The 144,179-nt window shown below is 39.5% G+C and overlaps 6 protein-coding genes across 8 annotated transcripts; 1 reads left to right on the forward strand and 5 right to left on the reverse strand.

The window, feature by feature from the left end:
* Window positions 1–2,746: 2,746 nt before the first annotated feature.
* si:ch211-137a8.2 (uncharacterized protein LOC777613 homolog) lies at window positions 2,747–39,880 on the reverse strand. Of its 3 annotated transcripts, XM_063906169.1 has the most exons (14): window positions 39,683–39,870; window positions 31,460–31,563; window positions 26,302–26,541; window positions 24,461–24,620; window positions 23,346–23,528; window positions 22,976–23,101; window positions 22,699–22,893; window positions 22,217–22,346; window positions 21,918–22,097; window positions 20,994–21,097; window positions 14,336–14,569; window positions 9,340–9,492; window positions 8,452–8,507; window positions 2,747–6,060 (listed from the first exon to the last, which is right to left on the reverse strand). In XM_063906169.1, the coding sequence occupies exons 3-14, from the start codon at window positions 26,517–26,519 to the stop codon at window positions 5,892–5,894; spliced, it is 1,908 nt and encodes a 635-aa protein (XP_063762239.1). In that variant the 5' UTR covers window positions 26,520–26,541; window positions 31,460–31,563; window positions 39,683–39,870; the 3' UTR covers window positions 2,747–5,891. The 3 variants fall into 3 exon arrangements, with proteins under 3 accessions (XP_063762239.1, XP_063762238.1, XP_063762240.1); XM_063906168.1 differs by lacking the exon at window positions 31,460–31,563 and having other exon boundaries at window positions 26,302–26,544; window positions 39,683–39,880; XM_063906170.1 differs by lacking the exon at window positions 31,460–31,563.
* A 1,651-nt stretch (window positions 39,881–41,531) lies between these two features.
* Window positions 41,532–86,930, reverse strand: lrrc75a (leucine rich repeat containing 75A). The gene is made up of 6 exons (XM_063907897.1): window positions 86,606–86,930; window positions 85,908–86,199; window positions 75,754–75,882; window positions 62,361–62,473; window positions 48,390–48,663; window positions 41,532–47,566 (listed from the first exon to the last, which is right to left on the reverse strand). Exons 2-6 carry the CDS (start codon window positions 86,154–86,156, stop codon window positions 46,991–46,993), a joined length of 1,341 nt encoding a protein of 446 aa, XP_063763967.1. The 5' UTR covers window positions 86,157–86,199; window positions 86,606–86,930; the 3' UTR covers window positions 41,532–46,990.
* Window positions 86,931–88,070: 1,140 nt separating this feature from the next.
* On the reverse strand, window positions 88,071–103,076 carry poldip2 (polymerase (DNA-directed), delta interacting protein 2). Its single transcript, XM_063907212.1, has 11 exons — window positions 102,843–103,076; window positions 93,543–93,618; window positions 93,179–93,276; window positions 92,987–93,086; window positions 92,536–92,611; window positions 91,954–92,061; window positions 90,929–91,065; window positions 90,703–90,729; window positions 90,457–90,582; window positions 90,111–90,190; window positions 88,071–89,990 (listed from the first exon to the last, which is right to left on the reverse strand). Exons 1-11 carry the CDS (start codon window positions 103,025–103,027, stop codon window positions 89,876–89,878), a joined length of 1,128 nt encoding a protein of 375 aa, XP_063763282.1. The 5' UTR covers window positions 103,028–103,076; the 3' UTR covers window positions 88,071–89,875.
* Window positions 103,077–103,826: 750 nt separating this feature from the next.
* On the forward strand, window positions 103,827–110,308 carry tmem199 (transmembrane protein 199). Its single transcript, XM_063907627.1, has 6 exons — window positions 103,827–104,261; window positions 105,224–105,297; window positions 105,588–105,677; window positions 105,991–106,033; window positions 108,780–108,892; window positions 109,534–110,308. The coding sequence occupies exons 1-6, from the start codon at window positions 104,078–104,080 to the stop codon at window positions 109,627–109,629; spliced, it is 600 nt and encodes a 199-aa protein (XP_063763697.1). The 5' UTR covers window positions 103,827–104,077; the 3' UTR covers window positions 109,630–110,308.
* Window positions 110,309–117,344: 7,036 nt separating this feature from the next.
* On the reverse strand, window positions 117,345–121,830 carry LOC134880569 (homeobox protein SEBOX-like). The gene is made up of 3 exons (XM_063907546.1): window positions 120,481–121,830; window positions 119,618–119,823; window positions 117,345–118,656 (listed from the first exon to the last, which is right to left on the reverse strand). Exons 1-3 carry the CDS (start codon window positions 120,581–120,583, stop codon window positions 117,991–117,993), a joined length of 975 nt encoding a protein of 324 aa, XP_063763616.1. The 5' UTR covers window positions 120,584–121,830; the 3' UTR covers window positions 117,345–117,990.
* Window positions 121,831–122,125: 295 nt separating this feature from the next.
* Window positions 122,126–142,975, reverse strand: smtnl (smoothelin, like). Its single transcript, XM_063907545.1, has 10 exons — window positions 142,781–142,975; window positions 141,384–142,289; window positions 127,904–127,985; window positions 127,066–127,314; window positions 126,875–126,931; window positions 126,731–126,791; window positions 126,509–126,652; window positions 126,286–126,409; window positions 124,733–124,884; window positions 122,126–122,814 (listed from the first exon to the last, which is right to left on the reverse strand). Exons 2-10 carry the CDS (start codon window positions 142,038–142,040, stop codon window positions 122,688–122,690), a joined length of 1,653 nt encoding a protein of 550 aa, XP_063763615.1. The 5' UTR covers window positions 142,041–142,289; window positions 142,781–142,975; the 3' UTR covers window positions 122,126–122,687.
* Between the last annotated feature and the right edge of the window lie 1,204 nt (window positions 142,976–144,179).

Consider the following 144,179-nt stretch of genomic DNA (forward strand, 5'->3'; position numbering starts at 1 on the left):
ATCACCAGCAGAGAATACACACACACGAGAAATACTGCAGTCATACAAATGACCGAATTGACATTTTCCATGACTCCTCATATCTATTGTTTAACCTTTTCACCTGCAATGTCTTTTGAACTAATGGTGTTTCCTTTGTAGTTTTTAACCCCAAAATTCAAATGGTTTATGAAAGCCAGGTTTACATGGATGTAAACAAACACCCAGCAGCCGACCTCTATGTTCCCGCTTTCTGAAAATCTTTGTTGAAGCTTGTCCTGCACCGCTAATCCCTACTTAACTTAGGCCTATTAGTAGTGTCACCGATCTCAGTGACTATGCGTTCTTCAGACACGTGAGCGTGGCTCAAGATCCAGCACGCAAATCTTTTGACACACACACACACAAAGAGCCGACCTGTTGTTATAGATGCCAATAAGTAAGGTATACTAAAGAGCCTACACCTCACCAGACAATCACTGAAACCTTTTAATCTAACATTTATTTCTGCTCCAGCTTAGACTAACTTTTGTAAATGTTGTATTAAAATTATCCAGTGGTGAAAGAAGAAGTTTGTAAAAACCTGGACCTGGAAGTTAACATTGCAAGGGGTCCACCGCCAAAAATCTATGGGATTTTCCAATTGTATTTCAGTATATTGCAGATAATACAGATATTTATGATACCAAATCGTAAAAAACCTTACTTCAGGATTCTAACCACATATACAGTGGGGCAAAAAAGTATTTAGTCAGCCACCAATTGTGCAAGTTCTCCCATTTAAAAAGATGAGAGAGGCCTGTAATCTTTATCATAGGTATACCTCAACTATGAGAGACAGAATGAGAAAAAAAGATCCAAAAAATCACATTGTAGGATTTTTAAAGAATTTATTTTCAAATGATTGTGGAAAATAAGTATTTGGTCAATAACAAAAGTTCATCTCAATACTTTGTTATATACCCTTTGTTGGCAATGACAGAGGTCAAACGTTTTCTGTAAGTCTTCACAAGGTTTTCACACACTGTTGCTGGTATTTTGGCCCATTCCTCCATGCAGATCTCCTCTAAAGCAGTGATGTTTTGGGGCTGTCGCTGTGCAACACAGACTTTCAACTCCCTCCAAAGATTTTCTATGGGGTTGAGATCTGGAGACTGGCTATGCCACTCCAGGACCTTGAAATGCTTCTTACGAAGCCACTCCTTCGTTGCCCTGGCGGTGTGTTTGGGATCATTGTCATGCTGAAAGACCCAGCCACGCTTCATCTTCAGTGCCCTTGCTGATGGAAGGAGGTTTTCACTCAAAATCTCACGATACATGGCCCCATTCATTCTTTCCTTTACACGGATCAGTCGTCCTGGTCCCTTTGCAGAAAAACAGCTCCAAAGCATGATGTTTCCACCCCCATGCTTCACAGTAGGTATGGTGTTCTTTGGATGCAACTCTGCATTCTTTCTCCTCCAAACACGATGAGTTGAGTTTTTACCAAAAAGTTCTATTTTGGTTTCATCTGACCATATGACATTCTCCCAATCCTCTTCTGGATCATCCAAATGCCCTCTAGCAAACTTCAGACGGGCCTGGACATGTACTGGCTTAAGCAGGGGGACACGTCTGGAACTGCAGGATTTAAGTCCCTGGCGGCGTAGTGTGTTACTGATGGTAGCCTCTGTTACTTTGGTCCCAGCTCTCTGCAGGTCATTCACTAGGTCCCCCCGTGTGGTTCTGGGATTTTTGCTCACCGTTCTGGTGATCATTTTGACCCCACGGGGTGAGATCTTGCGTGGAGCCCCAGATCGAGGGAGATTAGCAGTGGTCTTGTATGTCTTCCATTTTCTAATAATTGCTCCCACAGTTGATTTCTTCACACCAAGCTGCTTACCTATTGCAGATTCAGTTTTCCCAGCCTGGTGCAGGTCTACAATTTTGTCTCTGGTCTCCTTTGACAGCTCTTTGGTCTTGGCCATAGTGGAGTTTGGAGTATGACTGTTTGAGGTTGTGGACAGGTGTCTTTTATACTGATAACGAGTTCAAAAAGGTGCCATTAATACAGGTAACGAGTGGAGGACAGAGGAGCCTCTTAAAGAAGAAGTTACAGGTCTGTGAGAGCCAGAAATCTTGCTTGTTTGTAGGTGACCAAATACTTATTTTACCAAGGAATTTACCAATTAATTCATTAAAAATCCTACAATGTGATTTCCTGGATTTTTTTTTCTCATTCTGTCTCTCATAGTTAAAGTGTACCTATGATAAAAATTACAGGCCTCTCTCATCTTTTTAAATGGGAGAACTTGCACAATTGGTGGCTGACTAAATACTTTTTTGCCCCACTGTACATATAAAACCGTTGAACTCGAGATGAGGGAACTCGAAGTGATAAAATGCTGACTAATTTCCGCATTTTAGGATGGGTTCCTGCACCACTCTGTAGGGTCAGACGCTATCACCAGACAGACAAGACCAAAGATTTGCATAAACCATTTTAAATGTTTAGTGCCAAAAAATGTTGATCGAGTTTTGATTTCTAAATTAACTGTGCATGGCAACTCCAGCTGGAAAGAGTTAAATCAAACATTAACTGTTGGTCTATAGTGAACCCCACTTCTGCAAGGAAAAGAAGCAAGTAAAAGGTATGCCTGACAGAAATAAATATCACTCTGAAATGCATCCTACTGAAAGTCCGCAAATGAAAAACACTTTTTTGCCTGTGGAAAACTTCAAGTCAAGTCACAAAGAACTGACTAAAATGATCATGATAGTACAAATGTTTCGTACAATTAATTTATTTGTTATCTTCAAAACACAGAAACAGGAGCATAAAGTGAAAAAACACATACTAAAGTGAAATGTTTTAGATGGCAGTTGACTTATAATATTCCCTTTTCAATGATTTTGGCTAACCTCTTAAAGGCTTGAAACATACGTCCTCATAATCATCAAGTAGTGTGATGATTGCGAGTTGACAACAATTCAATCCTCTGGAAATTAACATTTGTTTTAGGGGAACATGGACTAGAATCTTACCCCTGAGAAAGCTAGGCATTTGGGTTTTGAAAAAAAGCTCTTACAAACTACTGAACAAAGACTAGTCAATCACAGAAAGCTTTACCTTTGTATGCTGGAAAAGCATTGTTGACACTGATAGCGGATGGTGAGTATAAAAAGTATAAATCACTCAAAATCTCACAGCAATCTTCAGCAAGAAAGAATAAAAAACACAACATTACACACTTCCATGTGATACCATGCTTTTTTTATGTTTTAGCCCATTTTATAATTATCAGAGATACTTAGCATTCAATATGACGTTTCACAAGAGTCGGGTGAAACATCAGAAAACAGTCAATGTAGAAAAATCAATAATGCTTCTGTGCTTCTTCTTCCTTTTGGTCAAACTGAAATACTTTTTGTTGTTTGAAATATATCACCAAACACCAAGAACACCACTTTCACTACAAGGAATGACAACAGGATTCTGGCTGTGCTGGATTCTTTTCTCTGCAGAAAGTTTCAAATCTATTCAAATTAAAGAAATAACTTAAACAAAAAGCTGAAAAAAGAAAAAACCACATGCACATACATGCTTTTGATTGTACGGAAAAAGCCTAGTAGTAACGTTCATGTGTGTGATTTGTAACAAATTGGATAAAATAAAAAATAATCAGACTTGGTATTTTTACCATACATTTTGATACATTTCCCTTTTTTACAAAACAACTTTATAAATACAAGTGCTATTAGGACGTTACAAAGCAGTTAGTGGTTCATATTAGGTACAAAAAAACTTCAAAATGTGACATGAATGGAAGTCATACAAACATCCAATAGCATAATGCTCGTTAGCTGCGTTAACATTAGCTTTAGCTACATTAGCACAGATAGCAGTTTAGTGCGGTTTTCGGACACTTTCAGGGAATCATTTATAGCCATTAGTAGAAATAAGAAAATAAATAAACAGATACACAAGACAGATGGCTGTTGATGTTATGACCCCATCACATTTATACTGTGTTATTTTTAGGGCATTTTGCGAAACAGAGAAATGTTTGGATTATTAATCCTCAAATACATTCAACTTTATGTTCCTCCAAATAGTGTATGTTTATGCCACATTTCCACTGCATGGAGCACTGACAGCTCTACTCCACTTTCATTATGGTTTTCCATAAGCTGAAGTTGTTGATTGTACCACAGACTTTTATTCATACTACCTTGGTTTAGGATCTAATAGAGCTTGAAGGCGGGGTCAGAACACTGCAGGCAACTAACTGGTCAGAGAGAATCATCACTTGGGCGAACTTGGACGTCCTGCACAAATCTGCAATCTCATTAACTTCTTCTGTTTGGTTGGTGATCAAATCATTCATTCAGTGTTGTGCACCGTGACATCATCAGCTGAGCTCTATCAGCTTTATAAAGAGAGTACTTTCTGCAGTAGAAAACGAAATAAAGAAAAATGACCTGGTACAAAAAGTCCAGTTGAGCTGAACCATACAGTGGAGAGACAGTAAAGCTTAGCATGCTTTGGGAACAGGGTTCCATGTCTGATATGATAGGCCATCAACGTTTTCTTTTTTGATTTTTCAAGCCTATTTACTTAAAAATGTGAAATAAACCTAACATATCAGATCTACAACAAAGCACGAGGGTGGTCATTAAACCAACTGGTGCTACAACAAACGTAGCATCGGTCTGGTTGCAAAGGCAGTTAGAAATGCTTTCATTGACCAAAAGTCAACATCATCATACATATCAAAACTTTCCGATTGCTTACATACATTCTATTGTTACATATATACATATATTTATTTTTCATCAAGGCATTGATTTGAACATACCTTCTCATTTGGCTAAACCAGACATGTTTTCATGTATTAGTGCCTAGTACAGGACGTTGATGTATTTTAAGTCTAAGATAATATAGAACTTTTAATTCGTCCAAGAGCGTTAAGGATTTCATGAGAACTAAATTCAAATGAAAGCTGGAATTGACAAAATGCTGAGTAAGACATGATTTGGTTTCGTTCCCTGGTAGAATTAGAAATGACAACTTTGTTTGCAGCATACCATCGACCGTATCAAAACATCCTTATCTTCAGCTGCCCAACAATCATCAACATTTCTTATATATTTACAACATGTTAATCTCATGTGGTCTTTCCTTGTGCTCAAACAGTTAAGGTTTGGAGAAGTTTGCATCCAAAAGTTGGTCAAAAAAGTTAAAACACTGTTGCATCAAAACTAGTAAGAATTGGCCAATGTGTAGCACAAAATATAAAGCCCATTTTCCAGTTTAAGGCCAAGGATGAACTACCATCTTACATCTGAAAGAATAAGGCAACAAGATGTTTTTCACAAGGCATTTTTCTTGAGGTTAATGCCTTTTTTAAAGATACTGCCCCTTTCATTTATAGACCGTGTAAGAATTTGCAAACATGAACTAGTGGATTAGTCTCACATTTTCAGGCAATACATATTTTTATGTTTTATGAAAGAAATCCCTTTAAAAAGGTAGAATAAAGACAGGAGTTTCCTTTTTTCAGTGACTTTCAAGTATGTCAACCCCTAAAGCATGACGGCACTAACAACAACAGCCTACAGCAGCCAGAACCACAAAGAAGTTCATTATGTAGTATGCTAAATGAATAATAAAGGACGTTAACAGAAAGAAAGGTCAGAAAAAGAAACCACAACTGCTGTTGCTCAAAGATTGTTGAGGCACGTTTACCCTTGCTGCTGCCCTTGATTCAAGATGTTATTATCCTGATTTCTCATTCCCTGCAGATTCCTGTCAGATCTTTGATGTTTGAGTCATGTGGTGGGTTAATTGAAACGAGCTTTAGTTGCAATCCTTCATTCCGTCTAGCCTGAGGAAAGTCCAAACTCTGACCATCAGACGCTCTGGGTGGTCTTCAGGTAGGTGGGGGCCCATTGACGTACCTGAGGGCCAAGTGGAAGCTACTAGGCGGCTCCAGGAAGAACCAGATTAGACAGGCCAGGAGAGCCAGAGCTGTAGCCAGAAGGAGGCAGAGGATGGCTGGGTAGAGCCGGGAGGAGGGAGTCCTGCTGCTGGTGATCATGCTGTGGAGGAGGAAGAGGTGGTTATTGTTGGGAAGTTACCCTATTAAGACTTTCGCACAGTTTGTTCTTTTCATATGCCTTTCTTAATCTGTCTTAATTAGATGGATTTACAAATATTTCCCTTTATTAAACAAAACTGAATTCATTACAGTCACAATTGGGGCTAATGGGCAAAAAGAGGTGGAAGAATTACTCAGATGTTGTACTCGAGTGAAAGTAGAACTACCAGAGTGTAGGAATACTCTGTTACAGTAAAAGTCCTGCATTCAAAATGTTACTCAAGCAAAAGTACAAAAGTATTAGTATCAAAATATACTTAAAGAACCAAAAGTAAAACTTATCATTGTGCAAATTGGCCCATTTCAGAATAATATATTATATGTTTTGATTATAATTATTGATTCATTACAGTGTTACCAAAGCTGGTAAAGGTGGAGCTAGTTTTAATGACTTTGTATACTGCAGGGTAGCTTGTGAATTTACTCCAGGTGAACTAAAGTGTTATTTAAGTGTTGTTTATTTTTCATATCATTAATCCAAATGTAATTAAAGATATTGAATACATATTGAATAAATGTACTCTTTTTTTACTCCAAAAAGTGTACATTTTGGAGTAAAAGTACACTTTTCTACCTCTGAACTGTAGGGTAAAAGTACAAAGACACACCAAATTAAAATACTTAAGTTAAGTCCCTTATAATTGTACTTCAATACATTTCTTGAGTAAACCTACTTGCTGCCTGGATTCAATTCTGTCAAATCTTTTGTACTATTTGCTTTACAGTCACAAACTAGCAGCCCTGATTCCAACCTGTTCTGAAATCACCTGCCACAATCTTTTAATCCTATATTATTTACTTTGTTTGTGCAAGGAGGTTAAAAGGGAATCAGTTTATCAGATGCCATTTCGGATGTGAACGTCTGCCTTTTTTGGGGCTCTGAGTGATTAAAGGCATAGATGGATGCATTGAAATTCATAAAATGTAAGCACCTGCTCCGAAAACTTTAATTACGGACAACAGTTTTGGAGTCAATGTGTGAAAACTTGACATTAACACACAACATGATGTCGTATTTATTTCTATACGTGCAACAATTTCGGACAAAAAGTGATGACTTGTTGAGTCAAAGGCCTTACTTCTGTCCAATACTGGATCTATACCATTTATGTTCAGTTGGATCTGAAGATAAAGGAGCAACACTATAACCTTGTCAGTTATTTTTTGTTATGGAAACAATGATCCCTCGAGTTGGCATTGACAAATATACAGTATACAGTAAAATTAGCACTTGAAGCACTAATCCCCAAAAATGTAGGGTATGATAAGTGTTCTAGGAGCTAGCATCCTTCCTATATTTTCTGTTCAGTGACTATTTTTGCCACAAACGCCTTCCTAGCAGCATAGAGAAAGCTTTAAGGTCTTTCATAATGGAAAATAAATTGTAATGCAATATTTTATGGGTCTGCATTTATGATAATTCCTAGTTTGCTGAAAAGAATAATGTAAACTGGTTACAGGATAAATTTAGGACTAAGATCTGAGACAGTTTGAGTTTATATGCGCTGTTAGGGGGAATTTCCTTGAAAAGGACTCCACCATTCAAACAAGACTTGCAGAAGAGATAATTAAAGAGCTGACTCAATTAATTAAATATGGAAAACATGAATAATTAAAGATATTTTGGGAACTTATCCTTCGCATCTTGGCTTTAGGGGGATGGATTTTGAAGGGTCGCTGTACACATTTATTATTGATTTATTTTATGTTTATTTGTGTGACCTCAATTAAAAAAAAAAACAGTTAATAAAATACTTTGAATTCATTTATATTCATTCTAAAACAGTGGGTTGCAGAATACTTTTTGCTGGTCAAAGAAAAACAACTACATTTTAATACAAATATTCAGAATACCGTTGATTTTATAATATAGTTTTGTAGTTTTAAAAATGTTGGCGGGATGAATGTTGAAAGGAGGCTAAACACATTTATTAGTATTTTACATAATTAACGTTGTTTTGAGAGACTGCAATTTTGAGCAAATTCCTTGCAAAATAAAGATTTTTAATTCTATTTATAGTAGTGATAATAAATGGGTTCCAGAGTATGTTGATGAAGGTCAACAACAACAAACTCCTAATTTTAATACAAATATTCTAAATATTATTTTTATAAATACACTCATTTGGATTCAATAGGGGCATGCAACAGGGTACAGAAGTCCACTAATTGTACATTATTCATGATAATTGCCTGTTCTGACCTCAAGTGCATTTCTCTAAAAGTGTTCTCTTCATGAACATAAATCACACTGTTTGCTGGATTCTGTGGTTTCACAAATATTCATGCTTACTGCCTTTATCGCTCCATCTGCTTATAACTCTTCTCTCACCTTTGTTCAGAGTGAAGACGCTCCACTCCTTCACAACAGGGCTGCTCTTCTCCAGCCTGAAGAACAGTGAGCCTCTGTTAGTGCACTGCGCTTTCAGGCAACAATTCTTACTTTCACGTGAAAACTTTTGAAGAATACATCAGCTCAGAGTTTTAGGTGATGTTTGTATTATTTTCCTTCAATGAATCAATACCACATTCATTTTTGACACTTTAATTAATGTGAACTGATGAAATCCTTTGGCAGTTTCAACACTCAATATAATGTAGGTCAGGACAAGAGGTCTCTAACAAAGCTGCAACCAAAAACATGTGGTTACTTTCTAAGATGCTTTGATCTAAAATTCATCATAAACATACTCTACTGATAATGCATTATAATTGGCACATAGCACTGTACAATTATTTACGTTTTTTTAAAATGATAATAGTGAAAAATAAACGTCACGGGAACTTGGTTAGTTTGCGTACTGAATTTCTGTTTAACTATTGTTTACATGTTTGTCCAAGTGGTTTTCAAATGTGTTGGAGCAGAGGGCACTCTTTACAGATTCCAAAATTGATCTCTTGGTCTTTTAACTGCAGGTACAAATAAATAACCTGAACCTGAACAACGACAACAGTCACACATCACCCACTTGTTTTTATTTTCAGCTTTGGTTCCTGAATTTTTTATTTTTTAATTAAAGCACCTAATGATCACTTGGATTGATTTCGAGATCATGCTTTTACATTACTATTGTATTACAACTATGGGATTTAAGAAAACATCGGTCCTTGCTAAAAACGATTAGGTAACAAGTATAACATATTATGATACTTGACTTTATTAAACAATGAACAATGTTTTATAATGTGTTACAATTATTGACTGACTTCATGAACTCACCTGAAGATCAGTGAGATATTGGTGCTTCATCCAATCAGGCGAGGCCTTTAGGTCATGTGTTGGGGAAAGGGAGGGGTCAGGAGATGGATGTTGTGTGTTGAGAGGAGGACGCAGCTGGTTGGGTGCATTGATGTGTCTCCCATCCATGTTACACTGAAACACAGACCAGTTACATAGTTAGATAGGGTTTGTTAATATATGAAGATCAAAAACTCAAATTTCAACTTTAAATGGTCTCTAAATCCTGGAGGGTTTACCAGAAGCACATCAGTGGGGAGAACAAGTATTTGATACACTGCCGATTTTGCAGGTTTTCCCACTTACAAAGCATGTAGAGGTCTGTCATTTTTATCATAGGTACTCTTCAACTGTGAGAGACGGAATCTAAAACAAAAATCCAGAAAATCACATTGTACGATTTTTAAGTAATTAGTTTGCATTTTAGTGCATGACATAAGTATTTGATACATCAGAAAAACAGAACTTCATATTTGGTACAGAAACCTTTGTTTGCCATTACAGAGAGCAGACATTTTCTGTAGTTCTTGACCAGGTTTGCACACACTGCAGCAGGGATTTTGGCCCACTCCTCCATACAGATCTTCTCCAGATCCTTCAGGTTTCGGGGCTGTCGCTGGTCAATACGGACTTTCAACTCCCTCCAAAGATTTTCTATTGTGTTCAGGTCTGGAGACTGGCTAGGCCACTCCAGGACCATGAGATGCTTCTTACGGAACCACTCCTTAGTTGCCCTGGCTGTGTGTTTCGGGTCATTGTCATGCTGGAAGACCCAGCCACGAGCCATCTTCAATGCTCTTACTGAGGGAAGGAGGTTGTTGGCCAAGATCTCGCGATACATGGCCCCATCCATCCTCCCCTCAATACGCTGCAGTCGTCCTGTCCCCTTTGCAGAAAAGCATCCCCAAAGAATGATGTTTCCACCTCCATGCTTCACCGTTGGGATGGTGTTCTTGGGGTTGTACTCATCCTTCTTCTTCCTCCAAACACGGCGAGTGGAGTTTAGACCAAAAAGCTCTATTTTGTCTCATCAGACCACATGACCCTTCCCAATCCTCCTCTGGGTCATCCAAATGGTCATTGGCAAACTACAGATGGGCCAGGACATGCGCTGGCTTGAGCAGGGGACCTTGCGTGCGCTGCAGGATTTTAATCCATGACGGCGTAGTGTGTTGCTAATGGTTTTCTTTCAGACTGTGGTCCCAGCTCTCTTCAGGTCATTGACCAGGTCCTGCTGTGTAGTTCTGGGCTGATCCCTCACCTTCCTCATGATCATTGATGCCCCACGAGGTGAGATCTTGCATGGAGCCCCAGACCGAGGGAGATTGACCGTCATCTTGAACTTCTTCCATTTTCTAATTATTGCGCCAACAGTTGTTGCCTTCTCACCGAGCTGCTTGCCTATTGTCCTGTAGCCCATCACAGCCTTGTGCAGGTCTACAATTTTATCCCTGATGTCCTTACACAGCTATCTGGTCTTGGCCATTGTGGAGAGGTTGGAGTCTGTTTGATTGAGTGTGTGGACAGGTCTCTTTTATACAGGTAACGAGTTCAAACAGGTGCAGTTAATACAGGTAATGAGTGGAGAACAGGAGGGCTTCTTAAAGAAAACACTAACAGGTCTGTGAGAGCCAGAATTCTTAGTGGTTGGTAGGTGATCAAATACTTATGTCATGCACAAAAATGCTAATTAATTTTTTAAAAATCATACAATGTGATTTTCTGGATTTTTGTTTTAGATTCCGTCTCTCACAGTTGAAGAGTATGTATGATAAAAATGACAGACTTCTACATGCTTTGTAAGTGGGAAAACCTGCAAGATCGGCAGTGTATCAAATATTTGTTCTCCCCGCTGTATATCTATGTTGTTTGCTGTTTGGTCTGCAACTTGCAGTATCAGACAAAAGTGAATTGTTTCAAACTTTACTTCAACAAATCTGAACTCATGACCATGAAGAAGAGGCAGAGTCAGAATGATACTTTAAAAAGAGATTTATCCGAACTTCTTCTGCTCACGCTGAGTTTGTACACAAGCTGGAACCCCTCTGAAATTGCAGGTTAATTTCCGCTCCAATTGGTTTTGTGCTAGCTCGATAGTTTTGTCAGTAATGAACTTCCATCAGAAAGTGTCAATGCTATTATGCTCAAACAGACATTCACCATACATCGCGTATTGCAAATTGTTGTTCACAAAATTGCTCTCATTACTCGCAACACGGACACACAAACATACTTGACCCTGAAAAACTAATCTAAAACATTTTTTTCCCCCTCTTCAATGACTGTTTATCTCCCCCTCGTGTGAGTCAGCGATAACAGAAGGAGGAAGCAGAGAGAAAAGGAGGTTAAATGATGAGGTCTGCATGGTTCTCAACAGTTTTTATATCAACAGTTAAAGTGCAGCCAGACTCAATGAATGAATCAAGACTTTATGGATTCATTCACGGCCCTAGGAGCAGTGAATGAATCACAGGAAGAAGAATATTAAAAGACAATTTCACTGGTGATGAAAGAGGGAGAGAAAAGAAGTCTGAATGGGAGAGCAAGTTGAAGCCAGAGAGAATATAATCGTGATTAATATGAACGTTGATGGAGCATTGAGGGTGGGTAGAGAGGTTACTTTAAAAATGTATGACGTTACAATAATTAGTTACCTGTAAATATATATGTTATCTGTCACCTCATCTGAGAATCACATTATACAAGTAATGTAATCAGATTACTTTCTGTTATTTTTGGATAAAGTCAATATCATGCACCATCAGGTCATCCAGCACCAATCTCCTAGCTGTTCCCCAGACAAAACTGGCCAGCATGGGAGACCGTGCTTTCTCCTCCCTCGGCCCTCGTCTGTGGAATCAGCTACCAGAAGATTTAAGGACCTCTGCATCCCTCTCAATCTTCAAGAAAAGCCTGAAGACCCACCTGTTCCTCACCGCATTTCCCTGACTGTGCTTCATTTTATATTTAACCTTTTACGTTCTTAACCTTTTTCTTTTATCTTTTTGACACTTAAAAAAAAAAAGTATTTGATTAAATATGATACTTAGGTAGCTTTTATTTCATTTTAGTTTCTTTCTTTCTCCCCATAGCATTGAGAAGCATCTTGAGAAAACGTTGTTTTTAATGTGTGCTATACAAATACAATATATTATTATTATTATTATTAATATCGAATGCAATGCAAATAAAAACAACAGAAAAGAAATATCAATAACATGTGTTTTTTGTTTCTTCTGTAAGGCAACAGAACAATGTTACCTTAGAAAGAAGAAACCAAGATATTAAGAGTCAAAAATGTGGAAAACCTGCCTTTCATTAAGCATATTCAGGCAGTAAACTAAACACCAACAATGATGTTTGTTTGTCAGATTAATATTGACTGTACTAATAGTAAGAAAAAAACCTGAACACGTACACCATTTTATTATAATACATACATACAGCTAACACACACTGTTTTATGAACATATAGGTTTACTTACTGAGTTAAAAAAACAACAAATGAACCAGAGAAAGTTAAAACCATGAAGCAGATTCAGGCAGTCTGCGTATAGGGTCACACTTAATGTATTAGCCTGTAGAACAGTACAGTTTACAAAAAAGAAATCCTGCTAGTCATCTTCCATTTTTAGAAATGTCACAGTAAGGGAATACAGCTAATTTTTCTGGTATTCCGATTACGTAATGTGGTTACATGCAATCTGTGTGTGTGTGTGTGTGTGTGTGTGTGTGTGTGTGTGTGTGTGTGTGTGTGTGTGTGTGTGTGTGTGTACAAATAGAATAACAGTTTTTTCTGCTCATGATTATTCCCTTCTCTCCTTTTTGACAAACTGATGGACAGATTCACAAAGACTGGTTAACAGCCGCTGATAAAACCATGAACTGTGCAGTGTGAGGATGTCTCAAGAGTCAGGTCAGGAGTTTTTGAACACACAGATGATGTGCATGTGATGCCATGTGTGGAATATTTATTCTGGACTACACGGGGAAAAAAGTTCAGCAAAAAAAAATTCAGCGGCGGGTTAATCCACATTTGGCGCTCTAGTGAGTATTTGGTTCATCATGACAGTGTATGTGGGAGTAAAAATAAACTGCAGTGTGTGCATGGTGATGAAAGAACATGTCAGCCAATACTGATGAATACAGGCTTACCAATGTGTATTTACTCATATTTAAAACTCTATGGCAGAAAGACTACATTCTTCCTACCACTAAATACTTGTTATTAAGATGCAATCATTGTTGGTTTAGTCTTTTTCTAGCATCTGTCAACAAAAAAAAACAAGATTCCCTTAGAAACACATTCAAATATCAACTTACTGCAGACAAATTACCTGTTATTCAGTTATAATAGATTCATTATTATTATGTTGCAGAACATAAAAGGTGTAAGATGATGGTCACACTCAAATCTTTCTTAATATTAATAATTATTATTAATTTATCCCCAAAAAACAAAGCCCAGAATTGTACAGTATTTTGTGTCTCTACTGTGACATGTTTACATGCTTTAATATTCAAAAAGCTCTTTATTTTTCTCATACTGCCTGTGCTACAACACCTCCTTTCCCCCTTCGTCTGAAACCAGAGCCCAGTCTGCTCTGATTGGTTAGCTGGCTGGTTCTGTTGCGATTGGTCAATCGCTTAGAGCTGTCCGGCCCCTTGGCCTATCACGTAGAATGTGTTGGAGTGCTAACCACTCGAAGCCCAAGTGTTACAAAGTGATGTCACTATGTCAGGGGAGTAAAATAAGGAGTCCAATGGGGGCGTTTCAGGCAGGGGTGGAGTGTGTGGAAGAGAAACTGTCTTTGGAGGGAACATTGGGATTTTAGCCTTTGCTGAACACTTACATGCACAACAAACCTATAGAATACACAATAGGAAAGGTAAAACCCCAAAAAGCACTATAGGTACTTTTTAAGATTGATAATTGACAATAAGTTGTATCTATTTGACTGAAATAAACTTCACCTACCTCCACATCAGTCGGTACTGCTTTTGAGCAGGGAGTGCTCCTATCCGAGGGGGCGGGGCTATGTCCTCCCAGCCACGCTCTCACGCGTCCATGGTCAAAGCTAATTGGTCCAACGTCCTCTCCGTCAGGAGTCGAGGTCGTCCACTGGTCTCCATTCAGCCGAGTCCCACCCCCTTGCTTTACTATTGGTGAGAAGACACTTGTGCGGTCGTGTTGAAGCCATCCCTCCATTCTCTGCACAAAACACACACAATACACAATAATCATTTTGCCCTGTTCAGCTCTTGATCACCTCCAACGTTTACATGCCACTGCATTATATTGGGCAGTGTATTTTTTTATGCTTATCATTAAAAAATAAAGTATCAACTTTTTAAAAGCTTTCTTATTTTCCATGGATTTGCTTAATTTTAGTACGCTAAAAAAGTAAACCACACAATTCATTTTGTTTTCTTTTTTATCCGTCCTCACAAAAACAGGCTGCATCGAATGGTTCCCTTTTTCAATTTTTTAAAACTTTGTCGTAGTTACGGCTCAATTTTTGACGTTCAAATAATCAGTAAACAGCTGTATGTAGTGGCGCAAGCTAGAAGGGGAGGTAACCATAGAAACAATACTAGGAGAGAAAGAGAAAATTGAATCTGATTGAAGTCCCACGTTTCGAGCATGACCACTACTCTCAAGTTAACTCTGGCAAACAGTGGTGGATGCGCCACTTGGAGTGATTTTGTGCACATAAGAAATAAACAAACAACAAGCAAACAAATCATAGTAGGAAAGCAGCATGTGGCGATTCGCCCAAGGACAAACACAATTCTAACTGGTGATCTGATATCAACAGAGCTGATATCTTACATTGCCTGGTGGTGGTGTTATAGCCTGCAGGCATGTCTTTGGGTTGCCTTTATATTTTTTCTGCAGAGTACTAACAGAAAAGGTCACATGGCTGCAGATGATGAAGGACAAACACGTGAAATTCGCTGGACAGACAGAGCGGAGTCCAGGGGCGTAACCACCATAGACATTGAGGGGGACACGTCCCCCCCAATGTTGGGAAAGTACCAATCTGTCCCCTCCAATATTTTGTCTAGTATGTGACATAAAAGTCCTCCTTTTTTCCTAGATCAGTTTCAATGAGGGAAACACAAGAGAACGAATCAACCAAACAATCAAGGAAAAAAAAAACATTGCTACCCCCCTTGCCCCGTTGTGAACTTGGCTTAGCCCAGAATGTCAAGTTGCGGTCGCGGATTCTTAGCTTCGGAGAGCTAGACTTCGGTGACATAATGGATGACGGCCCCCCCTCCCAAGAAACGAGACATTCGTTCATTCTTTACAGTCAGGAATGTAAGTGCAGGGTCCCTCTTTAAAAACTAAGCAAAATGGATGAATGAATGGAAACCCTTCATAAAAGCATTAAGGCTTATTCTGCTCTTTAGGCACTAGACAGGTTTTAGCAATGTGGCAGGGCGCATCGTTAGAGCTAGGCTACTGCACAGTTGCAGAGAACTTATAAGAAAACACTGGTTGATTAGCCTACCTTCCAGGATAACTTCACCAGCCCAAAAATTCTAAATGAAATCATAAAAATAATCGGCAACAAAATAGTATATGACATCGTTAAGGAGATCCTGTCATTGCCCCTAATCCAGTACTCTCTCATCATTGATGGGACACAGGATGCAGCTGGAGTCGAGCAAGAGTCGTTCTGTCTGCGCTTCATTGACAAAAACTTGCAACCCAGAGAGGAATTTATCGGTCTCTACCAGGTTACATCCACTACTGGAGAGAACATCGCAAGTGCAGCCAAAGATGTCCTGCTTCGCCTGAATCTACCTCTTTCCCAGCTACGAGGTCAAGCATACGATGGGTCGGCCAATATGTCGGGACGAATGCAGGGTGTGCAAGCACATCTGAAGAAGGAGCAACCTCTGGCTGTTTATGTTCACTGTGGGCCACATTGTATCAATGTTATTACCCAAGCTGCCTGTGCATCCTCCACTATCATAAGAGATGCTATTCATTTGGTGCATGAATTGGGCGTGTTGTTCCACCAGTCTATGAAGTTCAGGGCCATCTTTGCAACTATAGCGAAGTCGGATCATACAGCTCCTTACACATCGCTGAAGCCTCTTTGCCCCACCAGGTGGACGGTGCGAACGCCAGCCATTCGCTCTGTTCTCAATCAGTACCACTCCGTGCTTGCTGCAACAGAGGAAATGGCTCAGTCTTCCATGATGGATGTGGCTGCAAAAGCAAGTGGCCTTCATGAGAAGTTTTTGAGGGGCAATACACTTCTTGGCCTTCTTCTTGCAGAAGATGTGATGTCGATGTTGGAGGAGCTGAACATTTCTCTGCAGCAGAGAAGACAGACGACATCAGGGATGCTGGCTACCGTGGAGCATGTGAAGAGAGGGATCCAGGAGAAAAGATCAGAAGGGCATTTTGGCCAGCTGTACATGAGAGCATCTCAGGTTGTAACATCTGTAAGCCTGCAGCCCATCAAAATGCCTCACGTGAGAATGCCCCCAAAACGCTTCACTGGTCCAGCCATGCAGCATCAGCATCATAGGTTTCAAGGTTTCAAGGTTTTATTTGTCATATGCACAGCAGATACAGCGTATATGTTGGCAATGAAAATCTTATGTCCCATGCTCCTCCAACAACTCCACATACATGGTGCAAATATGGCTCAAGACTACTACAGAGTGCAGTACTTTGGCACTTTAGACACTGTCGTTACACAGTGCTCAGAGCGTTTTAGCCAAGAGGGGCTTCAGAGGCTACAGAAGTTAGAAAACATTGTCATAACTGGGAAGATGGATACACTCATCAATGAATACCCAGAGTTGGATGCCATGTCTTTGGACATACAGTTGAAAATGTTCAAGGCCAACTACCCCAGTACAAGTCTCTCAGAGGTAGTGGAGGCCCTCTTGCGACTTGTCATGGTTGTTCCTGCCTCCTCAGCAGAGGCTGAGCGAAGTTTTAGTGCCCTTAGACGCCTGAAGACATGGCTGAGAACATCAATGACGCAAACCCGGCTAAACAATCTTGCCGTTTGCCATGTCCATCAAGACAAATTGGATGCATTGGACAGGAGACAGATCTGTCAAAGATTTGTGGAAATGAATGGGGAACGCCTCCGTACTTTTGGGGCATTTATTTAAGTCTTATTTAGATATATTTCTATGCTCTTTTTGACCTAATTATCAGAATATCACTTATCTTTGTTTAAGAAGCCAATAAGTTAACAATTGCACATTTTGTATTTGTGTTTTGCTACTTGACAGCCTACAATAAAAAACAAGCTTTGAATTGTAACTTGTTAATTGGTCATTATACTGCATTTCTTAAAACTATGTTCTATACAAGCACATCTTTATCAATAGACCTATATGAAAATTGTACAAAATTCACTTTAAATATTTTGGGAAGGGCTCACATTTGGACCAAGGGCTGAAATCTACTGTTCTATATCTATTTCATGGGGTTAGGATTTGTCTTACAGGTCACCCTAAAATGCACTATAATGCAGGAAATGGCATCTAAGAAATCAAAAATCTTCTGGGGGAGGACCCACAGACCCCCCGCAGGAAGGCTTTTCCCAATGCTCATTTGGACCCCCCCAATATCACCTACATGGTTTCGCCCTTGGCGGAGTCTGAGGGGAGACATAATGCCTCCATGTATACAAGGCTAAAATAAGATTGAAATAAGAAAGGAAATACAGTAGGGTGACAAGTGAACAAACACCTTGATGTTGTTTTCGAGATGATGCAGCTGTAATCTGATTCTAATTCAGCCTTTAGCTGAGCTCTTTTCCTGACGGGCTTTAGGGTTCATCGGCAGTGCAACAGTGTGTGGTGGTGACACAGAGAGAGCGGGGGAGACTGCAAGCTACTGTAGCAGAGGAGGATACTCAAATAATTCCATAATGTCCTTTATCATCTCCCTCTCCCCACAAATAATGGACGCCTGTCCTATTTTTCTTCTTTACTTCTGTTCTTCAGTTTTCCTATGCCTCTACTTAGTACAGCTGCAGATACAGTCCTGTTTCTCTACTCCTCTGTCTCGTCCATAAAAATCCAAAAAAGGAAAATCCACAGCTGCATCCTGGAGGTGTCATTAATAAATCCGCAGAAGAGGAGGAGGCTATCTGTTCTAGCCAGCTCATAAAGCCAACACATGGTGATGGAGGATGTTTTTAGATAGCTTGTGTATCGAAACATCAATGAGTGTCTGTCTCTCTCTCTGTGTGTGTGTGTGTGTGTGTGTGTGTGTGTGTGTGTGTGTGTGTGTGTGTGTGTGTGTGTGTGTGTGTGTGTGTGTGTGTGTGTGTGTGTGTGTGTGTGTGTGTGTGTGTGTGTGTGTGTGTGTGTGTGTGTGTGTGTGTGTGATAGAGAAAGACAGACAAAGCCTCTGGGCCATGTAGCATCTGAGTCAGAGCAGAACATCAGAAATGAGAGACTCTACACTAAAATCTGAAGAGAAACACAACAAGGTTCTGCTTAGATTCAGCTCTGATGTGAAAATGCAGCATATATATTACAAGTTAATAAATCAATTACAATGTCATTTAATAAATTAAGCCAAACAACCTTCACCAAGATAAACAATACAACTTTAATAATTTTTTTAAATAAACTACAAAAGTAGGTAAATAATTGTTAAGCAGCAAATAACTGAAAGCCTACTCATCGTATAAGACAGCTGAAATGATTGAAATGGAGCCATTCACATTCTTTTCCTGTTGAGCTTGTTAATGTTAACTGTAAAATGGAGTTATACTAAAAATAAAGTTTGTGTAGTTTACCTTGCTGTTATTTGTGGCGGACCTGTGGCAAGGATGTGATAATGGTTGTAATTATCTGCTACAGTGGCATGTAAATGGTATTCATTGATAAAGAAGTGAACTAAAACAGGATTTCTGCCTAATAAAGGGTACTAACACCATCACGGCTCGCAGTGCTGGAGTTGACCGCGGGCGCTAATGAAATTATGTCAAAAATGACCCATGTGTGCCAAGTGCATAAAAATGAAAAAAAGACATACTATAATAATCATTTCGATAAAAATAATTGATTGAGCAGTGATTTGGACCAAGAACCTTTGATTTGTAAATGTTTACTGTTGACTGCTTTTCACAAGTATAGCTCAGAATGGGGATTCAACATGACCATGGTGAGCTACAGTATGTGGGAAGGGGAAGGCTGTTGTCCTCCTGAGCACCATGCATGATGACAGAGCAGTGGATGACAACATGTGAAGAAGAAACCAGAAGTGATCCAGTACTATCACAAAATTGCCATCTCAGTGCACACATTCCTCAGGAATGACAATCAGTTGTTTGTGATCCTTGCACACAGGGCTGATGCACTTGGAACCCTAGCTGGGCAAGTATTGCATCTCTTCATATTCACTTGGCCCTCCTGTCTGTTCTCCTCCTGCAGCTGGGTGGTGGCTGCATTTGTTTTTTTGCCCACATCTTTCCATTGCCCTTGTTATGTGCTTTTAGAGGTGGGGCGTGCCCTCCATGTGCCTCTTCATATGTGGCATGACAAGCTCTTTGCCCAGCTCATTGATGACTAGCCGCCATGCATTGCACCCATGAAGCATTGAGTGTAGTAACATCCAGCACTTAGAGCCACCTCTGTGCTCTCCGTTTACATGTGTAAGTGCGAACCATCTGATCCATTGTGTCCCCACCTGATTTTGTTCATCGATGAATTGTTTAAGTACTAGATCACTTCTGGTTTCTTCCTCACACTGTTGTCATCCACCGCTCTGTCATCATGAATGGTGCTCAGGAGGACAGCAGCCTCCCTTTCTTCGGCACATAGCTCACCATGATCATGTTGCCACTGAATCCACATTCTGAGCTATACTTCTCCCTCAATTTGGAGGGTCAAGAAGGATCAAGTAATCTTCAAAGATTATGTACGGTTATCTTTCACAAGATGTGAAATACTTTCTTAGGTAAAAGAAGCATAACATAAGACTTATATGAATCAGATGTGCAAAAGCAGCCTGTTGAGTTGTGACATGGCATGAAGTGTGGCATGTGAAAAATAGTCCACATGTTCTTAACAGCAAACATTTACAAATCAAAGGTACTTTGTCAAAATCACTGCTCAATGAATTATTTTTAACACAATTATTATTATAGTATGTATTTTTCTTCATTTTTTAATCGCACTTGTAAACCTGATGTAGTGATACACAAAATGTTTTAGTTCATACATTAAGAAAGGGACAATGAAAATAATGATTTATGTTAATCAGAAACAAGATATTTAATGAAGAATCGGAATATTAAATGACTAAATACATTGATTTGCAAAAATACAGCAAAGAAACCTTCAGCCATGCATGAAATAACATTGTAGGTCAATACGGGTCATTTTTGACCCATGTTGTCCCTTAGAGGGGTAGTGATACAAAAGTGATTTTTATTGAAAAAGTAAGAAAGGAAAAATGGAAATAAGGTTTTGTGATGATCAAAAAAAGTTAATTGAGGAATACCTGTAATTCTGAATTATACAAGTAATTCATCGCAAAGATATTTATAATTGAACCTCACTCGGGTCACTTTTGACCCATGTTGGTTAAGTTCTTTAATCGTTTAGCAAAGACCAAGGAATTTGCTGTGACTCACCAAATCTGCTTCATGGTTGGTGATGTCATTACTGATATCAGACTCAGAGCCGAGGGAGCTGAAGTAGCTCCACCTCTTCACACCGTTTGTGTGATGACGCAGACCTGCACAAACAAAATGATGAATGATGTAAATCTAAAGCCCAGAGTTAAGTAGTTATTTCGTCTTATTTCATCAAATACAGAAGTTTGGATCCAGTGTTACTTTGCATGCAGGATATAAAATGGACATGGAACCTGGAAATTGTAACTGGATGTGGGCTATGAAATTGGAGTTGGAACTTGCCATTTGGGTGTGGAATTGGTAACGTGGAATTGGTATGGGTTCAGATCAGTCTCATAATTCACGAATGCACACAAAAGCATTCACACTTGTATTTTCAATGCACACACAAATGTGTTCCATTTCACATAGGCCTACATGTAAATAAAATCCAACTACAGTAAAAAGTTTTACATGTGTATTTTTGATCCACACATTTATTTTCCGTGTCAAACCGCTGAACCTGCAAACACAAACTGCTCTCTGTGCATGGATCGCTGTGCATTCGTGTGTGGATTGTTTGAGACTCCCCTGATGCTCACCCGATTCATACTTGTAATTGTTTCCTTCTATAGGCAATCAGATGTCTCCTCCATTCTAAGTCAATCACATGAGTACGCCCCCACGAGGGTATGATTTCTTGGTTCGTGACACAGCGCTTCATATACACATTTTGCGCTGTCCGGAGCTGACAGGTCAACTTCAACATGGCGTCCTCTTTAAAACATTCAGCTGTGTTGAACGCAAAGAGAAATACTTCTACAAAATTCTTCAGACAACTTATTTCAAGCGAAACGATAATAAAATAAAAATAATCAAAAGCTTTCTATTGTGGCCAATACAAAGATACCAAGGATTTCTAATGTGTGTCTGAGTTAATACCTGTGCGGGCATTAAAATACAACGAGTCTGCATTGTCACAGGAGACAGAGCGTCCAATATCAACTGAGGGGTCCCACTCAAGCCCCAGGTGATCATGGTTAGGAGAAGAAGGAGTGGAAGTTGGAGGTGGGAGTTGATTAGGGGAGAAAGCTCTGGTGGGGTAAGCTGATTGGCTGAAATCTAGACAGAAGATGGAGAAGCTTTGTTGATTATTTGCTGAAAGCAGTTGTATAAATCTTTACTAAATGTAGTCCATTTATGATTGAATATAGCCCGTAATAAGATGTTTATTGGTGTACCTTTAGGATGGTTCGGAAAGGCAGGGATGTCCATGTTGGCTTTATCCAGTGCACCCTCTTCCTCTAAAAGAGTCTCTGAAGGACATCCTGAGTCTGTAGCCTGAGACAGAATCAAGTCATCTTCAAACACCTGGAGGTAGGGTAGAAGATATTGTGCAGAGGAGTAAAGAAAACATGATGCTTAAGTTTTGCACGACACTAGTTCAGATTAAAATTATCTTAAATTCACTGACAAGCACTCTCCTTGTGTTCTAAAGAAGTAGCTGATATTATTTATCAGCAATATGTGTGATGAGAGATATATTCTGAAAAGAAAACAAGACATTTTATACAAGTGAGTGTTTATTCACTGCTGTTCATTTGTGTGTGTGTGTGTGTGTGTGTGTGTGTGTGTGTGTGTGTGTGTGTGTGTGTGTGTGTGTGTGTGTGTGTGTGTGTGTGTGTGTGTGTGTGTGTGTGTGTGTGTGTGTGTGTGGTTTTACCAGTCTCATGCTAAGTAGCCTGCTGTGTGTCCGAGCGATGTTGTTGAAGACGAGGCTGCAGCGCCGCAGCATCTTCAGCAGATCACTCTCGACGCGCTGAGCATCAGTTGGGTCGCTGCTCTGTATCAAGGCCTCGCCGCGCTGCAGCAGGACATTCACACGGTCCGAGTTCACACTCACACTCTGCTGGAAGGACTACACTCACACACACAAAATATATCAAATACACAGGAGATAGTAAGAGAAGTCTGAATTTGTTTATATAACAAACACGCACCCGCAGTTTCCTCAGCTTTTCACAGGTGTGTCCTGACAGGTGAGTCAGACGGACGTCCAGGTCAGCCAACCAGAGAGCAAGCTCCTCCCTCTCTGCCTCAAATCCCTCCCACTCGGAGACAAAGAGCTGAGACAGAAAAAATAAAACAGCTCTCCATTATTCAATCTTCCAATATTGCTTTAATAATTGATCAAAGGACTTAAAAGATATCTAGCAGTGGGTATTTGTTTACAAAATATAAATCATCACAATAAGAAACAAATAAATTCAACCAAAGTATTGGTTAATATCTATATGTAGTATCTATATAATGATATAAGATACAATTAAAGAGTGACATTTTTGGTATTATTAATAGGCGGGCTCCGACCTTCAGTCTTGTGGTGATGCATTCCAGTTTGGCGTTCACGCAGTCCCATCGTTGCCCGCAATTCCTCGCTGATGCCAGCAGCCGAGCCTGCATGGCACCCTGAAACAGCCCAGTCAGTGTTCTATTCCTCCGGGTCAGACTGTCCAGCTGAACAAGCCGAGATCCAGCCTCGCGCCGCAGCCTCTGATCCGACAAACATAAAGCATATTGAGGTAACAAAGACACAAAAGCACAATAAAGTACTTTTCCCCCTGCAGCTACATAACACAACTTGAAGACAAAACATTCATTTATTTTTATGCATTGCTATTTTTTCCCCATGTGTAAAACTTAACAACCTTTAGGCACTATTAGGATGGTGTAAAATCCTCTGTACCTAAATTCAAACTTACAGGAAAAATAGAGGTTTTTTGATTTTGTGAATTATCTGCCAACCACAAATAAATTATCTGCCAACCACAAATATCTTGATGTTGGAGATGCTGTAAAAAAATATCATTATTATTTATATGTGTAAAAAAGCATTATTAAAACACAATTTGTGGAGCAAGGTTGGGATTGCATTCAATATGTACACCTGGTAAATGTTAAATGTATTGTTAAATGTTATATTTGTTATTTAACATTTAGCAACTCAGATGACGAACGATTTCTACCACTTTAGACTGTGACTCCCCATTATTTTAACTACCAATGAATCTACTGATTGATAAGATTTTCATGATTAAATGCATGCTACTTTACCCAAACCTCAAGGAGATGTCTCGAAATGACTTACATTACTCAACCTACAGTCTAAAATCTCAACATCTTGAGTTTACTATCATAGCTGTTTAGGGTTCCATGTTAATTGATGGTTAATTGATGAAATGCAGCAGTAGACCTTTAATGCTAGATAGTGTAAGAAAACATAAAAAGCAAATCAATTTTTCAAGTGTTATGCTTGAGTGTAGAAATTGAGTAAATTAGAAATGCATCAAATATTCTAATTTGAAAAGATGATCATCAAATGTTTGTGTTTTTTTTCTTTTCAAACTGACTCAAACACAGTCAACAATCAAAATACTTACAGTACAGATACATTTTTCTGCAGGGTGATTTTTATTTTTTCTCACCTTGATTTTCCTCAGTTTTTCCTTGGCAGTGACATAAGTAACATGGTCAGGGTAAGAGGAACTGACAGCCTGCTCAGCCAATCGCAGCCAGCTGTCCAGTTGGTCGTGTTCCTTCATAAACTCGTGCCAAAGGACCCACCTCCTCTCGAGTCTGGAAACACTGAAAGACAAACAGAGGAACAGCTTGATGGGTTATCTGGAGTCAGACAATGGAGGTATAAAGAGTACACCAATGTGCAATAATGTAAAAAAAACAAAATAAAACAAACAAAGACTATGACTCCATGGTTGCAAAACAACACTTGTGTGTAATGTGTTCCTGCTAATATCCTTATTACCACTGGCTGCTACTCCTAGTTAATCCATCCATAACTGTCACAAGAATCTTAACGTAACTAACTATGTGCAAAAATAATAATAGTACTAATGTTATATACACACCACACTTCATTCTATAATGCTACTCTTATTTTACAAATACTGCTGCTACTTACTTATCTACCTGAATGTGTACTTCTGTTAAACTATAATGGGGGGGAAGAAATGTTCTTATTGTAAACAGGCAGCGGTGGTGACTCTTTAAGCAACCAAAGTAAAAACCAAAGCAGTATCTGTGGTTAGAGGGTAACTTTAGGTTTGGCATGGTTATTTCAAACACATTTCAAATGTTTCAATTTTTAACAGGGTTTATTGCCATGGTGGGAAATGAAGCACACCAAAATCAGAGCAGGTTATGTTTGAGAGAACAAATCAATGTGTATAAAAGCACAATCACTGAGCAATCTAAGCTCACGTAAAGTAAATACAACACAAATATGGCTACAAGAAACACAATTTAAACTGCCAAATGCAGGAAGGATAATTGGGAATAATAATGCACAGCATACATAAAAGTATCCATAACAAACTGAGACTGCGGGGCTGTACATTAACAGCACACATCACAGTAGCACACTCACACACACTGTATGCTGTGGGCAATTATTAAGATATGAAAGTAAGCTTGCTTTCCACTTGAATTATGTTTTTGTATGAATTGTTTGAATTGCTCCCAAGTCGTTTTAGAATGTTGAATGCAACTGAAAATGGATAAGGCTAAACTATTGTCATATGCGCGCAATTGCTCCATGAGGATGGACAAAGTATCCTCTTTTCTAATTTAAAATAAATTGTCTCAGAAAAATTGATTTAATGGCATCTATCAAAAATATCCCTCAAATAATATCTATTGACTTTAAGACTAGGGAACCATTAGTGGTAATATTCTAACCAATTTCTGTGTTTTGGGACTCATTCCATTCTGCAGTTTATTTCACATACGCTATGCTGGTGAAACATCACAGTCGAGCCGCCCTCTAGCTAACCTGGCAGAGCTGGCGGCATTGGGGCTCATTTCCTGAACGGAGATACCAGGTCCAAATCTTTCCTAGAACAATGTATGAGTGTCATCCCCTCTCAGCTCTCAAATAAAGGCTAATCAAGTCAAAAAAGTAAAAAAAAAAAATCAAAGTTGAGTTTCTGTAGCGCTCTCAGGCTGTTCCGCTGGAGGAAAAGTGAATCTGGAAGGTGCTGAGATTTTTAAGATACAAAGCTGACATGATGCGCAAAAACAGCATTGGTGGATATCATAAATATGCAAGTTCTTTATGCCTTTGCTTTTCATATTATATATACACATTACACCCCAGAAACGTTTCCCTGATAACATGTCTGTAAATCCTTTTTTGAAAGGACACATCTAGCTTCAATCAAGGTCTTTTATTACCGTTTGGTTAATGACTTTATCAAACCCTTTGAGTCCAGTATTAAGTTCTCATAATACATCCATAGAGGAAACTCACGGTCCAAATCCCTGCATATCTCCATTGTGGCTCCAGCTGCTGTCCACAAGCTGTGTTTCCTGTCCGTTCAACTCCAATGGACACAAGTTGGGAAGAAAAGGAGACTCGTCCAGGTCCAGAATCAGCTCCTTCACGTCCTCTTCTGGCACAACCTCTCTTCCTGCAGAGGTCAGGATGGCATCACTAGGATATTCTGAAGGGGGTGGGGATTCAGGCATCCTGACATCAGGTGACCGTTACCTGCTGAAAAACAAAATTGATAGGAGTAATCAAGCTAACGTCTGAATGTATAGATATAATAATACTACACTCACTAACAGGCCTGTGTCTGGAAGTTTTCCATTCATTGGAACATTTGAATAGGAGGCAGTGACTGGGATAAAACACACACAGCTTTATTTGCATTACCTGAACTAAAACAAACATTGATACATTCAAATAAGAGAGAATTGTGTCTCTTACAGAATGTTAAAGACTGCAGGAAAGCAACAACACACATTCTGAATACTGATCACATACTGTTGATACAGCCACACCAGCACCAGCTGAGCCAGACAGACAAAAAAAAACCTGGCTGTGAAGTGTGATCGGCCTTAATGACAGATGCTTCATCACCCAATATGATTATCCTGACAGCTTTCTGTGTGTGTGTGTGTGTGTGTGTGTGTGTGTGTGTGTGTGTGTGTGTGTGTGTGTGTGTGTGTGTGTTAGTGTGTGTGTTAGTGTGTGTGTGTGTGTGTGTGTGTGTGTGTGTGTGTGTGTGTGTGTGTGTGTGTGTGTGTGTGTGTGTGTGTGTGTGTGTGTGTGGTTTGGGGTGTGTTTGTGTGTGTGCGCCGGAGGAGTCATTGACTTCTGTGACCGATGCCTCCAACTAATTGTCTGGCACCACAAACAGCCGGCCGAGTCTCAAGCGTGAAATATTACTCGCCCTTCTGATTTTGTTTCTCTAACAGCAAAACACCTGACTAGACAACAGGATTTGGAGAAGAAATACGTTATGGCAATGCAATGTTGAATTCTAGAGAAAAAAAGAGCTGAATATTTGCTCATTCAGGTGACAGCCAATGGCTGACACAAAAAAAACTTTTAGACTAAAACTTATATCCAACCGAACATAATTTAACATGTAAGGTCATTAGTCAGCTGAACAAGGATGACTTCATTAAACAGAACTTGGGTTACAATCTGGCAGAAATGGGGAACTTCCAGGTCTGAAAAGCAAAGCCAATGCAAAAGGTGCCTTAAATCTAAATCTTTAAAAAAAGAGAAAAGATTGGCCAGTGGGGGGCAACTTAACTGGATGCAAAAGAAGTACGACTGCATTAAAGTCTGTGAGAAAACAACCTTTTCCCTGTACTCAGTAAGCATTTTCCTAATGAGTTTATGTACTCAATTGCTAGTTACAATTCTCCTTCAATACAGCATGATGTTAACTTTGTAATTATAGTCCTATTTAAAATGAAATACACAATAAAACAGGGTATAATATGTGATATCTTGAAAAGTTCCAACAAAAAGCGTTGTTCTGTGGTTCATCTTATCTGGTTAGCAATACTTGATTTTCTGTAAGCATGTTCTTGCTAGCCATTATACTTAACGTATATAAGGAATGCACCTTGCTAACCCAGCTAGTTAGCGACCGCTAGCGTTAGCTGCTAATAATGCAATGGGCACCGCCATAATGCAACCCTCCACCCTGCTTATGCTTGATTTTCTAATTTGCTTTTCTTCTTTTGTCTGAAAGCAAATATGATAAAATAACAGGATCTTTGGAGGGCTACACCCTTTAAAAAGGTAGCTTCACAAATCGAAGATAAAAATTCTCATCAAGCCTTATTTGCATTTGATTATTCAACTTTTTTCTAGGTAACAAGGCTGCCAACTGGTCCCTGCATGCAGGATTTGGTACTGTGCTTATCAGATCCTCCTCTGTACTCCCATTTTAATTGGATGAATTAAAAAGACAATCTCTTTCAGGGGCCTTTATCTTGAATGTCTTAAGTTCCAATGCTTACATTACTACTTTTAAGGCCATATACAAATTGGCAGTGACCTAATTTTAATGCTACGTTCAGGAAACCTTATGAAGTATTTTTTTCCCCTTGTTTGCAGATGTTTCTGTCTGATAGCAGAAGCATTGTCTAGATGACATAATATTTTATGTCTCTGCAGAAGGGAACAGTGAATGTTGTTTTGCCTGCAGGAAACCAAAGGCAGCCAGACAGACCAGCATGAGGGAATGAGAGGAAGCAGCTCATCTTCACTATTAAGACTCATCCCCGCTGAGATGATGAGGATATCGTCTCCTCTGATGTACAATGTAGAAGGAGGCAGTGAGTTCAAAGTATTAAGATTATGAAAATGGCTTTTGTTAGACTGGATGGTGATATGGAGATAGAGCTGAGGTGAGAGGGAAAGACTCTGAAGACTTAACTTATATTCATTTAAATAAGATCTGTGTACTAAGACAGAAAGCAAGTTACATAACAGGGGTTTAATTTACAGTATATGCGTCTTTATTAGCATGGTCCGAGGGGGATTTGTGCTGGAGGTCTCCAACATAAACTGGATAATATTCAGCTGTGAAGGTGAAAGCTGATGATATTCCTACACTGACTGCGTCCTGTGACAATGTTAATTCAGACTCTCTCAGGGAATGGGGAGCACGGGAGGCACATTTAAAATGAATGCTGTATATTTTGTGTCCTTAAGCCAGGTTGATTGTATTGAAATTTGGTTGGTCAAAGAAGTTCCAGATTAATACTACAGTTGTATTTTTTTGTACTTTATAAGAAATACCATGTACGACCAAGCAGCAAAATAAACTCAGGGTGTTTAAATGAAGAAGCCAATTACTGCCTTTCTCCAACATTTCATATGCATGCACAATCTGATTTAGGCCAATCCCTCTTGTGAAGGCCATTTGAATGCATGGCGGACAAGGCCACATACATTGAAAACTACTATATAGAGAAAATATAAAATACTGAACATAAATACAATACAAATATATTTAACTTAAATTGACTTTTAGACAAAAACTCTTGTAAGAAGTGTTGTTGTTTATTTGACTTACATCTGCTGTAACAGTGGCATTTCCAGCTGTGATGAATAAAGTCCTTCATATACTGTAGCTTTCCATCCAAACAACTCCTAATGATGCAGGGTGAAACCACCTTTACAGAAAATGGTGTCATAAATTATAAAAGACTCCTTTTCCCCCATTTTTTTTTTAACTGTACATATTACAACTGGCAACCAAGGCCACACTTTAATTTGTTTGTGACCTTAACGTTTAGAAAAGTTAAATCGAACTGACATTGAACATATTATGCGTGCAGAGAAACCCACTGCAGGTCACAGAGTTCAGTTTGGAAAAGGCTGGACGAAGCACTGAAATGCATCACTCCCTGAAGTTTCAGCAGAGAGTAAAAAAAGAGATGAATGGCTCCTATTAGATTATGGCTGCTGTTTCGGAGGGAAAGTGATATTCAGTTGAGGAGAAGATGAAGGTGAGAGGAAGTTAAGACTATTAAAACCATGAATGATTCAAATAATGATTCCTGAGACGGCGTAAATCATCCACTCTGCTGCTCAGCTAATAACACACGCAAACTGTTTGACCGCATTAAAAATCATTTATGTTGGAAATCCCATTTTAATCTCGGCCCTCAACAACTCAACTGTGGACAGACTGCACACAGGGATGAACAGTGGTGGGATGCACTGCAGCCGGAAAAAGTGTCTCTGTGGACAGTTGGAAACCTTACACTACATAGAAATACAGGGCACATATTACTCAGGACAAGTTATACAAGACACCTCCAGGTCTGAAACATGGGTTTCTTTCAAATGGCCAGCAGGGGGCCACCCCACTGGATGGAATAAGAATACGATTGCATAGAAGTCTATGAAAACATCACATTTCATTTTTTTTTTTTTTTAATGGTTCATGTCCTCAATTGCTTCTTTCAAGTCTTCTTCAATGCCGCATTATGTTCACTTTGGAAGTAATGTCCAATTTAGACTAAAATTACAGATAAAGCTTCTTGAAAACTTTCTACCAACAACTTTGTTCTGTGTAGTTGTGCCAAAAGACACTCAAAGAGGTTTTCTGTTCATTTTTTCAGGTTAGTAAATTTTGTTTTGAGCATGTTTCTGCTAGCCACATGTTTGCATCCCAATTAGTGTATGTTAACAAACATAATTAATTCACCTTGCTAACCAAGCTAGTTAGCTACTGCTTGCTTCAGATTAGCTGTATTTTATACTTACAACAAATACAATCTACAGACCAAAGTCAAACTGGTGGCAAAATAAAGCAGCATTGATTGATATGTGAGGAGACTGGGGGAAAGACAACAGGCAGTAAAAACATTGACATATTACCACTTTATGACATTGATAAAGATAAGGTTGCAATTTACACAACCAGCCGTCACAGAGTAACATTAACTGAGCGGTGTTTGTGTACATAGATGAATGTAAGTTTAATATTCACCCTCCTTCTGCTCTGGGCATGTGGACTTTACACTTTTAAAGCTCACAGGATACACTAAAAGTAGAGTGAGCATCTTTTAGTGTGTGTGTAAAATATGCTCAATTGAAAGCATCTGACAACAACAACAACACTGTGGATTGCCCTCGAAGTTGTGCTAAAAGTACATTTACCTTAAATGGGACACAAATTCAAACCTACTCCTGAGTCTGAAGCGGATCTCACACACACACACACACACACACACACACACACACACACACACACACACACACACACACACACACACACACACACACACACACACACACACACACACACACACACACACACACACACACACACACACACACACACACACACACACACACACACACACACACACACACACACACACACACACACACACACACACACACACACACACACACACCTCTAGTTACACCTGATAAAGAAATCCCAATATTTATTTTTTTGCAAAAAGTAAGTGTACATGCTTTGGAGGCTGCATTTTATTCATGCAATCGGGAAATTTAAATGTTTCCTTTTGCAGCAGATGGATAATCATGTACGAATTATCGCCATTGTTGCCGTTTCTATTTTATTACTTCTCAGTTTTTTATTTTTTTAAATAACTTGAATTTAACACATTTTCATAACCTCTCGCATTTTTGCTCCTCTACTCCTCCTCCTCCCAGAGTCAATGTATTGTCTCATCTGGACAAAAGGGGGCGGGCAGGGAACAAACAGTCTTTCAGTCCTCCCTAGAGACAAACAGAAAGAGAGAGTGAAAAGAGGAGGAAGGACTGGGGGGTATTGATGATATCAACTATCTAATTACGTAGAGAAGACGGAGGGGAAAGGAGGATATGGAATAGAAGACGGTGAGAATAAGTGGAGGGTGTGTACATTTATAAATCGCCCTTAAAATAACTGACAAAAAGAAAATGGAGTCATAGAGCCAAAGGGGGAAAGAGGGAAACAATACTTATTATACCTTTGAATGATATTCAATATAAAAAAACAACAACAATGAAAAGCCTCAAACCAACCATGCCTTAGTCTGTCGCTTACGTCACATTACATTTCACAAGAGGAAGTGGAGAACATTTTTTATTCCTGGAAACAAACAAAGTATTGTGTTCCAGGAGCAGTCCTTTTAGCCATGATAAATAATCACAAAAAGAGAGACAGTACAGGGAAAAAATTGCACAGGTCAATTTTAAGAGTTTGTCCTAACAGGTCATGTTCTTTCAGAATAGTGTGAGAAAAAAACCAACTAAAACACACATTAAGGTCTTTATTTTACTAAATGTGTGTATTTCTTGTTGTAGATTTCTTCTAAATTCACCAAAACTAGTTAATTATGAAGTAGATATCTCTTTACATATATACAATGTATCTAATGAAATCCTGACCAACAACGAAGAGCTATCATATCTGCAATTGCAAAAAGAAAAAAAACCTCACAGTAGAAACAAAAGGAAACTGTATTTAGCAACAATCTGTACCTCAAAGTTGCCTCCTCAGGTTCCACAGTTAACAATACTCCTCTTAGCTGAAGGATCACTGTTCGGAATAGATTCAGTTTGTATTACTAGGACCTTTGTTATGAAAAGTACTGTAGACCAGCAGATTTGCATTGTCAAAGCTAGGCTTAGAGGAAACGCTGATGGTTAGTACTCTACAGCCATCTCATTGTGCAATTTACTTAAGGCAAATATGCTATCTATGCCACTTTAAAATCAGACTGAATAACCTCTATGAAGGATAAAGCATCATTTCAACGTGATCTTTCAACCCCAAAGGGCCCCACAGGGCATTGCTGAAACTTTCCCTTCACACCATAGAGTGGTACAGTGATGAGGAGAATCTGCAGTGTTGTGGCTTTGAAAATACCATCCAAATGTTCTCTACATTATTTCTAAAAGGTTATTTATTATTCTATAAAAATCTGTTTTAATTTTTAAAAGTAAACCAGACAGATGTGACTTTATAATTCTAAGCTCTTCGAAAATGTGGTCTCAGGCTGAAAGGATGTTTAAAACTTCTAAAAGGTATCAGCAGAGCCTTTTTACTCAACAGATCTTAATCTAGTGACCCAAATACTTCGATGTTTCTGCGCAGATTTGAATTTCAAACTAAGTAAGCTGGAAGTGGCGTCACAAGGCAGCAGAGTGCAAAGTATTTCACAGAGTGAGAGGAGAAAGTGTTTGAGTTAGGGATAAGCAGAGAGGATCAGAGACACGGTGGAGGAGGGAGTGGCAGCATATTTGAGACTCTGATAAGGGAATAAAGGCTCTGCTATGTTTCAGAAAAGATGTATGACTATAGCAACTAAAATATATTATTTTTATTGCCATGTTATCTGCAGGTTCTCTGCCTGTGACAGTGCTCAGTCAAGCAGATAAAACACAATGACTTTTAATGGTCTATCTGCCTCACCTCTAGCGCCATCCTCAGGACAAGTATAGCGTTTTCAGCTCTGGCTTTTACAAACAGTAAAGTCCTTATGTTTTGGGACAGTGATACTTTTGTAATTTATTTATATTTTTTTGCGGGGGCTCTGTATGTCATACTTAAAAATGTTATGTCTTTAAAACATAACAGCTAATGGAGGTTCAGAGACAACTGTGTGTTGGAATTACTATTACAGATATCTGCGTGAATTTATTCACAGTGAGGAACAGATATTGATGGAAGAGCATTTTGTTTTTTATGCTTCACCAAAGAGAAATATCACTTTAATCAGTTTTTATTTTATGTGAAACAAAGAGCCAAGGAGTAAATGATGCTGAGCTGGCACCAAGGCACAAAACCAATTTTATTTAGACCAAACTATAGAGGTTGACTGATACAGGTTTTAAATGGAGGAGTGCCAATGTTTAGAGAGCTGATGGTGAACCTATATTTCTATATCATGTTTTTTCTTTTGTTTTGTGTTGTCTGAATTGCTTAACTCAAATGTTGAACAATGTTATGGTCTACATTGTCTCCGTTTGCTTAGGTAGATCTGTACTTTTTTGGGGGGCAGCAGTAGCTCTGTAGGGACATGGCTTGGGAACCAAAGTGTCACTGGCTCAAGTACCCAAACTGACCAAAAACCTGTGTGGACTGGTACTTGGAGAGGTCTCAGTTAACACAGCACAGGACCCCCCACAGCGCTGTACAAAGCTGCCCACTGCTCCTAGGATTGGTTGAATGCAGAGGTCAAGTTTCACTGTGTGCTCTGTACATGTTCATGTGTGTGTGAAAAATGATGATGGTTTATTTTGAATCCTTAGTTTACAAATCTAAATATATATATATGTATCAAAATGTATCAGCTACTTATGTGTACACAGTGAAACAAAACAACATTTAAGGGGAAGCATCTACTTGTTTCCAAAATGTAGTAATCTTCAAACATCAATAAATAATGTTAATCTAGTAGGTTCCCCATGTGTTGTGTTCCCGACTTTGTGATATGGACACCTTATTAGTGTAGCTGGCAATAAACCTTACAATGGAAACCGAAACAGCTATAAAACTGCACTCCCATAAAACAAAACGGTATTATCACTTACATTTGGAGGTATTGTTTTGGTCCTGTTTTTCACTTTTCAAGAATAACCTCCGGATTAAACTAAACGTATTGGAATGGTTGGGGCGGAAAGATGTTTTAAACTAACACGGTCTTCCTCCAAGAGACCACTGTGTCCCAGTGTACAACCAAAACTCATTGTTAACTTATTTTAATTCAAATGTAACTTCCAATAACATAAACTATACAAATAATAATAATAATAATAATAATAATAATAATAATAATAATAATAATAATCTTATCATCTTAAGTAGTTCTGTTTTCATTTTGGGTGAACTTGTGTTATTGTGTTTAAAACTGTGACTGTAATCCAATATTAAAATATGTTTCCCTGAAAACTTTGAATGGCTATGTTAATTTTAGGACAGGGTTAACCAAACTGTCCCTGTGTTCTGTGCAGAGGGCTGATGTGCTGCAGTAAACAGAATCCATAAAGGAAGCAGGCTATTTGGTGGTGTAATAACATTATGTGTTGTTATGGCCGTTAGAGGGGACATTAGTCTGCAGATGTTAGCTAGCAACGAGTGAGACTGCCACCAAGGGAGCAGGGGGGCTTTGGGACGTAATGAAGGTAATGTGAGTCCTAATGAAGCCCAGCAGCTTCAGCAACACTAATAAAAGACATTAGCTGCATTCAAAACACTCGCATCAACTCAGAAGCTGCTCTTCATCCTCTTTATCTCAACCCTCAGATCAGTCATCTCCTTTCTGCTGCACACTCAGTCTTCATCTCTCCCTCATCTTCCTCTCAAAACTATGCTCTTTACTACATTTCAACCAGACTGCTCTTACGGGTGCACTACTACTGTATCTTCTTATCTGCTTCAAATCTTTTATGTATTTATATTATACACGTTACTAACCAAAAAACGAATCTCTCCATCTACCGGTCCATCTTCGTTCCAACTCTCACCTATGGTCATAAAGGACGGGTCATGACCGAGATTGTGGATCCAAGTAGGAAAAATGGGTTTTCTCCAAAGGGCTGGCATCTCCCTTAGGTGAGAAGTTAAGTCATCCTGGAGGGAGTTGAAGTAGAGCAGCTGCTCCATTTTGAAAGGAGACATTTGAGGTGGTGTGGGCACCTAGTAAGGATGCCAAATCTCAAAATGTATGCTCTTTACTACATTTCAACATTTCCTCTCAGGTTGTTTTTTTTATTACTGAAGCTGTCAAAGGATTTATTGATTGGTACAGCATCAACCCACGAGTACTGCTGTACCTTCCGATCTGCGTTTCCAAGCCAATCAGGCTCATTACACACCGATACGCACAAAGTCATATGGTTAATGTTGTGAGATGTATGGAGTATCTTTGGGAAACACAACTACTGGGTAATGTTTATATGGAAGAGGATTAGGGCCAGTAGGGTAATGCCACCTGGCCGCCTCCCTAGGAGGGTTATTTAGCCGGGAGGAAACCAGGGGTAGACCCATGACCAGGTGGAGGGATTATATCTCCACTCTGTCTTAGGAGCACCTTGGAATCCTACAGTAGGAGCTGGTTGATGCCGGGGGAAGAGAAATTTGGCTGGAACTGCTTCCTCCGTGACCAGACTCCAGATAAGAGGTTGCCTGTCAGCGATGGTGCCCTCTTCACACATGTTAAAAGATGATGCTTTTCCAGTGATTTTGAATTAACCTTTTTTGGTTTTAGACAATTGATCTGACGAAAAACAGTAAAGCATCAGTTCAGCTTTTCAAACATATGATGGGCATTACGTTAAATTGTGGCGTCTTGATGACTAGAAGAGTAATGAATAGTGAAAATAGTTTCACCCCTACAGGCTGAAGCTGAAAAGCATTTAATAAAAAGCATGTCAAAGGTAAAATATTAATTTGATTTTCCTGTTTTCAGTGTTCATGACTATAGATGAGGTGGGAATGGGGTCACACATACTGTATGTGTCTCAGGTCACACAGGTCAGGTGTCAGTATTGAAACTGGAGCCACAGTTATATGATATATGTGTCACAATAACAGTGAAAAAGCTGCAGGCCAGTTCACCTGAGCGTAGAGACATCATGCATGTTTCAGTAATCCTCCACTCAGAGTCTGTACAAGATGTGAAATCTGTCTCAGAATTTAGTTTATAAGACTAGGCCTTTATTTGATTTAGTATATGTTGCATACAGGATTGAATGGCAAAAGCTGATAATGGTATTATAGTGACTGGCTGATTTGAGGTTCTTAACTTTACAGTAAAATAATTAGCAAAAATAAACTGCGGCTTATTTTCTATTATTATTGATTAATTGTTTGGTCTATTAATGTGGGAAAATTGAGATAAATGTCCATCTCAGTTTTTAGAAGTCCAAGGTCTTCAAATGTCTTGATTTGTCGGTCCAAAACCCAAAGATATTTACTTTAATGTGATTTAAATCAGAGGAAATACATATTTATTACGTTTTTAAAAAAGCACTTTGCGGCTTTAGAAATAAAAAGTTGTGCTTTTTAATGTTCATATTTGTGTTACTATCAATAAGTAATTGTTGCAGCTCACTTAAACTGTGTTGGAAACAGCACTTTGCCTTTTTTTTTGTTCCTGGGTTGGACTTATGTCCAGTCCAAAGATATGCAAGACTACAAACTATAGGAAAAATTATAAAATGAAAATGTGGTTATGTCCAAACAACAGCCAAAAATCCAAAGATATTCCATTACAAGCGGCAAATCCTCTCATTTGAGAAGTAGGCGTGTTAAGGTTTTGTACTCAATTCATTTACTATGGTTTGACTGTTTGCTGTAAATAGAAACAACACTGCAACACTAGTGCCAGACGAGGCCCCGCACACGCTCACAGGCAATAACATGTTTGTTTGTTTTTCAGACCTGAACCCGAGATACAAACACAGACACAGAGGCAGGTTTAATTGTTTCTTAACTGCAGGTGTGGCAGAGGATTTTCTACAAACAGGTCTGTGTATTGTTCTGCTGTCACTGGGAGGAGAGGCAGTTTAACCACACATTCCTACAGCACCAACTCTAAGTGTGATGCTTCTTCCAGTGACAGCAGCACCAAGCCTGAACAACTTAGAGACAAACCAATGACAACAGTAGAGTGTTTGCTTGTACGATAAGACTTCGGGAGTAATGGATTACAAGTAACGATAAGTAAGTAACTAAGTAAGATAACCAGGATACACTAAGAAAGGTTAACAGATACTTGTAGATAAATCATTTCACACACAACATTCTGATGCACACAAAAACAGACACACCTCCACAGGTCCCTGAGATCTCTAAATTGAGAATAAATGCAGCTGACATGGTCAAACTTGCACAACGATACATAGCCCCTACATGTACTGTATGTACAGAGCACACAGCACACCCTGCGTATTGTCTGGGGGTCAAAAGCCTTTATGTTGATGCCGGAAACCTGTTGAACAAAGCAAAATCAGAAGAAAGAGAGAGTCTAATGTGATAATTATCAAGATATTTTTGCTTATTTACGGTATCATACATGTTATGTCTTTAATATATGTTCAATTATGTATGTGTTTACAGAAGGCCACATTTTCGGGACTCGAGTCGGACTCGCGCAGTTTTGGCCTCGGACTCGGACAGGCATGTGCAGCTATAAGGTGAGTTCCCATACAGCGCGCCCCTGCTATTCTCAGTCTAAAGATGTGCAGAGACAGACCCCAATTTAAGCAATGTAGACCATAAAAAATATTGATTGATAAGAACCAAACCATCAATCAAATCTAAACAAATGTGTCCCATCAGATCAATACATGATGACTCGACTAGTTACTGGAATTTAGACTTGAACACAGGCAATAATTACTCTACTCGGGCTCTTCTTGGGTGACTTGGACTCAAGCACAGGTAATGATGACTCAAACTCGGATTCGACTCGGGCACAAGCAATGGCCCAAGGTACAGTCCTGATGGTACTTTTCTACTTTTTATCAGTGGTGAAAAGTAGCTAACTAATAATGCTCAATTTACACAACAATAGCATTAAGCACTTTTGAGGTACTACTATATGCTTTCACTTCACTAAATATTTGGCGCAAGAGTTTATACAATATGATCCATTGTGACAGAATGGATTACAAAAAGCATAAGATAGATTTTTTTTTTAAAAAGTTTAAAAAATGAGCTCAACTAAAGACAAATTAAAGTCCCGCTCACATATGTATGTATGTCACCTATAATGATCCATTAATGTAATGATGTAACCCGAGAGTAATGAGTCCTATTTAGCTTTTGATAATGCAGGTTTCATTTTGTTGCCAAATTGTCATTTATTTTGAATGCTAAACAATACCATAATACTATATTTTAAATGATTTGTATACTTCTTTCACTAATGCTTCTTTATGTTTAATTGTGAAACAACTTCTATAATTCTGCTGCAGTTTTTACTTGGTGTGATCATGCAGTAATAAGTGTACGTGCATGTGCATGTACGTGTGTGTGTGTGTGTAAGCACTGTAGCACAATGGCAATCATCTACTAAAGTTAATGTACAAGAAAGTACTTTATTGTCATCCATCAAAGGGATTAATAAAGTTCCAATGCACAAAACACCTGTCTTTGTAACCATGGCAATAGGAGGTACACATGCACAAAAACAAAAAGACACCCAGGGTTGGGAGGGCTACTTTAAAAATGTATTCCACATACGGCGTTTATAAAAAAAAGATATTGAAATAAAGAAGACTGAATGTAACCTAAATGAAAACCAAAAAAAGGAAATTCAGACAGTGCGTCTTACTATAATAAAAAAGATCCTGATGTATTGCATTGTAATCCTGCTAGAATGAATGTACTATATTTTTAGAGGTTCCAGCAATCAGATTTGTTGTACCATTTTTGTATTCTCATTACATGTTATCCGTTCCTCTCCGAGCCTGCAAACTAAACTTCTATCCCGAGGGCGCGCGCACACACACACACACACACACACACACACACACACACACACACACACACACACACACACACACACACACACACACACACACACACACACACACACACACACACACACACACACACACACACACACACACACACACAAAACCGGTTCCTAATAGTAGTGCAGAGTGTAAATTACCATCCTCAAAGTCTCACATTAAGCACATTATTCCCTGAAATACAAAAAGTGCTTAAAGTGACAAAACAGCATGCAGGGTGTCAGTCCAGGTGACACAAAACACGTTTTTAAAAAAAAAGACATTCACAAACCGGAAAACAAACCCAAATGTTTCAAGCCACGGTAATTGAAGGAGTTACAGAGCCGCTGGATGTGAGCTAGTAATGTCGGGATGAAGATTGACTTACCGGTTGCTGAAAGGGCTCATTTCAGGAAACGAGGAGAAAGTTAAACACCACTGTCTCAGTGACGCATAAAATACACAAAAATTCAAAAACACTTCCGGGGATACAGGTGTGGTTTATGATTGTAAATGGCTGATAAAAGCTGAGTGATAAAAGCCCTTCTGCAGACCTGAATCACGATCAAACTGCTGCAGAAACACTGAGGACCAGCGCCAGGTAACACGAGCCTACCTGCCGACCGTAGTTTACAAGCCACGCCCCCTCTGAACTTGTCCGCTCTCACACATGCACGTACACACACCTGCAGCTGCTCACCTGCAGCGGTTGGCAACCTGCAAAACACTCCAACTTCTACGGTGGCTGAGGAGGACAAGACCAAAGTATATAGGCTACATTTTACAACTATTGATTACTTAAAGGAAAAAGCTGTGATAAAATATAACAACCCCTCCTGCTAATATATATATTTATATGCATTTAAACTATATAAATGTTGACATATATCCGAATATATGTTTTATATTTAGGTTTCAGACACACTCTTTTAAAGTTAAAAGTCAAAACACCTTTTTTTTTCCTTTTACTTGTTGTGCTCTTTATCAATTTAGATTGTTTTAATGTGAGTTGTAATTAGTAGCGTAGACGATACTTGTCTTTGGTTTTCAAAACATACATTTGAAAAATTCAACAGCAACTGGTCACTAAAAATAATCCACAGAACTTTTTGTGAGTTTCCTGTCCTTCATGCTGGTGGGTTGTTGTAAAATTCAAGTAATAACAAGTTATTTCAGCAGTACTATAATACAACTGCAGGCACATCTATCTACCTGCAAGCAAGCATTTAGATGCTCTCAGATATACAGTACATCTGCCATCTGTCACTTGGTAAATATTGGCATGGTGCAAGCTCTAAGCTTGGCCACTAGATGTCACCCAAATACAATAAAATACATCCGCACTACGTCATTACTGTTGTGGTTTGAGATCCACCATCAGATTGGTTGTCCTTCGATACAAATTGTTGTCATTGCAGAACTAACTTTAAAACAAATCAAATTAAATTGCAAACATTTTTTTTTAGATAGAAATCAACGCACTATTTCCACTATAAAGTGCCATTTGCTTACAGAAGTTAGCTAGACAGTCACTTTGTCACCACTAACATTGTGGATTTTCTTATACAGCACATATTAGAAAGTCTTCCTGTAGAAGAAAACTTTGTAGATGAAATACCTTGGTGCCCAGTAGCTGCATCATTTGCTATAGACCAAACGTATGGTTTTGACAACCCTTTCAGTCCTGTCTAACACTCAAACATAATGATTCTCATCAATTCCTGCTACATACATACATACCCATGTATGATAAAGGTTGTGTGAAAAGCTTTAATGGAAGTGGGGATCTACATGCATTATTTCTAAATGTTGTTCCTGGATGTATGGAGTTATATTATTTGCTGTAATGGTTTTAGGGTCTGAAGGTAAATTGTGGAAATTTTAAAAACATTATAGGCATATTCCTTTACCACTGACTGATCCAAAAGTGGTGTGTACATAGCATTTACATACTGAGCTAACAATTTATAAGCTATGCAAAATAAGAGACCCAGTAAGTAATGATATTTTAAGATTCTGCACCACCTTATGTTGGAGGCAATTCAACAAGCACTTTATAAAATTCCAAATCTGATAACAATAAACACATGTTCCAATAATTACGCATAAATAAGTACATCTTGAATGACTAGATATTGGTCTGTCTCTGCCTCTCTCTGGGAGCCAACACTGGATGCACCTACAGTCCTAATCGTTGCAGTCATAATATTCAAACACAAGAGGAAGACTATGCAGCGTTTGTTGTTGGATCATATCCTTTATTGAGATTCATGGCATAACAGAAAATGGCATCGTTTAATCTGTAAATGAAATGCACAGAGCATTCCTTCCAGTGGATCACATGACCTCGAGGAATATAAATAAATGAGACATAGGAGCTTTGGGCCAAGGGGTTAGTGAGAGAATAAGAAAAATTCAGAGGTATAGTGTACAGTAGATTGAGAAATATATACTGAAGAAAGACTCATGACAAGAGAAAGACCCAAGGCTACTGATGCCTTTGGATTCAGAAAACCATAGTTCTTAACACATCTCTACATATATCAGAAACACAAACACCGCATGTTCACATCTGTAGTATTTATATCCTTCCTGCTTTTTAAGTCCATGGTAAACACAAGTTGTACTCTCACCATAGACTGTGTATGACCTGTTGTGACAAGCATTGAGTCTTCAGTCATTGTGCCTGACAGAGAGCTAAGGTGAAACAGACATTTGGCTTAAAATCACAGAAAACAAGACTTGTGGCTAAACTTCAGTTACATATCTCTCTATTCACACAATTTCCCAGGGCTGTAATTCCGTGATGCAAAGACACTTTATTCCTATAGACGATATTAAGACACCACATTCATGCATTCTTGTGTAGAATCAAAAATGCAGCATTGGTTAAGATTAATGTCTTCCCAAAAGTGTACGCACATTGCTAAATGTCCCTGGTTTTCAAGCACAATCTTACTGTCTACTGTTCATTATCACAACCCCACCGCCACATTGTATAAAGAGTTAATTTTACTGAGATGTTTTTGAAATAGAGCTTACCGGGTCAATGCAATACATTTTAATTTAAAGGTTGACCAAGGTTTCTCTTTGTGATCAACTTTTATCAGGCTAGTTTGTGTCATTGAGGCGACAGGAACTGTTTGCTACTGTATAAGGAGGGTTGGGTTACTGATAGCGTTAAGGGTCAGGATTACATATTCAAATTACAGTAAATAAGTACCCCGAATCAGACCTGATAAACTATTTAACTAACTGTAAATGCTGATATGCAATATGCAGTTAATTTGCATTGAAAATGTTTTGAGATGTTTAAAGAGGAAGAAAAAAGTATGTGTGTTTAACTCAATTACATACATTTATCTTTGTAATTTAATAGATTACGTAACTAAATATAAAAAATGCCATGTACCGTAATTAAAACAGTAACTGAGTCCATTTCAAACTAACCTGACCCAATCAACCCTCAGATAAACAAATACAATACAGGGTAGGATAAACACACACTGTGGCCTTAAGAACGGTTGTAGTGTGTTCCTGGGCAATATTCGACACTTTAATCATTATACGAGTAAGTTTAGTTGTTTTTAAAAGTAGCTATGCTTAATTTTTATTTGAAGTGACAGGATTCCCATTTGAGATGTATTGGCAAATGTTTATATAGTGCAAGCAGAAATGAAATAAAAAATATAGATCCCATCTGTTGTCTAAGAAACAACTACCGTACTGTAAAGGGATTCGCTAAGAATTCAGTATTGCACATCTATATCTGAGGAGGATTTGCAGCAGGCCGATGAGCTGGAAGGAAGAAAAATCTAAGCGTTTCTGAGACAGGTGCATAGACAAACATGTTTGTCTTAATGAAATTTGCATGATGATGTGTTGCAGCAGCAATTATCAGCATGCCATTAAAGGCCTTTTTCTTGTATGCTACGTTCGTTATCAGCTCCATATGTGAATGTATTAGAGGGGGAAAAGTATTTATTAATTTCTAGCTGCTTTAAAATGAAGCTTTAGTCTATGTGAGTCATTATTGTTTCACATTTCAATAACATCTTTCTACTAAGTGCCTTTTTAAAAAATATTATTAAATAAGAGTCACCTTTTTCCCAGCATTTAAGCACTCCTCAAGTGCATTCTCACTCCCATCAAATGTACAGGACATACCAAGGCTTGATTAAGTGGCCCTCACACTCAAACAGTGCTTCACAGACTGCGTACGTTTATATTTAGGGCTGCTTCTCATGGCCAAAGTCATTATGACGCCCAATTCCAACACACTCTCCCTCTGCGATGGAGTAAACTCGATCTGTACTCACACTCTCAGCTGAATGAGACTCCTTCTTTGAGTGTTAATGAAGCAGCAAGCTTTTGGAACAAACTCTCCGACCGAAACTGGAATTGTCGTAACTACTCTCCACCATTGTTTAGCATTGGCTCGGACAAAAAAGAATATATTTAAGTTATTTTAAAATCTTTAGTGACATTTCTTCTTGGTAAACCTCCCTTTTTAAATCTGATGTTTAAAAGTTGCTAGGTTTTTGCAACAGTCCCTCTAAATATACAAAACTTTAAAATGAAATGCACAACCATTTTCTAGATTAGACCCGGGTATATATGGTCCTTAGTAAAAGGAAACAATATGTAATCTTTAAGTTGTTACCATCTGTATGGCAATATTAAATGTCATTTTTCTTTGCGCAGGTTACTAGTAAATGTTTGCACAGAACTATTTGTACACCACATGTTTCATGACAGACACAAGCAGGGTTGCACACGGTCAGGTCGTGTAGGTGGTTAGTCAGGAAGGATGCATACTAGCTGTCCAATAGCTGTCAGACGGCTTGATAACTCACTCCCACTAGTTGGTTGGAACGACATCTAATGCGGTGGACCCTCGATGCGTACATGCCAACAGAGTGGAAATGGTAAGGGGAGGGTGTAGGGGTCAGTTAGGAATTGGGCCGTAGAGCTACAAAGTCAGCCTATACAGTTACTCGGCAGAATGAATGGGTCACAGAAACGCAGGGCTAGTCTATTGCTGGTGCCCCGTTGAATTCACTTTTGAGCTACTTGTATTTTCATTTTATGGTACTTTATACTTCTACTCCACAACATTTTTTGAAAGCTTGTATATATTTATTTGTTTATTCCACTCATGGCTTAAATGACTTTACATTATTGGCTACAAAAACTCATGAATAATCCAGAGGCTGTATTTAAAGTTTTAATATTAGCTCCACCTTTACCACTAAGAATTCATCAATAATCATATTTCAGTCATTACATTTATTACACAGCTTAGTTGAATACTCAAATCTGATTGGTGAACTGGGAGATTCAAGAGCTTGTTCATTATTGTTACCAGACCATTTTCTAAGGAGGGTGAGAGACTATGTGCAGTCATATCAATCAACAGAAAGAAGTCCGGTAAATTTAACGTCAGCAGTTCCAGACGTTAGTACGCAGTGGAACGGACTTCTTTCAATAAAATCATTTTTAATCAATATTGTGAATTAAGTGTATTTATTTAGAATGTAGCGGTGTAATAAGCGGGATAATGTGCGGATCGGGGGACATGAAAAAGAACAGCGGGTGATCAGGATCCATGTATCATTCTAAAATGGGTCATTACGCCTGACGAGTGCTTTCACTTTTGGTACTTAAATATATTGTTATGCTAATACTTTTGTACTTTGTACTACTGTAAGATTTTAAATGCAGGTGTTGCTACATTAGTAAGTATAATATCTGAGTGTTTTTTTCTACCACTGCTCAACTAAAGTAGTATATTAGATTATGTTATGTATACAACACAACTAACTTACATTTGTGACTTGAGATAAAACAATTATCCTTTTAAAACCCAACCTAGAAGTTTGTTTCGGTTCTGAAGAGTACCCTGCATGTAAAAATGAGTTGAGGGGTCCTAACCAAGCTGTGTGTCAAATCGCGAAAGTGTTATACACTGCCTGGCCTAAAAAAAGGTAACACTCTAATATTCGTTGGACCGCCTTTAGCTTTGATTACGGCACGCATTCGCTGTGGCATCGTTTCCACAAGCTTCTGCAATGTCACAACATTTATTTCTGTCTTGCATTAATTTTTCGCCAAGATCTTCTATTGATGACGGGAGATTCAGACCACTGCGCAAAGTCTTCTCCAGCCCATCCCAAAGACTCTCAATCGGGTTCAGGTCTGGACTCTGTGGTGGCCAATCCATGTGTGAAAATGATGTATCGTGCTCCCTGAACCACTCTTTCACAATGTTGGAACATGCCCGTGCCATCAGGGAAGAAAAAATCCATTGATGGAATAACCTGGTCATTCAGTATTTCAGGTAGTCAGCTGACCTCATTCTTTGGGCACATAATGTTGCAGAACCTAGACCAGACCAACTGCAGCAACCCCAGATCATAGCATTGCCCCCACAGGCTTGTGACCTTTTTTTTGGCCGGGCAGTGTATGTATGTATACACATGTATACATATCTATATATATAGTCTATAGTTCAAACTATCCCAGACAACGAGAAATATATATGTATATCTTTGAATTAGGTGGTATTCCTCTGTAAATAACAATACAAATCTTTAGTTATACATTTATATAAATAGCTCATCTACAATCTTAATGATTTCCCCTGCACAGATCAAAACAATATGCTGTATATACTGTACATCCCAAAATAGTTTGTTTCTCAAAGCTTTGCGTGGACTATACGTGATGCATGAGTAGAAAGCACAGGCCGGGTGAGAGCTACATACTGCATAAAGATATAAGAGGTTGTAACCCAGCATACAACATAAAAACAGCACTGTAAGCATGTGAGGCACACGTGCCGTGGGGTGAAACATGACCTGGACTATTAGAAAAAGGCAATGACATATTTCAACTCGATACTCGGACCCTTTGCTTTGGGACACACAGCAACAAGATCATCACATCTATACACTGGAAACCACAGCACGGCCCACAACAGAACAGTTGTATCCTTACAATCATCTGTCCTTGTTCTTTATCAGTTGTTTTACTTTTGGTTTCAGGTGACTTATTTCATCTTCATAGTACTTCTCTCTGTCCGCTGAAGCACGAGCATCTGTTTGTTCCTTAAAAATCAAATGATAGTTGGCTTAACGATGGATTCCGTCTGTCTTCCCATCTGGCTATGTGTGAGGGACGGAAACATTTTATATATTCCACTTCTAGATTTTTGGCAAAAACTGTATTTTAAAGGTTTAATGGCCCTGACTAGCTTGTGTTTATCTTATTTTTTTTATATATTTTTATCTTTAAACATACACTTGGGACATGTTACAGGCACATGTAGGTATCACCAGGGTTACCAGGAGGAAAGGACCTGAATCAAGATTAAAATTCTGTACATAAAAGCCTCACGTGATATAAGTAATCAACCTAATTTATGCTTTAGCATCCTTCAGTCTATTGGTAGTTAAACAGACAGTTAGGATAAAACAGACGTCCTGTGGGGATTGTCTTCTCGTGTTACGGTCACCACGAGTCACCTGGGTTCAGCTGTGCGCTCACAGATCAGTGGATGTAGTATCCAGTGACATGTTCATATGGATTACATCGTCCTAACACTCCAGTCGAATTGACTTTGAGCACTCTTTTGCCTCCATCCACACAGGACTCGACACAGGAGGGGAAACATAAGCGTAGCAGGAAGCAGCAATCAGGTCAAGTGATCCGATTGGTCCGTCACCTCGTCCAAGTCTTCCTCCTCCACTCTCATCGGCTCGGCAGCTCCGGAGGAGTGCTGTGACTGGCTGGAGCAAGAGAGGCTGTGCGTGTCGTCGTCATCGTCTGCCATAAGCGCCCGCCTCCCCTGCACCTCCTTCTCCTCCCCTCTCCAGCCCCCCTTCCTCCCCCTGCCCACCACTCTCTTCTGCTCCTCCAGTGTCCACATGCTCTCGTCCTCGTCCTCCTTCCCCTGCACCTCCCTGTCAAAGTCCAGCAGCTCCTCCATCATCTCCTCGATCTCCATCTCCCCGTCCAGCTCCTCCTCCACCTCCGACCGTAGCTCTCCCATGCTCTCGGTGCGATTGGTGTCATCCTCCTCTTCTCCGAGACCCCTCAGCCTCTCGGGGGGGTCACTGACCTGACTCTCTCCGAACTCAAGGATGGTGGGGAGGTTCCCCTGCTTGGGGCAGCGCTTCCTCAGGCTGAGCAGGAAGGGCTGCGGCAGAGAGAAGATGTCCACGTTGTTGCCCAGGTCGATCCACGTCACGCTGGGGAAACTGCAGGGATCCTGGGGTGATGAAGAACAACATACTGTATCAAATTATCATCATCATCATCATCATCATTAAACTAACTAATACAAATAGCTGTTAAGACAAGTTCCCAAACTTCCAGCCTTTAAACATACTCGCCATGAAAAAATACGCTTTTATAACCTGTAGTGTGACCACTAGCAGACTGTATTTTTATTTATAATTTATAAAAAATGGAAAGAACATATTCATAAAACGATAGACATTAATAAACAAACCCAATTCCCTACATCCTCAATATATATGTCAACATTTTTAAAGAAAAAAAATAGAATATAAGATAATACAAGTTTAAATGGATCATGAATACATCAAAATAAAAAGTCAATAAAAAATATATTAAGAAAATGTTTCTAATTATAATATTCATCAATAAATGGTATAGTCCATGTTTCTGTCTTTCTCTATAGGTGCTTGTTTGTGCATAGTTTATAGTACATGATTGTGTTAATAGTGGAGAATACCTTAAAATCTGACATTTAATTTCTCTAGGAGCTTTTCTTAAGAACTGAGGTACTGCACCTGTGTTTTAATCAGAACAACCAGGAACTCAATTAGTTCTTTCAAAGGGAATTACATAAACTAGCAGCAATTTTAATTCCACATGCTTAAAAAGCCCTTACTCTTTCTGCTGGTTCAGTAAACCAATGGGGCAAAGTTTGCTAAATGTCTGCTATTGGTCTAATGAAGCCTGTGCTGTATGTCCCTGTTACATCCATTCATAACATCCATTAGACATCAAAGTCATGCAAAAGTTAAAAAAAAATAACAACATGGAAAAATAAATGTCTTGCTGACCTTCAGGGCATCAGTCAGCTCTTTGAGAACGGCTCTGGTCAGTCTGTTCCCGTTTAGGGCCAGAGTCTCCAGGTGTGGTAGGACGGCCAGCGTGGGCAGCAGCAGGAGGAATGCCTCGTCCGTCAGCTCTGTGAAGCCCAGCTCCAGGCTGCCCACGATGGATGCATGGCGCTGGAGGTGTGCACACAGACGCTCCATGTCCCGAGCAGCCAGAGGAATACCGGACAGATCCAACGCCCCGCTGGACAGAGGGGCCGTCAGCACCGCCTTCAAACTGGAGAGGGACACATGAGCAAAAGTTAGAGCCAAAATACTTTGATGGGCTTGCAGTGAAATTGTATGTATCGGTGGATACATAGTAAGAGTAACAAGAGCAACCCATCCGGGTACTTTCCTTCTACTTCATGGCCCCACTCCTTTTTGGATGAAATATCTGCCATCAATTGTCTGGCAGTAAATAAACATTCTGTAGCTGAGATTCAGTGTTTCTCAAAGACAAGCCACAGATTTCTTCTTTTTTCTCAGTGAAAGTATAGAACATTGTTACTTTGGGTATTTGGACTTTTGTTGTTGGACGTGCATTACACGACACAGCAGTTTTATGAATGATATCAGTTTTGATATGATGATTTTTCCCAGCTTGGCACCTGTTCCTTGTTCTCACTGGAAAGTCATTTCGTCAGGCAGTGATGGAGCGCTGCTCTCATCTATAATAATTAATATTTTACTTTATGAAACCTCATTGTTGAAAATATTCCAGCCCACAATTTAAATTGACAAACAGTTAAAAAAAAACATTTTACACATAGGCAAATTATATCTTGTATATGTGTACAAAACATTGGGACACATGCACAACATATTTCTATAGCTAAAACACTTCTTTTTACACGTTCAAACTAAATGTGTGATTATTAGAAATGTTTTACAAATTCACATATTCAGATAAATGCATGCAACGTTTTTTCATATGCACCCATAATGCCATATACAAAGCAGCATATGGCCCATAATAGCTCCAATACATTTGAAGGTAATTTATTGTGCTGATTTTGCATATTTTTATTCTTTTATTCTTTGAAGCATATTTTTTTGAATTTACATTATATTGCATATTGATGCAAACCATATTTCTCATCAAGTATCAGTAGACCAACATAATCATTACATACAACAATGTCACAGATTTTGCCACCTACATATTCACATAAAACGTGCCACTTCACACTTCTCGAGGTGACAGCGTGGCAATATGGTAATGTTTCTATTTCCATGTTGCGTCCCTTTGGATGTCATTTACTATCATGAAAAATGTACACAATACATCAAATAAATAGTTTGCTTTGCTAAAGCCACTTCCCTCTACATGTTTTTTGACACAACACAACAAAGTTACAATCATCATTTAGATATTTGTGTGATATCGATCTTCTAATCTAATGTTTATGTAACATACTTGGCTTATGTCATACATAACGTAATTACCTTATTGTATGTCAAGTATCATCACTGTTCTTCCAGCTGCAGAAACCCTCAGACATGCAATCATCACATCGAGACTGGAGTACTGTAACAGCATCCTCAATCGTTTTTTTGAGGTAATTTTGGGTGAAATCTCCGCTGACTTCACACAAGCCAACCTCCTGTCCATTCCTACACGGACCAAGCACCGAACCTGGGGTGACAGGGACTTTTCCATCGCTGCCCCCTCCCTCCAAAAGGAACTCCCAAAACACATCAGTGACTTCACCGACCTCCTAACTTTCAAAACACTGACCAAAACACACCTTTTTAGACTGGCTTTTAATGTGTGATTAATGCTGTGTCCCAGTGTTACATGTTGTTATGTAAGCTTGATTTCATGTTTATTATTTTTTACTTCTTTTTTTCTTTGTAATGCGTCTTTGAGCGTTTGATAAATAAAATGTTTTACTATATTGATATTATTATGAATATTATAATTATGTAACATACTTCCCTTACTAGTGCTGTCGATCGATTAAGACATTTAATCACGTTAATCCCAATAGTGATCGTGATCATCCATGATTAATCACACATTTAAAATACTAGTATTTACTTGTATTTTGGGGAGATAAAACAAATACATCTGTGGTGTTTTTTACTTTCATGACTTCTGAATTATTGGCATGAAGTCAGACAGTTTCCGACCCAAAGCTAAAAGCATCGACAGACCTGCTGTTGCAGGGACCCGCTGTGATCACCCTCTGTATAATGTGTGCTACACAGGGCATGTGCCCGTAGCATTGTTTGTGCAGCTAGCATTTTTCCATGGATTATTTCACGGATTCTAGATGATCACAAACGTTAAGGCGTTTATGATGTCAGCCTTATTAAAAACATAATTTAGGTTTTGTAACAACTGTTTATTTTAAACCAAATTTAGATGTTTCCCCAAACCTAGCAAAGTACTTTTGGGTGCCAAAACCAAACCAAGTTGTAATTCATTGACATCACTAAATTGTCTAACCCCTTGCGGAGTCTATCTTACTTCTCTTTTTCTTTAAAATGTGAAACCTAAAGGGCTAGCAAGTACATTAAAAAGTAACACAATGGGGCCCTGACCAACCTGCCTTTTTTTGTCGATTTGGGAGTGAGTACATATTGATTCTTCAGGTTTATCAGTAACTTCACACCAAACCTAAACAGAGATCTGCAGCTCCCAAAAAAGCCCTGTGTGAAGCCTACTGTGGAGCTAAAGGCCAAACTCAAGAGACCACAAGGCATGATGTAATGTGCACAAGTATGCTTTGTACCTGCCAGCTAATGGAAACTACCTTAACTCTCACTTGAGAACTACAAACACAGCAGCACTGAGGACACATACTGTACACACACACAGACAAAAGCAGAGAGACACTTTGGGGATTTAGGGCTTAAGAAACTGAAGTTTTCAGCATGAAAAATGACTGTTGTTCAGCGAAAAAAACGTAAAGCTCTGCTCTCCTAACACATGGTCCGAGCTAAAAATAAACCCACTGGGGCGCCTGGATTTGGCTGAGAATTAAGGGTGCAAAGCACACAGGACTGATCTGGGGTCTGGTCCATGAAAAAAGAAAAAAAAATCTCAGATCGGAAAACAACGTAGATAACATCCACAAATAACAGGCATGCGACCGAGTTTTAGACATACATAGACACATAAAGTAGGCTGCTTCATTAAGGATTGCAAGACTAGTGTTAAATCAGCTTCAACTATCAATTAAAAGAAATATGAGCTGCAGCAGAGGCCTACAGCTCTGATCAGCACACAGCCGGTCGATGTCACTGTTGTACAGACTGTGGGATTCAACTATTATCATAACGACAGCTGAATATATTTATCCATTCATGTACCGGAGAGACTTCAGAGGAATTTAGGCCAGAGCAGCACAAAGAAAAACAGAGAGGTCAAACTTAGCCTTCCAAAATTGTTTTACTCACTCTCCTAAGCGGCTTCCTAGAGTGATCTGCCACAATTTATTTTCGGATTGAATTTAGGGAGAAAAACATGTGACGAGCTATCAATCTACTAGCATCATTTGGGATTCGGTGGCTGAAAGGTGTGACGATATTTGGTTGGCCATGTTGGTTAGTCCACCCACCACATTGATCCTGAAATTTCTCAACAACTACTGAATGGATTGGCTTAACATTGTATACAAGCAATTATGGTTCCCAGAGGATGAAACCTAAGTACTTTGGTGATTTTCTGTTTTTCTCTTGGCATCACCATGAGGTTCATATTTTGTGCAGACATTTATGGTTCCCAGAGGATGAATCCTGAAGACTTGGGTGATCCACTGAATTGTCTCTTGCCTCTACATAAGGTTTGTATTCGTGGTTTCAAGAGAAATGTCTTGACAACTACTGGATGAAATGGCTTCACATTTTATACAAACATTCATGGTTCCCAGAGGATCCATCCCAGAGGATGAACCGTAAGGACTTTGGTGATTCTCTAACTTTTTCCTAGCGTTATCATGAGGTTGACATTTGTTGTTTCCAGAGAAACCTTACAACAACTATTGGATGGATTGCCATGACATTTTTTATAGACATTCATGATCTACTCAGGAAGAACTTGCTGATAGAAATGTTATCTAGCACCTTTATCGAAACTGATAACATTCCCATCAGACAAAGCTGCACTTTGTGTACTTCAGGCTACTTCATTTATACAGTCTATAACTAAAGCTTTGCCACAAGCTAATTTTGTAAGCAACTGCAAATTAACTGAGAAAAAAAACACACCTTTAGCAGCTGATGAAGCAGCTTATCCCTCTCTGGGAAAGTAGTGTAAAACCACTTCCCACAGAGGCCCTGGAGGTTTTTGGACCAACTTAACTTTATGCAGCCCATTAATGAAAGTGTGCTAATTAGTTAACACCATAAAACAGCAATGCCCTTGGCTTTATGTGACACGTGGTTTTGCCACATAAATGCAGAATTGTTTTTTCCCATTCTTCATTTCCCTCTTTCTTTACCCAGACAGTACCACGTCACTCCAACAACACCCAAACATCATCAGTTTAGGGTAATAAAGAAGAATATGTAAAAGTAGTAGTGTGCATATGAGAAACAAATGCGTCTCTGACAGAGCTCATGAGGTTTTTGGCTTCAGACCAGAATCCCACGCTACAGAGAGGGACACACACCCACGCTCCGAATGAAGGTCACCCAACCCTGTTTGGACAATAACCAACAGGGAGGTGGGACAGAGGGCTATATGTACTGTATGTCATGTGACAGAAGGGGATATAAACTGTGACTCATTATTTTTAGACTTTGGAAATGATTGTAGGTTAAAAAGTTAGTTGCCGTTCAGAATATCCAAACAAATATGATGTAGATGTTACCATATTGAATTCTTAATATTGTGATATTCGGACTGACAGCGGTATGCATGTAAACTTAATAACTGATCAGTAACTGCTGTATTTTCATGGAGGGAAACAACCATCAATAATAAGAAATATATATGAAACAAAAAAACATTTTTCATTTAGTCCCCATTTTACCATGCTGATAGTTCGATGACTGTTGCACATCTAACTATGATATTGAGGACAGTGGGTGCATCATAAGCAGCTCCCTCCAGTTATCCCGAGCCTGTATGAAGCCACAGGGACCTCATCACTGCAAAACATCTTATATCATATCGCTGAAAACACCTTTTTTGTCTCAGCTTTTCCTGGGTGCGTCACCATTACCTCCATCCTGCTCTGTGTCTGTATCTCTCTTTATCTTTCAGCCCTGTTTTCACAATGTGTTTGCCTCTCTGCTGCCTGATCTCTTCCCCTTCCTCCCACTTGTTTCCTGAAACAGACTCAAAGGGTGAATCCAAGTGAAAGTGACTACGTGCCACCAGTTGCGTCCTCTTCACACAAGAAATGTCGGTAAATTAAGATGAGAGAGAAGAATATGTCTTTAAATGTTGTCTTTAATTCCCCTCTCTTTGCCTGCCTGTGTTTCTGTCTGGACGAAAGACCATTTATCATCCAGTCAGCTGGTGTGTGTGTGTGCACTTGAGAGGCTGCAGATCTCCTTTTGCCCCTCTTTCCTACCATTTTCTGTGACAGGTGGTGAGAAAACACCTCTTCCTTTCCCTACTGTGCTTGACACAGACGATGTGAAGGGTTATGTGTATGTCGGCCTGACTGTTAACACACAAAAGATGAGCAGAGCAAAATTCCATGTACCGTAAGAATCTGCACCATTGTCTTCAGAAAGACAGTTGTCATCCATATCTCTCCCACAAGGACAATAAAAGATTAAACCATCCACTTTATGGACACATTAACACTTTGGTGTATTTTTGTGAAGTTTATTTTGCAGAAGCATCTTAAAATCTCAATTTGATCGTGGTCCACTTCTGGTTCCAAAAAAACCAAGATGGTCGCTACCAAAATGCCAAATTCAAGGCCTCAAGACAGTAGTCCACAAACTAATCGGTGACGTCACAATAACTCTGTCAACTTTTTATATACAGTCTATGAATCAGAGATGTCCTCATCCCTAGACCAGATGGAGCCTAGGGTAGTTTTTTTTAAAGATTTGCCTGTCGGTGTTGTTAAAGGATACCTTGACTTTTGGTGGTGGTATGATGACTTACTTTTGTAGCCCAAACCTCAAATTAGCATTGCAAGGGCTCCCTCAACAGAAAGCAATGCAGTTTTCCCATTTGATTTTGGTATATTGCAGAAAAAAAGATCTTAGATTTTAGACACTATTGATAAGCAGATTCATTTCCAGACATTCACTCCACTTGGAGATTATTGAAGCGTAAACGCAATCGACACGAATAAAATGCTATTGTTAGAGTATAAACAAACTACATCACGGTCACACGTCCGTGTATCACCACCACTAAGCTAAAAGCAGACTTGTGTAAAATACATGTAAAAAGCTAGCTAATTTCCAGGTTTTGGGACTCGTTCCTGCACCTGAAACTTGAATAAAATTCCTGTCATCTTCTTGCTGTATAATTTTATGAAGGAACCAAACTGTGACCAAGAACAGTTGGCTCTTATTAATCTACAAAGTACAGTGGGAACATTTAAAGTGACTCTGTACAATGTGTCTTTATCTGTGACAGCGGAGCTCAGTGGGTACTACCATTAATCACACAGCTACAAGGGGTCACTGGGCCACTGGGAATAAACATGAGTCACACTGAGACACAAACGTGAAGGCGTTGCGTTGAGGAGGAGGCTTGAGATGGCCAACAATGAATCCTGCTTTATCTTATTCAAATGGCCTTATGAATTCGTATTCAGCTATGCCAATGCATTCAAAGTAGATGTGAGTGATTTCCATTAAAGCAGTGAGCTTTACATCACGGACACATTCAGCAAAGGTTACATTTGAATTTCTTTGCTGTGGCACAATGCTCTGTAGAAATGTGTACTGCATGTAATTAGCATTTTTTTCTAAAGAAGCTTATGTTTTGAGGATGAAAATGTGTTTCTTTTAGACATGTTAAAGTGAGGAGGTAGAAATACATATACATTTTATTTGTCAAGCAATTTTTCAGGTGCTCAAAGACACTTTACAGTGGTAAAAAATACTAATTCATTCATAAGCATGTGTTCATATTTTTTTCTAAGCCCTGGAAGAGCATATCAGTCAACTTGATGAAATCCACGGGAATCACCTCTCCTATGGAATCTTCCATAACACCGCTGGTTCTGTCATAATCTCATATATTTTTAGAAACTGGTGTATTATTGTGTTCTGTGCTATGAACACAGTTATTATAAAGCCAGCAACAGCCTCAGGGTAACTACGCTGCTAAATGAGGGAAGGCACAAGTGTATCATTTCGGGGGGGTTAGAGAGAACGATTAAGAGGAGAAGTCAAGGGAAAGAGAAAGAGAGATTAAATGAGAAAAGTTAGAGAAAGGAAATAAATCCAAGTACTTTTGAAGTGCTCGGATTAATTTTGAAACCGTATTATCTCCAGCATGTAAGTTATAGCCTCATTAATATTTGAAGATTAAATTCCCACTCATTTTGAAAACCGTGAACCGGATGTAGGAAATGTGTTCCTACATGTGCCTCTTTTATGCACAGTAATCCTACTTGCTCTATGGATATGGGTCCAGAAAGAGAAATGGGTCTTCCACAAAAGGAAATAGCAAGTCAATATATTAAAAACAACAGGACACAAACTAAACAGGATACAGACAAAGGAAGGGATATACAGCGTTTACTAGAAAAGTGCCCTCAGGAGAATGCAGATCTCTATCTGGTGTTTGCTTCTGATCAGATAGAGTGTAGCTCTAAGCCAGACATTGTCAGCATATTTCCCAGCCTTAACTCCATGAATGATGCCCAGTTTTTGCAGTAGCCCAGAGAGTGGTGCAGTGATGACGTATTTTTGACCCTGAAGTTAACATCGCAAGGACAAAAATCAATGAGATTTCCCATTGAATTCCTGTATATTGCAGATAATAATCTCTGTGGCCGAGACCTAGTTTTTTTTCTGCTTAACATGTTTTGTTTAGCAGGAACATCTCTGCATAGCAACACTTCTTTGTTTTTGGAGCATAAATGCAATCGGCAGAAATAAAAGCTAGCGTTAGGCTATGAACGAACTTCAACACGGTTGCTTGTCTGCGCATCACCAAGCTAAACGCGGACTTGTGTGGACTTTATGACTCATTACTGCACCACTCTATTGCGTCGCCACTGCCAAGATAATCATTGCCAGAACTTCCTTTATTTATCTTCACAACGGCTCTCAAAAACCTCTGAGTGATGTCATGTCAAATATCACATTTGATCGGTCTGCGGTTTACATAAACATGAAACTTGGAATACTATTTGTTGAATAAATGGCTTTATGGATAATCACCAAACTACAAATTAGTGGCTTGAAACCGAAAATGTGGTCTTATTACACCCTTTATTTAAACAGGGAAGTTCAATGAGAACAGGCTGTCTTTTTTAAGGACGTCTATCTAGCTTTAGCTACTGCTTCCTTGTTTCTAGCTGCTCTGCATCAGTAGGTCTTTATTAAGCTTCCACTGCCTCACAATGCTTTCATCAACTATTAATCAACTTTGAAGCTTACCAATGTAAAGAAATACTTGCAGCAGGTTCGATACAAAGCAGCAGGAAACAGGCTAGCAGCTCAATGAATTGCTATAAAAATTGAAATTAGAAACAACCAATGGTACATTTCCAATACTGACTTTTTCCTGATTATATGTTTGACTGGTTTTGTCTAACCTGCAGGATCTCAATATTTGCTGAAAAGCCCTTTAGGTTATATTCATATCTGAAAATCTGCTGATTATCAGCCATCCGATGATTCAAATAAAACTGTGTCCCACATTAATGTAACCCCATATTCACCTTAACTGGCTACTTCATTTTTCATGTCCCACACAGACACAACAAAAGTATTTATAGGGTCTATTATCATTCTTGGCTAGGTTTTACCTGCCGGTGAGACAAAGCAGAGAAAGCACAGACAGAGAGTCTACCCTCAGCCTCTCTCCCTGCGGGCTGCCAGAGCAACAGCCAGCAATCAGCACTCAGACAGAACCCAACGTTGGTAAGCAAACAGTAAGAGAAGGTAAATGAACTATTATTCAAAGAGAATGGAGATCATTAGTTGTGTGTCTGTGTGTGCGTAGGCGTATAACATTGTGTAATGATGGCAAACAATGTTGTGGTCAAGCAAAACCTCAGGAAGAACTCATTATTTCCCTTCCAATGTCCTGAAAATTAAATGCCATTTGGAAAAGATAGATAATGAAAGACCGAGGGGAGACAGATGGATGGATGGACAGACAGACAGATTGAGGTCGAGGACCACATGGTGGACAGAGAGGCAGTTATTGACTCGTTGTCTGTCTTTCAACATCTTTTTGCTGAAGCCTTTTGGCTTGCTGCTCCAAAAGCCAGTAGATGATTTACTTTAATGATCCAAATTCAGGAAAAAAATGTCAGCACAGCTCATGTTAAAACAAGGCAATATGTGAAATAGTAGGAGTAGGAGTAGAAAATAAACAAACATAAACATAAAATGTCTCAAAATAGAAAATAATGCACTAGAAAGTAAAATAAAAACATACAAATCTGTCAAATAAACACTATTAAGAGGCAAATTACAGTTAAAAAAATGTGGATATTAAGTATGCAAGGAATAGCATATTCAATCAAATATGTAATGTAGAAAGTACAGTGTGAAGACACTACTGTATATACGGATGGATGAAGAACGGGTTTTGAAGGTAAAAGTGGTGGAGCCCAGTTATAAAAGAGAAACTATGGAGCTATGGATAACTGGTTGGTGCCAATTACCCATCAGGTTTTCTTGTCACCATCTGATTCTCTGTGTCCTTTCTTACTATTTAAGAACATGTGTCTCGTCCTTCTGCTGCTAGGTGTATCCCTGCCCTGAGAGTATATGGTGTTATAAGGCTTACCTCACACCTCTCTGCAGGGGTCTCAGACTGTGGTTGTAGAGCAGAGAGGACACATTGATCTGTGCAGCCGCCTCATTAAAATCACCGAGGGGACTTGTTGAGCACACAGAAAGGAGTTGTTGTGAAGCAGCCTGATAACAGACAGCAATGTTCCTTTGTTTTCATAATTCACAAGCACTATACGCTCAGTGAACAGACCATAACGGTCAATTGATGTACATGTTTTATTACACAGCTTGGTTAAATCACTCAAGGCTGATTGGTCAATTGCGAACATTGGGCAATCTGCTCTTTATTGCTAGTAGATAGACCAAGCCCCCAGGAAGTGCACCGAGCGTTGATGCACATTTTCGTAGCGGGCATACAGTGGTACTACAACTTTTGTGTCAATCTGCAACGTCATTGGGCCCAACAATACTTTTTCGCATTGACTTACATTGGGAAAGAAAAAATACATTTATTCTGTTTCGGGCATGAGACTTTGGATTCATGACAGCTTAACCATCCCCAGTAAAGGCAAGAGCTATACGACAGAGAACCCAGCAAAAGAAGACAGACAGGAAATAAACACTTAGGGGGAAAGACGGAAAATAAAATGTCACATGATCAGATCCCTGCTGGGTCTGCTCAGAGCCCCATCTTTGTCGAATTTACCCACTATAATTGAAGACCTGACTCTTTTTCTGTACAGAAACATAATTTCTGTTGACTCTGGTAGAGGCTGACGTAATTGGCTTGGATATATGTGTGTGTGTGTGTGTGTGTGTGTGTGTGTGTGTGTGTGTGTGTGTGTGTGTGTGTGTGTGTGTGTGTGTGTGTGTGTGTGTGTGTGTGTGTGTGTGTGTGTGTAGAAAGCCTTATTGGCCTGTGTTCCATGGAAAAACATGATTCAATCTCACCCATTGCACTGATAATAAATAAAGCCTGTCTCTTATTCACTCTGACTGGAGTTCCCGACAGCCTGAAGTGCCGACTGCAGCCCTGCGTTGATTAAATCTCATCCAACAGTCCAGAATTACTTAAGAAAAAAAAATCTCATTTGGATTTCTATCTCCAGCTATCATTTAATATCATTATAGGTAACGCCCTGCTCTAACAGCAACAGTGCTTGTTACTTCCTTTCAAAACAAAAGCAGACTATCATTGCCTGACTGTGAAGGCAAAACCTCAGCAGGGATAAAATTTTATAGCCACATTAAATTGTTGTTTTTCCATCTCTACACTCACATTCGTCTGCAAGCTGTTTGAAGAGGAGGTGAACACCTGGTGTTCTTACTAACATCGGAGAAGGAGAGATTTTAATTTTCCTACTGATTCTCTGTTCACACAGTAGTGGGCTCCTCTCTCCATGTCCCCTGCTTGTGTCATTTGTCTACCATCTGATCCCACCAGGAGGCATTTTATAGGTTTAGGTTATGCAGCATCACAGTGAGCAGGTTCAGAGCGCACCCAAGTGCAGCAAGGTAGTCATAAATGAAAAAAGAACAGAGAGAGGGTGAGCCGGATCCAGACGCAATTTAAAAATGATCATATTGCATTCGCTAAGAAAAAAACTGCTGGAACTGCGACGACAACAATGCACTGACTGAGGTTTTTGCCTTGTTACTTGTTTTTTTTTCTTTAAATTTTCTTTTCCAATGAACCATTCTTTAAACACTGCCAGGGCCTACACCGTGTTACGTGTTTACTTCCTGTCTGCCTTCTGTTGATTTCTCGACCCTATATCTCTGTGTCTTCAACCTCTTTGCTTCTCTTCAACATATTGGGGACTGTTAAGCCATCATGAATCTAAAGTTTCATGCCCTCGACTAATATAAAATAAAAATTCTAAAAGTATTGCACTGTGTTTCTGACGGAAAGGGAAAATGTTTTATTTTAGCCACCATTAACATTAAATTGACCGGACTTCTTTCTGCAGATTGTTGTGACAGCTCATACTCTCTTGATCAGTGTGCTAGCCAAATATATCTGAATTTCCAAATTGACCAATCAGAATCGTGTAAGTATGTACCTTGTTGTTACTGATGTAGTGGATTATCGTTCATATTTTTAAAGGGAGCACTTCATGAAAAACTAACTTTGTAACTCTGCCATGGCTAGTGAACATAAAATAGGATATCTGGAGGAAACTACTCAGTTTGCTCAGTTAGAAAATATGCAATTAAACAAGCCATTCAGACCTTCCGATGTCACATGAAGGCTGTTAATGGAGTTGCAAGTCTTTTTTGTGTTGTCATGGTAACATGACCATTTGTCAATATGTCAGAGCAGTTTTCACTGATCTGACCCTGTGGAGGAAAGATCCCAGAAGGATAGAGAGGTGAGAGAAGGAGCATTTGGTTTTAGCTTCTGTCTGTATTTATATCTTACAGTGGTCCTATTTTCCCCTGTCCTGTGTTATATAGGTTTTTTGTGCATGTAAATGGTCTGCAAAGGCTAAGATCAATGTGTTCCCTCCAGAGCGCCTGAAACTCCTGCATTGGACTCTTTTGTTTACTTCTGTAAGATACTGACATCACACTTGCACTTCTATTGGATAGCGCTCGAACACATTGTATGTGATAGGCTAAGGGGCGGGGTATCTCTAAGCGGTTATCCAATGACAACAGATCCGACCAGCTAACCAATCAGAGCAGACTGGGCTCTGGTTTCAGACAGAGGGTGAAAAGAGGTACTGCAGCACAGGCAGTATGAGAAAAATAAAGAGCTTTTTGAACATCAAAGCACAGAGACATGTCACAGTAGAGGCAAAATAGAGGATATGAACCCGAAAAATTAGCATCATAGGGCCCTTTAACTGCAGAAGGAGAGACCATGCTTCCACAGAGCTCCAATGACATAGTGACAAATAAATGAAGAGACAGCAGGAGGCCTCATTTTCTCACTGCTATGTGATTAAAATAATCAACTATTCGATGTCTTCAGCCCAAACTGGCATGCATTTTTACAATTTGTTCACATCATGCAGTAGGATTCCGCAGGACCTGTAAACACACTCATTTGTCAAATTGACCAAAACAAAGCACAGAGAACCTTGATTAATAAATCAAGAGGAAATGGACTTCCTTTTCTGCTCAGGTAGACTCTACTATTTGTATTACGATAATTATAATTACTCTTTACATAGCAACTAGGTGTTTTTTTACTATATTCATTTCATGAATGGTGTTTATAGAACCCTAAAGGAAGCAGATGGTTCAAAATAAAGCTTCATTGGCACAGCAATTTGAATGTGCATAAATAAAATATTTCACATTGAGAACAGCTGTCAGTATTTGGAATATAAATTCTTCGATGACAGTGCTTTACAGAGCCTGAGACGCATGTGGATTAGTTATTGATATCCGCTTTTCATGACTGATTTGCAATAGTGTAATACTGCAGCATATATCAAATCCTTTCAAAGATCCATTTTCATTTGGCTGCAGAGATTCAAGATGAGGTAACCACATAATGCAGAAGCAAGAGAGGAGAGAAAGCTAACTGCCGCAAAGTGAATAAAGGAACACCACAACAGATCAGAGATAAAACTTAAATTGCTGACTCATAGGGCAACATATAGTTCTGTGATTGGTACTGAAGGTCACAATGAAAGCCAAACTAAATAATGCATATTAAATAGAAAAATAAAAATACAATTTAGGGAAGACTGCATGCATAAAGATAGGGATTTTTAGACAGTGAGAGGGAGACAAAAAGGCACTGAGAGACACTGAAGGAGGCACAGAAGGAATCAATCTCATCTCCAACTGTGTCCATGAGGCAGTGAAAAAATAAAAAGACATCAGTGGATTTTTCCATGGCACCCAAAGGGGCAGCAGATGATGACACATTGGTGACACACTGAGACGTTAACAGAAACTCAAGACACGCTGTAACACACACACACACACACACACACACACACACACACACACACACACACACACACACACACACACACACACACACACACACACACACACACACACACACACACACACACACACACACACACACACACACACACACACACACACACACACACTCACCAGGCCTGAGGTTTCCTCTTGAGCAGGCCCTGTCTCCTCCACTGAGAGTGGGGGCTGAGATGGTAGGTCAGCTGACGGCAAACCTTCTCCATCGCCCCGAGAGAGTCGCCCTCCTGCGGATATACAGAGACACAAAGTACAAGGCCAGTTTCAATCAATCAATCAATCAATCAATCAATCAATCAATCAATCAATCAGAAGAAGAACGCCAGAATAGAGTGTTTGTGTGATGTGTTCTGAACTATTGGTCTAAATGTAGGCTAATCACAGATCACAGACTATATGACACACATATTTGACATAGTCACATTAGTATCTTACATCATATTAGACTAAAGCATTAAACGGCAAAATTAAAAACAATAATAATTGAATAACACATTTTATTTGGGGGAGGGCAAAGATGTGAAATGGGAGGGCCTGGCCCTACCAAGTCCAAATATAAGAAAAAAATTATGGTGGTGGGCATGTTCCTAGTTGCTTTCACCTGTTCACACTTTTTGGTGCTGACAAAGAAAATATGTGAGCTTGGGAGTGATATTTTCTGTTGACCCCAATCCCATACCGAATTTATAATGAGGTCAATAATACCAATTGTATTTGTCCGTTTTGCAGAAAAATACATGTAAAAACCCAAAATTGGAATAACAGAATTATTCAAAATGTATCAATTGCATTTACACTTCAAAAATCCAAGTGGTGTTAATATGTGAAGACGATCTAGCTCAACAAAACATGTTAAGTATCACAAAGCTTATTTTCTGCAATATACCAAACTTTCTGTTGCGGCAGCCCTTGCAATGCAAACTTCCTGGTCGGCCAACAAAAACACATCAACACTGCATCAGTCATCTGTCAATAGTTCAGATCATAGGCAATGACACAAGGGTCAAACATATTTTGCATATGTGTATTTTGAAGAGGGTTTTGAAGCTGTCAGTGAAAGGCTTTACAGTAAACAGAGTAAGTGAGAAAGGGAGGGTAATAGTCAGGTTGCACAGGACACCATGACAGAACTAGAAGGAGCAGTAAGGTGTTACAGCAGCAACAGGAGAAAAACCAAAAGGATATCATTAAAAGATGTGAGGACCAATGGAGCATAGAATTAGCAAACACACCTTCTGTCAACGGGTGTGTTTTTTTATGTGACAAGAGATACACACAGTATACACACACACACTGTGAAGCTGAATTTAACGCAACATGCTGCGCTGAGTTGATGCATCCGTAATCACTCCCTATTTGCTGCCTAGCAAGCTACATGTTATGACTCTGTGTTATTGTCTGTTTTTGCTCCATGCAGTGCACGATGTGATTAAATACAAACTTTCCACGCAGTTAAATTAGCCCCCCTTAGCATGCACCTCAGCTGACTGACATTTAAGTGTTGCGATGAGAGATAATAATGAATATTAAGCATCCCACGTCCAAATGTACAACTCCATGTAAAGAAACATTGTGAGTATTCATTGTGTGAATATTAACAACGTTCCTGAAGTCGGTGGGTTATATAGGTTTGCCTGCATGTAAATGGTCTACAAAGGCTAAAATCAGTGTGTTCCCTCCAGAGTGAGTAGGACTCGCACTTGTATTGGCTAGCGCTCAAACCCATTCTACATGATAGACTGCGGGACAGGACATCTCTAAGTGGTTGACAAATCACAACAGAGCTGGCCAGCTAACCAATCAGAGCAGACTGGGCTCTGGTTTCAGACAGAGGGTGAAAAGAGGTGTTGCACCACAGGCAGTATTAGAAAAATAAAGACCTTTTAGGTCATTAAACCATGGAAACATGTCCCAGTAGAGACACAAAACACAAATATGAACATGAAAATTAGCATAATACACCCATTTTATGTAATCTTTATTTTAACAAGTCACAAGTTAATGACGCACTGCCTCATCTCAACCTGTCTACCTCTATGTCACCAGTGTGTGTGTGTGTGTGTGTGTGGGACTATATTGAAATGGATTTATTCAGGTGGTGAGTCAGGTTTCCAGGTCCCAGTCTGAAACAGATGGTGAACGGAAGACGTGACATCAACAAAGTCATTCAGTTCCCTAAACTGTGAAGCATCACATTGTTGTTCACCTCAGTGAGTGTGTGTGTGTTTCTGTGAGAGATTAAGAGAGGGAGCATGTGTGTATTTTTTGGTTGGTAAAATACTGGGTAGAAATTTGTAAATCAGAAAAACAATCTTCCAGCAGATAGCATTTGTGAAGTGGATAAATTGATACCCGGAGGGCAGCAGAGAAAATGCTGACTTCCTCCACTGCCAAATGATTTTTTTTTTTTTTTCAAATGAAATGAAGCGATAATGATTTGTAGTGAAACTGTGAAGATGTTCCTGTTAAAGAGTCTGTGTGGTCAGTCGTTGCAAAGAAGTTGAGGACACATTGTATTTATTGTGTAAATTTGCAGTTTAACATTCATAGTGAAAGAACATGTTTCCATAATTTCTCATATTCTCATTTACTTCCCAGGGTGCTCTCTGCCCTACCGTTTTCCTCCTTTTTGTATTCTCCAATATATATATATATATATATATAGTATCTCACAAAAGTGAGTACACCCCTCACATTTTTGTAAATATTTTATTATATCTTTTCATGGGACAACACTGAAGATATGACACTTTGATACAATGTAAAGTAGTCAGTGTACAGCTTGTATAACAGTGTCAATTTGCTGTGCCCTCAAAGTAACTCAACACACAGCCATTAATATCTGAACCGCTGGCAACAAAAGTGAGTACACCCCTAAGTGAAAATGGCCAAATTGTGCTCTATTAGCCATTTTCCCTCCCCGGTGTCATGTGACTCGTTAGTGTTACAGGGTCTCAGGTGTGAATGGGGAGCAGGTGTCTTAAATTTGGTGTTATCGCTCTCACACTTTCTCATTCTGTTCACTGGAAGTTCAACATGGCACCTCATGGCAATGAACTCTGAGGATCTGAAAAAAAGAATGGTTGCTCTACATAAAGATGGCCTAGGCTATAAGAAGATTGCCAACACCCTGAAACTGAGCTGCAGCATGGTGGCCAACACCATACAGCGGTTTAACAGGACATGTTCCACTCAGAACATGCCTCCCCATGGTCCACCAAAGAAGTTGAGTGCACGTGCTCAGCCAGAGCATCCACACATCCAGAGGTTGTCTCTTGAAAATAGACGTATGACTGCTGCCAGCATTGCTGCAGAGGTTAAAGGGGTGGGGGGGTCAGTCTCAGACCATACGCCGCTCAAATATCAAAGAAGCCTCTTCTAAAGATGATGCACAAGAACGCCCGCAAACAGTTTGCAGAAGACAAACAGACTAAGGACATGAATTACTGGAATGAGACCAAGATAAACTTATTTGGTTCAGATGGTGTCAAGCGTGTGTGAAGGCAACCAGGTGAGGAATACAAAGACAAGTGTGTCTTGCCTACAGTCAAGCATGGTGGTGGGAGTGTCATGGTTTGGGGATGCATGAGTCCTGCCGGCTGTGGGGAGCTAAAGTTCATTGAGGGAACCATGAGTGCCAACATGTACTGTGACATACAGAAGCAGAGCATGATCCCCTCCCTTCAGAAACTGGGCCGCTGGGCAGTATTCCAACATGATAACGACCCCAAACACACCTCCAAGATGACTACTGCCTTGCTAAAGAAACTGAGGGTAAAGGTGATGGAGTGGCCAAGCATGTCTCCAGACCTAAACCCTATTGAGCAGCTGTGGGGCATCATCAAACGGAAGGTGTAGGAGTGCAAGGTTTCTAACATCCTCCAGCTCCGTTATGTCGACATGGAAGAGTGGAAGAGGATTCCAGTGGCAACCTGTGAAGCTCTAGTGAACTCTATGTCCAAGAGAGTTAAGGCAGTTCTGGAAAATAATGGTGGCCATACAAAATATTGACACTTTGGGCACAATTTGGCCATTTTCCCTTAGTGGTGTAGTCACTTTTGTTGCCAGCGGTTCAGACATTAATGGCTGTGTGTTGAGTTATTTTGAGGGCACAGCAAATTTACACTGTTATACAAGCTGTACACTGACTACTTTGCATTGTATCAAAGTGTCATATCTTCAGTGTTGTCCCATGAAAAGATATAATAAAATATTTACAAAAAAGTGAGGGGTGTACTCACTTTTGTGAGATACTATATATATATACAGTGGTATGCAAAAGTTTGGGCACCCCTCTGAGATTTCATGACAATTTGCTTTTCCTTTATAATAGAAGATCACAGCAACAACATTTGTTTTCCTACAAAGATGTAGACGTTTTAGTGTTTTCCAGACCAAAATTCTTAGGGTAGCATTACATAGTTTTATTATAATAAAATAAAATGCAAAAAATGGGATGTGCAAAAGTTTGGGCACCCTTATAAATAGCATTCATTTCAACACCTGTACGGATTTATAGCTGACAGGTTGCTGCACAAAATTGCTTTGATTAGCTCATTAGACCTTCAATTACAAAGACAGGTGGAACCAATCATGAAAAAGGCTATTTAACATAGGTAATAGCTGGCTGTGCCTGGCCTAGGTTCTTTCTTAGGGAGTGGCAAGATGGGGACCTCAAAACAACTCTCCACTGACCTGAAAGCTAAGATAATCCAACATTATAAATTAGGAGAAGGGTACAAAAAATTATCTGACAGGTTTAAACTGTCTGTCTCCACAGTCAGAAACGTAGTTGTGAAATGGAAGGCCACAGGAACAGTCCGTGTGAAGGAAAGATGTGGTAGGCCGACAAAAATAGGGGAAAGGCACAGGCGAAGGATGGTGAAAATGGTCACAGAGAAGCCACAGACCACCTCCAGAGAACTACAACAACATCTGGCTGCTGATGGTGTAGTTGTTCACCGTTCCACAATCCAGCGTACTTTGCACCAGGAAGAGCTCATTGGAAGGGTGATGTGCAAAAAGCCTTTCCTGAGTGTTAATCACAAGAAGAGTCGCATGAGGTATGCAAAAGCACATCTGGACAAGCCAGAAGCATTTTGGAACAAAATACTGTGGTCAGATGAGACCAAGATTGAGTTATTTGGTCATAACATGAACAGGTATGCATGGCGAAAAAAACACACTGCATTCAATGAAAAGAACTTGTTGCCCACTGTAAAATTTGGTGGAGGATCTATCATGTTATGGGGCTGTGTGGCTAGCACAGGTACTGGAAAACTTGTTAAAGTTGAGGGCCACATGAATTCCTTACAGTACCAGGAGATTCTTGACAAGAATGTTCTAGAGTCAGTCACAAAGTTGAAGCTACGCCGGGGTTGGATTTTTCAGCAGGACAATGATCCTAAGCACCGATCAAAATCCACCAAGGAATTCATGCAGAAGCACAGGTACAATGTTCTGGAATGGCCATCCCAGTCCCCAGACCTTAACATCATTGAAAATGTATGGATTTATTTGAAGAAGGCTGTCCATGCACGGAGGCCAAGAAACCTGACTGAACTGGAGACGTTTTGTGTGGAAGAATGGGCCAAAATACCACCTGCCAGGCTTAAGGGACTTGTCTGTGGCTACAGGAGGCGTCTACAGGCCGTTATTGCAGCAAAAGGAGGCAATACTAAATATTAATGGAATTATTTCTTAGGGGTGCCCAAATTTATGCACATGCCTATTTTTGTTTGAATGCACATAAACATGTTTCTGTTTGACCAATAAAAGTTATTTCACTACTGAGATGTTTCTGTTACCATAAGGTATAACATATGTTAAAATGAAGTTGCTGCTTCAAAAGCTCAGCAAGTGACAAACTGATGCAGTGGTTTTCCTAAGGGGTGCCCAAACTTTTGCATACCACTGTATATATATATATCAGGGTTTTCGCTAGAATTTTTCTTGCTGGTCAAGTGTCCGGAAATAATTTATTTTACCAGACAAATTAGAAACTTATGTTAAACTTACGAAACGTCATCCGTCGGAAAGTTCACTTTTAAATTAGTACAGAGAGTTCTTAACTGTCCTTAAGGAAAAGAAAAAGAGAGCAACGGAAGGAAAAAGGTTAAAGGACAGAGAGCTGGACGTCAGAACAATCAGAAGACAGACAGGAAGTAAACACTAAGAGGAACACGGTATGGGTTCTGTCAGTGTTTAATGACGGGTTAATGAAAAAGAAAATGTAAACAAACTTGAACAGTTACCAAAAACCTTGATCAGTGATGCCGCCATCTCAAGTTACGTTGCTGTGGAACTGACTATTCTTTCTTAGCAGAAGCAACACTATAATGTTTAAATCAATGAAAACCCAATCACAAAATGTAACCAATCACTACTATTTTGACAATGTTTGAATTTTAAGACAAACCTTTTAGACCCGCATCACTGCGGTGCTCGTCTCTGTGTAGTCTTAGTTGAAGCGTATTGATGTTGTGTTTTGTACCAACACTCTGGGTAATGTATAGTAATGAGAGGTCTCAACATGTCAATGAAACTTCTAGAATTGAATCGTGTTGAAGTGAATGAGAGAGCCTGGATCGATGAGCAGCAGCTGCAGCCTCCGCTTGGCACCTTGTGGTTCACTGTGGCCTTTTCTACATTTCCCTGCACCCTGCCCTCACCCGCACTCCTTTTCAACTCTTCTACTCCTTTGGTTTTTTTTGCCCCGGTTGTGCTGCCTCCCTCCTTTTCTCCCTCCTCTTGTTACATTATTGATACAGAACACATCTATGAATCTCTCCAGCTTCCAGAGAACGGTTGACCTCTCCTCTGTCTCCATCCCTCTGTCTTATTTGTCCATCTGCTTTATTTCTATTCATTCCCATCAGGCCAGACTGATGATGAATTATTTTGCACTGTACAAATGTAACCATTATTTGAGTCCTATTTTTCACTGCATGCCCTCCTTGCTCTGGTAAATTACCGCAAAACGGTTCCATTCTGCAGATGAATTGTTTGGATAATTCAATCTTTAAGCTCTCCTATTATCGGTGCAGAGGAAGAACTGACTGAAACATGGCTGGATCTCAGATCTCACTTTATGTTAAATACTTTATCCACATTTATTTTTTCATGCTTATTTTTTTTAGCTGTACACAGAAAATACTAAATCCATGCCAGTTCTAATGTTATTTTTTCTACATCCCCCTCACCTTGACTTCACATTAACCTTATAATTGAATGGTAGTTTAAGGAAACGTAGTTAAATATAGATATTGTAAAGTGAAGAGCTTGGGAATCACTGTATGTTGTAGGAACTGTAGACATTGTGTTTGTTTGAGTGGGCACATGTTGCTTTACAGTGTTACACAGTATTGAGAGTATTGTAGAACTGGGATGTGATCTGAGATATTACCATTGTCTATAAATCATTATAAACAGCCAGAGTTTGGAATTTGGAATCTTTGTGAACAGAGAATGCACTTTCGTTGTCCTTTTATCTTATTAGTATTTTACAATTTGAGGCAAATAAAAGTATGCTGAAGTTTATAAGATTAAGATTTACTTCATTGTTCCCCGAGGTAAAATATTGTTTTTCACTCTGGTGTTATTTACATTACACGCATAGGCTGAGAAATACCCCAAGCATTAGCATTAGCATTAGTGTTAGCATCAGCCGAGAGGTGTCAGAGCGACGGGGCTGTCAGTGTTCTGGTGCTTGGGAGTAATAAGGATTTCACTGCCTTGCTCTAGTACACCTTGGCAGGGTCCAGGAGGCAAATTGGCACCTCTACAGCTATCAGTCCATACTCTGTAATTGGGACTTGATCTGGCGACCCCTTCAATTCCAAAGCCAAGTCCCTACAGGCCTATAAGGACTGCAGAATATGTTAACGCAATGGCTAAAACATAAAAGACAGTAGAACTAAAGAAACAAAATTAGGAAAGGTTTTCCAATAAAAGCGTATTTTTAAGGAGAATAGCTGATTTTATGGCTCGGACCATCAATGATTTGCCCCTTTAGATTTCAGCTGGGGAACTACAACAGTCAAAAGATCGCTTAAGGATCTCAAATGACATATTGCTGTAAGTAAACCTTAAAAACAGCTATAACTGTGAGTGATGTAATCATATCCCTTTGTTCTGGTTAAAAGTCTGAAAGCTGAGTTTTTGCACAGCCTGGAGGCAGTCAATAGAGTCTCGGTTCAGGAAAGTAAAAGATGAGAAAGACAAAGTGTGAAATAGGGAAAACTAAAAAGAAGGCAAAGAAAGAGATAGTAACTGAGAGATAATTAAAGCAGCTGCGGCGACAAAGTAGCAACGTGTTAGCTGCTGTAAGTGTAGATTCACAAGCCTCCCTTCTCAGCTACAGCTTTCACACACTCTATGGAGGCTGCTGTGTGCCTGAGGACAAAAGTGTGTGAATATGGGAGAGAAAGTGAAAGGGAGATACTAAGTGTGAGCATGCGTGCTTTCATATGAACATGTGTATTTTCCAGTGTCAGTGGGTTTTTTGTAAAAGGGGTACTTTCTTGAGCAATTATGTGTGAGCATTTTAGACCAACAGAGTGAGGATTAGAGAGATATCAGGACGTGTTGCTCTAAAATGTACATTCATCAGCAGATGGAAGACTTCATATTGCTGTCCCAGCAGCTTTATCTGCAAACTGCTAATGTAAACTCTCTCTGCTGCAGCTGCACATTACCTTTAAACCACATGCAGGCTTTATGTGAAGCAGCTATAGGAAATGTGTGTGAAATCATCCCCTATTGACTCCTGTAGTGCACACCAGTGACCAGATTACTAAATGTGGGATTTCTGCATTATCTTTCTACATCACTACGTTACACTCGTTCTTATATTGGCTAGCGCTCCATCACATTGTACGTGATATGGTAAGGAGTGGGAAATCTCTAACCGTTTGACCAATCACAACAGATCCGTCCAGCTAGCCTATCAAAGCAGACTGGGCTCTGGTTTGAGACCTTTGTTTAAATTGTGTGATTTTTATTCTACATTGACTTACTCTACTATATAATTTTTTTACAAGGCCAAATTGAATACCTGATTCTTATTGGAGATTCCAGAGGTTATTCACTTTCACTAACAAACCGTTGTTAAGGAGGCTCAAGGGATACGTTGTAGTCATATCAATCTGCAAAAAGAAGTATGATAATTTAAACGTCAGCTGTGGACAAAACAAAGATACGTTTAACATGTCAATAGGAATTGGTTCCACTAACTCAACATAGTGCATTATTGGAGAGCCAGTATATGCATTTCCTTATATTGATTTTTTAATAAAGCAACAGTTTTGTCCTTGATTGAATAATGGATATGATGTGGTTTTAAATGTTTTAATATTAATGATAGAATTGATGAATATTGAAAGAACTCTCACTGGATAGACTGTAATCTAATTTCACGCTTGTGCATCCATTTGTTTCTATTATCGATAGGAACGTTATTATCTATTCACCGGGGTGTGTTTTATGTACGATGTGTGTAATACAGCGACTTCACTTATATCACTGCGTACTTTAGATAATAAATGATACTTTACATATTGAAATGAAGAATTTTATGTGCCATTTGTTTTTTGTTTTCAGTAAGTTAATTGAAATGTAATTTTGTTTCAAGGTGTCCTTTTTCCTTACATGAAATTATATTGATTCACTACCAAAACAACCTCAATCTATTATTCTTGACGAAACAGTTGTTTAGTCCCTTTGTGTATCTGGGTAAATGTCTTCATAATACTCCAGCAGTTTACCTGAGTTTTAAATTATTCTGCAAAGATTCAATCAATTTTGTGTTCTGGCCTAGAGTACTGACTGAAATATAAGAGACGGAAAGACAAAATCTATTTAAAACAAAGTCACATTATGTAATCTGTAGCACATAATTGGCAATGCTCATGTTTGCTTACCTATTCATTTGAACTTTAACAATGTGCAGACTGTAACAGCATGACTGGTTTTCCCCCATATTGGTTATTTGCTCATATTTGCATGTTTTTCTGGATTATAAATAATTCTAATGTTTGATTTTGTTTTTCTCTTCCTCTTTTCATATCATCTGTTTTTTTCATTAAGTTGGGAGCAGGTTGGTCTTATAAGCCTGTGACATATTGACCTCTCCTGACACATCCATCTTAAATGGGGGGGAAAAAAAGCCTCACCATAACAACAGCCATTTCTGAACCACAGCTGAATAAATAGCACAGAGGCATGTGGAAGTGAGGCACACAGGGAAGAAAATGGCCAGCACTCAGTGAATGTCGTGTTGCGGAAAACAACGTCCCAAAAAACATGTTTCCTCTGCACAGCAGCAGTTATCAGAGCAGTTTGTGTGTGTTGGAAATACTCTTGATGGAAATGTCCTCAATAGAGGAAGGTTGTCAACCAATGTGTGTATGGCTTTGCAGTCTTAGGAGCTGCACTAATGAAAAGGATGAAGGGATGTAAAATCCAGTCACCTAAATCAATTTTCAGTCAGTAATAACTAAGAGTATTTTTGGAGAACGGAGCCTTTGGAACATATAGAGTGGTGCACTAAGGAATCCTAAAACCAGGAAATTAGTTAGAATTTTTACTCAAAGTCAATCATTTTTCAAAAGTGTTTGTGGTTAAAAGCCTGAAAAAAGGACTGAGGTAAACACAAGCTTAGGAGATTTTCAAATTGTGTTCTACGAGACAAAACACATCAGTAACTACTCCATTCGTGAACCTCCGAAGATTCTCTACGTCATAAAAACAGAAGTCACTCAGAAGTGAATAAAATGAACATCATCATGCTGTCACAAGTCGCCTTTAGCTTAGCTATGTTGATGCGAAGCCATGCGACCGTGATGTTGTTTGTTTAAAGCATTATGTTAGCATTTCAATCGTGCCAATTGCATTTACACTTCCACAAAGTGGTGTTAATATGTGGAGTTTATCCTGCCGAACAAAACGTGTTAAGTATAATAAATGTGTTTTGGCCTCAAAGCGTATTTTCTGCAATATTTTTCTGAATGTCAATGTCCTATTGCATTTTGTTGCGACGCAAACTTCCAGACGGGCCAACAAAAATACATCATCACTGCACCACTCTATTGTACAGCTCTGGGGAGCAGTGGGGGGGGGTGTCTGGTGACTTGCTTAGGGGCACCACGGCAATGCCCAGGAGGTTAACTGGGTTGACCAGCACCGGTATACACTCCTTACTTTGGGCTGTTCTGGGAGTTAAACCAGCGACCAGTCATTTCCAAAGCCAAGTCCCTACAGAGCCACTGCCTCCAAAACCAAAACAAGTCATAACTCATTCGTAGCTCTTTGGACAAAATAGCAAAAATAAAAAAATTACAAATAATAGTTTTGCACAGAAAAATAGGTTTGATAAAGTATATTTATATCTTGACAATAGAATAAAGTCAAACATTTGAGCATATTATCAAAGTATCTGAAAACATTATTCAAGAGGTTGTAACATTGTTATTTAAATGAAAATAATTAGTTTTCACACTACAATGTTTGTTGCAGCTAAATATGATATGTAACACCACAATGATTCTCCCAATTGTCCAAATGATGTTTTTGATGAAAGCCCATGAAAAGAGTAGCCTATAATATCTTTGATGGCACGTTAAAGAAGTTAAATGAGCCGATCCATACGCGTCAGACACTACAAAATGAGCAGAACGAAAGAATTAACACCTCTCTTTGTATCCTCCTCTACTTCCTCTCTCTACACACACAGCCACAACCCGTCTGGTGTTTGTTTCATCACCGCTCTGCACTTCTCAGCTCCTCTCGATACACCTATCAGGAACTGTACGTCAAACCCTTATCCTCCAGTTCCTCTGCAGCTCAGCATGTGTGAAGAGTCTCTCGCATGATGTGCCTTGTTCACTGATAAAGGGCATTTTTCAGCTCCCAAGGTGCATTCTGCCACACAATAAAAACGGGTCAACATATTCGATAATGGAATAACAAATAACAGATCCTTTCTTATTTTTCAGTCAACAATGGCTGTGTCCCTTTTATGTCCAAGTGCACAACACATAAGTATAACAAAAAAGTGTTGCATCAACCCGGAGACAAGCTTCTGCAGATATCCACCAACCCGACGGATTGGATATCCATGGAAACCAGTCGAATATAAGCACTGTCTCCCAGGAATTGCCAGGTTTTTCTTGATAAGGAACTCAAACTTGATGGCACGCTATTTCAATGCCTGAGAGAATTATCTTCCAGGAACAGGAATCAAGCTCAACAACAATCATCATTTACCAGCCAGACCAGCAGGACTGCAGCCAGAGACTCGCAATATCCATCCATATCCCCAATACTCTTTTTCCAGAACACTCACATTCCTTTCTATGTCCAACATGTTAGTTTATTGATTATTTTTGGTTATTCTTTTTTGAAATATTAACCTGAAATGAAAGTAACTGAGAGTTATGAGAGTGGATATTCTCAGTATAATATTGTATGGCCATATTTGGAGTCTGTTCTGTATCCAGAATCTTCAGATCCTTTAATTCCACACTATCATGTTTTGACATTATACGAAACTAGATCATGTAACATTATTGTTAGCATACCTCTTTAGTAAATGACAGCCTGTTGGATCTGTTATTTCAAAGAACTAACGCAGCACTGCATACATTTTGCTGTAGTTTTTTTCAGGATCGACTCACTATCATCTATCAAATTAATACATTTCTCATGTAACTCATGTAAGTATTTTTTTATATATATATATTACTGATACAGGACTGTTTCATCAACTGTTTGGTATTCTATCTCTTTTTCCTGTCTTTTTTATATATGTTGTATGTATTCTTTTTTTTCCGGGAAGATTTCGCAAGATGTTGAAATGTTCATAGAGTATTAAAAAACTCCCACGCACTCAATAAAAACAACATTTTACAAAAAAGAATAACAATCACATAAAATCTGAAATGAATTAGCATAATTTAAGGCAGGAGGAGAACTGTCATCCAGAAGACTTTACATAATATGATAGCTGTTCTACAATCTACATGACCTTTTACATTAGACAGTATGGAATACAGGCAGCATTGGGGCAGCAGTTTTAATTCCTATCTTTATCTCCATCACTCCTCCTATCTCCCTGCATTATTCATCCCATATGTCTGCTGTCACGCTTTCTTTTCCTTTCTCTGCCTCAATGACACTGGATCACATGAATGAACACACATAAGGAGCTGAGCTTCTCTCAAGGACACACACAGCTACACAAGCACTTAGAGCACTTCCGTAACCCGATAGTGTCAGACAAAATGAGTCAGGAGATCATCTGATAGCAGCCACCAAATGAATCACATCGGACTGTGTGAGTGAGTGAGAGAGTGTGTGTGTGTGTGCACAAAAGAGTGTTGTCCAATGCCACTATTTACTTAGTATGTTTAACATTAGATAGTTTTAATGTATTTGGTGTGTGTGTGTGTGTGTGTGTGTGTGTGTGTGTGTGTGTGTGTGTGCGTGTGTGTGTGTGTGTGTGTCCTACCGTCTTGGGGCAGTGCACATATCGTGCCAGGCTGATTATCAGATCATGCGTGATGGGGTCGACCAGGTTTCTGAAGCTGGCGTAGCGATACAACACGTCATCCAGAGAGGTTGATTCCATGCCCAGGTCCTACACACACAGTCCCCCCCCGCCACACACACACACACACACACACACACACACACACACACACACACACACACACACACACACACACACACACACACACACACACACACACACACACACACACACACATTAAATTAAGCCATCATATTTTCTGTTACACCCTTGTACATATAGTGCTTACAGTATATAGGCAACGCTCATTTAGGCGAGGCAACCTATTTATATACAAGACTTCACACGAAAACTCTATGGGCTTTACATTACAAACATTAAATGTAAAGAAAGGAAAAAAGGTCAACTCAAATGCAGGAAAATACATAAAACAGCACTGGTTCTGAACCTTGGGTCCCAACACAAGGTGCTATATTAAAACACTAAAAGAAAAAAGGGCATGTACCAGGGAGAAGAGAACACTACATGTTTTGTAAAGGACCTTGTTTAAGTACGTTCAATTGTTACATAATAATGGGAAATAATCAGCTCAAAATTCATCCAACTAGCTTGTTTTAGAAAAACTTAATGCATTTATTGGATTCACTATTTAGAAAATATACATAATATTAAATATCAATTGAATATGTCATTTTGTCAAGGGGTCCTTAGGTTACTCAATAATCTCTGTAGTTGTGAATTTGTTTTTCAGACGGAAGATGTGTTGTATTTCGTGCCTCATGTTTACATTGTCGTTTCTAGTCATTTTTCCAAATGGAAACTCATTTTTCGAAGTATTCCATCATCACATGAATACAGCCCCAATGCCCTATCTCCCAATGCTAAAGAAAGTGAAACATAATTTGTTCATAATTTGTCTCCCTTATTTGGATCCGTTTCATTGAATGGGGTCTTCCTTGGCCCATCCTACCCCCTTCCATTAAGTTTCATGAAAATCAGGACATCGGTCTTTGATTTATCCTGCCAACAGACAAACGAAATCCGCTGTATTTGCTACTTTGGTGGAAAATCATTTGTCATTTGTGATTGCTACCAAATGGGGATAATGTGATAATGCGTGAATTCAGTAGCCGTTTTCATGGAGATAGCTTAGCTGAGCAACACTCTGACTGCTTGCCACAATGGAGGCATACATGAGTTCATTTTACCTTTTTTGTTTCCAATGTCCAGAATTGGGCTTAGAGCTAAATTATAATACATTGATAAACTGCAATCTCACTCGTGCTTTATGATTTCCCCCTTTTGTTTATAATCTCAAAAACATTGTGAGGACAACAGCTTTTGAGTTTATGACTTGCTGGGTTAATGAAACCTGCATACATATTATGAATGGGTGCATCCTACAGTATATGCTGTACATCACTGTGTAAACACAGAATGTACAGTAATGTGTTTGTGTGTGCGCCCATGCGTGCAAATGCATTTTAGTCTGCGGCTAAGTACAGGCTCAAAGTGTCTGCAAATACATGTATGTGTTTAGTTCTGTCATAGTTCAGATGACCCCAAACAGATACGCATTTTAACAATGAGACGACTCAGCATACATAAAATTAAAAAAAAGACAAAACAGGTTGCGATCAAAAAGTATCATTTTTTGGTCAATCATTTATTATGTGTTTAAGACAATTAGATGTAATGTAATGTTCAAATTGATATCTTTTACATACTATATTTTTTTATTAATGTTGATTGTTATGCTTTGGCAACAACGGTTTCGCACCATTCATGGTAATAAAGCGAATTGAATGGAATAGAGAGGGGTAGGGGTAATCGCTCTTCTACAGAAAGGTATGACTCACTGAGGTTTCCATGCAGCCTGTTGTTTTACGTAGGCGGGGTGGTAAATACTGTAATGACAGGCGCCTTGGCCGGGTGACATTGGCTCAGCAACAGATGCATTTTGAGATATGCCACGTGAACAGGATACACAGACGCACACAGTTCCAAATTGAGGTCAAACATAATTTAGAACAGCTGAAAATAAACACAAAAATAGGAGAAGGAGGGAGGACATTGGGAAAAGGTATGCTTTAGGATATGGCTACATTGAGATTGATGCATTGCTAGCATGGTGCGTTTAGCACTGCTTACTAAGCAGTGCGTGGTTGGCACTGCATCGTTAGCACGGCAGCATTAGCACGGCGTCATTAGCACAACGTTTTTCAAGATTGTTTTTTCAAAATTTATTCCAAAACCAACAGAGTGGTGCAGGAATGAGTTATAAAACCCAGAAATGAGTCAGCATTTTTCCAGTTTCATCGTCTCAAAGTCAGCGTTTTTCGTTGAAGCCTGAAGGTCTATGGGTAACACAGCAATGCTAAAAAGTGTCTACTAAACGTATATATATATATATATATATATACGTTTAGTAGTAAGTATATATATATATATATATATATATATATATACTTACTACTAAACGTCATCACGCCGACACAAGGCCACCTTTATCTAAGCAGTGGTGATGCAGAACCTTGCCAAATCCAATTTGCAAATCCATTGCTTTACACACCTACTCTCTGTCTACGTCTTGAGCCTAATTACGGTGGTCAGTCGGGCAAACAGTCATATAATGTCCTGGGAAATGGATGAATAACTTGAAGAAAAAGCACAAAAAACGTATTCTTTGTCGCTGCAAATGCTTTTGCTCATTCATGTAATTTATTCTTTTGAGAATATTCTGTTGTGATTCACAATGCAGAATGCAACCTTTGGAAATGTATGGACAGAACAAAATGTTTTCATCTTTTGTGCTGTGATTGGCTAAAATATCTCTAGAAAACTCAGTATTTCAATAGAAATATTGAAAGCACAGCAATGTGTAACAGCTTTAAGATAATCAGTATATGAACCATGTGTATGCCATATGGTGACGAAAATATATTTTTTAAATACATTGTATGGATTTATATTACAAAACAATTTGAGGTTTTCTGCTACTTGTGTGTGTTGTCTTTAACATAATAAAAAAAATAAAATTTACTTCTTCAAAAATGTACTCAATTTAATTGTACCTTCTTCCGAAATTCAAAGTACGGTTTGGAGGCAATTTCACTTTTAACAGACCCATTCTAAGTGTAAATGGTTCGACAATTTATTCTCAAAACATGTAACTTGATAGATGAGGTCGAGATAACAGAGAATGATATCAATCCTATCATGTCATTCGCAGCTTGAAGTCACTAACCTTCTTCACAAAATGTAAAGCTATTGTCTTAAATGACTGGGTGTTTGGTTATAAGTTCTGCTTTGAAACTATAGCAAACTATCTTCTTTTTAAGGTGTACATAAATAGTATTCCCTCTCCAGGAAAGCCATCCATTATTAAAGGGTCTCCTCATGAAATATACACGACAAAGACAAAATGAAACGGATTTACTTTCTAAGTGTATGTTGTGTTGATTGTGTACATACACGCATTGTGGAAAACAGCGTGGGCTTTTTCTTTCATAAAAAAAGCACCACCCACATTAATTAGTGGCGGTCAGCATCAAAGCTCTGGTGTGATCCAGCTGAAGGTGAACAAAGGAGACATACATGGCCGACATCAGGACTCAAGTGCAGGCTGGAGGGTTAATAAGAGGAAATGGAAGCTGGGCTAGGAGGACCCATATGTATGGGTCTGATTTTTATTAAACATCCCATAAAGCCCCGACAGTCATCTACCTCTGAGATGACGGAGGTCTTTTTTATCATTGCTGAAGAATTATTACGGTAATTAATTTTCTCATATCAAAGGTCATTGCATCAACACTAGTGTAGAAGATTTTATTGGCAGGTTTATACTCTTCTCATGTTGACATTTTCATATGTCACAGGATGAAAAGCACAAGTCTAATTCAATAAGATGAATGTTGGCTGCGATTATTTTGTGAATATGTCATGAATGATAGCACAAATAATGAGATGAAAACAGATATGTTTTCTACAAGGGTGAAGCCATGATTGACAGATGAAGTTTCGTCAAATTGATTCAAATCATAAAAAATTATATTTGCAACATAGGACTTTGTTTTCACAATCTAGTGGTTTCATTTACAATACCTTATTGAAAAGTGAACGTGATTCTTTTGTACACGCCAATACATTAGATACTTTGTTGATTAAACATTTAACTTCACCAGCAACTTTTTGATCATGCAAAATACATAAATATTGTTTTAAGTTTTTTCATCTTCCTTCATATATTTATTTGTCATTGACCTACACATTTACTATGATGCTCAAACAAGGTAGGCAAGAATACAATATTGATAGAGTTTTCCCAATCAATATTTCCTATTTCAACTTTTTCTCTACAACTGTATGTTCCTCTATGTAGAAAAAAGACACACTGAAGACAACAATTCATAAAGTAGCATTTTGGAAATACGCATAAACGTCAAAGTTGTTAGGACATTTCCCTAAAAAGATACATTTAAGTTAGTCCTTTTTAACCAAATTCAAATGTTTTGTTTTTTTTTAGATTGATGTTTTACCATTTTTGTTATCCTGCAGTAGCTAGCTACCTGAGTTAGCCAACACAACAGTTAGCTTGTTTTCACAAATCTTGAAAGAATTTTAAGATAACAGCAAGAAGGGATTTGAACTGGGGGGTGCTTAATTTGTTCATAATAGTATATCATGTGAATTGGTTTCTCTCCTGTTTTCCCAAACCAGCCTTCAGTGGTATCACTGTTTGAAAATGACCCTTGAAAAAAACTGAATGAGGATGGAATGATGGAATGGATGTAGAGACTGCAGGCAGCAGTCGCTGCAGAAAACAAATAATCAATCAAACAGCATGATATAGAGACATTTCCCTTCAAGTTCTGATAAGATCAAAGAAAAAAGAAAAAGAATAATGAGGATGCGCAACTAACATTACAATTTAGGTGAAAGGTTGAAGTCTTCTACGCCTTTAGTATAATCAACGCAGTGAAACAACTGGGAACATATGCAGTACTGAATCCACACAATGAATCCATGCAACAGTGTGGATGTGTTGAGTTTGAAAACAGCCAACTGCAAATATAATGGGAATGCAAAAACAACAATCCCAGTCCCCGTGCGGAGGACACACGTTCAAATCCGGCCTGGGTCCACATGTCATCGTATGTCGTCTTCTCTTCCTCCCCTTTCAACTCTGTCTTTTCAAAACATGCACCGGTGGCCCAAAATAGTAATGATAATAATAGTGGTAACGTAACATACTGTATGACCCCATCATCATCATCATGGATTGCAGCTACAGTCTTGAAACATTAATGGCGACCACAACGCACCCACCTCTCATCATCGGACAAAACCCATACCACAAGACCAGTTAACCACCCACCGCCTACAGCAAACCAGAGCATGCACAGGAACCACTGAGGATCATTTGGAGCCTGTGGTGGTTTCAGACACTACTGCTATAGTTTAGCAATGAGCTCCAGAGAAGGCCAGGGATGTGTTCAAAAAGCAGGGTCGGGAGGGTAATTTTTGAAATCGCCAGTTACATGTACAAAACAAATGAAACCTAATCTGAGGGTCACAATATAAAAGTAATAACCTGATTACTACTTGTTCCTTTTTTCGTATCCTGTTACTCTCCCAGCCTGTTGATAAGAGTTAGCTTTGGTATGAAGTTAACTGCAGGGCAGTGATTATGAAGGTGCTCTCCTCATTAGCTCTTAACAGAGCTCCTGCCTGATTAATCAATGTCTATTTAGTCCAAGCCCTCCGGCCATCGCCATGGTTTCCAAGCAACATGGAGGAGAACCTGGTAACCATGGAAGAGCGACTCTCCTCACAACCAAGCTCACTCCTCTCTTTCTCTTTTTGAGTATCTTCCAATGTCTGCGTAATCACTCCCCACCGCTGCTCCTCATTTTCTTCATCAGTGTCTGCTGCAGTTTAATCCTTGTGGTGTTTTTTGGTGGTGTTCTTTAGATAATTGTCTTGATTCAATTCATTGTGCAATCTGTCCGTCATGTGCTGTTCTAGCCTAGCATACCCCCCCCCCTTACACTATATGAAGATGATAGATGGTTATGTCACTGGAGCTCTTCCAATTTTCTTTTCATCACCCAACATGAAAACCTGTTGCTTACAGCCTCCAGCGTCTGCTCACTTTAACAACAAAAATGGTGTTCATCTTCAATCTGAAATATCACAAATAGAAAATTCCCTCCATTTTATTAACTTTGACCCAGTTGGGGTGCATCATGTTTGTTGATGTTTTTCCTTTTTCCCTTATCCCAGCTCCACAAACAGCAGCAAGAAAGAGGTCACAAGAGCTTGACCTCAGCCTAAAACCATGCCTGCTGTTTACACAGACATACCTTCTCCTTTCTATTGATACTATACACTGAAAAAACTGTAATGTTGACTTTAATTAAATGTATAAATGTCAACAGATTCCACTGTAAAACACAGTTTACATTGGTTCAACTTAATATTATTGCTTTCAAAAAACCTAATATAGTATGTGAAATGTGTTAACATAACACACTTTTCTACTCAGTTTTTTCAGTGTAACAACTGAAGTGTTGAGTTTAATTAAATGTATTAAATCTACAGATTTCCCATAACCGTACCAGCTTAGTTGAAAGCAATAATATTAAGTTTAAATACAAAATATTAGGTTCAACTTTATATTATTGCTTTTAACTAACCTAAAGTTATAATACAGCAACATATTGTTAATGTAATACATTTATTTCAAGTCAATGTTTCAGCTTTTTCAGTGTAAATTTCCACATAAAAACATCTCTTAAAATCACTAGACATGTGTCAGCACTTTTTTAAAGTTGTTTACTTTTGCTATCCCACAAGTTGACAATTTTCACACCTATAGTATAGTGACCTGTAATTTGAATCAAGGTAAGAGTCTATTTGCATTGGGGCTATATCTACCATCTTGATTTCTATTTTTACATTATCATAGCACCAGATGCAGTAGAGGGACTTAGTTTATTTGCCTCTGATGGCATCTTATTCCATTTTCGAATTCATCTGCTTTGTGGGTATTTGCCAGAAGCTGTTTAAATAGAAGAAACTGACCAAATGTTAGCGGTAGCTCATCTCACAACCCGTTTTGTGTGTCCTTTGTCTCTCGAATAGCTCATTCTAAAAATCTTCTGTATGACCATCAATAAAGGAATCCTAACCATCTTCCGTTATTCGTTTTTTGATCGACAGACAAAACTACATAAAGTTATATTTGGGAACATCAGCATGACTTCATTTAGTCATATGAAGTATGGATGTACAGATGTGATATGGAAAGGTCTTAAGTTTGTACATTGTGTACAAGTAAATGTGTACAATTCTCTAAATGATGAGAAGGAGTCCAATAAGTGCTGACAGAGGTTTTAGTTCACCACAAGTCTCCCAGCAGCTGTTTCTGGTGACATACTGGAAGTTTAATGGAGAGTGGCTGTTTGCAAATAATACCTACATATGTTACGATGAGGCCAGAAAAAGAACGGTACTTGGATCTCACAATTTAAGCAGTTTTTCAGATGAGCTAGTAGAAAAGCTAAAAGTGCAGTATGTCAGTTGGGAAATGTCTATCAAATTATATCACTTGTCCTTAAAGCAACCAAACCAAACCAAACCAAACCAAACCAAACCATGTATACATATTATGATACAGATCTATGGAAAAACTTATATTTAGAAAACTATTATATCAACAAATGTATCTTTTGGGAAAGTGGACAATGGAGTAGATATGATTTATTATGTAACTGCTACTGAACAAGGTTTAAGTGCATCTATCCTTTTGTGTGATTGTTTTTACCAGCAATGACAGCAGCTGAAACCTAAAGCCACTGAGAGTGCAAGATACAGAGCAAGGGAAATATCAGGGTCAAGAGTCACAACACCTGCAACAGAACATCGTCAGGAAAGGCCATCAGAAAAGACGTCTTGAATGGAAGTGTCTTCGAATGTGTATCCCCTTGTCGCTGATCACTCCAATGTGAAAGCTGACACAGCTTCAATGTATTCTGACAGTCACGTAATATGATCACTATAATCTGGTGCAGTGCTAACGTATTTTTGTAGGCCGACCCGAAAGTTAGAAATTGCAAAGGTTCACTGTACATAAAGCAAGAGGATTTCCATTTCATTTCGGTATATTGCAACAAATATTATCCCTGACAACGTGTGTTGTATCAACATATAAAACCTATAATATATAATAATCCCGACCTCAGAAACACATAAATTAAAGGTTTCATTTCATAGATAGATAAGTACTTTATTGATCCCAATTTGTGACATTTTTGCATTGCAGCAGCTCAATAAAAATAAAATGGCAAAACAAATGTAATGTGTGTCCCCGTTTCCTGTGTAGTATTTATTGGGTTGAGATATTAAGATATGAATTATAGAAACTATAATGCTCCGTGTGTCCTCACTGCTTGTTCCAACACATTTAAAAACCTTACCAGAGCTTCTGCTGTTATACCGCTGACGGCAGGACTACTCTGTCCGTGCGTTAAGCTATGTTGTATTAGCCTAACTAAGACAATGTTTAGTTGATGGAAGCCTTAGTAAAATTATTTTTTAGGTTTTAGGATTTATCACTGCACTGTTCTATAGCTATTCCACCACCTCAAAAGTCAAGTGTTTAAATGCCAAAATGCTGTGACAAACAGTAATAATAATTGTGAAAGTTAGCCATCACCATTTCCATAGGGTCTTATTCAGGTAAAAAAAAATGCTCACACTGAAGCTAAATCCAGGGTATGTTTGGCATTACACCAAATAGTCTGAATTTTCTGTTGATTGCCTAATGATTAATTTTTTTTTTCAGCACCTTCATTTTTCCTAATCAGATTGAGGCCAGTTTTAACTAGCATGTATTTTACACTAGTTATCCCAGAATCAGCGACTATTGTGAAGACTCTCATCAGCACACCGCTGTGTGGTTGTGCCCTCACTGTCAGACCGGGGACGGAGATTCTCCTCCTCTGGGGTATCATAGCTTAATCAAGCAGCGTCAGAGAAGGTAATGCCCCAGCCACAGCGATGACGCATGAGGAGAAATCCTTGATCTTTAAGCCTCTTTGCTCTGCTTTACTGTTTGCCAGTAAAGCTGTAAACAACAATAGAAAGGTGCTGATGAAAATCTCCCAAACAATAACCTGTGAAAGCTATGTGTGTGTGTGAGTGTGTGTGTGTGAGTGTGTGTGTTTAAACGAGAGGCTCTGTTCCCTGTGAGTCATAGAGGGATAAACGCGGCAGCATATGGATTATGTGCAGTGCTGTCTACAGGGATGAGGGCTTATATCTCTGTTCCTCCCCTCACTTAAACATGTATTAGATTAACTCCCTCCTTCTGAGCCAAGATCCTTCCCTTTCTTTACAGCCCTCCAAATCCTCCAATTCAACTGGTGTTATTTTTCCTTCTCCTCTTTCTCTTTTTGTTTTTCCCCACACTAGAGTGTTTCAGTCAGTACTTTACTTTGGCTTCTGTCTGTAGCAACAACAGCAGCCAGCCAGACCAGCAATGCAAACGTTTTGAAACGGAAAGAGGCAATAAATCGTAGCTGTGTCCACACTGTGCCAGTGCAGCAGAGCCAGGCACCGCTCAACAGGTCCAGCCAAGGGGCTCAATTTATCAGTAATGTACGCAGCCAATCGATCAGTTTAGTCAGTGTCCGCGTCTGAGCCTGGCTTCTGTTTCAGCCTCAGTGATGACAACATGCTTACACAGAGAGAAATGAATGGAGGCAGGAAAGTCATGTGTTTCATGCGAAGCCAAAAAGAGACTTGACGTTGCAACCTTTATGTCTGTGCGAGACTAGAGTAAAGTTGTTAATAAGAATTCATCTTCTAAATGCCTACGCTCGTTGGATACCGTCTACTTATCTTCACTGAAGTTTATTACAAACCTTAAACCCTTACACACCACTGCTCCTTGTACGCTCAAGTTGGATGGTCTGCCCTGACCAACCGTTGACTAAACCATTGGCATATTCTTATTTATAGGGCTGTTCTTTGTGTTCTACCACCTTATCTACTGATTAATATGAAATGTGAACTTGTGACCCCAAAGAGCTTTACTCCCTCTTCAACAAACACACGTCAACACACACCTGTCTGAGTGTCTTGAGCATCTCCGTAGCCTCGTCCTGCTTGCCCTGCTTGGCCATCAGCATCATCTCCTGGATCATGCCAATGCGGCGCTGGTAAGGCGGCGGCGTCCCGCCACGCCCCAGCCGGTCCCCTGACTTCAGCATGAGGGAAGCCAGGATGTCTCCCCGCTCCCTAGTGGGGGTCCGCTTCCAGCTGTGCTGAGGGCTCGGTCCTCCGGCCTCCTGGCCTTTGGTCTGCTTGGCACCCATGGTGTTGCGTTTAATATGAACCGTGATAAGAACAAGCCCAGTCCTAGCAAGAAGTCATGCCGAGGCAGGTTTGAGTAATGGTAAGACACTTTGCTGATAGAAATCTCAGCAGATCATATGTTTCTGCAGTTTGGGGCTGAAGCATCTGGGAGCAATACAATTCCAAACTGCAAATGAAAATGTTCAGAGTTTCAAAGAGTAAGGAAAGGTTGAACTGTACAAAATACTACTCCAAAACATTCGGAAATGGAGTTACTAGTTGTCTGCTTTCAGGAAATTGTTATCCCAAAGAGTGCAGCTCAGGTTGGGAACAGCTCAGAGGATGCTGCCTGCAGCATGGCCGCAAAACACGGACACAGACAGCATTAAGGGTGCAGGATGCCTTCAGTGCAGACGGCTGCAGCCTCCTATCCCACACACAACTTCACCATATCTCCAAAAATCTTTACCTTTGGCAGCAGGGTTATTTTCCTACTGTCCTCTGCTATGTCCTGTTAACTGTAGCTCAAAGGACGATGAGGAGACGGATCGCAGAAGGTGGTGCATGCAGCAGGGCATGGCAATGTTTACGTCTCCTGAAGATCACCGCTGACTGTCTGCTGCTCGCTCTGCCCCGTCCTCCCGCCGCTGGAAAGGCACGCATATGCTGAAACAAACCCCGCATTCGTCCTTTTCCAAGGTTGACTCTCCATCCGCTCCGGAGCAGGAAGCAGCCGCGCTGGCGTCTCAGTCCGACACAGGCTGCGGCTCCGCGGGCTGACAGGAGGAGACAGGCCTAGCTGGTGTTCCCTCGGTGGGACTGAATTATGTATTGCACCCTATGTTCAACTGAGTGTGGGGCGCGCGGCGAGTGCACGTGAGCACAAGTCCACCCTCCTCGCAGAGTAATGGGCAGGGCAGCAGCACGAGCACATCGCCAAGTTTGCAGTTTTAGCTCGAGACACGACTTTTCATTTTCATTAATTAATGCGTCACTTTAATGTAGCGTTGCTGCTTTCCACACGTATACAGTTTATGTTCAAGATGACTCATACGTTGTTATATCCTTTACTGTGTTCAAGTTAAATAGGCTTATCATTAATAGACAATGTATTATTTTATTTGTCGAATAAACAAATCGATCCATGTGGCTGGCTAGCATAGTGGCGAGGGTAAGTCCTGACACAACTTGACAATGATATGACATTTGGATTCTGTACCTTCATCTACAGTACTACTGAAAATACCTTCAGTTAATACGTAGGCTATTACTAAAAAGCGTCTTACCTGTAACATTTAATGTAATGACTTAACAATAGTTTAATTATGCGAATTAGTGTCGAATGTGTTAAATATCGCCATTTGTAAATCTTTCTATTATTTGGTATTCGTCATAAGCAACATAGCAATATTTAAAAGACAGATTTTCATATCGAGTTTGGTCTTTTGCGTAGAAAATACAAGATAATGTGTAACGCTTACTCTTATATTCTCATTTGCATGAACTAGAATAAAGTCATGGATATTTTTTTATGGAAAAAAAATGCAGTTTTACCTCACCATCAAGTGCAAGTGAACACTATAAATGATACAGTTCAGATAAACTGAAAGAAAGCATATGGACTAGTTATTTTGATGTTATCAGCATGATTCAATGCAGTTTGGTCACATGGTACATACGCCTCTGAGGTGGACAGAAAAATAAGGGAAGGGTTGCACTGAACTCTGGTGGTGGCGGTTTGAAGTTCATGAACTAACAAAACAATCTTCGTGTAGAAGTAATAGTAGTAGTAGACCTACTTTGTAGGAGAAAGGAAGTCTTTAAATGATCATTATTAAAGCCATTTTAATATATCAAGAAAAACATTGTGCTCCTCCCCATGCCCATGAACCAACTGTATTGGCCTTGAGGCCGACAAAAGAAATGTCAACATGGGCTTTTCAAAAGGTATCATTTATTTGTTTTGCCTTTACTTACATCTTTATTTACAGTAGTACTTCAACCATCATAGTTACCTCAAACCACTTAGCAAAACCAAATGTTAGCATTATCTCCTCACTTTAACCAGGGAGAAAATCTGGGCTGAAAACTGTCCGTGTCACAGATCAAAATTTGAACAATCAGCTTTAAACAAACAGGTGTCCATGAGTAAAAATATCATTATTTTTCTAATTTAAGGTGTGCTGCATTTGTAATTCTAATACAACAACTCAGCTAAACCCTCCAGCAAAGAAGGGATTCTGTTTTGGCTGTCAACACATACAGTTCACACCATTGGATCACATGCCGATGGAAATGCCAGTTTTTTAAGCACTGATCAAAATAATTTCTTCAGAATGTATCTATATGTTGTAGGCTAAAATAAACACCATCTGTAATATTTGCAGATTATTTGATAGTGCTCATCAAGAATTATAACTCAGAAAAAATACAAGAGCACTTCTGAAAGACCGAATATAACTCGCAACTGAAATAAAAAAAAAAATCTGTTGATGAGCGTCAAACACCTAATTCCATCCGTTGCGCCATAATGTTGTAAAACACTGTAACTTAAGCACTATAAGCACCTCAATATTTCATCTGATGTCCCTTCCATCAGTGGCCCACACAGCGCTGACACCACTGGACAGTGACCAGGCGTGATTAAAAACATGAAAATCAAACGGGGTCTAAAATAAAAGTAATGCGACATGTTTTCCTAAATTCAAACAGAAAGTATCAAAGAGTAGTTTGTAACACGTAGCTAAAATGATGGCTTACTTCACTTAAAAGTGTCCAACTGAGGCCTCGCTGTGAAGCTCAGCTGGAGAGGTTTCTCTATTCACAACTCAGCGGGAAATAAAAACAACCTGCGAAGATGTTCAGCTGTCAGATGCTCAGCTTGGCAACAACAACTCAACCTCCCAGCACTGTTCACTTGACTGTGCAAGTCTCTTCAAATACATAGTGAGGATTTATTTTCAATATAGAGTGGGGCAGTCATGAGTTCTAAAATGCGGAAATTATTTTACAAAATGTTCGGTTTCCTCGTCTCAAAGTCAACGGGTCTTAAACATGTTAAAGCCTGAAATAAGGTCTGTGGTTAACACAAGCTGAAGACATTTTTTTCACTGTTTGTTATACGGCTTAAAATACGTCAGTAAACACACAACTCGTGAATGTCCGAAGCTTCTAGAAACAGTGGTTGCTAACAAGTGACTGCAAAAGCAACTATTAGATGTCATCACTGCAAACATTAGCCGCCATTAGCTAACATTGGTGATGCATAGCCATAGGACCGTGATGTAGTGCGTTTGTAGCATTACGATAGCTTTTATTTCTGTCAATCACATTTACGCTTCAAAAATCACCATGTGGAGATTATTCTGCTGTTCAGTATCATAAAAGAGTGTTGGCCACTTCCTTACATATTGAAAATCCCATTGCTTTTTGTTGAGGAAGACCTTGATGATAATGCTAACTTTCAGGTTGACCTACAAAAATACGCCATCACTGCACCACTCTATAAGATTAACTTATTGACATATTGCTGTTTGATGCACTTGCAGTAAAGGGAAAGATGGCCCTGCATTGGGATGATGTAGAAAATTATAATTTGCCTTTGCATAACCGACTCGCGCTAGGCTTTTGCTAGAGGCTGACGCAGTGTTATGGAGGGAAGGACAAATCTAGACAACCCAGAGAGGACCGGCCCTGACGTACGGTCAGGGCCTCTCAGGCGGGGGGAGACTACTGGCAGTTAGAACGTGTAGCCAGCGGGGGGCGCTTTGTCATCTTTGTTGCTCTCCAGGGAGAAAGGGGGAATGCGTACATCGAAGTGGGAGCCGTCGGTTCTTTCAATACGAAACGTCCCCCTAAACATAACGAACAGAGAGAAGAAGCAGGAATTAGTTTCAGATGAACCAAAGAGCAGAATATGAAGCAGTGATGAGATCTGTTTGAAAGTGAAGGGATGCTAGACTGAGCAAACTCACCACATATGACCGCTGGGGGCTTGTAGAGACACATGGCTGCTGTACTGAAAGGCTGGCTGTTCTTTGGACAACACCGGCTCCTGTTACACACACACACAACTAATAAAAATCTTACAGAAACTGAGACCCTGGTGTGAAGATGTTAAAAAGATCAAAAATATAATTCACAAGGCAAAACATTTTGGATATTTGTTCCCTCCAGGTGCTACTGTGACCTCGCATTCTCCAAAATGGGACATTGTGGCCATTTAAAATAAATAATGCCTCCTGGCGTGGAGGTGAAACTGCAAACCAACACTTCTCCAGAAGGTCTACAACTGTGTGTGTGTGTGTTTGGTGTACTAACCCTGCCTACGACTCCTCGTCCTCTGACGGTCTCCAGGGTTCCTGAGAGGCTGAAGATCCTCCAGTGTCTTTCTCTCAGCTGAACCACCTCAGCACCCATGTTCTCCAGACGAATACAGTACCGCCACTGCAGGGAGACCACACACACACGTCAGAGCACTGGGGGAATAACTCAGTGCCTCCCTTGTTAATTTCCAAAAAGTGACTACAGGATGTTCCCCACAGAAACAAAACATCTGCTACTCACCCAGTACACATGGGAGTTCTGGGCCTCCTGAGAATCAGAGAGAATTCCTATTAGCATTCACAGAACCAACCAAATCAGAAAAAGCAACAAGAGTCACAGCCATGGTCTCGATTTGCAGACTGAAACTGAGGTCAGTGCGATGTGGCTAATACTCGAGCTAGTGTGTTGCAGGCTGTGTTTGCAGTAGCCTCATATCTCTGAACTTAGATGCTATTTGGTCATTTACCCTCATGCCCATGTAGAAGGGGATGACGGTGACCCGGATGTTCTCCGTGGTCTCCCTGTGGACGTCTGACAGCTCCAGCCAGGGGTGGTTCTTCTCCTGCCACGCCTTCAGGGTGTCTCTGGGTGTGAACGGAGGAGCTACAGGACAAAGCACATGTTAACTGACACTGCTGTTTTCGGGTACATCTTCCACATAAACCGTAAATGTCAATGGTCAGATTCAAAACTAAATATGACTCATCGTATACAGCCGTGGAAAAATTAAGGGACCACTCCAAATGTTTCTTAAATCTTTATCTCTACATGTATGGCAGCCATTCCAGTGTCTGTTGAATTCCAACACAAACATGTTGTCACTAGTTTATAGAATACAATAAAAGAAAAAGAAAACGTATTCAACTCAAAGATATACCTACAAATAATAAAAAATGATAATGATAAAGTGGTCTCTTAAATTGTTCCGGGCTGTATATGAGGGAAATGCACTCAATCATTCGATAGTGGCTTATAAAACACTACACAGTCAACGATCATAGCTATTTAAGGAATATTTCCCCCACAAAACCATTTTTATATCGATACTCACAATGTGTGGCATTTTTCTGTGAAGAAAATGTTTCTGGTTGTCCTTGACAGTGGACCAAGAATCCAAAAACACATTCAGTTTTTATGAATTGAAGTAACTATGGGCCACGTTTAACAGCAGATAAACAATATCCAACATTTTAAAGACGTCGTAGTTTTGCTTCTGTTAAACTCCCATGTACGTCAATTCACATATCAGATCAATATTTGGATCAGTAATTGATATTGAAATGGTCATTTTGTGGGTGAAATATTGCTGAATTCTTTTATTTAATGTTAGAAATGGTAAAAATAACTAAACTTATGGATTAAAGATCTACAATATTTAACTTAGAATAAAATACAATTATGATTATGTAAATGAGCACTGAGATCAGTTAACGATGGTTCAGAAGACTAAAGTGAGACTGGGCATTGTGGCCACTCCAGAAGAGAGTTTACCTTTGGCTGGGTTAAACATGAGGAAGCGCTCAAACAGCTCGTGCTGGATGGGGATCTGCTCCGTAGAGTTATAGGGCAGGATGTCTTCATGGCTCACATAGTCCAGACCTGAAGGACAGAAACACACACACACACAGTCACATGGGGACGAGAGAGAGAGCTGTGAATGCCTCAAAGGGGAAGTTTCATATACTGTGGGAGCTAAACTGGCGAGTAAGATCAAACTCAGCTGAATGTAAAATATTTTAAAAAACTGAATCAGAATGTTTTTTCCTGAAGTGGAATAAAGGATGACATTTAATCCTCCATTTCAGATTCATATTTGTATTTTGTGCCTCTACTGTGACATGTGTGAACATTAAATAACAGCAGTTATGAAAAGTTTTGTGCTAAGTGCTGTACTGGATGTAATTTATCAAAAGTTAAGAGTGGGTGTTAATTCTTGAATCTTTAAAGTGATATTTGACAATGGAAAGTGGTGTGTTGGTAGAAAGAGTGTTCAATTAGGTCTGCTCAAATCATCTAACTTGATAGAACCTCTGTAAGGTATCAGGGAAGTGCTATGTCCTGAACACTGCATACCTGGGATAGCGTACAGGGCTCTGCTGTCGTCATGGTTGGCCAGAAACGTCACTGCCTCCGTCTGGGACCTCTGAGACTGTCAAACACACAGAAACACACACCTGCTGACTCACACACACTAAGGGACAATCAGGGCTAGATTCTAAAACAGATGTAGCATTGTCTCCCTAGAGCATTTACACAGCCAATCAAAATGTACTCATGACTGTGTCTAAAAGTGTACTCCGTGTTTAAAGGGGCCCTCTTCTGCTCAATTTCAGGTTTCATAATTGTATTCTGTGCTTCTACTTGATTTAATGTTCAAAAAGTGCTGTATTTTTCTCATAAGAATTGGGGATTGTAGCCTTTGTAGGCCATTTGCAGGCACAAAACCCCATATTTACACACGCTTGATAGGGCCTCTTTAAGGTGAGCCTAAAAAAAACCCTACTGTAACTGTATAGTGACTTACTATGTGAGGGCAGTCCCTGGTGTCAATCAGGACCTGGTAGTATGTGTGAGTCTTCCCCTTCACCTCCTTGGAGCCGTGTGCACCCGGAGGATCAGGTTTGCTGAGGGGAGAGAGTAGGGTAACAGAAAGATCTCAGTTATACAAGTCTTAAGAGAAGCCAATGAGGGACTAAAGCCGGAAGTGGAGGTTTACCTTTCAGACATGGGAGGGGTGATGTCTCTGTCGTAGAGGCGGGCGTGCCAGGGGAACAGGACGATGCCTCTGTAGCCAAACACACTGTGGAGAAACAGCTGAGGAAAACACAACAACAAGCACACATTGGATGAGTTGCTGTGAGATTACATCTGCAGGGGGCTTAATAAAAGGAAGGAGATGGGATTACAGTCACTTGACAGGATCACATCAATGTGCTATCATAACAAAACTAAGTTAATGTCCTATCAAAACTTAAAAAACAGACCAGAAAACACATTGTATTACAGTATTATTCAAAAGGAGGTCTGATAAGAGCTATCCAATTTGTGTTGTGTTTGTGTTGTGACTGAAAGTGACTCACCTGTCCCGTTTCATATTTGCCGTGCTGCTTCACAGCTTCAAACATTCCCACCGTCTCCAGAATCTTCCCTTCAGGTCTGCTCCTGCCAAACAGGCAACACCATTACACACTGAGCCCTGTGTGTGCATGCAACTGTCATTAGAATATAGCTGTTAATCAATCTGGAAACCTTAACGTGCTAGGGAAAAGAAAAAAAAATCACGCAATTTAAAAATCACATTACCAAATTTGACCCCATCACACAAATACTAACATACAAGCGTATTTCTGGTTTTTTTGCAAATTTTACAAAGTGTTATCACTATTAATGCAGAGGGGGATCAGAGTGGGTCTTGATGACGGCGGCTTTGTCGTTGCTTTAGCCAAGGGTCGGCAATAATTCACGAATACTTCTGACAGTTTTTCATGCATTTCTTTATTATAACACCACACGTGTGTTAGATTTATCTCCCCCTAAAAATAGTAAATACCCATGTGATTAACGAGATTCTTATTGATGGAAGACCACAAACTAACACAGATAAGCAAACCAAGAGGACTTTGATCAAAACAACTTCCTGTAGACAAACACAAACAGTCCGTAAGTCCCTTAGGAGCTTCAACAGGGAATCCCTCAGTTCTGCAGACGAGGCGTCAGGATATTCCCTCCTATAGAGACGATTTACATTCATCCCTATAGAAAATCCTGCTGCAACCTCCCATCACCCCCCCTCCTCCGCTTCAGTTGTAATCTCAATCACAACTTTGACAAGATTGAATAAAACACCTCAACTTGTCAGATAACAGGAATATCATTTGTCCTAATCTCAGTCACACACACACACACACACACACACACACACACACACACACACACACACACACACACACACACACACACACACACACACACACACACACACACACACACACACACACACACACACACACACACACACACACACACACACACACACACACACACACACACACACACACACACACACACACACACACACACACACACACACACACACACACACACACACACACACACACACACACACACACACACACACACACACACACACACACACACACACACCCCTGACAACAACAGCTGGTCACTTTAAATAAATAACACACAGACTTCTGTGCTCCCTGCAAAGCTAATCTTTACAACGGAGATGAAGAGGGGGGGATTAATGAGGTGGATATATGAGGGTTTTAATATCACAGTGGGTTGGGTTCAGGTTATTTTCTTATGAGGGGAGTTTTGAGCAGGAATGATCACAATGTAACCAGATTTCGCTATGAAAATATGTTTAAAGTCCAACTCAAATCAAATCTCTCTTTTTGTTTGTAAACCAATGGTCTTGCGTTAAGGACAATCAGTAGTTTTGAATTGATTCTTCAGACTACCATAACATATCCAACAATGGAGATATTTGGATACAGCCAATCATGTTAAATTACAACTATTGCAAAGCAGATGTTTCTTAAATATAGTCAACTGTGCGTCCTGGCAATTCCTTCATTATGTCATTATCAATTAAGCAGATAAAAGGCCTGGAGTTGATTTGAGATGTGGTGCTTGCATTTGGAAGATTTGGCTGTGAAGACAACATGCGGTCAAAGAAGCTCTCCATGCAGGTGAAACAAGCCACCCTTAAGCTGCGAAAAAAGAAAAAACCCATCCGGGAAATTGCTACAATATTAGGAGTGGTAAAATCCACAGTTTGGTACATCCTGAGAAAGAAAGAAAGCACTGGTGAACTCAGCAACGCAAAAAGACCTGGAAGTCCACGGACAACAACAGTGGGGGATGATCCCAGAATCATTTCCATGGTGAAGAGAAACCCCTTCACAACAGCCAACCAAGTGAACAACACTCTCCAGGAGGTAGGCGTATCAATGTCCAAGTCTACCCTAAAGAGAGGACTGCATGAAAGTAAATACAGAGGGTTCACTGCACGGTGCAAGCCACTCATAAGCCTCAAGAATAGAAATGCTAGATTGGACTTTGCTAAAAAACATCTAAAAAAGCCAGCACAGTTCTGGAAGAACATTCTTTGGACAGATGAAACCAAGATCAACCTCGACCAGAATGATGACAAGAAAAAAGTATGGAGAAGGTGTGGTACAGCTCATGATCAGAAGCACACCACATCATCTGTAACACACGCGGAGGCAGTGAGATGGCTTGGGCATGCATGGCTGCCAGTGGCACTGGGTCACTAGTGTTTTGTTGATGATGTGACTCAGGACAGAAGCAGCCCGATGAATTCTGAGATGTTCAGAGAGATACTCTCTGCTCAAATCCAGCCAATTCAGCCAAGTTGATTGGGCGGCGTTTCATAATACAGATGGACAATGACCCAAAACATACAGCCAAAGCAACCCAGGAGTTTATTAAAGCAAAGAACTGGAATATTCTTGAATGGCCAAGTCAGTCACCTGATCTCAACCCAACTGAGCATGCATTCACTTGTTAAAAACTTCAGACAGAAAGGCCCACAACCAAACTGCAACTGAAAACCGCTGCAGTAAAGGCCTGGCAGAGCATTAAAAGGGAGGAAACCCAGCGTCTGGTGATGTCCATGAGTTCAAGACTTCAGGCAGTCATTGCCAGCAAAGGGTTTTCAACCAAGTATTAGAAAAGAACATTTTATTTTCAGTTATTTAATTTATCCAATTACTTTTGAGCCCCTGAAATGAAGGGATTGTGTTTAAAATGCTTTAGTTCCTCACATTGTTATGCAATCTTTTTGTTCAACCCACTGAGCTAAAGCTGAAAGTCTGCACTTCAACTGCATCTGAATTGTTTCATCTAAAATTCATTGTGGTAATGTACAGAACCAAAATTAGAAATACTTTGTCTCTGTCCAAATATTCATGGACCTAACTGTATATGTTTAAAGATATGCAACATAGATGTGATGATCTAACATAATAAAATCATGTTACACCAAGTTTTTTTGATCAGGATTGTAAATATGTAAAAGAGGAAAAATGTTGGCAATAAGGCCAAATATCGTAGGGACGGAGATCTTTGAAGGTGCCATAGAAAGCATCTATCTGGTATTTTAAATTGTTCTCTGATGTCCTCAAAGAAGGTATATAACTTTGGTTGATCCAAAAAATGTCCAGATGCGGTTTTACAGACCCATTTTCAACCCTATGATTTGGTCCTAGAATGAAACAAGCTGATGGCAGCTGGTGTATGCAAATATTGGGGCTGGACTACGGTGTGTTACGTCACACACAGGGATTGTTGTAATTTGCCCGTTTTACCGCTGTGATATGCATATTCATGATTTGCACATGAAAGAGCAAAGAATGGTGTTTGAGGTTCATGGTATGTCAGTTCAATGTACCGAACTCTCCTTATTCAACTATGCCAAGGTAAATACAGTTTTCCATTCTATGGCACCTTTAAATAGTGCATTTCTTCTGATAAGAGCTTCCAGTATGTGTTGAATGCAGCATTATACCTCCTTAAGTATACGTGTCTATTCATAGGATGCCAAGTAACACTATGTGCTGCCCTGAGATGATGCTCTGACTCATATCCATCGCACTGAATAGAGACAACTTCAACGGAGATAAGGAGAGCTTTGTTTGACATAAGGAATATCAGAATTATAGCAATCAAAATATCTTGTTTGTACTTAAAACACAAATTACTTTCACTAAATTGTTTTCACATGAAATCTATTTAAAGAAGGGCTGTCAATTAAGGATTGAAGATATTCTAAAAACTTTAATGTGTTAAAAATGTTACCAAGATGACCGAGTTTGACCCCAACTGTCTGCCTTAGTTCCAGCAGAGATGGATTGCATGACAGTGAAAATTGCAAAAACAGTAGAGGAACTGGCACAAACTTCATGTATTGCATTGGCAGTGAGCAAGGGAACACCTAATTAAAGACAAATGGCTACTGCACGGCTTTGGGTGTGGAGAAAACGGGTAAACGGCTGAAGCAAGCAAGCCAGTTTCTAGAATCGGCACTGTAGTATGGGATAGCAGTCAGGGTCTCCACCAGCGTCGGAATTTCACAGCGGCCATGACGGCCATGGCCTTCATTGCCCCTCGGTCTGGCCGTGATGCCCTGAAAATAATTGTACGTCCTACAGCCACCATGGCCGTTGTGCCCTGATACTGTTAAAATCTCGAAGTTGCTTTAAAAGTGTCAGAGCGGTGGTCTGGGCTCTGAACTGCATTAGTCCTTGTAGCTTGGATTGGTTGCGCGCACCTCACGTGTCATCATCGCATCATTCAGTCATCATTGCAGCGTCTCGCTATAAGAGTACAAGGAGGCCTCGTGTCTCTTTTTGTCCGTGAGTTTATTCACTTCTGAGACAGGTTACTGTCGTCCGGAACCACGCCAAAACAACACAGAAGTATGTTAATTATCACTCGCACACATATATACCGTTAGCTCTCCCATAGCATTCCCCCGTCTCTCTCTCTCTCTGTAGGAACCTCCCTTCTCCTCACCCAGTGGCGTTTTTATATGTACAAAACTGGTGGGGCACAAACAACTTAGATATATAAAGCTTTTTGCTACCTTAATACATGGAGTAAAGAGCGCTATCACAAAGCAAAACTTAACAATAACAACAACCGTGAGGCCTCAGCATGAACACATCAGACTGTGGGAAAACACAGGCACTCGTCACCGTGGTTACAATAGCAATCGATCCATAAACTATACTTTCGCTCACCAAAGCTCCAGTACATGGTCAACTTCTTTCATTTTCTGTTTGTTGTTTATTTGTAAGCTCCAAATCCTAATTATTCCCTAAATGGCCTTTGTGCCCGAAAAAATATGTGACACAAAAGGCCAAATGGCTTTGCCCCTAAAATGACGAAATTCCAAGCCTGGTCTCCACTGTAGGAACAGATAGTGCTCCCAGTATGATAGCATTATACAGAGGGCGATCGCAGTGGCTCTCCATAACAGCAGCTTTTACGATTTATTCAAGTCCAACAAATGATACTTGAGTCTCTGTTTAAACACAATGCAATGAAAAAATAGTAGTAGCAAATCATCTTTAACAGCCATGTTGGGTTTCAAAAAGGGACATTTCAAAATGACATACAGTGGGGCAAAAAAGTATTTAGTCAGCCACCAATTGTGCAAGTTCTCCCATTTAAAAAGATGAGAGGCCTGTCATTTTTATCATAGGTACACTTCAACTATGAGAGACAGAATGAGAAAAAAAAATCCAGGAAATCACATTGTAGGATTTTTAATGAATTAATTTTCAAATGATTGTGGAAAATAAGTATTTGGTCAATAACAAAAGTTCATCTCAATACTTTGTTATATACCCTTTGTTGGCAATGACAGAGGTCAAACGTTTTCTGTAAGTCTTCACAAGGTTTTCACACACTGTTGCTGGTATTTTGGCCCATTCCTCCATGCAGATCTCCTCTAAAGCAGTGATGTTTTGGGGCTGTCGCTGGGAAACACGGACTTTCAACTCCCTCCAAAGATTTTCTATGGGGTTGAGATCTGGAGACTGGCTAGGCCACTCCAGGACCTTGAAATGCTTCTTACGAAGCCACTCCTTCGTTGCCCTGGCGGTGTGTTTGGGATCATTGTCATGCTGAAAGACCCAGCCACGCTTCATCTTCAGTGCCCTTGCTGATGGAAGGAGGTTTTCACTCAAAATCTCACGATACATGGCCCCATTCATTCTTTCCTTTACACGGATCAGTCGTCCTGGTCCCTTTGCAGAAAAACAGCCCCAAAGAATGATGTTTCCACCCCCATGCTTCACAGTAGGTATGGTGTTCTTTGGATGCAACTCTGCATTCTTTCTCCTCCAAACACGACGACTTGAGTTTTTACCAAAAAGTTCTATTTTGGTTTCATCTGACCATATGACATTCTCCCAATCCTCTTCTGGATCATCCAAATGCCCTCTAGCAAACTTCAGACGGGCCTGGACATGTACTGGCTTAAGCAGGGGGACACGTCTGGAACTGCAGGATTTAAGTCCCTGGCGGCGTAGTGTGTTACTGATGGTAGCCTCTGTTACTTTGGTCCCAGCTCTCAGCAGGTCATTCACTAGGTCCCCCCGTGTGGTTCTGGGATTGTTGCTCACCGTTCTTGTGATCATTTTGACCCCACGGGGTGAGATCTTGCGTGGAGTCCCAGATCGAGGGAGATTAGCAGTGGTCTTGTATGTCTTCCATTTTCTAATAATTGCTCCCACAGTTGATTTCTTCACACCAAGCTCCTTACCTATTGCAGATTCAGTTTTCCCAGCCTGGTGCAGGTCTACAATTTTGTCTCTGGTCTCCTTTGACAGCTCTTTGGTCTTGGCCATAGTGGAGTTTGGAGTATGACTGTTTGAGGTTGTGGACAGGTGTCTTTTATACTGATAACGAGTTCAAAAAGGTGCCATTAATACAGGTAACGAGTGGAGGACAGAGGAGCCTCTTAAAGAAGAAGTTACAGGTCTGTGAGAGCCAGAAATCTTGCTTGTTTGTAGGTGACCAAATACTTATTTTACCGAGGAATTTACCAATTAATTCATTAAAAATCCTACAATGTGATTTCCTGGATCGTTTCCCCCATTCTGTCTCTCATAGTTGAAGTGTACCTATGATGAAAATTACAGGCATCTCTCATCTTTTTAAATGGGAGAACTTGCACAATTGGTGGCTGACTAAATACTTTTTTGCCCCACTGTAGATCCCCTTTGAGTGTTGAGTGCTTAAGCAAAGTGTCAGGAAATGGACGGACTTAAAGTCCCTAATTCAGAAAGCATGCTATAATAAAGTTTTTTAAAAAACATTATTTATTTTTAACACCACACGCGTGTTAGTTTTATATTGCCCCAAAAGAAAGTAAACACTTTTTTTGTCTTTTCAGGGTGCAAACTACAGTTCGGAGAAATGCCAAAACACTGACCAGAGATAAGCAGATCTAAATATAGCGAAGCCATGGCAAACCCTCAGCCCAGAGCGACCCTTGGTAATTAGCCAGGTGCGCTGCTAGTTAGCACAGGAATCACGTGTTTCACTTCATCTTTTTCCTATTCTACGTGAGGAGTGAAGCCAGGTGATTGTGCCACAGGGCGGTCATCATGTCAGGGAAAGGCAGCAGCTTTGTTAACACAGGTTACATAAACTCCAGTGAGAGCTGTGCTGTATCAGTGCAAACACAGAGGGGGCTGTGTGTACACCCACCTTAACTTCCTTTCACAGAGCTATGTTTTACAAATACACAGCCTTCTATCATTATCTTTCTTACAGCTCTTTTTCAGTTTGGTAAAGAGGCATCTCCAGAAACAAAAAGGACCAACTATAGTTTCTCACTGCACTAAATCACAGCCTTTGGAAGACATGCTTCTGCTTCACACCCCACACAATGAAAAGGAAATGTCAGAAATAATATAATACAAATAATATCTTTTGCAACAGTTTGGCCTCAAATACTTAATTATTACACTACATTTTGGTAACTGAGGATTTAGTCAAAAATCAACTTAGAGTAAATGCAATCAACCAGGAGGAAACATTTAGAAGTACATTCCATTTTAGAAAAATGCAAACCTTTTGAGCTACTTTTATTAAGTTGCCTCTTCAAATTATCATCAGTAGAGTCAGTGTTTAGTCATTGCAACAGTGCCCATGCAACTAAAGATGGTGCCACGTCTGAAAACTCTTGTCGTATCTGGAAATCTGATTGGTAAGAATTTTACTTTGCACAAATACATTTCAGAAAATTCAGCTTTATTTATTTAGATATAACAAAACTATTAAAAGAACAAACATTGCCTAAAGCAATAATAACCAGTACTGTTTCTGCTGCACCATTTATTTGCGTTATCATTTTTAAATTTACCTACTTTTAGATTATGTTTGAGAAGGAATTTTGTCCTTTAGACTTGTCCGATTTAATCTTGCAAATGGAGTTTAGTGCCAAGTGCCTTAACTCAAAGATCTAGGCTTTTTCTGAATTTGAGGCCCTTTATTGTTTGACTCTGACAGGAAGGTCTTTGGGGATGTCACGACCCGGTCGCATCAATGACTTGGTTGTTCAACACTTAAAATCTAATTAAAGCGCAAATTATATTCCAATGAAATGGCAGTGGGTAGACATATTGTATCTTTGGCATATATTTTAATCTCTCTTAGCTAGTGTTTAGGAATATTTCATTAGTGTCTTTGAAATACAGAGATCTGATACTGTAAAACAGAGAGAACTATGACATATCTTAATCATTTTGCCCCTTGGTTTCTGTTGGAACTACTAAAGTATTGTGGAATCTCATTGCGGGTATATAATAGCAAGCCCCCTTCTAGTAAAGTTGTTACAGTAAAATGACTGGACTTTTTTAAAGCACCAATAGGAAAATTAATGTCAAATCGTACAAGGGCCAATGGTGGAAGAACTAATCAGATTGTTCACTTAAGTAAAAGTAGCAATACTACATTTTAAAAGTATTTTGTTTTCGAGTTAAAGTCCTGTCCAAAATTCCTTAATCGTAATGGCCCATTTCAGAATCGTATTTGAGTAACTGGGGGTTACTCAAATACGATTATGGGTTACTTTAATGATAATTGATGTGTTTTTATAACACCTGCTAAATGTTGAGCAAATTTGAACAACTTCATACACTGCTGCTGGATATCGTAGCCTATAAATATATGTCAAAGTTGATTTAATATTTGGGGAGTGGAGTAAAAAGTACAACGTTGGCTTCTAAAATGTAGTGGAGTAGAAGAATAAAATAGCATAAATTGGCTATGTAAATAATCATTGCTTGAATGCAACATCTAACCTTGACAAACTATAGTAAGAGTGTCCTGCATAAACAATGTATTTGAGTAGTATATGTCATGGTAGATAATCAGTGGTGGAGTGATCTAAGTACTTGAGGTATATTTTGATGCCAACACTTTACTACTTTTCTTGAGTACAATTTCGAAAGCAAACTCCACTCGTTTTAATTTTTCTTAATGCAATGATGTGTGTGTTTTCACCCCTAACAGGGAGAAGCACATAGGGGGGATTTAACATGCTTTGACTCAGCAGGTCGCAGGCAGTTAGACCTGGTGTTGCCCAATCCATGCTTGCTAGTTACCTTGCTAGCTAATGAACAGCAGAGGACAACAGCACTTTCTCCTTTTTGTGCTGCTAGATGTTAGCTCATGTTTACACACCACGCAGGCACTGTCTCGAGGCATGTATCCACTCAAGAACAGCGTGACCAGTGTTTGTTTCACGGTGCCATCTTGAAGAGCTTAGCTTAAGTCTTTAGCATGTTAGCATTGACAGAGGAGGAGGACACTCTTACCGTGACGACATGAACCTCCTCTGCTGAAAGCCGCCGGGCAGCCCGCAAGCTCGGCATTGAACCCGCGGTCTGAACAGCTCAGACCCGCTGCTGCTGTCCACCACACTCAGTATCCTGTGTGCGTGTTTCTTGTTGTATTTACTGACAGTACTCAGCAAGCCTCTGCGTAACGCACAGGCCGCCATGTTTCCAGACCTGGCACGCTCAACACACACGCATTGACATCAGGGTACACGCTGCATTCAAGGGACGTCTGAAGAGTCGTATTTAGGACATTTATAAGCTTCAGATACACATGCATTTCGTTGTCCTTCTTTAACAAAAGGCATTTTGCTGTTATCATTAAATGCTTGTTACAAAAAGGTTTCCAACCTGCTTTTCTTGTTACATTCAAAGTGTGATATTTGGAGAAGTGTTGTTTAAAATAGAGCTAATTAAGTATCACTATGCATGATCAAATTGAATAAAGTATAAGAATTGCTTTAACACTTTGTATCGAATATATTCTTTAAACAATTTAGTTAATATAATGTTTATTCTGTGAACTAGAACAAGCTATTTTTAAGTTACTTTATTGAATATCTGAAAAATATATATATTTGAAAAAAACAAAACTGGCCAAATAATCCAAATCCACGTTAAAGATATGGTTATATGTTCGGGCGGTGATCAGATAGAAAACAATGTTTTGGGTTTTTGTAAAGTTATGTAAGATTAAAACTATATATTTTCCAAATAATTGCTCATCAAAAACATAGAAGTTTTCTCTTTACGAATTTATGAGGAGACCATGAAGGCACCTAAAAGGATTTCATCCGTAGTGGAGCGAGCAACATTAAAGTTGAATAATGAAATAAAACATTATGCTGTCAGCAAACATAAGATACATTTAACAGTTTACAAAGACTTTCAATGAAATTAGACACATTTAAATAAAATGCGCAATGGTAGCAACGGTTCTTTAACATGAGATGGTCACATGATCGAATACGTCATCGTGTCACAAGGCAAACAACATGGCTGCTTACTTGTGTTTTATATTTATCTCTCGTAGCCGTTGTTAGCTGATAAACGCTTAACTTAATTGGATAATAATTCATACAGTTAACGATATTATTGACCTCCTTTCATTTAGGTACACGTTCACCGTGTTGAAGCTAGACAACAGGTATATTTCTGTAGATAGCTGCACAGCATAACAACAGTCTTCCATTCACAGTCAGGTGGATTAAACCATGGCTTCGTCGTTTGTGGTTGGGGATTCATTTAGAAGTAAGGTGGCGGAGTTACTAGAGAATACTGACTCGTGTCTGCCGCAGAGATTGAGGGAAGAACTGGAGGAGACTCTCGGGAAAACAGAACCAACAACTCTGTCCTTCAGTACTGCCAGAACACTGAAGAAGTACCTCCAGGACAATGGTAAAATCTGTAATGTACTAACCTTAATGGTACTGTTCTCAAAACGACTTAGGTGGATGCAATAATATCCATCTATGTATTTCTGAATTAACCCTTGTAGATCACAAGAGACTTTTTAGGGCATTTTATTTGTATATATAATCGGTGGATGAAACCCTCTTTATTAGTCACATACATGCACACAGCAGAGCACACACAGTGAAATTCGCCCTCTGCATTTAACCCATCCTAGTACTAGGACTGAACTGCCTAGGAGGTGAACTGGGACCTATCCAAGTAGCAGTCCACCTTCCATATTTTCAAGTCTGTTCGGGAACTTGAACCGGCGACCCTACGATTCCCCGTCCAAGCCCCTGCTGACTGAGCCACTGCTGACATATATATATTTCAACATTTGAAGTTTAATTGCAACTCTTGCAATTAGTCTATCATAAACTGTGCAGCCAAGATACAGAGACTCAGACCCTTGAGGACAAAAAGTTCCCCTGGAAACCCATTCAAATAAATGTTCTTGCTAATCTTCAAAATATTCATGACTGTGAAATTTAAATTCAAAAAACACAGTGTGTCCATAAACTATAAAAAAAACCCTGCCATTTAAAAGGGTAAAATTATAAAAAATCTATTAATATTGTGTATTCCTTATTAGGAGTCAAGACTGATGCTGGTTAAATACTTAAACTTTCTGAAAGTAAAGTATAATTAGCCTATATGGCAGATTTTGGACGAGCTTAGAAACCCTTGGTAATGTAAGCTTTCACTGCATTATTTAATGCATCAACATTCTAAGATAAAGTCACAATTATTATGATCAATATTAAAGACAAAACTCCTGTCTTCCAGCTTTAGCAAACCAGTGCTAAAGAGTTCTGACACTATAAAATAATCTCTACTATAATCCATGCCAGTAATATGTAAGGTTAATAAATCATCAAACACTTTCTTTGGCTGTTTTCCTGCAGGGCATCCTTTCTACCTGCATGAGGTATTGGAGGATAGCTCGCTGCACCTGCCTGAGGTTGTGAAGCCTCCCAGAGTAAGTGAAACCATGGAAATGCCCAACATACTGTTACAGGCACTCAATCCGTCTGTTAAATCTCTAACATATCCATTAGTGTTTGTTGTAATCACAGCATGCTAACAAGTTGAAATACCATTCACTTAAGCTTCTTGTGATAAAATAAACTATTTAGGGAGTTTAAAGCCCACATCTGCATCACTCTCCCTGTGTAACCTACGTGCAGTATTTTCCTTTCCAAGTATGCTATTCAGAAACTTCTAGATTTTCCAAACAACTGAAATAAAGGTGTGACTTTCCTCCCTCAGAACCCAGAGCTCGTTGCACGTCTTGAGAGGATCAAAGCCAAACTGGCCAATGAGGAATACAACAGAATCACACGAAATGTCAACACTCAGGTAACTTTTCCTATACAATAACATTAAAAACTGAAACAAGTCAAGATATAATTCCTGCTATTAGATTGTATGACAGTAACAAATCTAAATATTATATTTGATTCAACATACCATTCTTTCATTGTCTCATTTTTAATCGTTGAGTAAGACTTAATGCTGCCTTAAAACCAACACCATTTATCTGTAGGTGGAGAAGATATGCTACATTGAGGATCATACTATGTGATACTTGATATAAATAAACATATTATATAATAAATTGGTATTTTTGTCAATATTTTACCTTGTGATAAATATCTTTCTTTGTCTTCAGGAAATCAACCGCAATGGGTCACTAGCAGATTTTGGACGGGAAAGTGAGTGTGATACACATGTGTCCGTTTAATATCTAACCTAAATGCTTATTATAGCATCAGAATTGTAGAAATCAGAGGCTGAATTATATAAAGTTTATGTATTTTATATTATATATATTTGGGGGACATGAAAAGGTCTCTGGTTCATCTCCCAGACGATCCCCCATTTGCTTAAAAAATTCAACCATTGAGCCAAAATATCTAATTGAAGACACATTTGAAATAAATAAAAATAATTACTAGTTTTGGAGGCAGAACCATCAGCAGTCCCCACAGTAGATGCCTCTCCCTTCTTTTGCTGGCACTGGGGCTTTTAAGCACTCCCTTTCCAGGTTCACCTTGTTGAAGCAATGCAGCACACCTGGGCAAAGCTACTGGAGAGAGAAACAGGCACAGGGAACAGATGCAGCAATGAAAGTATTACATTGAAAACTAGAAAAATGTGTTCAGTACAGTTCAGATCTTCCTCCCCCAATCATCATAAAAAAGTTGAATCCCACTAGACTAGACCAGTGAAGAAAGCAGAAACGCGTACATTTATCGACTAATAGGCCTAACTGTAATGGATCATAACACTTTGGGTAAAGAACAAATCTGCAGATGTGGATCTGTTTTCAAAACATGAAAATGGCCAAACTGTGGCCGGAAACTGAATAGGTAAGGCTTAATTATTATTATTTTTTATCTTTTTAGGTTATATGTTCTTGTTTATATTTGCACAAACAAAAAAACAGGACCCATATGTAAAAACCCTCTCTGTTGACAGTAGTCACAGCGTCCTCATGCTACTACTGGCACCGCGCCAGTACCCCTCCCAAAAATGACGAAAAGAAATGTAGAAAACAGGATCTTTCTGGACAGGTGGGATGCAGAATGTCTGTTTACATATATAAAAGACAGACCTGTTTGGCTTGTATGTGGAGCCAACGTGGCTATGACCAAGGAGTACAATATTAGACGACACTATGAAACGAAACACCATGACAAGTGCAAGGAGCTGGACTTGACTCAAAAACGCTAGAAGTTTGGTTTCACAACAGACTATGTTCAAAAAAGCCACATCACAAAGTGAGGCTGCTGTAAAGGCTAGTTTTATTGTGGCAGCAGAGATCGCAAAATCAGCCCGGCCCTTTAATGAGGGAGAGTTTATGAAAAAGTGCATGATGAAAGTTTGTGATCTTGTGTGCCCAGAGAAAAAGCAAGCATTTTTAAATGTGAGCCTGAGCAGAAACACAGTAGCTGATCGCACATGTGATCTTGCCACCAATCTATATGACCAGCTGATGGAAAAGATTTCATCCCTGACACAATGCCTCAGCTCCGCACCCAAGCTGCTCAGATGCTCTCCATGTTCGGCAGCACATATATATGTGAGTAACTATTCTCCTCGACGAAGCTGACCAAAATATCTCACAGGAGACGTCTGACTGATGAACACCTTTGCTCGATCCTGAGGATTTCCTCAGCTCAGAGCCTGAGCCCAGACTTTGATGAACTAGCATCCTAGAAGAGATGCCAGGTATAGCTTGGACACATCAGAGTAGATCAGTGTGTAGCAAACTGAGCTATAGTAAACGTTTTCTTTATGCACGTTTTCTTGCTCCTCGAAGGCATGGGCTTGAATGGTTGCACATTCATTGAAGGATATTATAATAGGTGAATTGGTTTATTATTGTTATTTTATTTTATGTGTGAGTGGAAGATCATCTACCTCTCATATAAATAGATTTCACAGTGAGCTTACTTAAGCAGACACACCCACACATCTATGCTACACACACGCCCTCCCTCTCAACACTTGCACACAAAGAGAGCGCTCTTGACATCACTACCACATCACTTGACATCACTTCTGGGAATTCTGTTGTTTTTGTGGGCCTTGCTCAGCAGTGACACCAGCGGTGCCTGTTATTGATAAAGTTCTGACTTTTAGTGTTTGTTGTTTACATGCTTGTTTTTTAATATTAGTATGCAAACGTCTCTGTAGGGCACATCTTTCTGTACATTTTTTTGTGGTTTATTTTTTTAAGTTATTATTAGCGTGGGGTAAAAAGGTTACTGTTGAAATTTAAATCAGAAGGCTGCAAATAAAAATGGAGGCATATTTAAATTGTATTTAAGAAATGAATGCCATTGATGTGTTTTTTTATTTGAAATTCGATTTTGCATGTGTGCAATATTAAGTTATCTATTGGATAGTATTAAGCTTTACTTGTTCCATATTCAATGTTTAAGCAAAACTTGTTTTGGTCCATATGAAAAGGTTCATTGTTAAATCTGGAGGAAGATTTTTTCGATAAATATCAATTTTTGCCTGCGAATTGTCCATGTTTTAAATGTTGGCCCGCTGTGTATTTGAGTTTGACATCCCTGGCTTAAGGCATAAGGAAGCGAATTGACGAAGATGCATTTTACTACTTCAGCAGTTTTGGATCCCTTGCAGCCCATACCAGCCAGTTAAGAGGAGTAAGATTCAGCAATCAACTTATGAGTCATCACAACAAGAACTTCAAATTCCTTGAACATATAATAATCAATGGGCACAATAAATATTAGGCTAACCGGTTAAGTAGTTGGTGAGATTAGCTCTGGCAGTCAGACAGATAACCACATACACACCACCATGAATATTATTGCAACAACACATTATCAGTATGGTGAAACTATGGGGAGAACCGACTTCTAAGGATCAAAAAGTGACGTCTCTATGAATGATGATCCCTTCCTACCTTGTGTTTCTCTCCAGTGCGCTCAGTTAAAGCGGTGGTGGCGACAATATTCAACTTCCTGGTCACAGTGGTTGCTGCTTTCGCCTGTTCATACATGGGGAGCCAGTACCTGTTCACTGACACTGCAGCGGTAAGAGTACATTTCATTTTAAATCTATACTGTCTCTTGAATTAATCACCTCGACAGCCATGCACACTCTTCTTTTTTTAAACCTATTGTTTTCCTTGTTTTGCTTCCTTAAGCAACGCCTCTCAAACAGACATTATCTTTCGATGTATTAGTTTTATTCACAGATGTGATGACTTGATGAGCTTCGGATGATGTGTTGATTTTGTATGACTTGTGGTTAGTAAAACAAAATTGTAATCTTTCTACACATTCAACAAAGAAAATAGGCCTTTACAAAAGTCAAACAAATCTAGACTAAAGAGGAAAAACTTTGATGAAAAAAAGTTATATTATGTTGTTTGTAATAAGATTTTAGTTAAAAAGTTCAAGTTAAAACCGTATCGACGCCGACTCCCACACAGGTTGCACATATCTGTGTCTCTCAAAGGCTGGAGCCGTGGAAATCGTTGTCTTTTTTATAGTCGCTTGACTGCACAGGTCACCACTAGGTGTCAATATTTGGCTCCCCCCCCCCAAAAAAAACTGTCCCTAACACAAATCATATTCAGATTTTTGTTCTGAAAGGTGTCTCTGGTGTTCTCTTCTTTTAATGTGTTTGTATTCACCAAAAGTTAAGGTTAACCTCTGTATTTGTTTTCCAGCGAGTATTAGCGGCTGTGATCGCTGCCTCTGTTGTGGGACTTGCTGAGCTGTATGTGCTGGTCCGGACCATGGAGGGGGAACTAGGAGAACCATAGCAGCTATGCAAACAGAACTAGAGAAACACGAAATGACCTTGAGCAGAACTTAATGCGGAACGTTGGCCGCCCCAACATTCCGACTTACTCCGAACAGACATTTTACTTTGCCTAGGAAACCCTACACACTGGTTTGCTTTTTATTTGACAGGTAAACCTATGATATTTTTGTGCAAGGTCAAAGTTACTGAGAATTTAAAAAGGGATACTAGAAGCAATAAATGGATGCTGTAACATTACAAGAAAGTAAATTGGTGGAACGTGAATGTTGGTGGCCCCGGCCGTGGCGCAACTGGCTGGGGCACCTGCACCGTACGCCGGCGACCCGGGTTCGATTCCCGACCTGTGGTCCTTTCCGGATCCCATCCTGACTCTCTCTCCCACTTTCCTGTCACTCTCCACTGTCCTATCCGATTAAAGGCAAAAAGCCCCCAAAAGATATCTTAAAAAAAAAAAAAAGAACATGAATATTGGTCGCTTTATCCGACATTCCCTCTAACCAGACTTTCTTTTCATTGAATTAAAAAGTAATGATATTTATTTACAGCTCTTTTTCTATTTTAAGTTGTCTCTATACTACAACCTAAATATAAATGTTCATTTACTTCATGTACATTTTCAATTTTGTTCTCAGGTCATGTAATCATATTTGTGTGTTTAATAAAATCCTCTTGATTAACTAGAGTTTATTCCTAATGTTGGTAATCCACCAGTTAGTGTTGCCTTCCAGCCTTCACCCTGTCGGCACTACATGGTCTAAGATGGGTCAAAGTAGGCAGGGTCACCACAGCTCAAAATGTAGGGCTTAGTTTCAGAACCAAAGGGTTACTGTTTCAATTCCTGATCGGACCAAAAATACCTGAATATACCAGAAATATCTCAGTGATTAATAAAGGTCCATTTGATCTTATTTTAGTCTTGACTGCTAGCTGGAGAGGTGCCAGTTCCCCTCCTCGCCGCCAAAAGACTGGCAACCCTTTCACTCTTAAACCTCTCTATCAGTGTGACTACATCAGGCGTATGTGTGTGTAATTGTAAAAAGAACTGAATTTCCCTCGAGGATTAATAAAGTGATCTTAATCTTAAAAACTCTTATCCTTTAGATTGTATTTGTGTCAGTTGCAACGTGTTGTTTTATTGGGCGTGGAGATTCTGCCTTCTTGGAGCCAGATGGCACTCGCCTTGATTTTCTGATATATGCCAACAAAAATTACAATTGAAAAACAATCAACAATCAACAATGTACCTTTTTGAATTCAAGCCCCGGTTAATAAAAATAATTGGTTGGCCTATTTTTTAGCTGTTTAATGCAGTAACATTTATTTGTTTTTACTATATCACCGCACAGATAATACTGCATGAATACTCCCTTGATTGAATTTACATTACATCTGATCAGAAGACACCGCTAACGTTCACATCCACCATCAAGCTTATTGTCCATGTAAAAGATAATAGTTCCCAAATTAAACTCCTTATTATTGGATTATTTTTTAACAACCTGGTCAACATTTCTGGAAAAAGTCATTGCTGTTGAGTTTTTCATATTTTTCAAATAGCACTACATATAAGCGCACAATTTTGATTTTTGCTGTGAACTGTCCCTTTAAGCTATAACTCCAGAAAATAAGTAGAGAACAGTAAATAAGCCACATACTTTAAGCCTACACCTAACAAATGTAATTATGTCCTTATTGAACAAGGACCATGCATAAAGATACACTAATCTCAAAAAAGAGAAAAGATCAATTATGGCAGATTATAGGCATTTTTGAGTGAAAGTCTGAAACATTTGAGAACAGAAAGATTTATATTTTTTAAAGTAGTAAGTTGTATTTGGACAGTATATTGGACTTCAATTCAAATGAAAGTCAAATTGTTTTTTGGGTTTTTTTTTTTTTTAACTCCGCCTGGTGTTGATCTCCTAACAACCCCCCAGCTGTGGCATCAGTTACTAATAATATTTACTAAACTGTTGTTTAATTATTTTATCATCTTACTCCACCTGACAGATGTGCTAATGTTTGTCTTTGATCTGTGCTTACTGCTTTGAGGTGATTTAAAGAGCCATCCCATTCTTGAAAAACAAACGATTACTGTGCCGCAGACGCACAGAAGACTTAGCATCCTCACGACAATAACACCATGTCTCTTATTTCTTACCGCACATCCGATCTGTTTATCTGATCCCTTCTCCTCCTATGAAATCATATTTTTTTGTAAACTTTCCCATCCTCCTCTGATCAAGTCCTGTTATATCAGCGGAAAGATTAAAAGATGTAACTACATCTGGAACACACAAAAAAAGTATCTTCCTAAGATCTGAGATTTGACACCCGGATTAAAGGTTTATTGAAAGATTATTTGGTATTAAAGATGATTATGATATGCAGAGATCTCTGGACAAACAGTGTGCGCTGCTGTCCGTCATATTGGCCTCTGTATTATACCTCTCATGTAATATTTCAAAACTTAAATCCAGGCAGAATTACAGAGCCTGTAAGCTGATAGACCCTGAGCTCCGGCTTTAATTTACTTCTTATTTTTCATTTTTTCCCCCACTATCCATGTAGTGCTCACAATACTTAGCGTACAGAGAGATATGAAAAAAATATATTTTGATTTGGAAAATAATTATTCCTGTCATGGTATCTTAGCACAAGGAATCATTTTAATCAGGATGTTTTGAAAGATAATACTCCAGGGGTCGCAGCATTAAACATGCCACAGTTGGCTTACTAGGAAAACAGGAGCAGGCATCTGTGAGAAGAATCCATGTCAAGAACATTACATTTATATAAAAAACATCAAAATGAGATGAGAAAAACACTGAAACTAATTCCTGGGCTTACAGTATGACTCTTGACATATCTTACAGTTGCTTCTGGATCAGTTTTTACAAAAAGAGTTTCAATTTGCAAGACTGATCACAAAACTCTTCAATTTGGACTCAGAATCAGGTACATTTACACATACAAGGAATTTCATTTAGGGTCTGGTGGACCGGAACAGTCTAAGAAAATAAGTTGTAAAAGTAGGTAAAAAAAATATTAGGATAATAAAAATGAGTATTTTTAAGAAACTATTTAGCATTAAAACGAAAAAGCTAAAGAAAAGTATTCACACCAAAGGTAAATATACAAAGAACTTGAAAAGCTTTGAAAACAAAAACACTTAGAACAATGAAAATATGGCAATATATGGCCAACTACAGCGGATTGTACCATCAAAGTGGAGGGCTGTGCAGACGTGTGCAACAATGTGCAAAATGCAGTCAGAGCTGAGCATGAACATGGCTCACAGTATTGAAAAAGAAAAAAAAAACAAGATGTTGTTCACATGATGTGCGTTAATGTAATGCATAATGTTTGTGGGGTGGATAAAGGGTCAGTTTCAGTGTGCACAGTGATGAGTTGAGGAACCTTGTTGATGAGGCCGGTAACAGAGGGGAAAAAACTGTTCAGGTGGCGAGAGGTTTTGGTCCTGATGGAGCGCAGCCTCCTGCCAGAGGGGAGCGGGGAAAACAGTGTGTGTCCAAGGTATGAGGGGTCCACCACAATCTTCCCTGCCCGCCTCAGGGTCCTGGAGGCGTGCAGGTCAGGGAGGGATGGCAGATTGCATCCGTTCACCCTCTCTGCAGAGAGTAAAAATGACTTTTGAAAGCTTTCATTATATACAATATATATCATAAAGTCTAATCACACAAGACAAAACCATTACACCTGTTCTGTGCTGAACAGGAGTGACCCGACGTTAATATTGTTCGAGAGGTCACACCATTAATGTTTCACTCCTTCACAAGTTTATCCTCAAGTTACATCAATATTGTAATGGCTGAATACATGGCAGCCCGGTTCCCCTTAAAATACTGTTCCCGTTAATTTGCAGGACATGTATTTTCTTTCAGGTAACGTTATTTTTTTCCTTTCGACTTATGGCAAATTTGTTTATAATCAAGGGTTTTAACTCAGGATACCATTGTCCGGAACATACTCAATGTATAGTATGTACGTTACTTGGGTTACATAAAAACATACAGTTAGGTCCATATACAGTGGGGCAAAAAAGTATTTAGTCAGCCACCAATTGTGCAAGTTCTCCCATTTAAAAAGATGAGAGAGGCCTGTAATGTTTATCATAGGTATACCTCAACTATGAGAGACAGAATGAGAAAAAAAAATCCAGGAAATCACATTGTAGGATTTTTAAAGAATTAATTGGTAAATTCCTCGGTAAAATAAGTATTTGGTCACCTACAAACAAGCAAGATTTCTGGCTCTCACAGACCTGTAACTTCTTCTTTAAGAGGCTCCTCTGTCCTCCACTCGTTACCTGTATTAATGGCACCTTTTTGAACTTGTTATCAGTATAAAAGACACCTGTCCACAACCTCAAACAGTCATACTCCAAACTCCACTATGGCCAAGACCAAAGAGCTGTCAAAGGAGACCAGAGACAAAATTGTAGACCTGCACCAGGCTGGGAAAACTGAATCTGCAATAGGTAAGCAGCTTGGTGTGACGAAATCACCTGTGGGAGCAATTATTAGAAAATGGAAGACATACAAGACCACTGCTAATCTCCCTCGATCTGGGGCTCCACGCAAGATCTCACCCCGTGGGGTCAAAATGATCACAAGAACGGTGAGCAAAAATCCCAGAACCACACGGGGGGACCTAGTGAATGACCTGCAGAGGCCCGTCTGAAGTTTGCTAGAGGGCATTTGGATGATCCAGAAGAGGATTGGGAGAATGTCATATGGTCAGATGAAACCAAAATAGAACTTTTTGGTAAAACCTCAACTGGTTGTGTTTGGAGGAGAAAGAATGCAGAGTTGCATCCAAAGAACACCATACCTACTGTGAAGCATGGGGGTGGAAACATCATGCTTTGGGGCTGTTTTTCTGCAAAGGGACCAGGACGACTGATCCGTGTAAAGGAAAGAATGAATGGGGCCATGTATCGTGAGATTTTGAGTGAAAACCTCCTTCCATCAGCAAGGGCACTGAAGATGAAGCGTGGCTGGGTCTTTCAGCATGACAATGATCCCAAACACACCGCCAGGTCAACGAAGGAGTGGCTTCGTAAGAAGCATTTCAAGGTCCTGGAGCGGCCTAGCCAGTCTCCAGATCTCAACCCCATAGAAAATCTTTGGAGGGAGTTGAAAGTCTGTGTTGCCCAGCGACAGCCCCAAAACATCAGTGCTTTAGAGGAGATCTGCATGGAGGAATGGGCCAAAATACCAGCAACAGTGTGTGAAAACCTTGTGAAGACTTACAGAAAACGTTTGACCTCTGTCATTGCCAACAAAGGGTATACAACAAAGTATTGAGATGAACTTTTGTTATTGACCAAATACTTATTTTCCACAATCATTTGAAAATAAATTCTTTAAAAATCCTACAATGTGATTTTCTGGATTTTTTTTTCTCATTCTGTCTCTCATAGTTGAGGTATACCTATGATAAGAATTACAGGCCTCTCTCATCTTTTTAAATGGGAGAACTTGCACAATTGGTGGCTGACTAAATACTTTTTTGCCCCACTGTATATTTGGACACTGACACACGTTTTGTTTTTTTACCTGTTTACTAAAACATATTCCAATTACAGTTGTATAATGGACATACAGTGCAGACTCTCAGCTTTCATTTGAGGGTATCCACATTCAAATTGGATGAAGGGTTGAGGAGTTTCACCTCCTTAACATGTGCCACTCTCTTTTAAAAAGGGACCAAAAGTAATTGGACAATTGACTCAAAGGCAATTTTATGGGCAGGTGTGGGCAATTCCTTCATTATGTCATTATCAATTAAGCAGATAAAAGGCCTGGATGTGATTTGAGGTGTGGTGCTTGCATTTGGAAGATTTTGCTGTGAATACAACATGCGGTCAAAGGAGTTCTCCATGCAGAGTGGCAAAATCTAGTTTGGTACATCCTGAGAAAGAAAGAAAGCACTGGTGAACTCAGCAACGCAAAAAGACCTGGACGTCCACGGAAGACAACAGTAGGGGATGATCCCAGAATCATTTCCATGGTGAAGAGAAACCCCTTCACAACAGCCAACCAAGTGAACAACACTCTCCAGGAGGTAGGCGTATCAATGTCCAAGTCTACCCTAAAGAGAGGACTGCATGAAAGTAAATACAGAGGGTTCACTGCACGGTGCAAGCCACTCATAAGCCTCAAGAATAGAAAGGCTAGATTGGACTTTGCTAAAAAACATCTAAAAAAGCCAGCACAGTTCTGGAAGAACATTCTTTGGACAGATGAAACCAAGATCAACCTCGACCAGAATGATGACAAGAAAAAAGTATGGAGAAGGTGTGGTACAGCTCATGATCAGAAGCACACCACATCATCTGTAAAACACGCGGAGGCAGTGAGATGGCTTGGGCATGCATGGCTGCCAGTGGCACTGGGTCACTAGTGTTTTGTTGATGATGTGACTCAGGACAGAAGCAGCCCGATGAATTCTGAGATGTTCAGAGACATACTGTCTCAAATCCAGCCAATTCAGCCAAGTTGATTGGGCGGCGTTTCATAATACAGATGGACAATGACCCAACACATACAGCCAAAGCAACCCAGGAGTTTATTAAAGCAAAGAACTGGAATATTCTTGAATGGCCAAGTCAGTCACCTGATCTCAACCCAACTGAGCATGCATTTCACTTGTTAAAGACTAAACTTCAGACAGAAAGGCCCACAACCAAACTGCAACTGAAAACCACTGCAGTAAAGACCTGGCAGAGCATTAAAAGGGAGGAAACCCAGCGTCTGGTGATGTCATGAGTTCAAGACTTCAGGCAGTCATTGCCAGCAAAGGGTTTTCAACCAAGTATTAGAAAAGAACATTTTATTTTCAGTTATTTAATTTATCCAATTACTTTTGAGCCCCTGAAATGAAGGGATTGTGTTTAAAATGCTTTAGTTCCTCACATTGTTATGCAATCTTTTTGTTCAACCCACTGAACTAAAGCTGAAAGTCTGCACTTCAACTGCATCTGAATTGTTTCATCTAAAATTCATTGTGGTAATGTACAGAACCAAAATTAGAAATATTTTGTCTCTATCCAAATATTTACGGAACTAACGGTACTTATTTTAAACCCAAAGCACCGTCTTTTACGAAACATAACCACATTTACAACCTTACCCATGTGTTTAAATCTTGAGAAATTATTTCCCCTTGAAATGTTATTAAAATGCAGTTTCAATTTTGTTGAGTTGAGCAATACCATTTAATAAAAGACAATCGAATAGAATTCCATGTAATTCAAACATTTTACCCCCCCGTTCTTTCTTCCTTTACTTTGATACATTTGATGCACAATGCAGCAGTAGTTAAGTCTTTTGAATGACTTAAATTAAAATAAGTAGAACGTTTAAAACGTGCGTTACTTTTAATTCAGGGACTGTGCCTTAATATGTGTGTTGATGTTAGTCTGTATTTTGAGTGCAGAGCATGGGACTGTTGACTGTTAAAATGACAACCATTTTGTGTGTAAGGGTAAAATAATGGCAACCATTTTGGCCATTTGCTCTGGTGATGTTTCGCACATTAATACTGTGAAAACTGAGCCAGAAATATATAAAAACAAATCAACAAAGTCCAATTCTAACACATATAATGTGTTTAAGGAGCCCTCTGTTAAAACACAGAACTGACGTAGAGGTGTTTGTCAAGAAATACAAAGGACTCTGACAGAAATACTATTTCCTTCTATTTTTATTGTTTTTCATTTTTGTAACAAACAGACAAACAGTGTGACAGCAGACAGGGTAATCATGGGTAAAATGAAATGCTTACTATCATGTAGAAAGAAAGACAATAATATACATAGAATACATACATACGCACACAACATTTGTACACACACGTATATCTCCTAAGATACTTCTTTTACGAGTACACATACAGTATTTAGACACATGAGCAGGGTTACATCACACCATCAGAGTTTTTGCATCCTCTCTGTTGAAGATTGGCCTTTCTTGGCTCTGTGATGTGATCTTCTATTCATAGATTAAGGTCCACCTCAGTACAGGGCCAAGTAAAGCAAGCATTTCAAACACAGAGTATGTGATAAGGACTACAGTTGGGTTTGAAATAACATTTCCAGTTTTTCCAGTACGTTTCACATTTTTCTTAACATTTCTCAGAGAGAAAATCTGTTCCATATGAATTTCCTGAACTATTGCTTTCCACTGAAGTTGTTTGAGATTCTCTGCTCAACATTTCCTGGTTATTGCTTTTTTGCTAGCTGCTAATAATATATATAATAAATATCTGTCTTGTTTTCCAGACTGGTTGAGATGTTCCCAACATAACACTGAAACTACTAGTTCCTGACAGATCAGAACTCCAGGAAATTGGTGACGATGGCAGCATTGTAGATCAGGTCTGAAATGTAGCCCATGGAGGTCTGCGCTCCCATTTGTGGGTGGTGATTGTGGTGCGGGTGGTGGTGTCCTTGGCCCTGAGTCACCTCCCAGTACACCGGCTGAGGGTGGGAAGGGACTACCTGATCTACGGAGGTGTGGGCTCCACCTGCGGCGCCGCCTCCATACACGGCCTGGTGAGAAGATGGCACAATAGTCTGGGGTTTAAAATTCCTGAAAGCCTGGTAGGAGCGGGTGGAGGCTGTGGTGTGAGGCTGCCTGCTGACGGGCTTTGGGAAAGAACCAGGAAGGAAAGCGGGGAGTGCTGGTCCCAGGTGCTGCCGAGGGTGGTGCTCCTCCTCCCACACATGAGACTCTGAAGGTTTGCAGGGTTGGTGCTGGTGGAGAGAGGAGCAAGATGGCGGCGATGACACAGGATTACTGTATATCTGGATCCAGTCAGAGTAAATCTGCTGCGCCTCCTCACAGTGGCTTGCCTCGGGCCGGAATATGTCCACCAGGGTAGAGGGGCCGAGGAAGGGGGAGCTGGGGGGATCACCTCTTCCTCCCAGGCAGGGTTTGGTGGACTTTGGGAGTCTCACAGTCTTGATACTTCTAGCTCTTCTGTTTTGGAACCACACCTGGAAGATACAAAAAAGGTGTGTTATTATGATTGTATAGACTTTTATTTGAGAATTTCCATTTTAAGCAAATTTATACTTCTACTTCATTACATTTTAGAAGCAAATATTCTTATATATAAGATATATCTTATATGTATTTTTTCCGCTCACTCCTTTAATCACCGGCACCGCTTACTTTACCGATTCAAATGTATACTTTGCAAATTTTACTTATAATAAAAATCAAATAAATTAGGCTATATATTATCATTATATTTATTATTATAATTATAATGAGTATTATTAGTAGTAATAGTAGTAATATAGATTAGGGCAAGGTTAGGTAAGGTAGGTTTATTTCTATAGTATTTCAACACAATTCAAGCTGCTTTACAACTTCTTTTTTAAACAATAAAAGTATTAAGATATAACACATAAAATCACATTTAAACACATGTAAAAAAAAAGTCATTTAAAAGCATGGAGAATACAAATACAAACAAGCTAAAATAGAATCTGACAGATATAAAATACAAGAATAAAAGTAAAGATACCCATCACTATGTAAATTAATTAAAATAAGGTTCTACTTGCATCATTAGGGCATAAAAACATGAATGCATCAATAAATAATTACAAAATATTATGATTCTAAAAACTGCATTAAGAAAAATGGTTACATTCTATTTATTTTAATGCTCAAACTTTTGCACTTGTACAAGTAAGATTTTGAATGCAGGTCATTAACTTGTTACCGATTATTTTTATCAAGTAGGCTATTGATACTTTCGCTTAAATAAAATATTTGAATTCCATCGCCAAATGCAATATTTGAAAACTATCTTTTGTTAATTTATTCACCAAAAACAGAGATATGTTGTCCCACCACATAATGTGACCTACAGTGCAGTCAGTCATTATTTTCTTACTTTTGTTTTCTACTTCCTTGGGAGTTTCAGAGCCGCAGACACACACTCACCTGTATCTTGCTCTCGGGCAGGTGTGTGTGCGCAGCCAGCCTCTCCCGTAGGGTGATGTCCGGGTATGGAGTCACAGCAAAGGCCTGCTCCAGCTCGGTGAGCTGGGCCCGGCTGAAGATGGTCCTCTTCCTCTTCCTCTGGCCCTCCATCAGACCCGCTGCTCGGTCCGGCTCTGGGGAGGACAGCGCGCTCTCACTGCGGCCGTCTGAGTGGAACATAATCAAAACTGATCAAAATGAAATATTAGCAAAATACGTGTTTATAAAATCAAATGAAATAGAATAAGGGGAGAAAATAATAAAATGAAATCACATTCAGATTTATTTGTTTAAGGTCGCCGAGTTGCGTTTTTGTGGGCCAATACGAAACTAAAGTTAAAGGGCTAATATAAAAACTATAGCGGAATGTAAAGACAGAACTAAATAAAACGTATTGTTTTTTTAATTTTACAAAAAAAAAAACACTTAAATAGAATAAGTTAATAAATAACTTTCTTAAGCATTTTGCATTATTTGTCTTTTATTTAAGCTTATATTGCCGATATGAGCTTTTGTTCGATATTTATTTTGGCTTTAAAGCAAGTTTTTTTTAACATTTTCATTACATTTAGATTACATTCCTGTCTTATTTCTGCTTTTTCTTTTGTACAAGCCCTCTTTTTCCTTTACATATATCATATTGATCTAAGTTACTTTAAAAAACGAATTTCTTAATTTTTAACGAGTTCCATGACAGTTGCTCGCTCATCTAATTCAAGGATCAATTTATATTTGGTGTGGTTATTCAACTCAAATATGACAGGCAATAGAAGATTAAATCGATTTTTTTTTTAGGAGATGATATAAATATTAACTTGACTAACCTTTACATTGTTCAGATTCTCCAAATATCGTCTTAAATTCCATCACGTCTTTGCACTGGTTCTGCCTGAGTGAAAACAAATCTGAGTCCATGAACAGAGACATCCTCCCTACAGACTGCTGACAGAAGAGGAGGAGGGACCGACTCTTATAGCCATCAGATCGGACACCCACCACCCAGCACCCAGCAACCACACCCAGCACCACCCAGCTACCACACCCAGCACATCCAGGTGTTGTTCACCTCTGACCCCATCAGAGAGAACCGAGCAACACATTGTCAAGCTGCACTGCATTATTTCTTCTACTGTTTTGAAGAATTTTGAGGATACATTTTGTTAAAGTTAAAAACATTTTTGATTGATTTGAACTTGAGGAATCCCCCCGAAAATAAAAAAGATTTTAAAACACAAACAAAATCTCATAACAAATGTAAACTAGACAGCAAGCTACAACGTAATGATTATCAAAATAGGTTATGATGTGGAAAATGTCAAATAATTCTCCTTATATGCACTGTTATTCTACCGAAGTCATTCCACACACATTATTACTCTCCTCTTGATTATACTAGACCAACAAGTTATGAAATAAACAACTTTGCGCATATTTTTCTCTTTTTTCTTTGTATATTCTATAACGCCACTATTAAGCAGTGCAGTACTACCCAAATCACTTTTGCTGGGGAGACAATCCACTGACCCCAAGAGTGATAGACATTAATTTACTCCTTGAGTCTAAGCCATCCAGACAGTTTTCATCACAAATTGAAAAAGTATTTTTATATGTAAGATGACAATAATCTGTTTTATATAGATACTGCACTGGGAACTAAAGAAGTGGGGGATATATTTAAAACAAATTGTGGGGTTTAAAATACCCATTTCTGGCATTTCATTTGAATTTTTGTTTATGACCACTTTCAATAACCCTGATCTCATCTGATGTTGTAACACTGTCAGGCTGGGGCAATACTTGGATTAGAGACTGCCTGGGAAAGTTATTATAATAGCAGAGCTAAGATATTGTTAAAGACACAAGTACATTTGCTAAAACGTTTCAGAAGTGGAGCTTGTGAGAGGAAGGGAAAGAATAAAAAACACAAAGGAATTGATAGATTGTATATCAGCCGTAGGAATGTTGAGAGCCAAGAAAATATAATAGCAAAGAAATTGTTGAAACTTTGATTTAGTTGTGTTAACGGAATACAAGGCTACCAAGATGTTTGAGGACAATGGCACTGGATCAAATCTCACTGAATGTGTCATAGAGGCTAAGCATGGTCTACATTTTGTAGTGTAGCCAGCATATCAGTGATGTCTGGGGTGATTTTGAAAGCATAACACTTCACTACATTTGTTTTAATAAAAATGGAGTTATTAAATGTTTTCACAAGTAAATGAATCATCAAAGTTAATTTTGTTAATGTATCATTACACTGAATAATAGTAAAGTTATTAATTATGTGACACAAGGAAAAAACACCAAAATGATCTAAAAGCATATACTTTCAAAATGAATGTACGTGTATAACCAGTACGGGTTTGGGCTCCAACCATTAATATTGCACTGGGCCATAACCATCTGTTTTTATTAAAATGCAGATACTTGTTTATTTGATGCTAGTATATGAATACAATGTAAACATTTAGGTGTCAAACTGTCACATTTTTTAATTTTTTTATTTTCAATATCTCAATCATATGTGAATGTAAATATCAGTCAGCAACATATTATTATTTTGTATGCCCCAGCACTTCATCGCAAACACTTTAGGTATACAGTTACATTTGTAAAACATACATCCAGCAATATGAAGGTTAATATGGCCACATTCAAACACGTGTGGTGAAGATAAAGATTTATACACAGAAATATATTCACTTTTTGTATCTCAACTAAACGCACACAAGCACGTGCACACTGACAAAACTGTTGACAAACCAAACCAGACTAACAGATATTATCACAGGACACACACAGTATTATCCCATGAGTCAATGTCCACTGAGCATCTGTGAAATGAGCTGTGATGACTTTTCCTGCAGGATGTCGAATAAAGTTCATCACTCCACCACCAGGGGGCAGTGTAGTCTTTCCAAAGTGCTCCACCTTGCCAGTTGTGGATCTCCACTCAGCTTAAAGTTTGGTACAAATAAAGAAGAACAGGTCTTAAAAGGTCAAGTCTGAACTTGGATGCTTTGGAGCTTCACTCAAATTTGCGCAGGTGGTTGTAGAGGGACTGGACATAGGTGAAGACACACATGGGATCCGGTTTACGACCCATGATCATCATGTCGTCCACCTCGATCAGACGGTCGCATCCGGCCTTAATCCTGGAGTCACAGACAGAAAAAACGAAGTCAGAAACGATGTTGCATTCTAACATATTTCTAAATTTCTAAATTACAGTAATTGATTTTTTAAATGTATTCCTCTATATTTTTACAAGACTTCAATTAAAGCATTATTTCGGTCTATTGAGAGGTGTAAAAAATGAATAGCCTAGTCAGGAAATTGTTGTATTATCACAATAAGCTAAAACATAAGATGACATTGAAATCAGCAGTTTTAAAGTGACTATATAAACACTTTACAATGACAAAGCTCGACTGGATAAAGTTTGTTCACCTATAAGAATATATATGATTATTTTGTATTGTTTCAGCGCTACATGATGTGACAGATGATCACATGATGAACTATAGTCCTACCAATATTAGCAAACATCCAATTTCATCCTGATTCATCAGTCCAAGCAGTTTTTTGCATCATATCACTGTGTCTTGGACATTGATAAAAACACTTTTTTTACACCCTCACAAACATGTTTTGAGACCTTGAAGTATAACATACATACTGTAATAATTCATCTACATCTATAGTCCTATAAGTCTCTGCTCCGAGATCCCTTTAGGGGTCAAATGTAAAGCTGCCACTATAGATAAAGGATTGATTCTGTGAGCAAGTGAATATTGTTTTTCAGTCAAATCAGCTTAATTCTGCAGCAGTGTTATCGGCCATAGAATAACACATTAAATGAGTGGCATTCTTTAAGCCCTGATATACAGTACAGTGTGTACATGGCCATACAGTATCTGTTTGAGGAATCCATAAGCAACAGAGTGAGCATACCTTTCAACAAACATGTCAAAGCAGAAGCATCACTATATAAAATGTTCTGGCATATAAAGGGCTATAAGAAAAAAAGCAACAAAGAAAACCCATGAAGAGGCACACAGCCACAATAAAGTAAAGTATTGCATTTTTGGTGCAGTCAAGCCAAATAAAAACTTCAAGGCTGTTTCAGCAAAATTCAGAAACCACAATTGACTTTCTACTAACAAAAATGTGTTTTGCTGTGGCACAACGAAACCAATGAGTTCATGGTAGCTCAATTTCTACTATGGCTTTAAAGGAATAATTTAACAATTTGGGTAATATTTGGTTTCTTCTTGAGAGTTAGATGAGAAGATTGATACCTCATATCTGCTTGTAAAGTAAGCGGCAGCCGGATGTGGCTAGCCTAGCTTAAAGAAAGGAAGCAGTTAGTAGCCTATGTAAAGAAATTACACTTCTTTACATGCATCTTACTAACTCTCAAGAATTGTTACAAATTGTGTTTATTACAGAACTTACAATGTGTTGATATGTGTATCTTTACATGTTAGGGTGTGATAAAGTAAGTTGTTTCCTTCCTGTTTCCAGTCTTTAAGCTAAGCTAGGCTAACTATGTCCTAGCTAAGACTGCAACGCCAAGTTTTTCCCAGCATTTACTGAAAAGCAAAGAGGAAATGTTTTTTATAAGAAAATAAAATGCTATTTTGCCAATACTCATATCATATTGCAAAACAAAACAATGTGTGTTTCTGTCATAAAAAATATATATATTTATAAGGTATAATATGGAATCAAACTCCAAATTGTACAGACTGAAAGTTAAAAATCAATATCAGCAGTGTTCATAGCCATTTACTGTAATAGTAGTGAAGGTGTGACAATATTTATTACGTTGAAATCCTTTGTGTACGTTTTTTAACCATAAAACAATAGTTTTTATAGTAGTTATAGTTGAGTCTAATAGCCTCTGAAGCGGCACATAATGATCAGATGTCACCATGTTTTAATGTTAGCTCTTAATGCTAACCCTTCATTAGCATACTTATACAATGCATATCTAATTAAGTAAACTGCCTCATATCCATCATATCAGAATGAGTCCAAAAAGGTTATTCTGATATCGCCATTACTCACTCGGCAGTTCCAAAGGCAAGTTCAAAGTTGTGTTTGCGGTTGGCGGGCGACAAAGTGGTGTAGTCGAACTCAGTGGGGAAGAAGGAGTGGACCAAAGCGCAGAAAGCCATCCCATCGCTCCAGCTGGACGAGAAGTTCTGGATTTCAATGTTCTACAGAGGAACAGAGAAAAATAGATTTGGTGATGATGTGGTAGTGAGGGAACTTTGTGTGCATGGAGGAAAGCAGCCTCTCCATTCATTGTCTAGCTCTAGCCCATAGTTCGAATGAACAGACCAGACTTCCTATCCTCGCTCCTCCACTTCATCTGCTCTCCTGAATTTGGTTGTGACATGCTTTTGAAATCGTGTAATTTCAAAGGCTGCCCTTTATTAGCCTAGAGTTTGTTTTGAAAGAAAACGCAACTTTTCAAGTCATCACCCGCTCTCTCCCTCGTGTGTGCTCCCAGTTAATAAGAGTCTTGGTGTTGCCTGGCTTGACTATAACCTAAGCCACATGTAGCAGCTGGCACAGGCTGCTGTAAGCAAAGGGTACCAGAGTGCATGCAGCAATGTGTCTGCGTTCTCAACCATGACCGAGACTACTTTAACCCTTATCCCCTTAAACACACACATGCACCCCAATATTTGGAACCAGCCTCACTTCCCTACACCTCTATGGTTGAGAGGAAGATAATTAGCACGTTAGCACTGTGTGCTAATCGATTAAAGTTATATGAAAAACAAACTGGAGTTGGGCGCATTTAAAACACTTCGGCTGTTTTGGTTATCTTAAATCTTTCTGCATATTTTTCTACTATATAATGTATAAGAGTGTGCCGATGTTTAAGGAATAGTTTAACATTTTGGCAAAAACACTCATTGTTTTTCTTATCCATCCAGAAAGTAAGGAAGTGGAGCGGAGAGGCAATTAGCCTTGCTTAGCATAAGGACCTGAGAAAGGTTCATGTTTTTTGTTTTTTTTTAATCATATGCACAGCAACAAAGTCATTGGTCAGGAAAATCTTAAGGGTCAGGTTTCCAACAACAATGGTCATTATAAATTTAAAAAAGAACAAAAGGATCATGCAAGTAGAAAAAAAAAATATGCAAGATGAAATCACTTAAAGTTGTATAAATTGGGCAGTTATCACAAATTAATCAATTGAATGTAAACAGAAGTGTAGTAAATGCATATTGGAAATGACCAGTATAAATGTAACAAGTACTAACAAACTTAACAACCTGAGTTCGTATACTAGTTCGGATATCATCCCCCCAAAAAACCAAACAATTGTATTAAGGCAATCCATCACCTGATTGTCTGATTGTGTTCACCTGTTGCCCCTGTGTTTGCAGTTGGCATGAATAATGGATGTATCTTGCTATTTAAGCAAGCTAGCTGATAGCTTAGAATTTTCTATTCCACTCACTCATCAAAATATATTAACTTCTGGCTTCATCAACTAATATAAAGATAGAGTCAAAATGCCAAACTTGACACTTCCAAACTCTTGTCTTCAGATCAATGGATCACATCACAGTGATTGCATATACTCCTTGTGTACAGTCTACCTGATAGCCTATGGTCTTGGATCGGCACCACTCAAGAAGGATCTGCTTGATGCTGCTGGCACTGGATACGCCAAAACTCTGGGACCGCTTCAGTTTGGGTTTAGAGTCCACTGGTTTGGTGCGACTGCGCAAAAGCAGATGCAGGGAAAGGATACATGAGAGAGTTTCAGTGCTAAGAAATTGACCATAATGTCCTTATGCCACAAATGCACTTTGCTTTTACCTGTTATTGGTTTCAGAGTCGAGTCTTTCGAAGATAGATCGACGAGCCTGAGCACCAATGTTACGTGGCAGAGTCTGCGACCTCACCAGCTCCCGCCTCCTCTCTCCAACCTGACCGAATGATCTGTCACTTACAACACTGTCTCTGCAGGACGTAAGCACAGAAGGGTCAGAAAAAAAACATTTGCCCTATCCTAAGTTTATTGAGTCACCTTTCACTCACCTGTCATGCTGCACAAGTCCTGAATAGGTGACAGTCTTCACTGGGACTGAATTAGCTTTCTCTGCAAAAGATAACAAGTCAGTCAATTATATCCATGATATTGTGTCAAAGAGGGTAGCACGTGTGTCTTAAAGCTTGTCTCACCATGAAGGCGGGGCGATCCCAGTGCTCTTATAGGTGTGGGAGTCCACGTAGAAGATACTAACAGCCACAAAGAAAAAGGGAAATTGTAAGTATCATATAATGCAGTGATGTTGGGATAAAACTACCATGGCATAACAGTATAGCTGGTGAAGTCCTTCATCTGTCCGTTGAGTAGTTAGACCATGACCCACCTGGTTGAATTGGAGACTCCTCTATTGGTTGGATCTGGTTGGTGCTAACAGCTGATTGTCCAGTAGGTGACGCCTCAGAGACTGGAGAGGAAGCAGAAGGGCTGCTGGGTGAGTCGGGGCCCTTCATTTCTGCCGTCTTGGTTGTAGCGGTGATGGGGAGGTGGGGCATCCTCATGGCGACAGGGGCCGTGTGCTCGTGTGGGAAGTCATTAGGGGGAGAGACTTTTCCGTATAGCATCTCTAATGGTTCTTGTAGGATAAAATATGTAGTTTATTTAACACTTTTTTTCCAACCAATATTTTTATGACACATAGAAGCTTGTTTTACATAACTTTGTTGTTTACTCCAAATGGTCTACAACTTCCATGAGAAACGGTTTGCATGAAATATACTTCCAATTGAAATACATTGTTTTAAAAATCGTTCTCTGAGACACAGACAAAAAGTGGATACTCGTGCAAACAACTCAATATATTAAATCACTATTTCACAAACTGCCGTGGGACCGTGTTGCGTTGTGCAACCACGAGTATCAGATTAATAATAATTAATAATTGAACCCCTTTCGTAGGGTGACCTCTCCAACGTCATGCATTTATAATAATATAATATAAGTCATAATCATCCCTAAAATACTCCACAAATAGATATTACTCAGCTATTTTATATTGAACTTCCATAAAGACAGGGGACACAAACACTCTGAGTTCAGTACAGAATGAGTCAAGCGCCAAAAACCTCACCTAACCATAATCCCTAATGACATCATCAGGTTTTTTTTCCCAGACTTTAAAAAGCTTGACTTTCCTGTGTACAATCAGCGGGTGACGTAGTTACCTGTGGTAGCAGCGTGTCCATTCTCAAGTCCAGCATGTGTTGGGGTGGGGTCCACCTCTATGGGCTCCTCTCTCTCAATACTCTGAAACACATAGAATCATAGTGAAAAACAACACTAGCAACCTTCATGGCTTCAAATAGGCAAATGAAGTCATGTTTGACCTTTACGAGTAAGAGGCCTGGTTGTGGAGGTTTTAACAGCAGTAAGTGGAAAACATTTGTCGTGAAAGAAAGCTATTTAATAAGAACCACGTGGAATAATCATCATGAGTTGAACGATTGCCCAACTTCTTTTTATAATAGTCCTTGTAGCCCCCGTAATACTGAGGATATTCTGTCATAAACAAAAATGTTGTGTTTTGATCTCAGAGTCAGGGCATCATGTTGCTCTGGTTTGAACAACGAAATAATTCCAGATGTTTGATGCTTATTCAGGTTATGGACTTTTCCCCAACATATGGGCTTTTTTGACACAACTTCAATCAAATCAAATCCAACAAACAAATCGGCGAGGCATGACACAACCTCACGCACTTCAATGTCTGCCAGATAAATAAGTTGGTTGTAGACATGAGAGGCACCAGAAGGTTGTGTGTCTCAGCCATCCCCTCCTGAGATAAGAGAAATCTTTGGCACGGCTGTGACTGATATACTCAGCGATGTGAGAGCTGCTTGGATATATCTGGTGATCTGGCAGCTCACTGCTAAAGCGATTGAGATCAAGTTTTAATGTCAGACATCATCAGCATCTCCAGTTTGCATTTCCTTGTCTCTGTGACTCTCTGTCTATTTCCTGCATCTGTGTTCCTGCAGCGATGGCTCCCCCCTGTCCAAACACAATCAGCTACATGGAAACAGCTAATCACTTTCCTGAGCAGATAATTCTATCTCACACCCTTAACCACACGGTGCTGCTGACCCACATCGGTTGTGGGTCAAGCTGTCACTTTCCATGTGGCCCTGTCAGACCGATAGATATAGCTCAATGTGTTTATAGTCAGCCTCTTTGGCATGGAACAACACTTCTCGGGTCAATAGTGCAGCGCTGATAGCTGTGCACGTTTTCTCCATGTCAGTATCAAACCACATGTCACATTGTGTCTGTGTTGGACTCACAGAAATTGAAAGACGCTATCAGGAGATGTAATTCACCCTTGTTTTTACATCTTTGGCGACTATTAACTCTTAACAGCTGCTTGTGACCCAATCTTGGCTGTCACTGTGGAATTAATAGCTGAGGCTGATTTGAGTGCTGTGCTTGACCCAAAAACATTATTTCACCCTGCATGCAGTTCTGTGTTTGCATAACGTCATCATGTTTGGAGGCAGAGTAGGAGCATCTGGTCAGCGTGTCCCTGCTGTCAGAAAAGAATCTACATCTACAAACCAAGCAACGTGAGCAACAGTAGGTTTTGTGAACACTTAATGAAATTAAGTTTTTAGTTTGGGCATTTTTCAGAAAATATTTAGTTCCTTAGCTGGTAATTATTTTACTATGTTTACCAGATCTGTTTGGCCCTGGGATCTAGGATGAAGCATACTGTACAGTGGGTTTGTCAAAGCATTTTCCCTTAAACCAGCTGTTCCTGGATCAACACTCATGAAATCACTGATGCTGCAGACCCTAAAACAAAAACAATAAGCTTAAAGATGCTAAAAGGCATCATTCATAGAGGCTCAAAAGGTAGAAAGATATCTCAAATCTCTACAAAGGAAACCAAAACTTTTTTCTCCACTTGGCAAGATACCACTACAGATAAGGGTACTTGGAAAATGTTTTGGAATTTGCATGAATAAATCTGTTAGGAAGTGTAGAAAACAACATGGGTTTTCATTGCCAGCCCGAAGATAACGTCTCTAGTCAGGATGAAACCTAACAGCACTACTGTATCCCCTCCTTTCTCACATATACAGTACATGCACACAAAACAATATGCTGCTCTAGCTGTGAGATTGCAGGCTGTGCACATTTCAGCAAAGTGTGTAAAAGTGTCTGTGTTTTTCACTGAGCTCACCATATAGGAATGCATGTGGGGAGTGTGTGTTAAAGCAAGGCAAGAAGACTGTGTGTGTAGGGGGGTGGCCACTTTATAAAGAGGGGTGACACACCTGGAGGGAATAAGGGAAAAAGTGAGGACATTATGTATGAGAAGGTGAGCAAGGCAGAGGGGAGAAGTTGTATATTGCATGATGGGAAATGAGGCAGAGGGACTGGGGGAGTGAGGTGGAAACAGCTGGCTATCCAGCAGGAGGAGGGAGACAAATTGCACAATGTCTGGCTTTGGGGAGGAGAGCTTTCCAAGCTTAAGTACTCAGATCGTCAGATGTCGGAGCGGGAAACGTGATAGCGGAGCTGCTGCGGGTCCTGTTAACTCTCTGGTATCTCGAGGTCTTTCTACTGGCAGAACACCCTGGTGCTCGACACTTAACGTGGCAAAGTAGTGCCCAGGGACCTGAGGAAATGCTGCACCCATGACATTGTTGCACGCATGTGGTTAACAACAACACAAGTACACAAACACTTAGGCACCACAGCCTCATGAGTATGCTCACAAACATCAACTGGTATTTACTCAGGACAATACGGAAAACCTGAGAGGCAAGTGAATTTCATCTAATCCAATTATACATTTTCTAAGTCTGATCTGAATATTTACTCTCTGTGTTATTGATTTATGAGTTGGATGTGTTTCCATCTCTGACTGAAAAAGGAAACAGACCGATTTATACTTATTATAATAATTAAGAAAAGCAAACAGGTTCTCCTATGAATGGAAACAGTCCTGTTTTGTTTTCCCCTGGCTACCTGGCCAAGTTCAAGCTTTGTATTTACTCCTCCATACTTTATGATTTCATACATTTTCATGATGTTTGTTAATGTGCTAAGTATTTGATTTGGAGACCATTTGATCATAAGATTGAATGAAGAAATAAAAACTAACATTTCTCCATTGTCTTAATCAAAGCACAAGACCAACTGAAAAGGACCATCAGCAACCTCTGATCTTTTATCGTAGCCAGGAAACTCTCAAGTGCAATGTTCTAACCAAAGGTCAATATTGCGGCTAGCAGCTGCTTCACGGCAAATATTTATACATTGAGAAGTGTGGATATATAAGTCTTTGCCAGCAATCGAAACCAGTGTAAATATACTGAAGCTGCTCCAAAGCTTTCCACTGGCACATTAACTTCTATCTGCGTCTGTTTAAACAAATGCTACACAATGGGACAAATGTGACACGTTTCCTAAGACACACAAAGTTTATGTAGCCGTAGCATAGCTTAGAGAGAATATCACATTTTATATTTCAGCTTCTGTGGTGACAGTTCCTGGGAACAAAGTGTAATGTATTGTTAGCTCTGTAAAATGACATTTTCATCCACCTCAGTTGTACTGTGTACTGTGTTTAGTGCTGATTAGCAACTGTTAGCATGCCAACACTATAGGCTAAGACCAAAAATGTCACGCTTCTGACTGTGTTTTTATCAAGCAAAGTCACTTGCATGACTATAGACCATTATTGTTTTTACTCAAGCTTATTTTGGAAGCTTCCATTGATATCAATGACAAAATAAATAGAGCGCAGATTTAGGAAACTATGTTTGGTTGTTTGCAAAAGTGCAGAGGGTTGTTATGTGCGAATGTATCATTGGTGCTCGAGTTGATTGCCTGAACTAGCTCTCAGGCTTCACCCCATTTTTTGTTGCCATTAACAGACAGCCTCTCATTTCAATACATTTAAGAGCAACAGCCAATCTTTCACACAACAGAAAGTGTAAACAGACAAAAGGTCCTTATTCTTTCTTCAGGGAACAACAAATCCATTTACTCCCATTCCCATACTTCATTGGAGTGCATCATTGAACCATGAGTTGGGAACTCTAAAATATTTTTTGATGAAATTAGTGAAACAGAGCATGAAATGCGGAAAACCATGAGGACAGAGAGGGAACTATAGGATGAAGATGAAAAGGTACTTGAGGAAGGAAAAGAAAATTAATCACGCCACCTCCAGAAGCTTTTTCATGAAACTGAACCAAACTAGACTGAAAACTTTCCCATTCCTCTTCCAGTGTTAACTCAGTGAAAGTTAGGACATGTAATGTGAACAAAAGAAATTGTAGGTCTATACAAGAATATTTGCAGAAGCTACAATATCGGCTGTTTGCCCTGGGAAACCCATCTATTCAAACAGGAGGAGGTATGACTGTGCTGGGCGTTCAGTCAGAGGGCAATGTTTAGCTGTCAGAGGCACCTTCATCACTGACACTTTCATAAAGACTCTATAGGGGTGGGGGTGAGGTGTGGACGGGACGACTCGGCCGCTTGAGGGTGACAGTTTGAGAAGGTACACTGTAGGCTGCTGGGAAACACATTAACATCAACAGCTTAAGGGCAAATGTATTTTCTGGTGTAGGCACAGCTACTGTTAAGAAATCAGCTGGGTTGTCCTCAGCTAGCAGAGGAAACAGCTAGTGACAGAGGTCTCCTGCTCTGTAATTTCCTTTTGGGAGTCTACAGAGGAATCCTCTCAGAGGAAGAAAGACCCAGTCAAACCACCTGTTCTGTAAATTCATCCACACAGCCTGCAATTTCTTTGCTAGAAAAATCGCAGGGAATACCACTTTGAGTTTAGTGTGGAACTATGCATAGTCTTTGAACTGAAAGCATATAAAAACATAATTGCAGGTGAGAGCTACTGTACAGAGAAAAGTTCTCTTCATAAACACAGTACTGCTAAATGCAGGATACACTCTCAGGTGGAGACAAGACACCATTTTAAGTATGCTTCTCTGCAAAGTGCATCTTAAAACCAAGAATGTGTTTATGATTTTGAGGTACGTAACAATCTGTTGCATTCCCTTTTAATGTAAGAGAAAGAGACAGTTCTTACTTTACTGGTGGCAGAGACAATGGATGGGAATGTCAGTGCGTTTGTCTCTTTTGATCAAGAGCAACAACAACTGCTTCCAGTGTTCTCTATGGCCAAAAGGGCATTCTTGCAATCAACATGAAACCCTTATTTTGTCCTGGATATAATCCTATTATTATAATTAATAAGGAATTCAAATAATTGAACATTGACTTTAGGTTTTACCGGTTATAAGTGATTAAAAGTGATCCTGGACAAAATACTTTTCACAAGAAACCTTGTCTATGAACCTTCCTTGTATGAGAAATATGTTGGGGGATTCACTTTTCAACTTGAAGAAAGAAAAGAAGACATACTTCTCATTTATCACAAGGGGAAATTCAGGGTTTCACTCTTGTGTTATTTATATTACGCATATAGCTGATATACACATGAACTCAGCCTTGCTCAAGGAAACCTTGGCAGTACCTAGGAGGTGAGCTAGTACCTCTCTTGCTACGAGTCCACACTCAGCATTTTGGTCAGATCGGGACTGAAACTGCCAACCCTTCAGTTCCAGAGACAAGTCTCTAAAGACTGTTCTACTGCCACCCCAAATAAAATAATAAAAACATGAAATAATAATTAATATTGAATCCATATTCTTTATTTTACTTTCTGATAAACTTCACAAACATTACTTAAATGCTTTTTGCACATGATGTATGTAAAGTATGGTAAGTTACTTACATAAGTTTAACACACAATTAGTTGGTTTTAAATGAGACATGCAATATCCAAGGGAAAAGTCCTATGTTTGTTTCTGTCCAACCCAACCTCCTACTTTTATAGATTAGTTGTTTTGGCCTACCTTTGGTCAACAGACTTCCTCCTTTACTACGGCCCTGCGTGTCCAAAACTGATACTCAAGGGGCAAAGGGCTGCACTATTTGACGAGTTTTGATTCAGAATACTCTACATATAACACTATCAACTGTATAGATAGATACACTATGCTGTATATAAAACATGCTCAACTGCCCCGATTGTCCCATCAGTCTGTTGATTGTTTAAAGATTTGAAAAAACCATGGAAAAAAGCAGCGTGGTTTCAGTCTCTTTCAGGCCAAGTATCTATGAGAGAAAGGTCCTGCTAGCTGAAGGGGAAAATATCATATTTCATTCTATTACTCCCTCGTTGCTCCAAAATATGTTAACAATAGATAGTGACTCTCCTTGTCTTCCACAGTCCTACTCTCCTACTGTTCCTGGCAGTGAGGCACAAAAGGGGTAGGCCGAGGAGGGGGGAGTCTGACACTCTGACCTCTGGTGGGTGAGAGGTCAGGGAACACAGACGGTCTGTCTCACCTCTTCCCTCACATCTCTTTCGGGCACTTCCAATCTGGTCCAGAATTGTCCAGCTCAAATACAATGGATATGATGTAATTTATTGATTTGCGATTTCAGCTAACAATGCCAATGGCTGCCAGTGTACCGTTAGGGTCCAGAACGACTGTACTGGACTTTGGTTGATGACCATTTACCTACTGACATTCCCATTCCCATCCGCCTCAGCTGTTCAGTATTTCGTGTTAGCAGTTAGCAGTGTCAGCAAGTGTCAGCATGCAAACACACTAAACTGAGAGTGTGAGCGACACAAACATTATGAACTGAAGACACATGACTGATAAGCACTTCAAAGTTATCAGACACCAGACTGCAGACATCCCACAACATTCCCCATCATATAAACTACTCAGTCTGCAGACGTAATGGCCTGAATCATGTTTATACTTGGACCTGAGGCTAGCCTGGCCTTTAACAGAGCACATAAACACATCTATAAAAGATGGAGAAGCAGCAGAACCCTAAGAATTTAGATTCACTGTTCCTCAGAGAAAACGAGAGAAGGCAATCTGGAAACAGAGAGTTTACTTTTTGAATTTCCTCCCCAGATTGACTGACAGATAGACAGCTTGTATTCTTAATCCTCCTGACCCCAGAAATAACCAAAGTAGCAGTTTTATCGTGGTCACCTTCCTGTTTTGGGTGAGTGGTTGAGTCTCAAAAAATCAGAAACCCATTCCCCCATACTATCCCACGCTGGTGTCACCCAACTTCTACCCAATTCTCCTTAAAATGCCTTCTGGGAATTAATCCAACACCCTGGACTTGAGTGTAGTTCAATGACTTTGTTAAGTTTTCCCATGGTGGATTCAGTTTACGAAGGCAGAGGTAACCTTAAAACCCCCCTCCTCAAGTTGACTTCCAGTAAGGCTTACTTGTTCCAGAGGGCAGCAGGGGCGAAATGTCCCACCCCAGTCAGTTATTAACCTGTTTCCAGGGATGATGACGGGAACACGGCCTATTGTCTGGAAGTCATTAAGAGAGCCAGGGGTAGCCAGGGAGTGTCCACATACCTCTGTTAAACCCCCAGCATGTGTACACACACACACACACACACACACACACACACACACACACACACACACACACACACACACACACACACACACACACACACACACACACACACACACACACACACACTTCACTGCATTTGTGCCATGTTTTCAATTTCTTTCTTCTATATCATTCCAAATCTATTTTTACTTCTAACAAAATATGTCTTTATGGGAATAAGTATTGCCAAACCAGAATTATAAATGGTCTCAATAATTTGTAGTTGCATTGCCAAATAATTAATCCAAATTATTAACAGGTTGTCAGACGTTTTTTAAATTAGAGTTATGATTCAAAAGTTAGCCTGTATTTTAATAAACAATATAAATGCTCATGAGAGTTTTACACTCTGTTTTCTGTCTTGCTGTATTAATAGCCACCTAGGGGGGTTGGTGCCAGGAATCCAGCCTTAAAATGCAGCTGAGGTCTGTGGTGGAGATTGGGGGAGGGGTAAATGGGTGAGGAAGGGGCCACAGAGCCATGGAAGAGTTCTTTGATGGACGGATAGATGGATAAGTACTTCCAGTATCTGTGCACACAGATTTTAGCAGTTGTACATCACCGAGCCTGATACAGTCAGCTGGCTTAGCCGGGGGAATCTCCACAGACAGGGTGTAAATGTCAAATTTCTTCGTCATGGGGATAAACAAAACAAACCACGCCCTCTACACTGCGGTGTAACCCTACATACTGCTGAGCTTACAGATAGAATGTTGCTGCTGGATCTAGACCAGGCAGCAACCCCTGGGACTCAAAAGTGAAACTAACGAAGAAGTGCATCCAACATAGATTATTATCACCAAAACCTAAATGTCCTGAGATCAACTATATAAAAATAGGAAATATTAAATTATACTCTCTAGTTCTAGGCTAGATGAAAGCTACAGATGTGCAGATGCACCGATTCGCAAGCACGGGGCAAAGCCACTGTATCAGATACTTCAAGGCCAAAGCTAGGATTGTATTGCCTATGTTAGCTAGCAAGCTAGTGATACTTTTCCAGGTGGTTTTATTTCTGTCTTTGGACAGATTTTCTATGAAAGCATCACAACCATGCAAGATGCATCCAATAACCTTTACAAATGTGTGATTGAGATCAAATGAAGGCTGATTATGAAGATGGATGTGGTTCTGAGCAAGATTTCTCAAGTTGTGAATTGCTCATTACTAGCTTAAATTTAGCAGTGTACAGTTGGCGTTATACTGTACTATTTTGTTCAGGGGGTTAACCTATGTTTGGAGAGATGTGCACCTTCTTAAAAACAAAACCACCTTTTGAAGCTAAGGTGGCTACGGATAAATCAGTGTGTAGAACACAGGAATTGTGAGAAGTAAGCTTGGCCTGCATCTTGAGACATATGGACATGACACTCCATAACTTTCCATTTTTGGCAACAATTGCTTCAAAGACGAGGGTGGAGGAAATGGATAGCCTCTGTCTTGCAGCAGTGGTGTTGTGGGTACAGATATTTGTCAAATTAAAACCACACTTCCCATAAATCCTTTGAATTTTTGCAAGAAACTGTTTAAAGTAATTTTGTGTCTCAGCCACCACCAACCTAAAAACGCCTCCTCAGTTTTTCCCACAGGGATGACAGTAGGAAAAGAAAAACCTCAGAAGGATCATAGTAACAATTTACTGATGTTAAATCACTAAATTATGAGGAAATGTATATGGCATCCATAAAGCCTGAACTTTTTAAAAGAAATCACCTCTTACGTAACATGTATTGCAAGTGCTGAACTGAGCTATAAATCAAGCACATTTAGTGTCAGTGAATTGATAACGTACAGATAAACCTCTGAGCTGACCGAGCTAATCTGTGCGTATGAACACACACATGCATTGGAAGAAGAATGTACTGTTTCTAATGCTCTGCTTCAGCTGCGGAGCCTTTGAGTGACACAGTTGTAGTATGGCAAGGTATTTAGAGGAAAGAAGGAACATTACGTTTTTTGTGACAGAACCTGAAATGGAGAGATAAAGAAATGTCACGCTTATTGTGTGACATTTGAAATAATAGTATTTTTTCCTCAAAAGCAATCTTAAACTTGAAAATTAAGTATTACATGCTCTTAAGATTCACAAGAGAAAAAATTTAGAATGTTCAAAGTCAAGCGAGAGTGGCAAGGTCGAGATATCCTGACTCTTAGCCTCTGTTAAACCCGTAAATACACAAGATCCTTAATTTCTCAAAATTTAACTCAATGTTTGTTTGAAGTTGTCATTTTTTTGCCAAACTACTGTTTTCAAGAATGTGTCATATCTGCACAAACTCTCAGTCCCTAGTTAAACATTTGTGGAGGTGAGTCAAGGTTGCGGGTAGGAGACGTAGAGGAGGAGAGGAATGAGTCAGAGAGGAGGGTTGATTCTGTAATCCGTCCATACTCAATGTATTTCCAATGAAGCACAAGAACCCACACAATGGCCCATTGAGATGGCTGCTTTGCCACTGTAATTGGCAACATTGATGTTGTCTGAAACTGTGTGTGTGTGTGTGTGTGTGTGTGTGTGTGTGTGTGTGTGTGTGTGTGTGTATGTGTGTGTGTGTGTGTGTGTGTGTGTGTGTGTGTGTGTGTGTGTGTGTGTGTGTGTGTGTGTGTGTGTGTGTGTGTGTGTGTGTGTGTGTGTGTGTGTGTGTGTGTGTGTGTGTGTGTGTGTGTGTGTGTGTGTGTGTGTGTGTGTGTGAGGGTGTGTTGGGGGGGCAGAGGAAGACAAAACATTGTTGGGGATCCTTAGTTCTTTGTCCTAATCCTCATATTGACTAATTCCTGTTGCCCAGATCCATTAGACGACAGAAAAGAGGCACACAGCTGCCTCTTCACAGACCTCAAAAACCTTCCAGATGGAAACACACACACACACACACACACACACACACACACACACACACACACACACACACACACACACACACACACAGCTGGGTTTATATTCAAGTATTTCTATGCGAATTCCAATGTACTGAATCAGAAAAGTGGAACGGAGGCGGCAAATTATCACAACATTGCCAAAATATTGCAGTTCATCAGGGTTTTTGTCTGTAAAAGTCTAATGAACTTGAATAAACCTACTCATCTACCCAGAGTATCATAAGAGCGAACGAATACGGACCAAATGTTTGATTTGATTCATTATTTGAAGAGCAGAGAGAAGAACAAAGGGGATTTATTTGTATAATATTGTAATATCTACTGTCATAAGAAATTAGAAAACTGGCTAGCAACCAAAGCTAACACAGTTCTTGCATGATCCATAGCCCCCTTAGCTCAAACTGTTTAACAAATCAACTCTAGCTCAAAATGTGATGTTTTTGACTCGCAGCAAAAGGCCAAACTGTGGCCAGCAACCAATTTAGCCTAGAAAATCTGTAGCCTGGCTGATGCCAAATATGCCTTAAGCAATGAAGCAGCTGCTGATCACTAGATGTATGTGAGATGCACAGTCAGATACACAATTATGAGTGCAAGCATATTATTATTACTCCAAGCCCGGCAGAGATATAGAGAAATATATATTCATATCCAGTATTCATGATTTACTGATACTACAGGTGTGATTTCCATATGAATGAGGTTGTGCTAATGTGCTGCAGGTGTGTTTTATAAAGTTGGTGTGTATGGCAGCTTAGTTGAGTCAGCTGGAAGTGCACTGTAACAGCTGGAGAGCAGGCTGGAGGACAGACACGCCTATACACATCTCCCTGGCCCAGATGGATTCATCTTGGAGTCGAGCCAATAAAAATGCCTGCCGTGTGTCACTGTGTGTGCGTTACTGTGAGTGTATCAAGTCAATCAGGCCTGTTGGAACAATCAGCTGAACTTTATGTACTATCTTCACTTCACAGACAAGTGAGGATCATAGCACGAAGGGTGATCTGCAAGTATGATGAAGATCTGACTACTGTAAGTGGACAATTAAAATATAATGAAGCTAATTACCATGACGTTGGAGGTAGCATACACACAGTGAACTTTTGAAAGTGTATTTTTCCTATGTTTTATCCCAACTGTGTGTTTCTGCAGCGCTGTGTTTGGCTGACAGTGGGGGATCTCCCACGGCAGACACAGGCAGAAACAAAGGTGCCCTTGTGTTGTTTCGCTCTGACCACATGATTTCACAGAAGATAAAATTCCTCTGTTGTATCCATCCACCGCATAGTTTGGTAATTACAGATACACGACCAAAGGCTAGTATTTGCATAATGTGTGCATGTGATTCTAAAAAACGTGTGTGGGTCACAGTTGTATCTGTAGGACAGTGTGGATGTGGATCTTTGTCTGCAAGCATTGGGACATTAGCGGCGGCGACAAACCAACTGGAAACAATAAGGTTAAAAAGTGGCTGCAATTGAAAGCTCCTTTTTCCCCAAAAAATATGCAAGATATCTTCTACATGCTGCTGTGTAAGGAACTGAGGAACTGTAAATAATTTCCCAATCTGGGATCAATAAATGTATATTTTATCTTATTTTAGGATTGCTTCAATGTTCTAGCAATCAATGCAGAGATTGGTTAAATTTGCCTTCATGTAACAATTTCTGAAATGTATGGTTGGGCTGGGTTCCATTAAACACGCTTAAGTATAAAAATGTCATAAAGGCAAAAGAGATGTCAGATATTTAAGTACTTTGGACAAAATGTCCTTTCGGTTCTGAAAAGCCCCCAAAACAGGATCAGGAATTAATGTGTGATGCAGCAACCAAAGGAAAGATGGACGCCAAGAGATCCTCTTTTTGGTTTCATCAGAAGCAAGGCAAGCCAAGGGCAGAAGCAAATTCAACTATGCAACTATTACAGCTCAGGAATCCTAGAAGAGTTACAAGTCCAACTCCACAGGACATACTTCCATGAACATGCATCCCACGGTGACAGTGAAATCTGAATCCTGATGATAACTTAGATAACCACTGAGCCATAAAAGAGAGACACGGGTCATCAGTGCTGTAATTTAGGGTGATCTAGCTCAGGCACAGACACAAAATAAACACTTTGACAGAAAACATGCTTTGTATTCACTTTCCAAGAACTTTGAAATCTAAAATCTGAAAACTTTTCGAACCAGAATCTTGAAAATGTTCATGTCAGGCTTAAACATAAAATATTCCAAACCTGGACCCACATGATTTGCACAGGATGACAGCAAATATGACTAACCAGACCATACATTTCACGGTGCTTATTTCACATAATTGAGTCAGGTCTGAAAACCACAAGACCACACTAACCTCACCTCCCAGGAGCCTAGTCCACTCATGTTACTGCTCTTCATAAATCCTTAAGCACACCGGTGGAGGGCCTTTGTGCAACCGCAATGACACAGCCAGTGCCTCGTATGACACATCCACACAGCCAACGCACCACTGCTTCAGTCCAACTACCATTCTGCCTATTTAACCACATGGGCCCTTTCCCAACCAAGAAAAATTACATCATAATTACTGGATTACCTCTTTTTCTGGTGTATATTATATTTCCATCCGTGTTAAAAATGTATCTGGCACTGGATTGTAAAGTGGTGGGTCAAATATGTCAAGAGCATCTGTGTGCAAAAGCCCAGGAGGACACAAACTACAAATTGTCTTTGAATTTTTTAGACGTAGGCAGTTCTTGACATGTCCATGTAAAGCAATATTCTTTATCCAGGGTACTTTTAATATTTACAAATATTCATATATTCACATTGAGTCTGACTATTGCACTTGAGCATGTGTTGAGAAGTCTAACTCAAATGTGGTAATCTGTTAAATTGAGGTAAAATTCTTGAAATGCTAAAAGTACTCTACATTTTAAAGAGAATAGCTATAACTAGGCCCTAATGGATAAATGTCTGGAACAGCTAAGTAGAGTTAAATACATACATAATAATAATAATAATAATAATAATAATACATACATACGTAAGTCATACATAAATGTTAAAATGTGCAATTTTTGCCAATGCAATTGGTAGTAAAAGGCATACACAGGTAATGTAACCACACAGAACACAATTGTCTGGACGATATCAACATATATATAATCAGTAGTGTTAAATACTATTACATCTAAAAATCAATGCAGAAACACATTTCAAACTCTGGTGGGTGATGAAAGACTTAATTGTCGCGAGGAAAAATAATACAACTATGTGCCATCTCTTCTCTATAAACATACAGTACTCACATTAGTCTTGCTGGACACAGCAAATGTGGCTCGGCTGGAGAAGCGGGCAGTCGAGGGGCTGCTGCTTGACACCGGGCCCGTCACCATGGAGGAAACTCTGGAGCCAACAGGAGGGCTGCTGGAGCTGGGCGAGGATAGGAAGGTAGCAGGTGGCGATGCAGGACTGCCCTGGCTGCTGGGGCCACTGTGGGTCTGGGCTTGGTTCCCCAGAACGCAGGGCTGGACGTGGAGGAGAGCCTCACCCTTCCCGTAGATCACCTCTTTTACCTCCTGATGGTTCTCCTGAATGTCACTGAGGTGGTTCTTGTGATTCGGACTGTGGTTGTGGCCGTTAATGAGCGAGGTGCTCCTGTCACACATCATCCCACTGAGGAGCTCCACCTGTAGGGTAAGAGCCTCCAGCTGACTCCTGAGCTGCCGGTTCTCCTGCTGGAGCTGAGCCACCGCTCGTCCAAGAGGCCCGCTCAGGTTGGCTGTCTCCTCCAAACGACGCTCCATGCCCAGCTTAAAAGCACTCACATCCACGTGGATCTCCCTGATAGCATCCTGGAGAGTATTCTCATAACGGGCTAAAGCTGCACACACAGTCTCCCCGTCTGGAGAGGCAGACCGGGGGCAACACAAGTCTCCCATCTCAGTCAGGGTTGAGGCTTCCATCGGTGCAGATGTAGCCAGACTGCCTCTCAGTCTGAGATCTAATGTCTGACAGTCAGATCGTCTGGAGAATGCGATGCTTCAGTCAGGGTTTGGCTGCAGTAGGGGTTGATGGACAAGGGTTAGGGGGTGAACGTTTGCAGGGGGGGGGGGGGGGGGGGGTAGACAAAGGTCTGGTCTGTTTTATCCCCACTCTGTCAGCTCTGTCCAGGGCTGCTCTTCTGCTTTTCAGGTACAGATGTCTCACTCTGTCTGAAAGCACAAAAGGGAAAATACTTGACCTTTAGCTTGTGAATAGCTGTCAAACTCTTAACAGTTCCCACCAACCAACAAATGCAGTGGTGTAAAGTGACTAGTAGATTTAGTAGAAGTAGATTTTCTCAAATACTTCACTCAATTTCTTGCTAATATGTACTTTACCCCACTACAATTCAGAGGTCAATTGTGTACTTTTACTCCACTACATTTTACTTAGTACAATATCTGAGTACTTCCAAAAATGCAAAATGCAGCTATAAGCAAGACAGCAACAATGAAATCAAGGCTTGTAATTATTTACACCTCACATCAGTAATAAAAGATCTCAACAAAACATCACAATTCAAACACTAAACTGAACAAGATAATTTACTTAGACAGAACAACAGAAAGTAAGCATACATTTCTTAAGATATCTTACTATTTTTTACAACTGCTGTAAAACACAGCAGTATAATGTTTACTCACAGTTGCATCAAACTTACCTCAGCTGTAGTCTCCGGTTCAGCTCACTAGTCCCCTCAGCGCTGAACAGCTGTATGAGTCTGTGTGTGATAGTGTGTGTGAGCTCTGCTCTACGCTGCCGGCTCTCTGGTTTGTTTAAACTCTCAGGTTGATTACTCCTCTATCTGGCCCGAAGGAGGGAGGAGAAAGGGAGGGATAAAGGAGGAGGGCTGTGGTGGTGGTGGAGTGAAGAAACAACATGGAAGGAGTAGTAAATCTGAGGGGAGGGGAGGGAGGCGGGCCTGGGGAACTTTTATATCCTTGCACTGTGTAAACTTTAGAGAGGGAGACTCCTCCTTCTCTCCTTTCTAACGTAGGTATGTCTTTTCCTGCTCAGTGCCATCTTTTTCTGTTTCTCCTATCCACTCCTTTCCATACTTTTGTTAACCTTGCCAGGCGTAACATAACTCAAAATGACTAGTCTTCAATGCTTACCTAACCCAAATTTCCCCTGTGGGATAACATAATAATCAGCCTAATATTTGTAGTGTTCATTTATGACTCTATGCTCTTTTGTTCTCTCATGATATCACTTTCATTCTCATTGACTTCAAATTCCTCACTCCTTGTAACTAGCAAGTAGGGGCCCTAATGATCAGTAACTGGCAGCAAAAGGCATTTCCTGCCCAACGGATATTCACAAGCCTTAAACAGCCTTTCTACTTAGTATGTGATTTGCTCATCGCAAGGTTCGGCCCAGAGTCTTGCGGTGAAAACAGCTTGTCAAGTTTTGTTTCTATGGTTACCGTCCCTGCTAGCTTGCGGCGCTACATACAGCTGTACTTGGATTGGTTGCACCCTAAAAGGTCAGCGCTCAAAGTGGTCAAACTTGATAATTTTAACTTTGAACGCAGCAACATTAATACACAATGGCAATGCAGAGCTGTTTTATTGAGAATAATGTGATTGCAGTTTTACTTAGTGTTCTGCGACACATTTGGCCAAAAACTATAAGAAAACATGTCCATAGAAAAGTTTGGTCTTATTGTGAACCGGAGCATCTGCAGACTAATTCTAAATGTGGTATGTGATGGTCCACCAAAGTTTGACACGATACGAGATGAATAAATCTACAATTTTGTTTGTCATTTTCACCACCCTCTTGACAGATAAGAGACCTGGAAGGGACAGTTGAGTGGGATTCAACTTTGTTTTGTTTAGAAGTAGAGTTGGGACACACCTGGCGGAGATCTGCACTCTGAACACAGTTTCTTTGCTTGGAAATATACATAAATAAACCCTCTTAATAATGGATACAACACTTTAAAATACTCTGAGTCACATAGTAGTGTGATATCTCAATCCTTACATCAGCTTGTTTCACAGGGCTGATACAAACACACTTCTCCCTCAAAGCCTCCGTCTCCCTCTGGTCTCTAT

This window comes from Eleginops maclovinus, chromosome 18 (genome assembly GCF_036324505.1).
Source record: "Eleginops maclovinus isolate JMC-PN-2008 ecotype Puerto Natales chromosome 18, JC_Emac_rtc_rv5, whole genome shotgun sequence".
NCBI lineage: Eukaryota > Metazoa > Chordata > Actinopteri > Perciformes > Eleginopidae > Eleginops > Eleginops maclovinus.

Excerpts from the sequence above, each read along its gene's own strand:
- si:ch211-137a8.2 (XM_063906168.1), bottom strand. The coding sequence starts at position 26,519 with ATGCCTGAATCCCCACCCCCTTCAGAATATCCTAGTGATGCCATCCTG. Across the intron at positions 24,621-26,301 it reads GATATGCAGGGATTTGGACC|TGTTTCCAGACTCGAGAGGA; the intron begins GTGAGTTTCCTC and ends TTTGTCTTTCAG. Across the intron at positions 21,098-21,917 it reads GTATTTTAATGCCCGCACAG|GTCTGCGTCATCACACAAAC; the intron begins GTATTAACTCAG and ends TTGTTTGTGCAG.
- lrrc75a (XM_063907897.1), bottom strand. The coding sequence starts at position 86,156 with ATGGGTGCCAAGCAGACCAAAGGCCAGGAGGCCGGAGGACCGAGCCCT. Across the intron at positions 48,664-62,360 it reads AAGAGGAAACCTCAGGCCTG|TTTGAAGGCGGTGCTGACGG; the intron begins GTGAGTGTGTGT and ends GTCCCTCTCCAG. Across the intron at positions 47,567-48,389 it reads AGCTGACTGATGCCCTGAAG|GATCCCTGCAGTTTCCCCAG; the intron begins GTCAGCAAGACA and ends TCATCACCCCAG.
- poldip2 (XM_063907212.1), bottom strand. The coding sequence starts at position 103,027 with ATGGCGGCCTGTGCGTTACGCAGAGGCTTGCTGAGTACTGTCAGTAAA. Across the intron at positions 90,191-90,456 it reads GACGAGGAGTCGTAGGCAGG|GAGCCGGTGTTGTCCAAAGA; the intron begins GTTAGTACACCA and ends TGTGTGTAACAG. Across the intron at positions 89,991-90,110 it reads GCCCCCAGCGGTCATATGTG|GGGGACGTTTCGTATTGAAA; the intron begins GTGAGTTTGCTC and ends CGTTATGTTTAG.
- tmem199 (XM_063907627.1), top strand. The coding sequence starts at position 104,078 with ATGGCTTCGTCGTTTGTGGTTGGGGATTCATTTAGAAGTAAGGTGGCG. Across the intron at positions 105,678-105,990 it reads CACGAAATGTCAACACTCAG|GAAATCAACCGCAATGGGTC; the intron begins GTAACTTTTCCT and ends CTTTGTCTTCAG. Across the intron at positions 108,893-109,533 it reads TGTTCACTGACACTGCAGCG|CGAGTATTAGCGGCTGTGAT; the intron begins GTAAGAGTACAT and ends TTTGTTTTCCAG.
- LOC134880569 (XM_063907546.1), bottom strand. The coding sequence starts at position 120,583 with ATGTCTCTGTTCATGGACTCAGATTTGTTTTCACTCAGGCAGAACCAG. Across the intron at positions 119,824-120,480 it reads AGAATCTGAACAATGTAAAG|ACGGCCGCAGTGAGAGCGCG; the intron begins GTTAGTCAAGTT and ends TGTTCCACTCAG. Across the intron at positions 118,657-119,617 it reads TGCCCGAGAGCAAGATACAG|GTGTGGTTCCAAAACAGAAG; the intron begins GTGAGTGTGTGT and ends TGTATCTTCCAG.
- smtnl (XM_063907545.1), bottom strand. The coding sequence starts at position 142,040 with ATGGAAGCCTCAACCCTGACTGAGATGGGAGACTTGTGTTGCCCCCGG. Across the intron at positions 127,315-127,903 it reads TGGACACGCTGCTACCACAG|AACCATTAGAGATGCTATAC; the intron begins GTAACTACGTCA and ends TTATCCTACAAG. Across the intron at positions 126,653-126,730 it reads GGACTTGTGCAGCATGACAG|AGACAGTGTTGTAAGTGACA; the intron begins GTGAGTGAAAGG and ends TACGTCCTGCAG.